Source organism: Bos javanicus, chromosome X (genome assembly GCF_032452875.1).
Source record: "Bos javanicus breed banteng chromosome X, ARS-OSU_banteng_1.0, whole genome shotgun sequence".
Classification (NCBI taxonomy): Eukaryota; Metazoa; Chordata; class Mammalia; order Artiodactyla; family Bovidae; genus Bos; species Bos javanicus.
This window is the reverse complement of record NC_083897.1, coordinates 92,929,628-93,072,067: the sequence shown is the minus strand read 5'-3', so window position 1 is coordinate 93,072,067 and position 142,440 is coordinate 92,929,628. Positions and strand designations below refer to the sequence as shown.

At 47.2% G+C, this 142,440-nt stretch overlaps 2 protein-coding genes and 1 pseudogene across 24 annotated transcripts; 2 read left to right on the top strand and 1 right to left on the bottom strand.

Annotated features, from left to right (window-relative positions):
• Positions 1–13,709: 13,709 nt before the first annotated feature.
• Positions 13,710–22,366, bottom strand: LOC133242632 (small ribosomal subunit protein uS2-like; annotated as a pseudogene).
• A 998-nt stretch (positions 22,367–23,364) lies between these two features.
• On the top strand, positions 23,365–105,075 carry IQSEC2 (IQ motif and Sec7 domain ArfGEF 2). 10 transcript variants are annotated; one of them, XM_061410193.1, is made up of 16 exons: positions 23,365–24,168; positions 46,398–46,427; positions 59,427–59,522; positions 81,802–82,063; positions 82,919–83,320; positions 85,723–86,618; positions 87,943–88,104; positions 88,747–88,869; positions 89,830–89,996; positions 92,514–92,653; positions 93,428–93,553; positions 95,315–95,414; positions 95,977–96,138; positions 97,727–97,900; positions 98,391–98,440; positions 99,040–105,075. In XM_061410193.1, the coding sequence occupies exons 1-16, from the start codon at positions 23,462–23,464 to the stop codon at positions 100,003–100,005; spliced, it is 4,563 nt and encodes a 1,520-aa protein (XP_061266177.1). In that variant the 5' UTR covers positions 23,365–23,461; the 3' UTR covers positions 100,006–105,075. The 10 variants fall into 10 exon arrangements, with proteins under 10 accessions (XP_061266177.1, XP_061266178.1, XP_061266185.1 ...); XM_061410199.1 differs by lacking the exon at positions 23,365–24,168 and adding an exon at positions 25,489–25,585; XM_061410194.1 differs by lacking the exon at positions 59,427–59,522.
• Positions 105,076–109,153: 4,078 nt separating this feature from the next.
• On the top strand, positions 109,154–140,395 carry KDM5C (lysine demethylase 5C). 14 transcript variants are annotated; one of them, XM_061410179.1, is made up of 27 exons: positions 109,154–109,860; positions 113,689–113,766; positions 114,106–114,261; positions 116,036–116,158; positions 116,449–116,619; positions 116,979–117,110; positions 117,848–117,971; positions 118,078–118,259; positions 119,297–119,455; positions 121,165–121,284; positions 121,412–121,570; positions 122,197–122,378; positions 122,465–122,627; positions 128,582–128,701; positions 128,813–129,007; positions 133,286–133,467; positions 133,557–133,681; positions 133,809–133,956; positions 134,563–134,668; positions 135,607–135,965; positions 136,555–136,693; positions 137,177–137,356; positions 137,496–137,633; positions 137,817–138,416; positions 138,699–138,777; positions 138,912–139,111; positions 139,220–140,395. In XM_061410179.1, the coding sequence occupies exons 1-27, from the start codon at positions 109,711–109,713 to the stop codon at positions 139,577–139,579; spliced, it is 4,830 nt and encodes a 1,609-aa protein (XP_061266163.1). In that variant the 5' UTR covers positions 109,154–109,710; the 3' UTR covers positions 139,580–140,395. The 14 variants fall into 14 exon arrangements, with proteins under 14 accessions (XP_061266163.1, XP_061266175.1, XP_061266174.1 ...); XM_061410182.1 differs by having other exon boundaries at positions 109,155–109,860; positions 116,976–117,110; positions 138,705–138,768; XM_061410180.1 differs by having other exon boundaries at positions 109,155–109,860; positions 116,976–117,110; positions 138,705–138,777.
• Positions 140,396–142,440: the final 2,045 nt, after the last annotated feature.

Sequence of the window (142,440 nt, the reverse complement as noted above, 5' to 3'; positions counted from 1 at the left end):
CAGGGATATATAACCTGTGTCTCTGGCATTGGCAGATTCTTTGCTGAAGGAAATTAAAGAAGACCTAAATAAATGGAAAGATATCCCATGTTCATGGATTGAAAGTTTTAACATTTAAAATGGCAATACTACCCAGATCTGTCTACATGTTGAGTTTAATTCCTATCAAAATCCCACTGACCTTTTCTTCAGAAAAAGAAAAGTTGAGCCTAATATTCATATGGAACTGCAAGGGACCTCACATAGCCAAAATAGTCTTGAAAGAGGAAAGCAAAGTTGAGGGACTCACATTCCCCAGTTTTGAAACTTACTACAGTGATCCAAACAGTGTGGTACTGGCATAAAGACAGACTTATAGATCAATGGAATAGAACTTGGAGTCCAAAATAAACCCAAATACCTATGGTCAATTGATTTTCAACATGGAAGACCAGCCTCACCACAATTGTTGTGGGATAACTGGTTAACCACATACAAAAAAATATTGAACTCTTTACCTTACACCATCTATAAAATTTAACTGAAAACAAATCAAATACCTAAATGTAAGAGCTAAAACAATAGAACTTCTATATGAAAACATAAGTGTAAATCTTTGTAGACTTGGATTTGGCCATTAAAAGCACAATCAACAAAAGAAAAAAAAAGATGATTTGGACTTTATTAAAAAAAAACTTTTGTGCATCAAGAAACACCATCAAGAAAGTGAAAAGATAAGCTACAGAGTAGGAGAAATTATTTTCAAATCATACATCTGATAAGGGACTTGTATCTAGAATACAGAAAGAATTTTTACAACTCAGCAACAAAAACAACACAATTGAAAAATGGGAAAAGGACTTGAGTAGAAATTTCTCCAAAGAAGATATACAAATGACCATGAAACTCATGGAAAAAATTCCCACTATCAGTCATCAGAGGAATGCAAATCAAAGCTACAATGAGATACCACTTTACACCCACTAGGATGGCTCTAATAAAATAAAGGAAAATAAGTTCTGGCAAGATTTAGAGAAACTGGAACTTCGTACATTGCTCATGGGAATGTAAAATGGTGTAGCTGCTGTGGAAATCAGTTTGGCACTTTTTCTAAAAGATAAACATAGAACTTCCACATGACCCAGCAATTCCACTAAGGCATATACCCAAAATAATTGAAAAAAGATATTTAAACAAATACTTGTACATAAATGTTCATAATAGTGCTATTCACAATATCCAAAAGGTAGAAACAACCCAAATGTTCATAAACTGATGAATGGATAAAACAAAATGGTGGTATACCCATATGATGGAATATTATTTAATCATAAAAAGGAATGAAGTACCAATACATGCTACAGCATGGATGAATCTTAAAAACATTATGTAAGTGAAAGAAGTCAGACACAATAGATCACATATTATATGATTCCAGTTACATGAAATGTCCAGTAAAGGTAGATTGTTTCCCAGGGCTGGGCACAAGGAGGGAGTGAGGAGTGACTGGCTAATGGGTACACGGTTTCCATTTGGGATGATGAAAATATTGTGTAAATAGATAAAAGTGATAGTTGCACAACATCATCTATGTATTTTCACTGAATTGTACACTTTAAAATTGTTAGTTTTATGTTTTGTGCATTTTAGCTCAATTTAAAAAATAATTGCCTCCATTTCCAAAAAAGTTAAACATAAATTTACCATGTGACCCAGAAACTCTAGTCTTAGTTATCTACCTAAGAGAAATGAAAACATATGTCTGCATGAAAAATTGTACTTGGATGTTCATAGCATTATTTATAATAACCAAAAGGTGGAAAGAACCCAAATGTTCACCAACTGGTGAATGCATGAACAAAGTGATATATCCATACCATTTGGCAATAAAAATAAAAAATGAATCTTAAAAACATTTTGCTCAAAACAAACAAAAAACCATTATGCTCAATGAAAGAAGCCATGCACACACACACAAAACCTCACATATTATGAGTCCATTATTATGAAATTTCCAAAAGTTGCAAATCTCTAGAGGCAGAAAGTAGATTAGTGGTTGCCTGGGTCTGGCAGCATGGATGGAGAGTGACTATAAATGAGCATGAAGGATCTTTCTGGGGAGATAGAAATGTCCTAAAAGTGGACTGTGGTGATAATAGTACAATTCTGTAAATATGCTAAAATTAATTGAATTGTAGAATTAAAGCAGGTGAATTTTATGCTATGTAATTATACCCCAATAAAGCTGTTTTTTAAAACAACACAAGAACACTCTATCCAAGAGAAGTGGAATACATTTTCTGCTCAAATACACGTAGAACATTTCCCAGGTTAAGTCATATGTTCAGTTTAGTTCAGTTCAGTCGCTCAGTCGTGTCCGACTCTTTGCAACCCCATGAATCGTAGCACGCCAGGCCTCCCTGTCCATCACAAACTCGCGGAGTTCACTCAGACTCAAGTCCATCGAGTCAGTGATGTGTCCAGCCATCTCATCCTCTGGCATCCCCTTCTCCTCCTGCCCCCAATCCCTCCCAGCATCAGAGTCTTTTCCAATGAGTCAGCTCTTCTCATGAGGTGGCCAAAGTACTGGAGTTTCAGCTTCAGCATCATTCCCTCCAAAGAAATCTCAGGGCTGATCTCCTTCAGAATGGACTGGTTGGATCTCCTTGCAGTCCAAGGGACTCTCAAGAGTCTTCTCCAACACCACAACTCAAAAGCATCAATTCTTCGGCGCTCAGCTTTCTTCACAGTCCAACTCTCACATCCATATATGACCACAGGAAAAACCATAGCCTTGACTAGACGGACCTTTGTTGGCAAAGTAATGTTAGGCCATAGAAAAATCATAATAAATTTAAGATGACTGAAGCATCATATCAAGCATCTTTTTCAACCACATGGTATGAAACTAGAAATCAATTACAAGGAAAAAAACTGGAAAATTCACAAATACAGGAAGATTAAACAACATGCTACTTAACAACCAATGACTCAAAGGAGAAATTGAAAGATAAAAGTATTCATTTATTTGGCTGCACCAGGTCTTAATTGTGGCACATGGGATCTTCAAGCATTGTTGCAGCATGCAGGATCTCTTAGTTGCTGCATATGGGATCTTCAGTTGTGACATGTAGGATCTAGTTCCCTGACCAGGGATCAAACCCAGGACCCCTGCATTGGAAGTGTGGAATCTTAGCCACTGGACCACCAGAGAATTCCCTGAGATGCAGCAGTTCTAAGAAAGAAGTTCATAATGATGAACACCTACATTAAGAATGAAAATCTTAAATAAAAATTCTAACTTTACAATTCAAGGAATAGAAAAAGAATAAAATAAGCCCAAAGTTAATAGAAAGAAGGAAATAAAGATCAGAGTGGAAATAAATGAAATAGAAACAAAAAAGAAAACAGAAAAGATCAATGAAACTAAGAGATTAAAAAAAAAGATAAAATAGACAAATCTTAAGCTAGACTTAAAAAGAAATAGAAGACCTAAATCAATAAAATTAGAAGTGAAAGAGGAGTTATTACTCATTTACCACAGACATGCATAGACTTATAAGAGACTACTATGAGCAATTAAATGTCAACAAATTGGGCAACCAAGAAGAAAAGGATAAATTCCTGGAAACATACAACTTACCAAGACTGAATTGTGAAGAAATAGAAAATCTGAACAGACTAGTTACCAATAAGTTGATTGAGTCAGTAATCAAAAGGCTTCCAACAAATAAAAGCCCTGGACAAGATGGCTCCACTGGTAAATTCTACCAAACGTTAAAAGAAAAATAAGTGACAATCCTTCTCAAACTCTTCCCCAAAATAGGAGGAAACACTTCCAGTCTCATTTTATGAGGCTAGCATTACCCAGATACCAAAACCATATAAGAGCACTAGAAGCAAAGAAAATTATAGGTCAATATCCTGTATTCAATACCACATCAAAAGGATAATACAACATGATCTAGTGGGATTTATTCCAGGGATGCCAGGGTGATTATCCACAAACCAATAAATGTGATACACTGCATTAACAAAATGAAGGATATAAATTATATGATTATCCTAATAGATGCAGAAAAAACCTTTGACAAAATTCAACATCCATTCATAAACAAAAACTTTCAACAAACTTGGTATACTGAGAGAATGTACTGCAGCATAATAAAGGTCATATAGGGCAAGCTTCCCTGGTGGCTCAGATGGTAAAGAATCTGCCTGCAGTGCAACAGACCCAGTTTCTATCCCTGGGTCACGAAGATCCCCTGGAAAAAGGGATGGCAGCCCACTCCAGTATTCATGGAGAATTCCATAGACATCTGAGCCCCGAGGGCTACAGTCCATGGGGTTGCAAAGAATCAGACATGACTGAGTAACTAACACACATGGCCATACTGTCTAAAGCAATGTACAGATAACATTATACACAATGGTGAAAAGCTGAAAGCTTATCCTCTAGGATGAAGAATGAGACAAGCATGCCCACTTTCACTACTTTTGTTCTACATAGTACTAGAAGTTGTAGCCAGAGCAATTAGGCAAGAGAAAGAAATAAAAGGCATCCATATTGGAATGGAAGAATTAAAACTTTCTGTATTTGCAGATGACATAATATTATATATAGAAAACCCTGAACACTCCACAAAAAAACTAACCAACAAATTCAGTAAAGTCTCAGGATACAAAATCAATATACAAAAAAAAAAAAAAATCAATGTACAAAAAAATCAGTTGCATTTCTACATACTAGCAATGAACTATCAGAAAGAGAAATTAAGGGACTTCCATGGTGGTCCAGTGGTTAAGACTATGTGCTCCCAATGCAGGGGACCCAGGTTCAAGCCCTGGTCAGGGAACTAGATCCCACATGTCACAACTAAGACCCAGCACAAATAAATAGTTTTTTTTAAAGAAAGAAAAATTAAGAAAACAATCCATTTATAATTGCATCAAAAATAATAAAATACATAGGAATAAATTTAACCAAGGAAGTGAAAGATCAGTACCTTAAAAACTCTAAGACATTGATGAAAGAACTAGAAGACACACAAAAAATGGAAATATCCTTCATGTTCATGGATTGGAAGAATTAATATTAAAATAGTCATACTGTCTAAAGCAATGTACAGATTCAAAGCAGTCCTTATCAAAATTCCAATAAATTTTTTTTTCATAGAAACAAACAATACTAAAATTGTTGAAACCACAAAAGACCCCCAAATAGCCAAAGCAATCTTGAGAAAGAAGGACAAAGCTGGAAACATCACAGTTCCTAATTGCAAACTATATTACAAAGCTATAGTAATCAAAACAGCGTGTTATTAGACCCTAAAAGTACTCATTACAAGGAAGAAAAAATTTTGTAACTATATGAAGTGATGGATGTTAACTAAACTTTTTGTGATAATCATTTCACAATATTTGTATGTCAAGTCATTAGGTTGTACACCTTAAACTTATACAGTGCTGTATGTCAATTATATCTCAATTAAACTGGAAGAAAAACAATATGTTATTGGCATGAAAGCAGACATGTTGATCAATGGAAGAGAATAGGGAGCCCAGAAATAAACCCATGCATATATTGGTCAATTTATTTGTGACAAAGGAGTCAAGAATACACAATGGGGGAAGGATAGTTTATTCAATAAATGGTGCTGACCAAATAGGGCAGACATATGCAAAGAATGAAACTGGACCCTTATCTTACAACAAACACAAGAATAAACTAAAAATGAATTAACGACTTGAATGTTAGACCCAAAACCATATAACACCTAGAAGAAAACATAAGGTATAAGGTCCTTGACATTGGTCTTGGCAATGATTTTTTGGATTTGATACCAAAAGCAAAGGCAACAAAAACAAAAACAAGCAAGTGAACTAAAAACTTCTGCACAGCAAAGGAGTGAAAAGGCAGCCTACAGAATGGGTAAAATATTTGCAAATAATATGTCTGATAAGAGTTAATATTTAAAATACATAAAGAACTCATGCAACTCAATAGTGAAAAAACCCAAAGTGAAAGTGAAGTCGCTCAGTCGTGTCCGACTCTTTGCGACCATGGACTGTAGCCTACCAGGTTCCTCCATCCATGGGATTCTCCAGGCAAGAATACTGGAGTGGGTTTCCATTTCAAACAATATGATTATAAAACAGGCAGAGGAACTGAATGGACATTTTCCCAAAGAAGACATACAAATTGTCAACTGGTTAACAGGTACATGAAAGGTGCTCAGCATCACTAATCATCAGGAAATGCATATCAAAACTACAGATATAACTTCATAGTTGTTAGAATGGCTATAATAATAATAAAAAAAAAAGACAAGAGATAACAAACGGCAGCAAAGATATGGAGAAAAAGGAAACCTTTTGCTCTGTTGCTGGGAATGTAAATTGGTGCAGCCACTATGGAAAACAGTATGTAGGTTCCTCAAAAAATTAAAACTAGAACTACACTATGATCCAACAATTCCATTTCTATATATATATCCAAATGAAATGAAAACAGGATCTCAAAAGATATCAGCACTCCCATGTTCACCCAGCATTATTCATAAAAGCCAGGATATGGAAGCAACCTAAGTGTCCATCAATGAAAGAAAAAAATGTAATACACACACACACACGATGGAATATTATTCAGCCACAAAAAGAAGGAAATCCTACCATTTGCTACAACATGGATGAAACTTGAGGGCATTATGTTAAGTGATATAAGCCAAACAGAAAAAGAGAAATATTGCATGGTATTCCTTACATGAGGAATCTTTAGGAAAAAAGAGAGAGAGAGTTAAACTCATAGAAACAGACAGTAGAAAAGTGGTTGCCAAAGGCTGGGAGTTGGTGGAGGGAATGGGGAGAGGTTGATAAAAGGGTAGACTTTCAGGTATATGATGAATAAGGTCTGAGAATCTAATGAGATTTGTGAGAATCTAGCATGATGACTGGAGAAGGCAATGGCACCCCACTCCAGTACTCTTGCCTGGCAAATCCCATGGACGGAGGAGCCTGGTAGGCTGCAGTCCATGGGGTTGCTAGGAGTTGGACATGACTGAGCGACTTCACTTTCACTTTTCACTTTCATGCACTGGAGAAGGAAATGGCAACCCACTCCAGTGTTCTTGCCTGGAGAATCCCAGGGACAGAGGAGCCTGGTAGGCTGCAGTCCATGGGGTTGCTAGGAGTCGGACATGACTGAGCGACTTCGCTTTCACTTTTCACTTTCATGCACTGGAGAAGGAAATGGCAACCCACTCCAGTGTTCTTGCCTGGAGAATCCCAGGGACGGGGGAGCCTGGTGGGCTGCTGTCTATGGGGTTGCACAGAGTCGGACACGACTGAAGCGACTTAGCAGCAGCAGCAGCAGCATGATGACTAGAGTTGATAACACTGTATTGTATAATTGAAATTGGTTAAGAGAGTAAAACTTAAAATGTTCTCACCACACACAAAAAAAGGATAACAAGTGCCTCAGAGCCTAGTCAGGGTATCTCTGTCTCTGTCAGGGGTGAACAGTTTGAGAACATTATTTGTACTCCTGTCCATACTCCCTGTTCACTGTTTTCCTTTATCTTTTTTCCTTTGATCACCTCTTAACCCATTACATTTTGGCCTCCACTTCTTCCTTCTTAACCCATTGTAATTTGCCATCCACCCCCACCATTCCATGTTCTCTGCAAGGCTACCAATGATCTTATTGCTAAATCTAGTGGTTGGTTTCCAGGCTTTGTTTTGTGTAATATTTGGCATGTTAACCATTCCTTCTATTTTGGAAGATGATTTGCCCTTGATTTCTCTGACACTACACTCTCCTGGTTCTACTCTTTACTCTGTGTCAGTGAATTCCTCCATCATCCAGCCAGCCACTTAAGTCATAAATCCAGGCTTCTTCTCTGACTCACTCTGTTAACTACCACATGAAATCCATTCAGTAAGCATGCTGATTTTTACCTCGTAAATATTCTCTTGTTCAGAATTCTATCAGGGGTTCATGGATCCTGGAATGTTTCAGAGAATCCATGAATGCTTATGCTGAATTGAAGGCAAAATTTGGTATGATTGTGTGTATTAGCATTTCTCTGGGGAGAATGTATAAGCCATAGCTTTCATTATATGCTCAGACAGGTCTGTGACTCAAAATAAAGTATAACACCATTGATATAACTCCATCCATTTATTGATATTTTCATCCCCTCCTCCCTGCTACCCCGATCCCACCCACTCTGACCAGATGTAGTTACTACAAAGACCCATTTCTCCATATAACAGTCTCTCTTCAAGACAGCAAAGAGATCAAACCAGTCAATCCTAAAGGAAATCAACCCTAATTATTCATTAGAAGGACTGATGCTGAAGCTGAAGCTCCAATACTTTGACCACCTGATGCGAAGAGCCAACTCATTGGAAAAGACCCTGATGCTGGAAAAGATTGAAAGCAAAAGGAGAAGGGGGCAGCAGAGGATGAGATGGTTAGATAGCATTACCAACTCAGTGGACATGAGTTTGAGAAAACTCGGGGAGATAGTGAAGGACAGGCAAGCCTGGTCCTTTGCTGCAGTCCATGGGGTCGAAAAGAGTCAGACACAACTGAGCGACTAAACAACTTTCTCTTAGGGCCACAAATAAGGAAGGGCTATTGCTGAGGACATGGACTGAGGCTAGCAGGGCTAGATGTATTCTGCCTCAGGAGGCTACTGTGTGCCACCATGGCCTGCTCCTCTCCCCTCTTTGTGCCAACAGATCATTTAGTCTTTCATTTTCCTTCCCCTCCCATCTCTCCTTCTTCAATTTTCCTCTTTCTCCTTCTCTTCCTCTTTTTCTTCCTCAGCTTCTCCCTCATGCTTTATTAACACATTAATTATAGGGTAATCAGACTTTGACCATGGAGCTTGAAGCCTCTTAAAATCAAGACTAGAGGCAGCATTCACCTTGCTCATTGGCTCTTACTTGCAGAGTCCCCAGGACACCCTTCACAGAAGAGAAAAGGGGAGGGAATGGGCCTGAGCTTGGAGGTATGGAGTCAATAACTAGGGAAATCCCAGCCCCAAGTATAACTGTAATGAGTTAGAAGAAATATGTGAGTCAGGTCAAGAAATTATAGATCTTACAACTTTTTATCAAAACAAAGTTTGGAAGAAATTTAAAAAGGTATCTAACCCAATCTTCCTCCCTTCTCATCCTTCTTGATTCTTTCTGTTCTTCACCCCATACATCCATCAACAAGATTTTTAGCTCTACCTTAAAATTTATTCCATTCCACTATTTTATGTACTATAGCTTCAGGTACTGTAGCTATCTTGAAATTGGGTAGTATCCTCCAACTTTCTTCTTCAATGTTGTTTTGGTGGACTAGATCTTTTCTTTTCCATATGAATTTTTGAATCACTTTGTCTATATCTACAAAATAGTTCAGCAGGGTTTTGACTGAATCTATGTTGAATCTATAGATCAATTTGGGATATTTTAACAATATTGAGACTTCCTATTCATGGGCTTCCCAGGTGGCTCAGTGATAAAGTATCCGCCTGCTATGCAGCAGATGTGGATTTGATCCCTAGGTCAGGAAGATCCTCTGGAAAAGGAAATAGCAACCCACTTCAGTATTCTTGCCTGGAGAATCCCATGGACAGAGAAGCCTAGTGGTCTACAGTCTATGGGGTTGCAAAAGAGTCAGACATGATTTAGAGCCTAAACAACAACAATTCATGAACATGGACTATCTCTCCATTTATTTAGATATTCTTTGATTTCTTTCATTAATGTTTTGTAATTTTCCACATTCAGATACTGTACATATTTTTTTATATTTATACTTAATTCATTGTTTTGCAGCTATTGTAAATAGTACCGTTTTCTTAAAATTTCAAATTCTAATTTTTACTACTGGCATATAGGAAAGCAACTGATGTTTGTGTATCAACCTTGTATTCTGTAGCCTTGCTATATATACCAGAAAAGGTTTTTTTTTTTTTTTTGTAGATTGTTCGGGATTTTCCACAGTCCTCCAAATTTTCATAAATTGTATTTTTTTTTAAACTTTACAATATTGTATTAGTTTTGCCAAATATTGAAATGAATCTGCTACAGCATAAATTGTATTTTTCATTTAACTCAAAATATTTAAAATTTTTTCTTGAGACTTCTTCTTTGACACGTATGTTATTTAGAAGTATATTGTTTAATTTATAAACATTTGGGGATTTCCTGGAAATTTTCTGTTGCTGGTTTCTAGTTTAATTCCATTGTAATCTGAGAACATATTTTGTATGATTTCTGTTCTTTTAAATTTGTTAAGATGTGTTTTATGGCCCAGAATATGGTCTACCTTGATAAGCATTTGTTGCCAACTGAGAAAATGTATACTCTGCTGTTGTCAGAAGGAGTACTCTGTAAGTGCCAATGAGATCAAGTTGATTGATACTGCTGTAAATTAATTTAAAAAAAGAATGGTTCACAGATTTTAAAAAAAAGAAACAAACCTGAATTTTACATTTTAAAAAAATCCAGAAAACTTAGTTAAAAATAAAATTATTAAAAAATTTTTTAAATAGATAAAAATAGATCTGAAATCTTTACACTTATCTTTCTTCATCATCACTCTCCTAGTCTAAGCTATTTGGTCTCCTGCTTAGACCTTCTGACTGGTCTCATCACTAGCCTCCTAACTGGTCTACCTGTTTTCAGTTTTCCTCCCACTATAATCCATTTCCCACATATCAGACAGAATGATCATAGACATGTCAATCCCAGCTCAAAACCCTCTAGTGGCTTGTCATGGTACCTGGAATAAACACCTTTTTATGGCTGGCATGGTCCTACACAGGCTTGCTTCAGAATTTCTCTCCTACTTCATTTAGTACCAATCAGACTTCTTCTGACTGGTAATCCCTTAAATACCCCAAGATCATTCCCACTCTACGGCTTTCACCCTTGTGTTTCACCTTGCTTGGGAAGCCATGTCTCTGGATCTTCCTGAAATGATCACTTTCTTGTCATTCAATCTCACCTCAACTCTCCCTCCTAGAAGAGACTTTGCCTGACTAATCTTTAAGTGACAATGTGGTCAAGTTGATTGATAGTGCTGTTCAGGTAAAAATATATCCCAAATCTGTCCAGAGACCTTCACTGACTATTTAATCTTGTTCCCCACATCTATCCAGTCACATTACCTTTGTACAATATTTTCAAAACACTTTTACTTTCTGAAATGATCCTGTTCCTATATTTGTTGGTTGTTTATATCTGTCATCCTTTCTCTAAAATGTGACCACCGGGAGAGCAGGGACCCTCTTCATCATTGAATTGTCAGCACCTAGAGCAGAGTAGGCACCTAAATATTTATTGAATGGCTGCACTTCTGTTTGAACATTCCCAGTCCCTTGGAGCTGACTGCTTTGATCCATAAGGCAGCCAGTGCCTCTTTGGATGATTTTTTGTGTTAGAAATTTCATCTTTCACTTGAGCTTAGCACTGCATTCTTGACCATATAAACAGATTAGAAGAGAAAAAATAACTTACAATCATTATGAAAGATGCTGAGACTTTGATAAAACTTAACACCTGTTAGTGACAAAAAAATGTTCTAAGCATGTTAGGAATAAGAGGGAACTTCCTTAAACTGATGAAAAGCATCCTCCAAAATCCCACAGGGAATGTATATAATGGTTGAACACTGAAAATTTTCCCTTTAAGATAAGTAACAAGACAGGGATGCCCATTATCACTCCTTTTGTTCAGCATTGAATTGGAGATCCTGCACCATAAGGGAAGGAAGTGAAATAACAGGAATAGGGATTTGGAAAGAAGAAACAAAACTGTCATTTAAATCTATTTTCTATCTTTCACCCACTGGTTCTCCTTCAGTTTTCTGGAGGCCCACAGACCAAAGCTGCCCCTTCTCCATGACAGTCCAGGTCTTCTTTCATCTCTGGGCCTCAGTCACCTTAACTAGAAAATGAAGAGTTGGACGAGGTAATCCAGAAAGCTCCTTGTGGTTCCATCTTTTCATAATTTTTTGAGCCCAAATAATCTCTCCTGCAGGCTAAACATCTCTGTTTTCCTCGGTAGTTCCTAATAGTGATGACCAGAGCCCTCCTTTCCTAGAAACACATTCCATTTTTTAAAAAAAAATATGTGGTTTCCAGAACTGGGGCAGAAGGTGAAGAAAGAATAGGGCATGAAAAGATTGGAGTAGAGGGAGTTAGACCGAAAACAGAGTTTAGACATGAAATGGTAGAGAGAGGCAGCAGAGGTTTCAAGGGGCAGGGGTATCTGAGGGAGAGGTTGCCTGGTAGGGGAGAACTCCTTGACTTTGTCCCTGGGGTGAGAAGAGGGTCTCCTGCATGGTTTGGGGGAATAGTGATGGGAATTGAGTTTGTAGCTGTCTCTAAGCATTTGGTGGCTCTGTCAGTCCTTCCTTCCAGCTTTCCTACCCTGGGCTCCAGGACCTTCCCTCCCCATAGCTGAGTTGGAGGGAGGGGGATTGAAAGCCATCGCAGGGTGGGAAGGGAGACTGCACAGAGCTAGGCCCCTGTCCAGGAGGCAGGAGCAGCCGCCACAGTAGGAGGGAGCAGCAAGCCAACAGCTGAGTGAAACAAGGCCTGGGTTATTTTTTTTTTCCAGTTTGTTGGCATGTGGGTGGATTTTTCTCCTTTTTTCTTCTCTCCTGCTCTCTGCCGTTTCCACAGAGATGTGGGAGTTTGCAAATTTGTCTCAGTGGAGGGGAGAGGCAAGAGCTGATTTGGGGGGTCCTTGTCAGGAACCAGGGAAGCAGAGAAGGACACTGCAATTCTGGTAGCAAGAAAACTAGAACCCATTCCCTGATGGTATCACTGGGGCAAGGAAGGCTTCACTCACTTTCCTTTCCCCCAATGCTGCAGAGGGATGTATTCTCACCTCTGTTCAACTCTTTGCTCTCAAATCCATCCCACCTGGTGATTGCAAAAGGCTTTCTCTGATTCTTTCCTTGCTCTGCAATGCCAAATGCCCTTTCCTTGGGTCCCTGAAGAAACTATGGGCACCCTGAGACTATTCCACCCAGAGGTTGCTTTCCTCTCCAGTATGGCCTGGGGTTGGGGGTGAGGGGCTAAGGAACTTTCCTTTTTTTCTAGCTATACATGTAAAGGATTAAAAAAAAAAAAAAAGTACTTATAGCACATGCTAAGTGCCAAATGAATATTTCAGGCTTTCAGAGGGGGAAGCTTTCTGAAAGAATTAAGGGGTGAGTAATTTACAGAAGTCTTCCTGGAGGATGTAGAGCAGAGACAAACTGACAAAGTAGGTAAGGGCATGCCAGGCAGAGGCACACAGCACGAAGCTGTGGGTCTGGACACTTAGATGCTGATCCTCGTTCTGCCATTTTGTAATATGATGTTGAAAAAGGAAGTTACTTCCCTTCTCTTGGGCCATCTTTTCTCATTGGGAAAACAGGCTGAATCTCTAAAAGCTCTGCAGATTTGTGGAGCTGAATCCTGATTCCTGGCCGTAGGGCTTATGAGCCATCTAATGAGATCATGCGTATCCAGAGTGTGTTGAACACCATCAAGGGGACCAACTGTACCATTTTGCCTGGGACTGAGAGGTTCCCTGGGAAGCAGAATTTCAGCGCTCAAACAAACTATCTTGAGCAAACTGGGATAGTTGGTCACCCTAGCAAGGCACACATCCCCTACTTGTTATTATCACTATCGTTATCATTATTATTACCACTAGAGGGCAAAACTCTCTTATGCCTCGGAGTAAGTATAAACCTCCACCGGCCCAAAACGTAGGGAAGTGTCTGTCATTCCAGGACCGACCAATCCTCTCAGTCCTTCTCCAGAAGAGAACCCTGAGGAACAGAAAAATCTGTGGACCTTGAATTCCTGGAGCTTCCTTTTGGCCTTGCCAGCCCTACGCCGTCTGATTTTGCCAACTGTGCCCAAACCCTGATCGGCACTCACTTGCCTATTCTGCCCCACTATGGCAGAACCGCCCTTTTCTTAGGGGACTGGGGACATACAGGGATGCTGACACATAGCTTTGGTTTGTCTGAATGCAACAGGCAGTTTCACACGGATTTCCTGCTCTCGTGCTTTGACTTTCTGGCAGTATATACATTCTACAGCGGCCTCCCAGGTGGCGCTAGTGGTAAAGAACCTGCCAGCCAATGCAGGAGAGGTAAAGAGACCTGGGTTTGATCCCACCCCTGGGTCGGGAAGATCCCCTAGAGGAGGGTATGGCAACCCACTCCAGTATTCTTGTCTGGAGAATCCCCATGGACAGAGGAGCCTGGTGGGCTACAGTCCATAGGATCACAGAGAGTCAGACATGACTGAAGCTACTGAGTGAGAGATACATTCTACAAGGCAGCTACATTGATACAGGAGCTGGCTTTCTCTTTCCCAAAGAATTGATTTCCGTATTACCTTATTTCTGTCATCATATCGAATTGTAGTTATAATTTATCTATCTATATATACCATTAGATGGTTGATTCATGCATTCAACAAACATAGATTGCTTATTGTTTACCTACCACGTCCCAGGCTTTTTGCCAGATTTGTGGTACAGTGGGTGGGGGGGGGGGTGGCGCAAAACAGACAGAATATCTGCCCTTGTAGAGCTAACAGTCTAGAGAGGGAGGTGGGAGGGAAGCAAACAAAGAATCACACAAATCAATATGTAATTACACACTTGCTAAGTTCAAGGAAGGAGAAGGACTCACCGAAAGCATGTACCAGAGGGTTCTGCCTCATCTGGGAGTGAGAGAAGGAGCTGCTGATGAACTGACATTTGAACTGAGATCTGAAGAATGAATAGGCAGTAAGTAGGCAAAGGCGACAGAAAACAGCTTTCTATGGCAAAGAAACAGCAGGTGTGCAGGGCCTGAGAGGGGAAGAGCCCAGCTCCCAGGAGGAGCTGTTTGCTTCTTGAAGGCACAGCCTGCTTCTTGTTCATTTTTGCTATAGCTCCAAGCCTGGCATACAGAGATGCCAAATAAAATGTCCGGGGAATTGAACTGAATGAAATTTGGTCTTGGAAATTATCATAGGTTGGAGGTCAAAAGACCTAACTTCTGATTCCAGCCCTCCTGGGCAATTCGATTTTCCAACTGCTTACCGTGCACACGTCATGTGCAAGGACCTGGGGTCAAACTGGGCTTGGGGAAAGGTAAACAGAACAAGTCTCTGGCCTTCAGCAGCATAGGGTCTGGTGAAGTGGCCGACAGATACACAGGCTCCTTCCACTCTCTGGGCCTCATTCTCTTTGGTTCTAAAATGAAAGGTTGGGGTTACAAAATCCCTCAGGCCCCTTCTAGCTTTAAGAGTCTTGACCCGCTCTTCCTTGAATACCGGCCAGTTAGGTGGCAGTGGGAACAGTGGAGTGGTTGCTTCCATTTCTCCTGCCTTCTAGGCTTCACAAAGAATAGGACTGGGGAAGTGCAGACTTGAGCTCTAGTTTTGGACCGTTTTCCCTTTTACAAGGGTCTCAGGAGCAGTTAGGGTTCACTGCTTTTGGGGAAAATGTTTCAGAATTCCATGAACCTTTGTTTCTTTCTTTCCCGTCTCCTCTCCCCACCTGCCCCTCCCCAGTCTTCTTGTCTACATCTAGAACTGTGTTTGCATATATTAGGGCTTACAAAGAACCTTTAACAACATCGTATCCAAGACTTCCATCCAATGTTTACATTTCCTATGCAATAGACCCTTCAAGTGAAGCCGTCTGGCCACTATTTGAAGACTTCCATTGATGGTTAACTCACTCTTTCCGCTAGGCTTCGCCTATGAGACGGCACTTCCCTCTGGGAATCTGTCTCCCTGTAATTTTCACCCATTGCTTCTGGCTGTGTCCTTTGGGGCTAAGCAGAATAATTCCACTACATTGCCCCCTGACAGCCTATTGGGTATTCAAAGCCAGGAATCACATCTTCATAATCCTGCTCTCCTTCATTGGTTCAAATCTCCTTAGAATCTGTAAACACAGATTAGTTTATGTAAGATTTATATTCCGCCTACTTTAAAGAGGATATTAGGCGACTCATCAGTTACAACATGAAAGAAAGACAATTAGGGATAAAAATGGGGAAGAAAACAGACCAAAGACCATGTAAAGGAAGCCTGAATAGATGTTGCCAGGTACCTAAAATGAACTGGATTATAATTGGACTCTGAATTTGGCTCGAAGTTTTATGGAAGCTAGGACAAAATTGGAAACACATTGGGTTATGTGGTTTTATGTTCTGACAGAATCATGCTTACAAATCATCTTCAGAGAGAAAATTTTTCCTAAAACAAAACCCAGACTAGTCTATTAGGATTGCTTTCTGTGAGACTGTTCAAGACTGACAGGTACTTCACATACATCTTGGACCCTTCCCCCACTAGTGGGAAAGGGGCCGGAAGGATAATTAATTAATTAGCAAAATGCTGTCTCAGTTTTAAGCACTGCTATCTCTTTAGGGATCTCCACAGGGACGAGTCTTCCTTTTCTGTTCCTTTTTCTTTCTTCTCTGTGCCTCACAGATCATCACTTTCCCACTGTCCTGCTCTTTACAGTCTTCAGTCTCAAGACTCTTTAGAATAGCAGACCTCAGGAAATAGCCCAAGCAATAAGTTATAACCTAGTGATCACACAGCAATTATATGCAAATCATTTCTCTCTGGTCCTCAGTGTTCTCATCTGAAAAATGAGTTAATCTCTAAGCTTCAGCTTGAACATTCTGGACTATAAAACTGAGGGAAAAGACTGATGATTTAAAAAAAAAAATTTTTTTTTCCATCTCGTGTCTGGCAGCTAACAGTGTAGAAGATCTGCTCGTGGTAGAGCTATGAGAACCCAATAGGAAAAACCAATTTGAACAGATGCCACCTTCGAATCTGAGGAAAATATTTCATGGCTATCATCATGATGATGAGTTCTTGTTGACTGGGTACTGGCAGTGGTGAGATGTGGTTTTCAGGGTTCTTTCCTGCTTTAGCTCTGCATTCCTTGGCAAAGCTGGTGCTGGGGTAAGGAGAACTAGAGCAATCACACCAGGGATCGAGGCTTCTGGGAAATGACTCCGGAGGCAGCAGGCAGGAAAAGAAGGTAGTGCCACAGTCTCTGCTGAACGACAACAATGAGCCAATTAAAAAAAACATTTTTGGGCTTTCCTGGTGGTCCAGTGGTTAAGAATCTGCCTTGCAATGCAGGAAACACGGGTTAAATCCCTGGTCCCAGAAGATCCCGTATGCCACAGAGCAACTAAGCCCGTGTGCCACAGCTACTGAGTCTGCGCTCTGGAGCCCTTGAACTACAAGTTCTGAGGCCCATGCACACTAAAGCCTGTGCTCCACAACGAGAGAAGCCGCCACAATGAGAAGCCTGCACACTGCAACTAGAGAAAGCCTGTACACAGTAAGAAAGAGCCAAAAACAAATAAATTAGTTTAAAAAAAACCCTTTGTAGTGTGTAATATTTGGTACACATAACATCCATGTGGAACCCCTTCCCTCCTAGCCTGTTACTCTCCTGCTCAAAAAACTTTCCATGACTTTTCATTGCCTATAACAGATTCCAAATGCTCTTGTTTGGCTTTGGAATCTTCTCCAAGTGGAATCAAGCCATGTCTTCTTATCTCCTCCTGTCTCTTACAACACATGTGCACGCACACACACTTGTGCTTCTATTTCTCTCTTCAATCAAATTCTGCATGGTTCCCTAAACACAGTTTTCCTGACTCTGTTCCTTTCCTTCCATGGCACGGGACTCCAACAGGGGTTTCTCAGCTCTACCACTTCCACCTGTTGAAATCCTCAGCCCAGCTCAAATACATAAAGACCTCCCAACATCCTAGTCCTGGTGACTCCACTCTTGTGCTTTGCACATTCCATTTTGTTACTCCTTTTTGGAACATAGCATTGATCGTAGTTCTCTGACTAGACTGGGAGCACCCTTAGGGTGCAGGCTATGTTTAATTCACCCAGAGCTCTACATCATCCTTCCTTGCTTTGCCTTTCTCCAGAGCACCATCTGGGGTCATTTCCTAGGGCTGCCGTAACAGTACCACAAACCGGGTGGCTTGAAACAGCCGACATTTATTCTCTCTCAGTTCTGGGGGCTAGAAGTCTGAAATGGGACTTCTTCATAGAGAGCAGGGCCATGCTTTCTATGAAGGCTGGAGGAAAGCATTCTTCCATGCCTCTTCTAGCTTCTGGTGGTTGCCAACAATCCTTTGTGTTCCCTACCATGGAGACTCCAAGCTCTGCCTTCATCTTCACATGGTATTCTCTGTGTGTGTATCAATGTCCAAATTTCCCTCTTCTTTTAAGGACACCGGTCATTAGATGGAGTGAAAGTGAAAGTCGCTCAGTCGTGTCCAACTCTTTGCAACCCCATGGGCTGTATTCCATGGAATTCTCCAGGCCAGAATACTAGAGTGGGTGGCCTTTCCCTTCTCCAGGGGATCTTCTAACCCATTAGATGAAGACCCATGCCAATAGAATATGACTTTACCTTAAGTACATCTGCAAAGATCCGAATTTCCAAAAAAGATCACATTCACAGGGTGGACATCAAGTTTGGGGGGATACTATTCAACTCAGTACACCATCTGACATGTTCTATGTATTTTAGTTCTTTATTGTCTATCTCCCCCAGTACAATGTCAGCTCATGAGGTTAGGAACTGTTGTCTGTTTGGTTCATTGCTATATCCTCAGTGTCTAGAATACTGCTTGACACATAGTAGATGATAAATATTTTGTGACTGAAACTTTGTACCCATCTGCCTGCTGCCTCACAATCTGAATGAGAGAAGCAGGGACAGGAAAGGGAACACAGGTTTGCCTGGAACATAATAAATACTCTGTAAAATTTGCTGGAAATAGAAGTATTTGATAGCTATATTAATTTAACTCTTATGGAGCACCTATTTTGTACAAGGTATTAAGGAAAGATACAGAGATGTGAAAAAGAAACATCTGAGCTTCCTGGCTGTGTTTCTGTGTGACCCTGGGCGAGTCATTCAACCTCTGGGTTTCGCTTTCCCCATCCATGACATGGAGGTAATAACATCATCCACCTCACAGGACTGTCATGCAAGTTGAGTTCGTGCATGTAGAGTACTTAGCACAGGGCCTGCCACGTGGTAAGCACCATAGATGTGTTTTTGTTTTTTTTTAACTGTAGCTGCTGTTATATGCTAGACTTTGTGCAAAGTGTTTTTAAAAAGCAGTTTTATCAAGATACAGTTCATATACCATAAGATTCCCCCTTTTAAAATGTACAGGTCAGTGGTTTTGAATTAACAGGGTTGTGCAACCGTCACCACCATCTAATTTTAGAAAATTTTCATTCTCCCTCCCCAAAACCCCATAGCAGTCACTCCTCTTCCCCCAACCCATGCCCTAGCCCCTAACAACCCTTACTCTACTTTCTGTCTCTATGGATTTGCCTATTCTGGAATTTTATCTAAATGGAATCATGCAATATGAGGACTTTTGTGTCTCTTTTAGCATAATTTAGCATAATGTTTTCAAGGTTCATCCATGTTTTAGCATGTATTAGTACTTCATCCCTTCTTTAAAAATTGAGGTATAGTTGATTTACAATATTATATGTTTCAGGTGTACAATACAGTGATTCACAATTTTTAAAGGTTATACTCAATTTATAGTTATTGTAAAAATTGGCTATATTCCCTGTGTTGTACAATATATCCTTATAGCTTAATTATTTTTAAAAAACTTTTAATTTTGTATTGGAGTATAGCCAATCAACAATGTTATGATAGTTTCGGGTGGTTGGCAAAGCTACTCAGCCATGGGGGAGAATTGTTCTCCCCAGATTCCCCTCCCATTCAGACTGCCACATAACATTCAGAAGAGTTCCCTGTGCTATACAGTAGGTCCTTGTTGGTTATCCATTTTAACTATGGGCTTACTTATTTTATAGGCAGTAGTTCTCCCTACCCCTCTATTGCCTCTCTCCCCTTCCCTCTCCCCACCGGTAACCACTAATTTGTTTTCTATAATTGTAAGTCTGTTTCTGTTTGGTCATACTCATTAGTTTATTTTATTTTTTACATTCCACATATAAATGATATCATACAGTATTTGTCTTTCACTGTCTGACATTTCATTTAGCATAATACCATCCAAGTCCATCCATATTGTTTCAAATGGCAAAATTTCATTCTTTTTACAGATGCACAGTATTCCATCTTGTACATATACCACATCTTCTTTATCCATTCCTCTTTTAATATTGGCATGCATATATCTTTTTGAAGTAATGTTTTCATTTTCTTTGGATATATACCTAGGAGTATAATTGGTGGCTCATATGGCAGTTCTATTTTTATTTTTTTGTGAGGAAACTCCATACTGCTTTCCACAATGGCTGAACCAATTTACATTCCTACCAACAGTGTACTAGGGTTCCCTTTTCTTCACATCCTCATCAACATTTGTTATTTGTGGTCTTTTGATGATAGACATTCTGGCAGATGTGAGGTGATATCTCACTGTGGTTTTGATTTGCATTTCTCTGATGATTAGTAATGTTGAGCATCTTTTCATGGACCTGTTGACCAACTGTACATCTTCTTTGGGAAAAAGTCTATTCAGGCCTTCTGCCCATTTTAAAAATCAGGTTGTTCTTTTTATATATAGAGAGAGAGTTGGATGAGCTGTTTATATATTTTGGAACTCCAATCATTTTTATGGCTGAATAATATTCCTCCATGTGGATATACCACATTTTGTTTACCCATTCATCAACAGATGAACATTTAATTGTTTTCATTTTGGGGATATTATGAATAATGCTGCTATGAACATTCATGTATAAGTTTTCAGGTAAACATATTTTCATTTCCCTTGGGTATATTCCTAGGAGTGGATTCCTGGGTCATATGGTAATCCTATATTTAACAATTTGAGAAACTTTCAAATGGTTTTCCAAAGCAACCACACCATTTTACATTTCCAGCAGTAACGACTGAGAGTTCCAATCATTCTACATATGCTCAACCAAAACTACTCCCTGTCTGTCCTTTTTATTTTAGTTATCATAGTGGATGTGAAGTGGTATCTGTATATGTGTGTTTTAAGAAACTGATGTTTATTTTTCAACAGCTTTATTTCTGTTTTCTGTTCAAGAGTCTGTGAAGAATAGCTTAATACTACCCAATGGTCATTCTTACCCATTCACTGGCTTGAGCATTGGGATTAGTCTTCAGTGGTGGGTTGAATGCTCCGATCTTTGGCAGAGAACTGCTCAATAGGCGCAGAGAGCACCAACATGCTTTCAGACCAGCCTGTGATCTCAGGTTGAGTAGCAGTAAACTCAGGAACTAGAGCAGTCCATTCGGTCTGAAATTCCTTCTTGGTCACAGCCTTTCCATCAGTGACCTATTTATTCTTTTCCATCTCTACAGGGTCTCTGTAGAAACAGAGATCAGGCATGATGTCCTGTGAGTGCTCATGGAAGATGGTGTCACGCATGCACCGTACTTCCCAGGACAGTATTCACATTAGACCCATGGAGTGGGCTCCCTTGTTGTTGCCTGGGGTAGCAGTGTCCACCTGGTGCAGAGGAGAATCTGTGCCACGCAGAGCAATGGCAGGCAGATTAACATAAGATGCCTCTGTGAGGGGCTGATGGCCAGCTATGGGATCAATGACCACTGGAAGTTATGGCTCATGGAAGGCTGCCTGGATCTCATTAACAAAAGATTCCAGGAGTGAAGGAGCCAGCCACAGGAGTGGCTCCAGTGGCAGCAGCAAACTTCAGTCCAGTTTGGTGACCAGTATTCCTGGAGGATGTGACACTGACATCAGCTATGTTTTCAATGGCATGAGTCACCAGCAGAAACTTCTCTCAGGTTCTCTTCAGATTTATGATGTAGATGTTATCACTGCATTCTGTAGATGTACAGTTCCATTTGGAAGTCAAGGTTGGTGCCACCTAAGTGGGTTCCTGCTGCAAGGAATTTAAGGATATCCTCCTTCATCTGTAGGGTATCAAGGGCTCTGGACATTGTGAAAGTTTCCTTTTACATTAGGAAGGAAAGCTCACAGTGGTTTTTATCTGCATTCCCCTGATGGCTAATAATGTTGAGTATCTTTTCATGTGCTTAATGGTCATTTGTATATCTTTGGAGAAGTATCTATTCAAGTCCTTTGCCCATTAAAAAAAAATGGGTTGTCTTTTTGCTGTTGAACTGTAAGAGTTCTTTACATATTCATATGTATCATTTGCAAATATTTTCTTTCATTCTCTGCGTTGTCTTTTCTGTGCCAAATGATTTTGCATGCTTTTCCCAAGACCACCCCCTGTGAGGTAGGTGTTACTGAGAGGGAAAAAGAAGTTCAGAGAGATGAAATTTAAATCCAGTTCTGTATGATTGTAAAACTCAAGCTTTCTCTTCTATCCCAGCCTGCTCACAAAGATGAATAAAGACATGTTTCTGGCTTTAAGGAGCTTGGTCTGACAGAGGACATGCAACAAGAACAAAAACAAATGGGCTGTAAAGCAGAGTTCTACAAGTGCCACACACAAAAAAAAGTGTGGAGGAAGTGAGCGCTTCTGGCTGGGGAGATAAGGGCTGGCTTCAATGAGGTGGTGTTTGTCTTGCAGGATGGGTACAGTTTCATTGGATGGAGGTGATGGAGTAAATGGAGATGAGCATTTCCAAAGGAGAGCAGAAAATGAGGACTGAATGAATGAATGGAGCTTTGAGCCTAAGACTGGTTGTGATGGGGAGTCCCAGGGCTTGTTGAGGTGGGAGATCCTGGGGACTGCCCATGATATGGGCTAGAGAGAGGTCTCCAGAGGTAGGAAGTCCAGGGGTTGGATGGGATAGGAACACTGACACTTAGGATTGGCAGACCCAGGGAATAGGGAGTCTGAGGGATTCCTGGACCTGGGGGCTGCCTGGGATGGAGGTTCCTGGAAGGTCTTAGATGAGGATTTGGGGCCTGTGGACCCGAGGACATTGGAACGGACTGGGATGGAGGGCTTCTTTAGCCTGCATTAAGCGAGGACCCTGGGACCGGTGAAATGGAGAGATCTCCAGCAGCTTGTGATGGGGCTGGCCCGTGGGGCCCTTGGGGCTGGTCCAGCTTCGGGCGCCTGCGGCGGCTGCAGGTGGGACGCGCGGGGGCGGGCCGGGTGCGCGGGGTGGGGGCAGGGGCGGGGGGCGGGCCGGCGGCCGGGGCGGTCCCGCGCGGCCGCGCTGCGCAGTGACTCCGCAGCGGGCGGAGCGCCGCGGGCCGCGTCCTCCGGAGCCGTGGCGGCAGCGGCGGCGGCGGCGGTAGCCTCAGCTCCTGCTCCCCGTGCCGCCGGCCCCAGCGCTGTCTCCCGGGCCCCCCCGGGCCCCCGGGCCCTCGAGCCCGGTGCGCGCCCTCGCGTCCCGCCGGCCCCCTCCCCCGGCTGGGCCCGGGGGAGGGTGGCGCCGTGAGCGAGCTGGGATCGGGCTTTCCTGCCCCTTCCCCTGCCCCTGGGCCGCCAGGATGGAGGCGGGGTCGGGTCCCCCCGGCGGCCCGGGATCCGAGAGCCCCAACCGGGCGGTGGAGTACCTGCTGGAGCTGAACAACATCATCGAGAGCCAGCAGCAGCTGCTGGAGACCCAGCGGCGGCGCATCGAAGAGCTGGAGGGCCAGCTGGACCAGCTCACCCAGGAGAACCGCGATCTGAGGGAGGAGAGCCAGCTGCACCGCGGGGAGCTGCACCGGGACCCCCACGGCGCGCGGGATAGCCCGAGCCGCGAGAGCCAGTACCAGAACCTGCGCGAGACCCAGTTCCACCACCGCGAGCTGCGGGAGAGCCAGTTCCACCAGGCGGCCCGGGACGTGGGCTACCCGAACCGGGACGGCGCCTACCAGAACCGGGAGGCTGTGTATCGGGACAAGGAGCGGGACGCCTCCTACCCACTCCAGGACACTGCTGCTTACTCTGCCCGCGAGCGCGACGTGGCCCAGTGCCACCTGCACCACGAGAACCCAGCCCTGGGTCGCGAGCGTGGCGGGAGGGAGGCTGGGCCGGCGCACCCGGGCCGCGAGAAGGAATCCGGCTATTCGGCGGCGGTGGGCGTGGGGCCCCGGCCACCCCGGGAGCGGGGCCAGCTGAGCCGCGGCGCATCCAGGAGCTCCAGCCCCGGGGCCGGCGGCGGCCACAGCACCAGTACCAGCACCAGCCCCGCCACAACCCTCCAGAGAAAGTAAGGAACGCGTGTTTGTTTTCCCCGGTTCTTCCCTGCTAGTTCCCTCTTCAACTTGAACGGCTAGTAAAGTAAGAAGCCAGTGCCTGATTCCGTGTCCTCTCCTGTCCCAACCTGTCGGGAAAAGCCGGGCGCCCCCTCAGGCAGCCGATACCCCTTCTCTAGCTTCCCCAGAGTGGGTTGGCCCGATGAGTGCAGGCATCTCTTCTTTCTCAAAACCGTGGCCAGTGAGAGCTTGGAGCAGTCGTCACCCCATCCACTTCTTCACCCCCTCCCTATATCCTTGCCAGAGGATGGCTTTTCATTTCTTTATTTATTCTATTTGGATGTGCGGGTTGGGATATTTATTGTCTGTCACGATGTCAGCTCAGAGCCGCAGGGGAACGAAAGCCCTCCCCCCCCCACCCCCGGCCGCGACTCCCCCCACCATTCGGGTCTCCTCTGCAGGTCCTGAGCGCAGGCCTGATCTTTTCTCCTCTGGCAGCCTCAGCTCCATCCTTTCCCAGAGAGGCAAGTGGGGACCAGAATGGCAGCTGGAGGCTGAGACGTCCCTCTGAGGGGGAACTGCAGCACATCCTGGCTGGGGGAGCAAAGATGGAGGCCCGGCCCTTGGCTAGTTCCTCAAAGACCACCCCCTCTCCACCCTCAAGAAAAACACCGCCCAATTAAAGAGCATACCAGCAAGGGAAGTCTACAGATCTTCCCTGTTGTTGGATCAGTGCCAGTGTCTGTGCTGGGGTCCGTGTGTCTGCTTATTCCGGACACCTTGGCAACATCTCTTGGGTTGGTGGGGCATGGGCTGGGTCCACTTCTCCATGTAGATACCATGATGAGCTGGTTGGGATAAATGTCAAGCTGAGGGAGCCAAGGGTGTGCAGGCTCACAGGGCTACCTTAAAGGCTCCCTGATTTCTCTTCTGCTGGACTGGAAAGAATACTGAACCGGGAGTTAGGAAACCCAGGTTCCCCTTCCAGCTCTGCTGCAGACTGGCTTTGTGACCTTGACTGAGTCCCTTCCTCTCTTAGGGCATCAATTCCCCCATATCTTTATAAAAGGCAGGATCTGCCTTGAATTCTCTTGAATGGCCCCCCCCATCTTAGATTTGATGGTTCTGTGACTAATCCAGCCACCACTACAGACCAAGTCTGAAGTCCTCTAGCAAATGGACAGCTTTCCTCCTCCTCTCACGGCTCAGCTGGTCCTACCATGTGCCACAACCAGCGGAGTGTCTCTTGGAGGCTGGGCTGGGGGTGGGGAAGCCTTCTGCCTCAGGAAATCTGCCGGGAGACAGCTCTCTGCAACTCCCCCGTGGTGAGGCAGCAGGCTGGGGTGCTGGGTTGAGATGGCTGGGCCCCAGGAGCAGCAGCTGCAGCTCAAGGACTCGGCTGGGCTTCACTGCAGTGCACCCTCAGCTGAGGTTTGGTGTGGGCTGCCCCAGAGGGAGATGGGCTCTTCTGCCTGGGGGAGGGATGGGGGGGCTGCTTGGAGCTCATTCCAGGAGGACTGACTGTGTACAGCTTGGGGCCCCACACTGGAGGGAGGGGCCAGGTCAACCAAGCAAGACCCTTTCAGGAGAGGACCATGGTAGGGTGAAGGCAAAGGGAGACTAGATGGGCACTGTGGTCCTTGAGCCTGGCTGCAGAAGACTTCCAGAGTGGTCAAGCCTGTGACAGAGGAAGCAGCCTCGTTATGTGTGCTCCAGGTAGCAGAACCGGGAGCGATGGGAAAATTGGGGATAAATCAGAAAGAACTTTCCAGCCTGGTCTGATGAGGCAGTGGACTGCCTCAAGGGGATAGGGAAGGGCTAAAGAAAACATAATTCCTGAACTGGTGGAAAGCCCTATGAAATGACCAAGGCTTTCCCCAATTCTAGGATTCAGTTCCCCTCCTATTCTCCACCCTGCAGATGTGGGTTTGGAAGCCTGTTTGCTCTTGAGCTCTGGGCTTCTGCCATCTGGGCAGGCTTGCCTCTCGGTCCTTCCCTCTGTGCAGCCTCCAGGCTGTTCGTTGGATTTCACATTTTGTGAAACACATTTGTGTTTGTTGCTTCACATTTCCTAATGGGTTAATAGGGGGATTTTAGATAGTACTTCAAATTTCTCCTAACCATATATATTTGCACATCCATTATTACCTCTTTTGGTCCTCGCAACACACCCTGTGCAGTGAGCACTAGCAACTCCATTTTAGAGATGGGGAAACTGAGGCTCCAAAAAATGAAGGGACCTTGCTCAAGGTTACACTGCCAGTTCTTAACAGAGCTAGGGCTATAACCCGAGTCCACCTGTCTCCAAGGCCTGTTATTTTTCCACTGGAGCTTTCTGGAGCCTCAGGACCTGACCAAGTCACAAACTGGAAGAGGCCAAGAGAGCCTGAGGTCTCTGGAGGATTCGAGCAGGGGGAGATGGCTCTGGAATGAGTGATGAGAGGGGGAGTTGATGGGGGAGGGCAGAAGGCCTTGTCTCCCTCCTTTCCACTCTCCCTCCCTCTCTCTCGGCCAGGTGTCAGGAGGGCCTGTTGATGCAGTAGCCATTGTTGTCACCACAGCTGCTGCAAGCTACTCCCCTGCCAGGCCTCCTCTGGGTTTGTAAGGAGTGGGTGAGAGGCTGCTGCTGAAAGCCAGGGCAGGCAGGGTGGGAGTTGAGCAGCAGAGGCTGCAGCACTGGGGGAGGCTAGGTAGAGCTGGTACAAGCGGGGCGCTCCTGGTCCCCCGGCTCCCTCTGGTGGAGAACGAGGGGAGAGAGGGGTCTGGGCCCAGCATGGAAGGGCCCCTCGCCCAGGGGCATATTCAGTCCTCCCAGCTACCCTGTGCGTCTGTCACCACAACGCACGTTTTCCAGCCAAAGAAACCGAGGGCTCAGAGAAGTGAAGCAACACTCCAGAGGTCACAGAGCCATGAGACAGACTCCCAAGCCTGGGAACTTGCCCTCTACTGCAGTTGATAGCAGCTGTTATGTCCACCCCCACCATGTCATCCCCCCAGGATCCCCACACCCTCCCGCACTGTCTCTCCTGGACGGGTTCCCAGATGCCAGTCTGCCTTCTGCTGTGCTCTGGGTGTGGCCTTCCTAGTGCAGCATAGCGCATGATAAGGCCCGACCTCCTTCTGGCCTCTGGGCCTTTGTATGTGAAGTCTTTGCTTGCTTTTGTTTGTATGTTTGCTTAGCAGCTGCTAATATCCACTACGCTCAGGTCTGTCCCCCTGGAATTGCCACCCTTTCCCCCCCGTCTCACCCGTCATGATTAGAGAAGATCTCTGTTTTTGTTGTCGATCATGGCCTGGGCCCCCTTGCCATCCTGGCGCCTGGAATGATTTACAGCTGTGCCGGGGGCCACTGCTGAGTCCTCCACGCTGAGGAGAGCTGCATTTCCCACTCTTTTTGCCTGGGCCCAGCTCTGGCTTTGCCATAGGCAGTGGTGGGCTGAAGCCTGTTTGGTGGTAACTCTCCATCCTCTGCCCCCCCACCCTGCCCACCCAGCAAGCTGGCTTGCACTAGGGAACAGCAGTCAGCAGGGCCAGCCTGCTGTTCCTGTCGGCCAGGGCAGTGCTGGTCTAGGCACTGCTGTGGCGTCTCCTGTGTGCAGTGGACTGACAGTGTGCTCCCCGCAGGGGCTGTGGATGCTACGGGGGAGGGAGGGAGCCCGGGGGGCCCTAGGGAAGTCTGTCTCCTTTGGGGTCTTGGGCACTTTTTCCAGGGGGGGTCCTCTCCTTCTTCTCAGGAGGGAATACCATTTCTCTCCCCGCCACTGTGTTGGGAGCATTATAGTTGTGTGGGAGGCAATGATAATGTCGAATTGAATGAGAATTAGAGGAATCTTGCTTCTCTGTCTAGATCTGTGGCGAGAATGGGGCTGTTGTCATCCACAAACATTTCTTGGCTGTGTGCAGAGAGCAGGAGGGGCCTCCAGGCTGAGCAAACACCACACTCTCTGTTCTTGAGATCCCCCCACCCCCTCCCCTGGCCAAAGACACAGGGGCCCATACCTGACCCATCATAGTGCTGGTGCTTAGGACAAAATGAGTAGCACAGGCAATGAGGCGTGGAGGCCAGGACCTGGGGCAGGGGGAGCTTTGAAGAGAGTGGGTATCACCTCTTCAAAGGGGAAGAAGACCAAATCCTGGCTTGCTCTCTGCTATTCTTTCATCTGTCCCACCTCTGCCTCCCATGGCCTCTGAATTTTCTGGGAGCACAGAAGAGGCCTGGGGCATGGAGAAGGGGCCACACATGTGCTGAGTGAGCCTCAATTTTGTGTGCCAGGCACCACCCTGTGTGGTTTTATGTAACAGTAGCCAACATTGTTTTAACCTGTGTTTACTGAGTGCCAAGCACTGTTTGTTCCAAGTGCTTTCCATTTATTAATTCATTCAATCACCACATGAATCCCTTGATGTGTTATTGATAGATACTGTTATTAAGTCCACTTCACAGATGAGGAAATTGAGGCCCAGAAAGGTTGGATAACTTCCCCAAGGTCACTCAGTGCATAAACGGCAGAACTAAGGAGCTAGGAGTCCAGGTGGCTGGACTCCAGAGTCCATCCACAGCATTCTCACCCACCATTCGGTGCTGCTTCTTATCTCATTCACAGAGTCTGTGCCAGGTGGGTGTTCGTGTTATCCTCATTTTTCAGACAGGGAAATGGGAGATCAGAGAGGTATGGTGACCTGCCCAAGGTTACACAACTGCATGGGGCCCAGAACTATCTGGCTACTGAGCCTTTGGACTATCATTGCCTCCTGCAGGTGGGCGTGAAGATGGTTTAACATGCTCTGAGTGTAGCTCTGGGCTTCCACCCGCAGAGCTCCTGGGACCACGCTTGAGTCAACCTCCCTCTCCTGGGAGCCTCCTAATCGACGCCCTCCTGCTCTTGTTCCCTTGGTCCCCTGATGCGGTACCGCCAGACCACGCTTTCTGTGGGGCTCCAGCAGTTTCCTGCTGTCTTGACCTTTAGGAGAAGGTTTCAGAAGCTCTGCCTCCCATGCATGGGCCCTTTAGGATCTTACCTTTCTCCTCTCATCTTTTTCTGGTCCCCTCACACAGACTGAGTTACAGCCAGCCTGGCCTGTGTGCCCCATTGTCAGCCCACTCAACCCCCTGAGAGCCTCTGAGTCTTTATTATTATTATTTTGGCCACACCCACAGCATGCAGGAGCTTAGTTCTCCAACCAGGGATAGAACCCGAGACTCCCCTGCATTGGAAGTGCAGAGTCTTTAACCACTGGCCCACCAGGGAAGCCCAAGCCTCTGGGTCTTTGCTCACGCTGTTCCCTTCTCCCGGGCCGTTCCATCCAGTGCCCGGGCTGCACTCCACTGCTGTCACCTCTTCCATGTTTGTTCCCTGATCTATCCCTGACCCTTGAAATGAGCACTTTGTCCCTCTTTATACACTTATTTGTTTATATCTTGTATCATCTCTACTAGCTTGAGGGCTCCTTCAGATTGAGATAGCTGTGTATCACATGCATGTCATGTCAGTCCCTCTGCTAGGTGCTGTGGGTGTAACTGAAGGAGCTAGAAGCTTGGAAATGCATGGCGGACCACATGGTAGCTGCTCAGTAAATGCTGAGCAGACAAATGAATGTCAGGTTAAGTCCTGGGACACTAACAGCCAGGGGTGGCTAAGGTGTTCTTCCTTTCAGGACTCCTGTAGAGAGAGATGACTCAACTCCAGAGTTCTCTTGGCTTCTGTATGGCTTTTTCCTCACACTCCCTGGAGCTGTTTGGCCTCTGCCTTCTGTGTTCTTCCCACTTACCAATCTCCCAGTTCATAGGATGTCAGGGTAGCGGAGTCAGATGAGACTTTAGAGACGTTTAAGCCAATCTCTTCACCATTACCTGTCCTTCCCATACCATGGCCATGTCATACCATGGTCTTCTCCCTCAATGCGAGACCGTCTGTCCTGAAAGGAGCAAAGAGGCCTGCATAGGACTGTGTACCATCTGCCTTATCCAGTGGGAAGTTACTTATTTAGCCATCAAATCTTTATTGGGCTCTGACCCTGGGCACAGTGTCTTGGAGTCAGAATAAGACAGTCATTCTAGCTCATTCTCTGCTATGTTCCCTGGCAGAAGAATGAACACTGGTCACAGGGAAGAATGGTGAGTAAATAACTTATTCTTCTTTTGCAGTAAGCCATTACGGCAAGATCATTTGCTAGTACCCTCACTTCCTTGTAGTATTGGGTCTCTCTCCAGGCATCCATGTTGAAAAGCACTCATGCAAGGATGCCTGTTTTATTGTTTGTTTTTGTTTTTAGGGTTTTTTTTTTTTTTGGCCACACAGTGTGGCATGTAAGATGTTAGTTCCCCAACCAGGGGTTGAACCCGTGCCCCCTGCATTGGGAAAACAGAGTCTTAGACACTGGACCATCAGGGAAGTCCCAGGATACCTGTTCTTAAGCACTTAGGAGCTGAAGTTCCCTGGGCCTTTCAATTTAGAAAATGTGGTATTGTGGGAATGCGGACTTCACGTGACTTTCCAGTCACTTAACTTTCAGAGCCTTCTTTTTCTAAAGTAGTAAATGGGGATAAAACTTTATTTTCTGATGGGTGAGATTCCCATTGCCCCTGGCCTCCTACCCGACAAAAATGTATCAGAAAGTTTCCTGACTGTCTACCACACTCAGCAAGGTCCTGATCAGGATGGAAAACTGAGGAATAAGGATGGAAAATAATATGTGAGCCTGCCCTGCCCTCTAGAGGTGAAGTGTTGCAAACAAAACAACCCAGCCAAGATTGTCTCATCACATCCTTTTCAAAACAAAGATGACCACCCTAGGCTACACGACAGATCAGGATGATTCCTCTAACATTTTAAAGGGAAATTTATCACAATTATCACCTGATATGTACCATTTCACTAATGTCAAATGTATTTGTAGCTGTGATATATATATGTGTATGTGTGTGTATGTGTGTATATATATGTGTGTGTATGTGTATGTGTGTATATATATATATTTTTTTTTTAAGGGATAATAAGACTGCATATCTGGATGAGGCTTGTGATTTCCTGATGGATTCTAGATGCAGTTTAGTGCATTCACCTGAAGAAAACCTATAATTTCCTCTTCGAACCACTTTAAAATTATTGTCATTATTCTGTGCTAAAAAAAAAAGAGAGAGAGTACATAATTTCTTCCTTCCCTCAAATTTCTTTATAAAACTGGGAGACATCTCTCACAACTGTATACCTGCTATGCTAGGTAATTCATAAATGACCCGTTTTGTGATTGTTGTGAGAATTCAGTGAGATGACAGATACAGAAGTGTTCAGCAAAGAGTGTGTGTTTACTCAGCCATAGGCGTTTTTATTAATAATAACTTTGCGAAATTCTGTGCCATGGAAAGGCATGGGGAGAGGCCATGAGGGAGCTCAGCACATTTCTGAGAGAGAGAGAGGGCCGTCCAGTGACTGTTGTACACCAGGGATATGCCACAGCTTGTGCTGTTGCAGGCAAGGGAATTCCATCATGGATAGTATACTCTTCTTGGCTTCAGGGAGCTCACAGTCAGGTGGAAAAGACAAATGTAATGTGGGTCCTGTGTGCTATGCCAGAGGGGAACACAGGAGGCCATGGGTGCCCAAAGGAGGGACATCTACCCAGACTGATGGGGAGGGTTTCCTGATGGGTTTTCTGAGACTTGGAGGATGAGCAGGGGTTACCTGGGTGAAGCAGGATGGCATCTCGGTCAGTGGGAATTGGGAGCAAAAGGGTGATTAAGACAGAGGGCCAGCAAGGTGTATGGAGGTGGGGAAGGGAGCACATTTACCAGGTTAGTACAACCTAGAGCACAAACCGGGAAGATCCAGAGAAGAGTCTGATGACCTGGCTGGCCCAGATCGGGAGGACACTTGAGTAGCAGCATGAGGAGCTTTATTCTGTTAGGAATTGGGAACCAACACGGAGTTCTAAGCTGAGGGAAGAGGTGTGTATTGCAGAGTATGGGGTGGCTGTTGAGAGCCATGTTTTGGAGAGATCTCTGCTAGATCTCTGCACTTTGAGAGGTAGACTAGAGGACATCCAGTGATGAGGCCGCTGTGACAGGCTAGATGAGAGGTGACAAGGCCTGAACTTGGGTGGTAGGAGTACAGATAATCTACTGGGGGAGAAAGACAGTGACAGCATATTGATAAATGCTGTGACATAGCAGAGTTTAAGCCATTCATGACCAGCAGGGTTTTAATAATATCAGAATCACTCAGCTCAGGCTGTTCATTTTACAGATGAGAAGACTGAGGCTGACAGAGAGAGAAAGGATTTAATAGGAGGCCACTCCATGTGTATGAGCAGAAGAGCTCTGATTAGAAATGCCACTCTAGTGTTAATGCCAGTGTTTAAAGCATCATTCCTTAAATGTGCTATTTTCTGCCTTGAAATCCCGTGAAGGTGGTAGGGATCATTATCTTTGTCCCGCAGATGAGAAAGCCGGGCCTCCAGGAGGCCAGGTGATTTGTTCGGGGAGGAAGCGATAAAGATGATGCATCACCTGAATAAAGGATCTCTTGCTTCAGTGGGAGACAGACCCTGTGCTCTGGTTCAGCCCCTCAGAAGTCAAATTGGTTAGATTTATAGCTGGGGTCTGTGGTTTCCTTTTCTGGAAGCACCAGGCCCAACCTTCTTTCTGACTTAGAAGTCCTCATTTAATGTGACTGAGGCAGCTCAGAGGCAGTTTCTGGCTTGGCAGCAAGGCCTGTAATCCCCCCTTTTCTGTTTTCATGGATAGGGTTGGCCTGTGTCACCACTGTGTCCCCATTGCCTTGGGCAGGGTATCTCTAGCCTGGGGGCCTTGATTTTGAGGCCCCCCAGTATGAAATGTAAAGAATGAGCTTTGGTTTGACAGAAAACAACAAAATTCTGTAAAACAATTATCCTTCAATTAAAAAATAAATAAAGTGGGGGGGAAGGGGAGAATGAGCTTTGGAGACAGGCAGACCTAAGTTTGAATCTCGGCTCTGCCCCAACCAACTGGGTTGGGGTCATTTCACCTTCTCTGACCTTTAGTTTCTTCATCTGGAAAATGAGATGACAATGCCCATCTCTCAGGATTGACCAAGATCATTTGAATGGTGTTCCCTGATACTTGTATGTGCTCAATAAATAGTCATTTCCAGGGGAAGAAAACCAATGACATAATTCTCGATTATGCCAAAATATATGCTCTTATATACTTCATTTCATAAACATGATATTATCTAAGATTCTTCAGTTTTTGTAGGAGATAAGTCATCCAAATACCTGGAGAGCAAATCATTAAAATAGGACAACTTGAAGTTTAACAAAACAAAACCAAACAAATCAAAAACAGTCATTTCCTTTTCCTTCTTGAAATCTCCCATGGACAATGACTTGAAGAATTCAGTGCTTGGCAAAGGTTTGCTTCCCCTGAAAATGGCTGTATTTTCTCCTTCCTAATATGAGGCTGTCATGGCTCATTTTATACTGCTTTCTGCCTCAGCTACCAGTTAATTTGAAGTACAGCTCTAGCATCTTTGTTGATCTCTTTTTCTGAGTTCTTATTTTCTAGTTCAATTTTTCTTCTTTCCTTATCTGTGTTATTAGAGTAAGCCACCTGAAATCCTTTGTGACTCAGGCAGGTATAAATAACTAATGGGTGTAAACAGTTGAATGAATGGAAGACTGGCGAGGCTGGACTAGTGATGGTGGGATTTGAAGGAGACTAGAGGGTGGTGCAGGCTGGGGCAAGTGAGAAGGCATCTGTAAAGGATGATTGTGATACTGTGAGGAGTCGAGGGGCTAGTTAGGAATCAGTCTTTCACTCTCCTGTCTTGCTTCTGCTCTAGAAAGAAGCATAGATTTTGGAGAATAAGACCTCACATCACCTTGAATCATCAACCTCCCCACTTTGTATGGATTGTGTGGGAGACTGGGGTCCAAAGAAAGAAGAGGGACTTGTTTTTTAAAATTAAATCAAAGCAGTACATATACACAGTTGTAAAATTATATTTATTTATTCACGGCTGTGCCGGGTCTTCATTGCTTTGTAGGCTTTTCTCTAGTTGAGGCAAGTGGGGGACTAGTTGTGGTGCGCAGGTTTCTTACTGCAGTGGCTTCTCTTGTTGTGGAGCGCAGGCTCTAGGGCTTCAGTAGTTGCCGCACATGGGCTCAGTAGTTCTGGCCCACGGGTTTAGTTGCCCTACAGCATGTGGAATCTGCCCAGATCAGGGATCGAACCCGTGTCTCCTGTATTGGTAGAGGGATTCTTTACCACTGAGCCATCAGAGAAGCCCCATATACATAATTTTTAAAGGGCAGATAGTACAGAAGGACATATATAGTAAAAAACCAATGTCTCTCTGTCCCCCACTTCCCAACTTCCTGAGTAGAAGTGTTAGTCACTCAGTCATGTCCAACTCTTTGTGACCCCGTGGACTATAGGCCTCCAGGCTCCTCTGTCCATGGAATTCTCCAGGCAAGAATACTGGAGTGGGTTGCCATTCCCTTCTCCAGAGGATCTTCCTGACCCAGGGACTGAACCCAGGTCTCTTGCATTGCAGGCAGATTCTTTACTGTCGAGTCACCAAGGACCCAACCCCCAGAGGTGACCACTTCTACCATTCAAGTTTTCTGGTGGTAACTTCCTATCTCTAAATAAACATGCTTTGATGCTAATTTCTTCATTTATCAACTTTAAACATCATGCATCATCTACTGACTTCTTCCTTGAATGACATCACTGACTCGATGGACATGAGTTTGAGGAAGCTCTGGGAGTTGGTGATGGACAGGGAAGTCTGGTGTGCTGCAGTCCATGGGGTCGCAAAGAGTTGGATGTGACTGAACTACGATGACAAGTGAGAATTTAGCTTATTTACAACACATGACTTTTTCTCCCCCTCCCAAACTTTAATAGTCATATTACTATTTTGTCCTCTATTAGTTACCTTTGTAACTTTATTAGGTACAATTTAGACTAATTTCTTGTTCCATCATTTTGCCACAGTATCTCTTGACCACTCAGTTTATAAGATAGAGCTATTAGTGCCCCATTCTTCCCTCCATCTCTCCACTATCTTTCCACCTCCCACTTTCTGTATTCTGTACTTTCACATCCAGCAAGATTGATTACATTTGCATTCTGTTCTTTAACAGTAATTATGTCTTCAGTGCTTTTCTGGACAAATGAACTTTAAAAGTTGACCACCAATACACTGTTTATGTGATTATGACTATGTCATATTATTCATTGCAGGGTCAAATAGTGTGCTATAATTACACCTCATTTCTCATGGGTCCACTGCTCCAACTTCTGTACTCCTAGGAAAAGTTTCCTAGCATCAAGATCAAATGAATTTTCCTTTCTTATGCTCTATGAATTGCTCGAAGTCATGCCACTTTTTACTTTGTTTCATATCTGGACTGGGATTTTCCACCTTATAAATCTATTTATTTATATGCTTACTTAAACTTACTGTTGTGTGGGGTTCCTTGAAACCACACGATAATCATAGCACATCTTCTGTGGACATTTTACTTGCAGATTTTTTAGGAGGATTTTTTTTTTAAACTTCTTACTGAAATATAAAATGCATACAGAAAAGTGCTCATATGACAAATGAATAGCTTGGTCCGTTTTTTACAAGCCAAGCCAATGTAACCAACACTCAGCTCAAGGTCTGTTTTTCATTCACGCTACCCAGTATGCAGTGAGCCCTTTCAACTTGCTGCACCTTGTCTTTTCTTACATAATTTATTTGGTAGTTTTCTCCCCTTTGTTTTCTCCATTTCTCTTTCTGGAGTGTCTGTTAGTTGGATGTTGAACTTCCTGGATTGATCTTCTAGGCTGCTTACCTTTTCTCTCATAGTTTCTCTTTTATAGTTTGCAAATGAGTTGATACAAAGCTGAGTGAGATGTCTGTATATCCAACTGGCTTGTTCACTCCCCGACCTTATTTTAGGTGAGCCACCAGGAGCTGACAGTTGTAATGGGTGACCCCCAAATGCCAGAATGAAAAGCACTTTATTCTGGGAGCAACAGCATGCCACTAGGTGCCCTAAGTAATACCACAGAGTCTAATTCCTTTAACCAGGAGTTCTCTGATATTTTGCCTAGGGATGAATGCCAGGCAGCTTGTGTTTTGGATCTGGGAGTTGGGGGGAGGGCATGGGGGAGGATTTCATGTACTTACCTTCAGTTTATGCCCCCGTTTTCAGCCCCCAGTCACGCCTACTCTCCTTCATACCTACCATCTTCAAGCTTGGATTCTCTCTGGGCCTCTGCTGGCCTGATTGGCTCCCTCTCCAGCTGCAAGCCCCTGAGTGGTGTTGCTGGCTCTCCTTCAACTGTAAACACTCTTTGTTTTGTGCTCCCAGCAATTTATTGAAATCCCTCACCTATTGATATCACCTTCTTCCATCCTCTTCACTGTTACAATTTCATACCTTATTTTATTCCTTCTCATTCTTTTTAGCAGGGTCCTGACAGAAGAAAGAGATAAATATTTATGCTTTTGAGGTCCAAACTAAGGCTAATGCAACTTTTAAAAATGGTTGTTTTGCTTTCTCAATCCAGATTGAGATGGAAAATAATTAGTCAACCCCCAAAATACCCAACTCTGTAGGCCTCATTTTGGCATGTGTTGCCTCTGGCTCTAGACCTGTCATGAGCATTCCTGTGGCAGTCTCCTGAGCTCCTTTTCCTGAACCTCTGCCATCTAGACCTTGCAGTCAAGAAAGCCCTCCACCGAGGGGCTGGAGACGTGGGTTCTGATCCCCACCCTGCCACTGCCTCCCTCTGAACCCCCAGGCCTGTCCCTCCATCTCTCAGGATGCCCTCACTGTGACTTGAGAGGGTCTGAGTCTGCTGTGAGCTGTGCTTTGGCAGGATTGGGTGGGTGCTTGGAGAACAGCCTGGCCTCCTTTGCTTAGGCAGTGGGAGCAGGTGGGCCAGTGATAGGCCCCAAATGCACAGGAGGGGGCTTTGAGGCTGAGCTGAGGCTTCTGCAATAGCAGGCTGCTCTCGCTGCTCTCCCTTCCGCCCACTTTCTCTCCCATCATGGCTGAACCTCCGTCCTTCTGCCTCCAGCAGAGGGAAGGAAGAAGGGAGGGCTGGAGAGCCAGTTTCATTTTCATTCTCTCTCTCTTTTTGTCATAGTGCTAAGCTGCTTTGGGCTGCAGTACCTGTGCCTAGCCCCACCTTCCCTTTTGGGTGCCCCCTTCCATCCTTGAAGTATTGTCTCTTTCAGAAGCACCCCCTGAATGCTTATGGTGTGGAGGGGGTATCAGAGCCAGCTGAGGGAGAGAGGCCAAGCTGGGGGAAACGAAGTGCTACCTAGCTCTGGCATGACAGAAGGAAGCCACAGCTGTAGCAATGAAAAGCACTGGTTTTGGAATCAGACAAACATAGACTTGAATCCTGACTCCACTACTTATTATTATTTGTGTGACTCTAGGTAAATCACATTACTGCTCTGAGCCCAGTTTTCACACCTATACAATCAGAAGAATAATAATGAACTTGCACAGCTGTTATGAAGATAACACAAGTCCTGGACCATTATAGGTGCTTAATAATCACTTTATCATTTTTGCATTATTAGAAGGCAGAAATACTAAAGACCAAATAAAGCCTGCTTCAGTGATTGAAAGGAGAGGGAGGTTAGAAAGCAGCATTTGCCCTTGTCACTCCTTAGGCCGAGCCCCAGGGCCTCCCCTGCAATTATACAATGAAGTTCACACTCTTGTTCAGTGCTGTTTTTGTTGTAGTTTCTGCCTGTCTTTTTTTCTTTAAAAAATGTAAAGCGATAATTGCCTCTTTATTTTCTGAAGAAGAAATTTGAAAAGGGATAGGCAAATATTTCCTTTGAAGTACATAGCGATCTTCATCATCATCATCATTGTCATTCCAGGACTTTTCAGTGAGTAGTGGTAACAAATGACTAGAGGAAGAGTAATCATCAACAGAAAGATAACTGGCAACTGAAACCACCATGGCTTTCATTTTGTTTCCCCACCACCATTTTGGCCTGTGGATCACGTGGATCCATTCAGTGTCATGTGGATCTGTTGCTAAACATGTTATCCAACAAGGTTTCTGATTTGTCCTGAGGTTCATCTAATTGTTATTCTCTTTAATTAATCTTATAAGATTTTCTTGCATATCACTATTACCTCCTCCATATGACTTCTGTCCTTGCCTATTTGTCTTTTCTAGGTCTGATTCCTGGAGAAGGCAATGGCAACCCACTCCAGTACTCTTGCCTGGAAAATCCCATGGACAGAGGGGCCTGGTGGGCTTCAGTCCATGGGGTCGCTAGGAGTCGGACACGACTGAGCGACTTCACTTTATTTTTTCACTTTCATGCATTGAAGAAGGCAATGGCAACCCACTCCAGTGTTCTTGCCTGGAGAATCCCAGGGACGGGGGAGCCTGGTGGGCTGCCGTCTATGGGGTCGCACAGGGTCGGACACGACTGACGCGACTTAGCAGCAGCAGCAGCAGGTCTGACTCCTGGCTCAGATTGCCCTTTAGAAAGGAGTCTTCCCTCCACCTGAACTATCTTTCAAAACGTTTTAACTTTGGCCTTCCACATCATCATGATTTAGATGTCAGTCGAACTTGGAAGGCATCTTTGCCTCTCCGCTAGTGCTTTTCTACTTCCTGGCTGTCACAAGTTGGTTTTCACACCACTTGTGGTCTAGGAAAGCTCTCACGTGCTCCTTTGGGTCAGGCCACAGTCCCACTCATCTTTGTAACCACTCTGTTCCCTTCCTCACCCTGCATTGAAACTGTACAGAACTGTCTAGGATACCCTTGGCAAAGTGGACGGCTTTGTGGTTCCATGCCTGTATTCTGGCTGTTCTCTTGGCTGAGAATACCTTATACCCCTGTCTACATGGCGGATATCTACTCGACTGTTGAGGAACATCTTCACTCTCTGACTGTTTCAGGCACTTGGAAACAGTGAACAAAACAGATTTCTGCCCTGCGGAGCTCATGTTCTAGTGTGTGAATATAGGGGGTGGAGACAGAAAAGAAACAGACAAGAAGATACAAAACATGTCAAATAGTGGTAAGTGCTATGGAGAAAAATAAAGCTGGTCAGGAGGATGGAGGTGCAGAAGGCCCAGTCAGCCCTACCGTAGCCAATCTTTGTGTACCCATTATTAAGCAGCCTTTTCTTATTTGAGCATTTTCTGATGTTATTATGTATTCATTACAACCGCAATCCTTCCAACAGCTTTATCAGTACTGTTATTATCTTTATCATATTGGTAAACAAACTGTGTCTTAGAGATGTAAATCATATAGTTAGGAGGGGCAGAGCTAGGATTCAAACCTTGACCTGTCTGACCACAAAACCTGTACTCATAACCTCTAAGCCATTGTGCCCCCAGTAAGCCTTGCAACAACTCTCTGGGATTGGAATTAGTATACCTATTTTACAGTTGAGGAAGCTGAGGTTCAGAGAGGGGAGGTTCACCCATGGTTTACAGCAAATAAATAGATTTGAACCCAGATCTGTCTAAGACTCAAAGCTAGGCCCTTCTGCCAACGTTGAGGCCTAGGGACCTATGGACTTGCCTGCTTTTATGTTTATGTGGCCCATACAAGGTACCAGTTGAGGTCATTGGCCCTTTCCTCTTCTCTCACCACCTGTAGCTCAAATGGAACCTTGAGATGTATATGGATATCCCAGCCCACATACAAGCCCTGACTATTTTCCTTTCCCATTGGCCACCCTAGCAGATGGACCTGGATAACAAGATCACACAATTCCTGCAAGTCAGCTCAAAAAATATAGACAGGAAATTCTGGATTCTGAGTACCTGAGTGAAGTCTAGAAGGGAAAAGGCCAGAGATCCTAATGGGCATATTCCCTTGCCCCACAGACCGTTGACCTCACAGGAAGGGGCCTTTAAAGTGTGCTATCCAGTGTAGGAGCGTCTGTTTCCCAGTACAGCTTATGATATTGCAATTTTTAATAAGCTGAACTCCATGATCCTCCTCCTTTGGCTTCCTGAACTAGGTCCTGCTTTGCAGTGGGGGCAGGGACTGGGCCTTCTGTGTCTCTGGTCAGTGAAGACCAAAGCCTTCCTGGGTCCTCTTCACAATATTTTATTCATGAGTACTTCAGGATTCTTATCTTCATTTCTTAGGACATTTAAAAAAAGTATACATTTAATACATTCTTCCATTTGAAAATTTAGAAAAGTAGAGGAGAAAAACATTATCCATAATTACAACACACAGAAGCAGCTACTCTGGACATTTGATGTATTTCCTTTATTCTCTGAATTCTTCTCATATGGTTGAAATAATACAGCAGGTGCAATTTTTTCTTGCTTTGTTCATTTGAACATTTCCCCATGTAATTGCATATTCTTTAGAAGCATCATTTTTAATGGCAACTGATATACCATAATGTACTTAACCATCCTCTCAATGTAGGGCATAGACACTGGGCCTGTTTTTTTCACTGGTTTAAATCATACTGCAGTAGGCATCTTTGCACATAACAGCTTTTAGGGAACTTAGAGCTTTTAGGGAACTGGTCTTGTATAGGAACAATTGTGTTCAGCTTATTTCCCTTTCTAGATGGTCCCTCTGGCTAGGTCTGATTCATACTTATAGTCATTCATTTATTCATTCATTCCATCCCCACATATTTACTGTGTACCCCTGTAGATCAGACCCTGGGAACTGGGGCACAGTCATGACTAAGACACGGCCCAGACTGCCAGGAGATCCTAGTATACAGGGAGAGCCAGGCTTGGAAATGGACACTTTCAAAATAGTTCGATCAGGGCTGTGATAGAGGCAAGAAAAGGATCCTGTGGGAGAACAGAGGAGGGGTTCCTCATCCAGGAGGGGATATTAAGATAAGCTTCCTGGAGAAGGTCTTGCCTAAATGAGTCACGGAGGATGAATAAGAGTTGGCTGGAATAAGAAGGGGAACTTCCTGTTAAATACAACAAGTTGAATAAACTTATTTATCTCTGCTGCTTTCACAAATTCCACTGAAATATGAGTAAAGGAATAAAAAAGGTAGAAACATGAGGTCTGGGATGCTAACCAGAAGTAAACTATTCCATGCAGAGAGCCCCAGAAATGCTTGGGGATCAGAGGTCCCATGAAGCATGGAGAGTAGGATGAGGCACAGAACCAAAAACAGGGAGAATATTGAAGGGCTGTGAACAGACCATGTTGGCTCTTCCCCAACCCCATTCAGTCAGGGACGCCCCCACTGGCTCCATCTCTGCAGATGGAGGGTGATTCTTTGGCAAAATTGAAGTTATGAGCCTCTGGGGGTGAAACAGGGCTGCAAGCAAAGTGACCTGCACCCCCAAAACAGTGGAACCCCAACCTCCTTCCACTTACCTACTTCAGGACACCAAAGTCAGGAGCACACAAGAGAAAAGGATTCTTCTCTGGGGAAACTGAAAGACCCCAGACAAAGGCCTCTTAAAGATGATATTTGGGAGTCTTCTATCCAAAGAATAGGCTCTTAGTCCATTAACACTCTAGTGAAGCCCATCACCTGGCCAGCTCCACCTACACACAGAGATTGTTAGTGTCATGGGAACCGATCACCAGGACTCACCAGCTCAGGACCCTTAAAATAGGTATATTTCATTTTATGTAAATTAAACCTTAATGTAACTGACATTAAAAAAAAAAGGCTTAGGTAGCCAGAGATGATCGGGTAGTGCAAAGCTATTTGAGGAAGACCATCAACCTGCAAGAATGACCCAAAAAGTAAACAAACCAAAAAAACTTGGAGCAGAGGTAATGAAGGGAGGAGAAGATACCTGGGAAATTTAAGATAATGAGAGCCAACTCAAAATTTCAGCCGAAGGATTAGAAAATAAAAGTTGAGGAAGTATCCTAGGAAGCAGAAAAACAGGATGAAGAGATGGACAACAGAAAAGATGAGAGCATGGAAGGATCAGCTGAGGAACTCCAACATCCAACAATAAGAGTTCTGGAAATAGAGTATGGAGGAAACAGCAGGAAGGAAAGGATCAAAGAACATGTCTCAGAACCAAAGGAATGAAAATCCCACCGAGTAACCAGCAAAATAAATGATAAAAAGACCCCCACCAAGGTACAGCACTGCACAATTTTGGAATAGCAGAATAAAGAGAAGATTCTGAAAGTTTCCAAGGGACTCCAAGCATCCCTTGGACAGCAAGGAGATCAAACCAGTCAATCCTAAAGGAAATCAACCCTGAATATTAATTGGAAGGACTGAAGCTGAAGCTCCAATACTTTGGCCACCTGATGCAAAGAGCCAACTCATTGGAATAGACCCTGATGCTGGGAAAGATTGAGGGCAAAAGGAGAAAGGGGCAGCAGAGGATGAGATGGTTGGATGATGTCACCAACTCAATGGACGTGAGTTTGAGCTAACTCCAGGAGATAGTGAAGGACAGGGAAGCCTGGCATGCTGCAGCCCATGGGGTCACAAAGATTCTGACACAACTAAGCAACTGAACAGCAATAGCAACTAAAAGCTTCCAGAGAGAAAACATATCATGTACTAAGGATCAGGAAAAAGAATGGTATTGGACTTCTCAATAGCAGCACTGGAAGCTGGGAGACAATGGAGCAACATTCTCAAAATTCTGAAGGACCATAATTTCCAACCTAGAAACCTGTACGGAGTTGAATTATCAATCAAGGGTGAGAGCATAATAAAGACATTTTCAGACAGGAGATCTAAAGATTTTATGTCCTAGGTCTCCTTTCTCAGGAAGCACTGGAGAATGTGCTCCAGCAAAATGCAAGCATAAACTCAGAAAAAAAAGGCCAAGAAATTGAGGAAGCAGAAAATTAACACAGAAGAGAATTGAAGGGAATCCCAAAGTGATGGAGGAGATCTTAGTGCAACTTTGTGCAGGCCTGGAGGGCAACCAGTCTGGATTGCAGTGAGGACGATGTCTCAAAGGAAAAAAAAAGTCTGATGGATTATGGGATGTGTCAGATTGCATTGAGAGGAGAAATGCACTTCTCACAGAGTTTGGGGAGAATTGATCATACAACTGAAGAAAACTGGGCTTCCCAGGTGGCCCTAGTGGTAAAGAACCCGCCTGCCAAAGTAGGAGACGTAAGAGACTCGGGTTCAATCCCTGGGTTGGGAAGATCCCCTGGAGGAGGGCATGTCAACCCACTGCAGTATTCTTGCCTGGAGAATCCAATGGACAGAGGATCCTGGCAGTCAATGGTCCATGGGGTCGCAAAGAGTCAGACGTGACTGAAGCAACTTAGCACACATGCATGATTTGTGCTTGAGAGATGTTCCTTTGGCAGCCAGAGAGAGAAGGTTGTTGTCCATTGAAGAGACTTGCAGTTAAACAAGTTGATGTTTGGGAGATGAGGTCTCTGGCTGTGCCAAGCCGGGTTCTTAGCTTTTAAAGATGCTTCTCTGGACCAGGGCACACCCCTTTCTCCTCAGGATGCTTCTGGGAAGAGTCCTGTACACAGTAGCTCTTCAAGTCTCCTTTAAAAATATGTACCTTCTCTTTGTGTCCAATCTCCTTTCTGTTGGACAACTGATCTTGTAGACATGTTGCCCAAATGCTGTTAAGAAACCGTCTCTCTTTTTCAGGTAACTGCATATCTCGTTTCTGATGCATTTCTCATAGCTCTCAGAGGACAGCCTTGTTTATGTAATCGTGGGTTGTTGGGAGAGAGGCACCTTATTTCTTCCCCAGGTACTTTTTATAGATGACTTGGAGGAGCAAGATGAGAGGCAGGGGATCCAAGAGGCGAGAGCAGAAACCCCAGTATGGCATTTCAAAGGCTTATATTTTTTTCAGTTATTCTGCTCTGCTGTCCCTATACATCCCCCAAAGGTTCAAGACTGTCAATATTTTGCCATTTATTCTCCCATCTGCCAGATTGCCCCTTGTACCTGGAAGCAGCAATGTCAAAATCCTTGGTCTCACTACATGCCTGAGTTTTAGGTTTAGTAGGGATTCCCTGGTGGCTCAGATGGTAAAAAGTCTGCCTGTAATGTGGGAGACCTGGGTTTGATCTCTGGGTCTGGAAGATCCCCTGGAGAAGGAAATGGCAACCCACTCCAGTATTCTTGCCTGGAAAATCCCATGGATGGAGGAGCCTGGCAGGCTACAGTCCATGGGGTCTCAAAGAATCAGACACAACTGAGCAACTTCACTTTCTTAGGTCCAAAAAGTATGGTCACTATACTCACAGACTTCAGTCAGTTACTGTTTATTGAGCATCATTCTTGAGGATGGGAGTTAGTATAGCCAAGCCTTTTGAGAACTCTGGGGTCCAGGCCAGGCCCCCCTACTTGTGTGCTATGGGGCAACTCATTTCAACTTCTGTGAGTCTCAGTTTCATCATCTTAAAAGTGGATGAGTAATTCCCACTTTGCAGGATCAAAGGAGGTCATGTGTCAAGAGAGCCCGCCACCTTGCCTGGTACATAGTAGGTGCCCAGTGATTGTTCACATGTCAGTGCAGATGACTATATATGTGGCTTATGCCCTAAAGTAGATCGAGGCAGGGGGCCAGTCTGTGAGCAACTCGAGGGCTTGTATTCCTGACTCGGGGCCTGGTATATAGTAGATTGAATACATGTGTGCTGGAGATTTTGGGGTGGAGTGGCGAGGAGACCAGCCTGCCCAGAGTAGAGTGTTCGTGTTAGGGAGAGACACTGAGGGGCTTAGCCTCCATTCTGTCGACAGTTGGGAAGTCATTGAATTAAGCCCATCCAATCTGGTACCTGCAAATGATTGAGCCAGGCCTCAGAAGCAATCTTGTTGTGGCAGGGTGAGATGGAAGTTTTAATAAATGTGAAAAGGTGCTCCATGGCCCTAATCCTCTGTCCCTTTAGGGGGCTGCAGAGGCTAAAGATTGGACCTACTGTTGTCTACTGTGCCAGGCTGAACCTCACAGCCACCCCACCCTCCTGCCCCCCTCCCTTCCCCTGTCATGTCATTTTACAAGTGAGAAAGCTGAGGCGGGACATCGGACAGTGCCTTCCCCGGGATTATATGGCTAGTAAGTAGCAGAACTGGAAGCACTGGCCTCACCCACTGTCTGTGCTCCTGCAACCAGATGCTTGCCTGCCCTACCTGGCCGGTGGGTGCTCCATTCACTCTTCCAGCAGATACTCACGCTGAGCCCATCTCCCTTCCCCGCGTGTCCCTCTCACTTTGCACTCAGCATAGATGGCTCTCCCCTGACTCAGGTCCTCACTCAGGTTGCTTCTTGCTTTCGGTTCTCTCACCTGAGGACAGAGCCTGTGATGTGTTCATCTCTGTCTCCTCCGAAGTGGGGGTGGGGGTGGGGAGGGAGGGGAGAAAAGGAGGAAGAGGACAGAAAGGGGACAAGGAAGTCGCTTCACACACTCTCCCCACTGCTTCCTAGCACCCTGGTTCTTCTTCCTCCTCCTCCCCAGCCCTAATGGCAGCCCCAGTGTCCCTCCCCTACACACACACACAGTCTTTTAGGGAGGAGTAGCCGGAGGGGTGTGGTTCCGATTTCGCTCATTCTCTCAGTCCCCTCAGAGCTGTGTCCCCAATGCTATTCTCTTCTCTTGTCCTTCCTTTGCCTCTGAGGGGGCCTCACAATGAAGAAGGCAGACCAGTGTAGTAGAAAGGAGCCCAGCAGCTGACTCACTCACCCTCTCAGCCTCATTTTCTTCATCCGGAAAATAAGCAGGTTGGACCAGGCAATTGGCAAAGCCTTTTCTGTGTTGTTAATAATACCTGGCATTTGTCTGCTGGGTTCCAAAGGGCTTAATCATCCTACCAGCCCTGCGGGGATTGGCTCGTGTTATAAGTGGGGAGACTGAGGCTCAGATTCCAAGCAAAGAGGTGATTTGTCCAGGTCACAAGGCTGGTAAGTGGCAGAGCCAGTATCTGAGGCTCCATCTCTCTGGATTTAAACCTCAGACTCTGCCCCTGCCCACAGCCACTCCAAGGAGGGCTCCTCACCATGACCCAGTAGCTAGAACATTGTTGGTCCCTGGCACTTCCTTGACCTCAGCTCCAACCACTCTTCCCCTCACTCACTCCACCCTTGCCACACTTTCCTCCTCCTTATCCCAACAACTGGCCAGCCCCTCCTCCATCTCATGGCCTCTGCACTGGCTATTCTCTCTGCATGAAATGCCCACCCCTCATTTTCATGATGCGTAAAAGGTGTCAAGGCCACTGTGTAGAGCAGAGGGAGGAAAGGAGTAGAGCATATACTGACTGTTGTTGGTTTTTTTTCTGTGTTTCTCTTTCAGATCTGATGGTGAGAATTCCAGAACAGTCAGGTCAGTACCTCCTTTCTTTAGCAGTAGTTGGGAGATGGGGCAGGGACTGGGGTGGGGGCAGGGAGTGGGGTGGGGGCCTCTGGTTTGTCATTTTGGGATCCATGGGAAGGGTGGGGGCCAACTCCAGGGGTTTTGTCCCATTAGTATTAGGGGTGGGGATGGAATGGAGTGGGAGGGCCAGGGTGAATGTGGCAAGCATGGGGAGGGGGTTGAAAACTCTTCCTTAGTCTTTCTGACCCTCACTGACTTGGGGGCTTGGCTGAACACTGGAGCGGCCCATGTGGGAAAGCTGGACCAGGAACCTTCTCCCTCTCTCCTCCCAGGAGAAGGGGACACAAGGGAAATGGAGCTTCCCTTGTCTGGCGTTCGTGCTGCACCCTGGCCTGCACTAGCCCTGAGTAGTGGGGTTTGGATAGACTTTTTGATGTGACACAATCTAGACATGAGAAATATACCTTATGGTAACCAGTGGATTTTTTTTTTTTTTTTGCATGCTTGGTGAAAAAGGCTTACAAGCATCACTGAGTTTTCAGGGTGTGATCAATCTGCCATTTGAGGAGGTGGGGGTCAAACTGGGATAGAGACAAGAACTATTAGTACATTTCCCAGGCCTTAACCCATCAGAAGCTTCATGAAAACACAAGTGTCAAGGATAGGGACCATGTGGGAATGATAGGGGACTCAGGATACGGCCCAGTTAGGCAGCATCCAGGCCAAGGGTGGGCCTCTGAAAGGAGATGGATCCCAGCAGCAGAGGCATCAGATGGGTCACTCAGTTCCAGTCAGGGCTGCAACTAACATACACAGCACCTATGTGAAGAGTAGAATCCACTGAGTGGATCAGTTGGAGGAATGTTCCCTTTCCACTGGGCTCCTGCAGCCCCTCACCAGGGTTCCTGGCTCAGTGAGCAGAGCACAGGTTGAATTTCAGCCCCAACTCATGCCCTCTTGGTTGTAAAGCCTTGTGCAAGGCACAGCTTGTCCAACCATATGCAGCAGCCCAGGTCCTGGCATCCAGGCAGTGGATATGGGAGAGGCAGAGGATCCCAGCATTCAAACGGAGGTGCATTAATGAGACACGCTGTGTCCTAGCATCCCAGGCAGGGGGTACGGGATGAGCACACTGGTGCCCTGTGCCAAGGTACGAGCTGTGGGATGGGAGCACACTTGGGCCAACAGGAAAGTGGGAAGCGTGATCGATACAGTCAGGCCCAGTGTCTAGGCAAGGGGTATATGATGAGACACAATTAGTCCCGGCCTGCAGCCAAAGAATATAGCCTGAGTACAACCTGTCCTAGCATTTAGGAAGGCACTGGTCTAGCAAAGAACACTGATTCCAGTGCCCCACTGTGGGTTTGGAAGAAGACAACTTGGGCTGACTCTGAGCACAGGCCCCTAGGCAGCCCCATTGATATGCCTACGACTTGTCAAGGAACCTGATGGAAGGCGTCTCTAGCTCTTCCCAGCACGGGTGTTCTGAGGACCTATAGCTCAGGGCATTTAATAGCATAATCATATATCATATGATAGTGTACGTTGGCCCTTTACGACTCACAGAAGTTGTCAGGGGCTTTCTTTCGTTTGATCCTCCCAGCGACACTGTAAGTGGAAGCTGGGTTGGCCTTATCATCATTCTTTTACAGTTGAGGAAACTGAGGCTCAGGCTGGTTATAGGTTTTGCCCACAGCCATGCAGCTAATTTATGGCTGAGCCACCACAGCAGGAGCTCTCAACAGCCTTGCAGATAATAGCCATCTCATCCTCATCCTAGTATTAGTAGTCATAACAGCTATCATTTGCTCCTCACCTACTAAGAACTCTGAACATGATCTTATTCAATGCTCACAACAGTCCCATTAGGCATGGATTGTTACAGATGAAGAAAACGAGGTTCCCCAGATGGTCAGCGCCTTACCCAAGGAAATAAGAGCAATGGGGCGGGGCGGCATCCCTCTGACTCACACTCTGGGCTGTCTGCTTCCAAAGCTGGCATTTGTTTTACTAAGATGTGCTTCCCGACATCCACACTGGACCTACAGTCAAGGAGACTACAGGGACCTTGAGGACTCAGCAACTGTGGAAGCAAGGGTTAAACTTGGACTGTGGAAGGGGCTGGCCTAAAATAGCACTCGTGGGGCAAAATCTTGTAAACATGGTGGGAAGATCCTTTAACTTGGAACCTGGGCTGGCTGGGGTCATCTGAGGATGCTCTCAGGCCCCATGTGTAAATTCTTGAGCTCACTTCAGTTAGGCATCAGGGAAAGCTTCCTGGAGAAGGCAGTGTCTGAGCTGGGTCGTAGAGGACTGACACACGGATTTGGTGTAAGGAGGGCATCCTTGGAAAAGAAACCAGCAGGCATCAGAGGGGAGGGGGGATAGGTGGGGGCAGTTGGTCAGACTAAAACAGATCTGGGCAGGAAAGGAGATGTTAAAAGCTCCTTAACAAAGGACTAGTTTGGTTGGGGCTGGGTCACAGACACCTTCTTTCATCAGTGAGAGCCAGGGGAGGTTAGAGGAGGGAGGCTGGGATCTGCAACATAAGGGCAGCAACTGGATCTGGGCAAAGGGTTCCATTTATGGCCAGGTCACCTTCTAGTTATGTGACTTTAAACAGGTCTATTTCCCCCCAGGAGCCCCAGGGTCCTTCCTCATCTAATAAACATTGTGTATGTGGAGGGGAAACGTTAGGAGGGTAGAAGAAAAACATCAAGTAAAGGAGTTAGACCTTGGCTGTTGTGAAAGTGAAACAAGAAGGAGTGAGTAGGGTCAGTGGGTTGAAAACCCACTATGGCAAGGCCCCAGGCATGAGGGCTTTCAAGTATGGGGTGCCAGAGGAAGTGTGGAGTCTAATTAGAGCTGAACAGCTGGTGTTGTGAGAGGGCTGTGGGCAGAAGAAGGTGCCTGGACTTCCTGTGGATCCATGAGAAGTTGTCAGACCTAGAGATACCTTAAATCCAGGTCCAGAAAGGGATGGACAATGGCTCAAGGTCACACACTAGTGCTCAGCAGAGCCTGCCTCCTAGCTATGTGTTGTTTGCAAAGTCACTTACAGCTTCTCTGATCCTTACTTTCCTCATCTGTAAAATGAGGTCAATAATTCTGACTTCTTTGGGTTAATGAGAGAACTTAAAACAATGCTCAGCATAAAATGGTAGTACAACACATTGTAGTGCCCTTAGCCAAGGCCTAACCCAATCCGTTGTCATTTATGGGATATTCAAGCTTGAGAAATGTGGAGCACAGAACTTGAAACCAGAGGGGCAGGGGGAGCTGATACCCCTGCTACCCAGAAGGGGAGGGAGCCCAGGCCTAGAGGCACTGCCACTGCAGTGAGGGTGAAGCTGGAACTTGGGGGCCCTGGGCACCAGGCTGGGGTTGCCAGGCAAGCAAGGATGAGAGCCAGAGGAGGTGGCCTGTTGCTAGGGAAGGAGGGAGCGGGTGGGGGAGCTGTTGACACCCGCAGAGCCAGGGACGTCCCCATGGCAACGGAGCCACTGCTGTTGGGAGGAGAAGTGGGAGGAGGAGCCAGCGCTGGCTCTGTTCCCAGAGGAGGCCTCCCACTCTGGGCCTCAGTGCCCCCATCTATCCAACCGGAGCTTGGATTAGATAATTTCTAAAGATTCTTCCTTGTTTTGACCTCCTGGCAATCTGGGGTGGCTGAGACCTCACAGACCTTCCATGGCTCCCCCACATGCCCAAGACACCACCAGACACCAGAGCTGCCCCGGCTGCTTCCAAATCTTCCCTCCATGCGGCCTCCTGTTCAGTGCAGCCTGGTCGCTGGCCCCGCCCAGCTCTTTGTTGATACCACTTCCTTTGCCTGGAACCTTGTCACTTACCGCCTGCTCAGTGCTCTCAGGTTCCGGTGGGCCCAACTCCAGCCCTGTGCACTCTGGTGAGCCTTCCCTGGCTGCCCTAGCCTGCCCAGACTGCTTCCTCCCTCCTGGGCTCCTTTGGCCCTACAGGTCTATGTTTCTCCTGCTCTGCTTAGTAATTTGCTGCTGCATTGCATCGAGCTACTTCTGAGAGCTTGGGCTCCCCTTGACAGATTCAGATCTTTTCTGTAAATTTATGGTGTCATATTGCAAATCCCCATTTTATATATGAGCCAGTGCTCTGAGAACTCATGTGGTTTGTCTGAGCTCCCCAGGTCCTGTGTGGTGGAGCCAGGCTTGGAACTTAGCTCTGTGTAATTGCTGCTGCCCTAGGCCCAAGGTAGGTTATGATTTATCAGCTGCAGCAGTGCTTACTGGTGATAGGTAAAGTCCATATATGCTGGCCACTATGCTGGGCACTTCACCTGTGTTTTCTCATTTCATCTTCACAATAATCCTATAGAGTATATATTTTAGTCACTTTACAGGTGAGAAAACTAAGGTTTAGAAAGTTAAAATAATCTATCCCCCCCATAGAACTCAAATACAAATTCAGAGTTGTGGTCACCAAGCTATACCAGAGTTAACCCAGTTGTATTCCAGAAGCACGTACCGAGCATTCCCTATGTACCAGTCTTGTGTTGGGTGATCCATGGTGGAGATGGAAGTGGGCTACAGACACAGATGAGCCAGCTCTGGCAAGCTAAAATGGGAGTTTGTTGATAAGAAGCCAGTTCTAAGGACAAGAGGCTGGAAGAGGTAGCACTTGACTCTGATAGTGGGATGAAGGAAGAGGGTAGGGGTGGGGAGGGAGATGGGTAATTTTCCCAAAGAACGTACCTTTTCCCAGGAAGCTCACAAGGGGAAGGAAGAGGTAACGGGGTTCTCCCTCTCCTTCCTGTTTATGTTCCCCTGCCCCCTCTTGGCCCAGCCCCAGGAAGTGGGTGACCCCTAAGCTGGCTGCATGCCTGGTTGGCACCAAAATAAACTTGCCTTCTCTCTCTTCCCCTCCCCTTGTCTCCGTCCCCTCTGTCCTGGCTTTAATTAGCAGCCCTGGGGATGAGTCACTTGGCAGCTGGGGAGGGAGGCTGCTGAGAGCCCAGTTGAGCCTGAGTTCCTGGCCCTCACCTCGCAAGCAGCACTGCTGTGTTCTTGGTGTGGCTCCACGTCTGTGCGGGTGTGAGGAGTACAGGGACAGTGCTGCGTGCTGGCCAGCGTCCTTGCTTAGCAGGCTGTCTGTATAGAAACAGATCTGGTTGCTGCTGTATTTGTCTCGGTGTCCACTGAATGTTGATGTGTGTGTGTGCAGCTGTAGGACATATTTGTGGTCGCAAGTGTCAGGAAATGAGGGAGCATTTGGGTGAACAAACAAAAACGCTTTGTAATTGTATTCACCCCTCCCTACCTAAGTGTTCTTTATGCATTTTTGCTTATGCAAGCCCTGCACTTATATCCCCGATTTTCCCTTGTCTTAGTCTGGGTACACTTTGTTGCAGGGAACTGAAACCCACTCAGACATGCTCAAGAATAAAGGGTGGGGAGGGGGGAGACTGTTGTGAGACTACATCTCACAGAATCTAAGAGCAGTAAATGACATATAGCCAGGCCTCATGCCAACTGGAAATGGGACCAAGAAGTCAAGGAGCAAGACTGCCCCCCACCCCAGCCCCCTCTCTCTCTGCATCTCCCTAGCCCGTGCCTGTCTCTCTCCATCTTTCATGACTTGCCTGGTCCCTGTCATCTTTTTGTCACTGACTTCTCTCTCTGGAGTGCCTTCCTCTGCTCTCAGGTGGGCTGATGTGGCCATCAACCTTGAAGTTATATGACCTTCTAGCTCTGGGGCGCACCCCCAGGTGACTGCAGCATTTTTGTCCATCCTATGGTAAATTGAGGCAACAAGGGGTTGTAGGCGGGAATGGATTCTCCTAGAGGTGGGTGAGTGTGTGCCCGTACGTGCTCAGTTGTGTCCAACTCTTTGCAACCCCATGGACTGTAGCCCGCCAGGCTCCTCTGTCCATGGGATTTTACAGGCAGGAGTACTGGAGTGGATTGCTATTCTCTTCTCCTGGGGATCTTCCTGACCCAGGGATCAAACCTGAATTTCCCGTGTCTCCTGCATTGACAGGCAGATTCTTTACCACTGAGCCACTTGGGAAGCCCAGGAGTGGGTAAAGGTAGAGGTCAAATACTAAGGACTTGGTGTTTCTTCTATAGTCCCACAGCTTTTATGTGTTCACAAGCGAGGTCAGAGCCTGGGGAGCAATCTACTCAGAGGCCCACTATTGTCAGCTTGCTCATCCATCAAGGTTGTGGTTCATACTCTAATGCAAGTCGACCTTTGCTCACTATGCTTTCAAGTTCCACGTTCTTGAATCACAACATGCTATTTTATCTAAAAATTTCCTCTTATTTTGTGCCAAAACAGCTTTTAAGTGTATGATGGGTATTACCATCACTCCCAGTGTAAGGTGATTTTCATAGCCTCAGAACAACGGGCATAATACCACTCATGATACAACTATTCTCAAGTTCTTCGTTGTATCAGGAATTTTCACATTTTATTAGTACAGCGACTGAATTTATAGTTATCTGAAGTATATAACTACAAGCATACATTATCAATATTATCAGGTTGACGCTTGAGCTTACTTTTCCATTAATACAAACCCTGCTGTTTTTACATTAATTACAGAGGGAATTAATGACCCCTTAGACAGGTTTTCATCTATGAGTAAGGAGTTTGGAACCAGCTGTGTGCATAATGACTGTTCTCCAGAAGCAGGCACAATTCCCATGACTCTGACCTCGGCCCTGGCCTCCCATCCTCTGGCTGAGACTGGCGGCTGCCCCCTACTTCCTTGGGGAGTGCCCATTTCAGGTCTGGCACATATCAGTTGCTCTTGTTATTTTTTAATAAAAATGATAGTTTTCTTATTGTTAAAGCTATCTTCCACACATAGATGGTAAACCTGAGTGGGAGAGATCATCCCAGGCTCAGGACAAAGCCTCTTTAAACCTAACAAATGCTTTGATTTAGAAAATATGTACTATGTATCAGGCACTGTTAGGTAGCATTCCACACACCTTTATCTTTAATCTTCCTGGCAGCTCTGCCAAGTAGGGGTGATTAGATCCACTTTACAGAGGGGTGAAACCAAAATCTTAAGAGGTAAGATGATTTGCCCGAGGTCATCCATCCATCTACCTATCCATCCATCCATCCTTTTAGTCATTCATTCACTCAAAGATAATTCTTGAGTACCTACAACATGCTAGTTTAGTTTCACATACAACATGTGTGAAACTAAATGCGGTTGATACAGTGATGAATAGTAGAATCCTGCTGTGAGGAAACTCACCCTCTGGTAGGAAAACAGAGAAGGAAACAGACAATTAACAGAGGAAGTATAGGGTGCTGTGGAAGACCCTCAGAAGTATACCCAACCCAGCCTGAGGGTCAAGGAGTCTTCTCCAAACTGACCTCTAAACTGAGACTTGGTGGATGAGTTGAAGTTAGCCTGGTTTTTCCAGTAGTCATGTATGGATGTGAGAGTTGGACTATAAAGACAGCTGAGTGCCGAAGAATTGATGCTTTCAAACTATGGTGTTGGAGAAGACTCTTGAGAGTCCCTTGGACTTCAAGGAGATCAAACCAGTCAATCTTAAAGGAAATCAACCCTGAATATTCATTGGAAGGACTGATGCTGAAGCTCCAATACTTTGTCCACCTGCTGTGAAGAACTAACTCATTGGAAAAGACCCTGATGCTGGAAAAGATTGAAGGCAGGAGGAAAAGGGGATGACAAAGGATAAGATGGTTGGATGGCATCACCAACTCGATGGACATGAGTTTGATCAGGCCCCAGGAGTTGGTGATGGACAGGGAGGCCTGGCTTGCTGCAGTCCATGGGGTCTCAGAGTTGGACACAACTGAGCGACTGAACTGGTGAGGGATGGAGGTGGGGTGAGGTGAAGTGGAGCATTTTGCAGGCAGAGCCAAAAAGTGTGCCAGGGCTGTGGGAGCAGCATTTGGTACCTGCATTTGTGAAGAACTATAGCTGTATCTGTGGAATTCCCAGGTGGCTCAAGTGGTAAAGAATCTACCTGCCAATGCAGGTGACACAGGCTCGATTCGATTCCTGAGTCAGGAAGATGCTCTGGAGGAGAAAATGGCAACCCACTCAAGTACTCTCGCCTGGGAAGTCCCATGGGCAGAGGAGCCTGGAGGCTTACAGTCTCTGAGGTCACAGAGAATTGGACATGACTTAGCAACTGAGCACATAGCTGAATCTGGAGTGGGATGGGGCTATCATGAGAAATAGTTTGAAAAGGGGGTAGAAGGTATATTGGGAGACTGGGGCCTGGACCCTTGTCAGTCAGACCCAGAGCCAAGGAGCTGCAGGACCCAGGAGTAGAGTTTCCATGATTCCCTGCCTGCCTCTTCCCAGCACCAGCCTGGGTGGGCCTGGCCAGTGCCAGCAGCAGGCCAGGATTCCAGTGGCCACAGTGCCCTCTAGTGTCCAACAGCCTGTCTTGCAGTTTCCACCGCAGTGTGGTTTGTCTGGCTCCCAATACCAGCTGACCTTTGTGACTAGGTGCCCTGTGCCGGATGCTGGGAACACTGGAATGAATAAGACATGGCCCCTGTCCCCACCAAGCTCTTGGCCAGAAGGGGAAACAGCATGTGAACAGACAGCGCTGGAGAAACGCAGGGTGGGAAGGACGCGGGGGAGTCAGGTTCCCAGAGGGCACCACTTCTGAGCAGACTCCATCTCTCACGAGGTGGAGAGATGGCAGTGGGAGCAGGGTGGTGGGGAAGAGTCTTCTGAGCAGAGGCAAAGGTGAGGACAGAGAGCAGAGTGTGGCAGACAATTGCAGGCACTTTTGTCTGGGTGGAGCACAGGTTGAAGATATGAGGGGAGGCTGAGACCACCTGGAGGTTGGGGGCGGGGAAAGGTCACAGAAGGTTCTGGGATGCCCGACAGGCAGTTAGTGAATGGAATCATAAAAGGAGCTTCCCTGCCCTTTTGGGATCACAGACCCACCCATCTGAGGATCTGATAAAAACAATGTTCTCCCAAGAAATGCACTCATACTCATGTTTTTCATACAACTTAAGGGACTTCAGAGACACTCTGCACTCCAGGCCTATCCACAAACCACAGGCTTCGAAATTCCTCTTAGTATAAATACTAAAACCTTATCACGGCTTCTGGACTCTGCGTGATTGGGCCCCCCGCCTATATCCCTAATCTCCCCTTTGCTTTTTTCCAGTCAACCATGTTGGCCTTGAAGTTCCTGGAAATACCACCTCAGATCCTTTGCCCAGGTTGTTTCCTCTTCCTGGAACGCTCTCCCCTGCTACCTCCAATTTTGCCCAGTTTAATTCCAGTAGTGGTTGAATAATGTCTGTCTCCTCTCACTTGGATATGAGCTCCATGAGATCAGGACATTGACTGCCCTTAGTCACTGCCATATCCGTTCCCCTGCCAGTGCCCTGTGGTTGGGTTAGGCTCCTCACCCTTAATTCCTTCCCTTCAACCCCTAGAGGATTATCACATGAGTTGCACCAACAGGCTCAGATATGTCTGAATTCTAAGAGTGGCCCAAATGGAAAGATATCTTCCTAGAAATCTTCCCCTGCCTGAAACAAACAGGTTTCCCAAGAGCCTCCCCTACCTCCCTGGCAGAAGGACCATGGTCTCTCAGGCTCCAACTGAGACTTTTCAGCATGTGCCTATCTGTATCATTGAAACTTCACAAAAACCTGTGAGAGAGGAGTTGCCACTCAACCTTTTACAGATGAACAAACCGAGCCTCAGAGGGGTTACCCAGTGGAAAAGTAGTAGAGCCAGGATTTGTACCCAGCTCTGCCAGGCACCAAAGTGTAAGCTCTTTGCCTCACCAGAGAGGGGAAGGGGCTTGCCCAAGGTCACACAGCATCAGCCTTAGGGCCAGAACTAGAATTTATGTTTCTTGACTTCTGCCAGGCCAAGATGAATGTTTGGGCCACAGGAGCCACTTTTAAGACAGTAACTGAAAATGGGCACAAGGTGTGACTGCCACAGGGCCAAGGGAGTTGCTGAGGGAGAGAGAGAGAAAAAAAAAAGCAGGGGCTGAGACCAAGCCTAAGGACCATGGGGCTTTAGGGAGTGGGCTGAGGAAGAAGAGGCCACGAAAGGCCCACGGATGCCAACTTTGTGGTGGTCCGGAGGGCCAATCTCTCTCAGCAGCTTTGGCTTTCTTGAGAGGAACCAGCTGCCCCAGCAGGAAGGCAGGAAGACTGGCCTGTGGCCTGTCAGCTCCTATTCCTTCTAGATCACTGGCCCCCTGGCCCCTCCCAGGGCCGCCTTCTGCTCAGAACAGCCAGGGGCCTGGGCTCTGGGGCTATGAAAGGACAGGAGCCCTCTGAGCTGGATCTGGGATACTCTTCAGGAACCTCACACCCTTCAAATCCTCCAAATTCTCTCCTTTCTCTAGCCCCCACATAAGGAGGAGAGAGAGGTTACTGCGGTAGGTGGGTGGGGAGTCAGGCTACCTGGATTCTAGTCTCACAGGCAGTATGAACTTTAGTAAGACTCTTCCCTTCTCCAGGCCTCAATTTCCCCCTCTGTAAAGTCAGGAGGGGCAATTTCCTTAGAACAGCCTCTAGATTGTGAATGGCATTTCTTCTGATTTTTGCTTTTCTGTTCAGGGAGCATTTCTCTTGGCCAATCCAGAAAACAATGCAGAAGAGAGTGAGAGCTTATTGCAATGGTCAAGAATATTGGCTAGGGCCTCATCTTGATTTCCCAGAATGGGTGATTTGAATTTTACTTGATCTGGAACATCCTAGCATAACCATCACACGGAGTCTCTTTAAATCTGTGGAAGATGAGAATGTTTGTGAAAAGCTTCTATGGAAAGGTTTCTGTATTTACAGGGCAACCATATGGCCAAGGGGATGGAGTCCTGATTTGGGAATGGCGAACACAGATCCTGACCTTGGGGTTCCGCTACTTACTAGCTCTATTACCTGTGCCGAGTTACTTATATGTTTCTGCGTCTCATTCTTGACAGGGTGCTTGGGGAGATTGCAACAGAGGTGCATGTAGTGAGACCAGCCTGAGGTTTGGCCCAGGGGAGTCTCTTCAAGCTCTCAAAGCTGCTTCCTCTTACTAGGAGTTCCCAGCCCTCCTGGGGGAGCAGGGGAAGGAGCAAAGTTTCCAGTTGCAGTCTGGCCCCGAGCCCAGCCGGCCTGGCCCCGCCTCCTTGGTTCCTCCTTCTAGGGAAGGGCTGGGGAGGAGGGGGTGGTGACACAGTGGAGGCACCGCCCTGGCCAGGGGGCCTGCCCTCGGGACAGGTCCAGACCCATGGAGCCCCCCAGGAGGAGTAGCAGGTAGGAACCTGACCCCCAGCCTCAGCCCTGCAGCCTGACCCCCTCCCTTCCTGCCCAGGCCTGGACCTGGTCCCTGGGCTGCTGATTCAGCAGCCTCCTGGCTTCCTGGTTCCTGGCTCCCCTCTTGGACTCTTGGAGGCCTTTGGCTTGGGGGAAGGAGGCAGCTCGAGTGAGCCCAGGGGCATTTGGGTGCCCAGCTCTGTGAGGACCCTGGAGCCCTGAGCAGCACAGTCTGTGACCCAGGAGGGGTGTGATTGGTGGCTGCCCGGGTGCCTAGCCTGGCGCTGTGGGGCTGTCTGTAGCAGCTGAGACTCTGATACCAACATTCCAGCAGCCTGTGGGTCTCTGAGTCTCAGGTTTAATGAATCAAGGACTTGGGCCGGTAACTGGCACCTAAATGGTCCTTGAGAAACAGTCATTCTGCTGCTGATGATTATTCCAGAGTCTCTGATAAGAAGAGTATCAGATTCCAGGATTCTGTGTAAGGTTCTAAGATTTAGGCATCCTCTAATTTGCAGCAAGCAAGATAGTGGGCAGCTGGCCTGGCCTGCAGCTGCATCTCCTGGCCTTTACTTGGGCTCTTGAATGGCCAGGCCCTGACCAAAACCAGCCTTCAGGGGCTCGTGGGGGACAGGGGCTGGCTGACTGGGGACTCACTCCCAGCATCTGCCCCGCACTGGGGAGGCCAGGGACTGGGCCTTTGGCCTCACTACCCTGCTGTCTCTCCTCCTCCTTCCCATTCTCTGGACTTTTCATCTTGGGAAGCAGGAGGCAGAGGGGCCTTTGGACCCCGCTCTAGGGGTGGGGGACAGCGCTGGGGGGTGGGGCTTGGGCCCTGCCCCAGGCTGGGGGTGCAGCACTGGCCTTGGAAGCAAAGAACCCCCTGTCCCCGGGCTCGCTGGGCCCCATCCTCCCACTCAGTCCTATCCTGTCACCAGGACCACTGAGACCTTGTCAGCTCTCCTCCGCCCTCACCTCTCCTGTCCTGTGCACTGGCACTCTGCCTCTCCCCCGTCTTCTTTCTGTGTCTTTTGTCTCGCCCTTTCACTGTCTTCCTCCTCTGTCTCTCTCCTTCTCTGTCTCACCCTTTTCTTGTCTCTTTCAGTTTCTCTCTGTCTCTTTCCCTCTCCTCCTCCAGTGTCTCCCACACCCTCCCCCACCCTGCCCCAGCCTGGGTTCTTCACCCTCTGTGGACCCAGAGCCTCTTTTCTCCCCATCCTTCCCTCCCTTCTTGTGAGGGGTCTTCTATAAGGGGGAACAACCCCCTCCCCACACACCTTTTCCCTTTCTCTTTCATCCACCCGTCCCCCTCCCCTCTTCCATCCCCGTGTAGCATCTGGTGTGAGGAGGGCCCCCTCCCCTTTCCCTACTGTGGTGTCCCAGTGTCTCCGTGGCCGAGGTCCCCACGGAGTCACCTGGAACACAGGAGGCCCAGCCCAGCTCTTTCGTCTCTGCTGCCCCCTGTTGTCATTGTGTTCTGTTTGTGGTTCAGTGCCGTCCTCTCTTTCTTGACTTTGTGGTTTTTTCTTTTTTTCTTCCTTCCTTCCTTCCTTCCCTCCCTCCCTCCCTGCCTCCCACCCCTCCTCTTCCATTCCCTATCCTCCACCACCCATTCCTCCCAGTCTTCCCCTTTCCCATACCCCACTCACTTTCACCTCCTTGTCCCCATTCCCCACCCTGCCTCTCCCTCCCTCCCTGTCTCTCTCTCTGTATCTCTTTCTCTCTCTGTCTCTCGCTGTCTCTCAGGTCCACAGCGTCTCATACTCTACACCAGTATTGCTGTCCTACTCAGGTCCTTGACTCCATGAAGCTTACCCCCTCAGGCAGGCTGGCAGAGAGCAGGTAAGAGCTAGACCCACCCCTCCCCCAATCCCTCACCCCTCCAGACAAATATGAATATCATTGCCAGCCCCTCCCCCATCTTCCTCTAGCCCCTGGAGTGATTGTGGAATGGGTGTCTGAGCGGGTGAGCAGAGTGACTGGGGGACCAGGCCAGGAGACCAAAGAGGACATTCACAGCCTGTTTGTAGCTTGACCTTCCTTAAAAATCCTTCTTAGATACTTTCCCCCCAAAGTGGGAGTGGTTGGTCCTAGAATATGTAATATTTGAGCTGTTTTGTAGGATGAGTAAGAGTCTGCCAGTTGGATAGGATAGGTTAGGGTGTTTAGGCAGAGGAAAAGGATAGGTTAGGGTGTTTAGGCAGAGGAAACCATCTGCCTACACTTTTGTAGAAGGAGATTATTTCCAAGATAATTTGAAATAAATACATTTTCTGATTATAATGTATAAAATGAAATTTTAATAGCAATGGCAAAAAAGGCTAGGTCCATTTGAAAGTTTAAAAATACTTGTGTTAAAGAGGAAACAAGAATGGAATTTATGGACTATTTAGAGTAGATGTCAATTGAGAATATTATAGAACAAAACCTATGGGATATGACCAAGGGGGTTCCCAGAAGAAAGTTTGTAGTTTTAAATGCTTTTATTAGAGAACAAGACAGCTTAAATGAACTAGCTATTCCAATCAAGACTCTATAAAAAGGACAACCAAAAGAAAGTAGAATTAAGTAATTACTATAGATAAAACCAGAAATTGGGCTTCCCTCGTGGTCCAGTGGTTAAGAATCAACCTTGTAATGCAAGGGACACCGGTTCAATCCCTGGTCCAGGAAGATCCCACATGCCGTGGGGCATCTAAGCCTGTGTGTAGCAACTATTGAAGCCTGAACGCCCTAGAGTCTGTGCTCTGCAAAAAGAGAAGCCATAGCAATGAGAAGCCCACACACCACAACTGGAGAGGAGCCTCCACTCACCGCAACTAGAGAAAGCCTTGGCACAGCAACGGTGACCCAGTGCAGCCAAAATAAGCAAATAAATATTTTTAAAAAGACAGAAATTAATGAAATAGAAAACAAAAGGTTTGATAAACTAAGAGATGTTTTTTGAAAAGACCAGTAAACTAGACAGACCATGCTCTGGCAGATATGATTGAGAAAAAGGCAAGAAAACATGAAGTATGATGAAAGGGATTTAACCACAGATTCAGAAAATATTAAAAAGTCATGAGAAAGTGCTTTGTATAATTTTATACCAAAAAATGTGAAAATCTAGATGAAACGAGTGGTTTTCTAGGAAAATATAAATGACCAAAATCACTTAATGAGTGGCAGAAAACCTGAATAGAATAGAACTGTATAGAAGAAATTTAAAAGATGGTCAAAGTTTTCTCCTCAGACATGGTAGTTCAGGTATGATGGAGCTTCTGTCCAATCTTGATGATCAGCTACGTTTAAAAAAAAAAGAAAGAAAACTATATAGCCTAACCTCACATATTAATAGAGAAACACATATTTTAAATGTGTGTTTTAGATTCTCCAGCTGAACCCATCAGTGTATTAAAAGAAGGCTGTATCACAACAGGTGAAGGTCTGTCCCACGAGTGCAGGGGTTGTTCAACATTAGGAAAGCTGTTGTTATAATTGATTATACTAATAGTTATACAATCTTTTCTTTTTACTCTGTCTACATAAATGCTGAAAAAATAATCTGACAAAATTACACATCCATTCTTGATTTAAAAACCCTTAGTGCCTTAGTTATCTCTTGCTGCATTAGGACAATTTGTTAAACTACGATAGATAACTAGTACAGTAAGCTAGGAATGAGTGAAAACCTCCTTCACTTGGTAAGAATTTTTATCAGAGACCAAAATCAATCATCAAATGTAACAATGAAGTGCTAGATAAATTTCCATTCAATTCAAAAACAAAATAAGGATGACTCTTATCACTGTCACTAACCAATATTTTTCTGGAAGTTTTAATCATTGGGATTAAAAAAAGTGATATAAATATCAGAAAGAGGATTAGCATTATTGGAAGACGATATGGTTGTCTACTTAGATAATCAAAGAGAATAAAAGGAAAAATTATTAGAACTAATAAGAAAATTCAGTGAGATGGGTAGATACAGGATAAATGTACACCCAAACCATTAGCTTCTCTGAATACCATCAATAATTAGAAGACATAATAGAAAAAGATTCCATTCGCAATAGCAAAGAAAAAAAATTCCCACAAATTTATAAGAAATTTAAAATACTCCTTTGTAGAAAACTATAAAATTTCATCAAAGGCTGTAAGGCTTGAATAAATTGAGAGTCATGTCCTATTCTTGGATGGGAAGAATTTAATATGGTTTAAAATGACATCCCCCCCCAATTTGATCAAAAGGTTCAATGTATTTCTCATTAAAATTTTAGTGGTATTTTCTTTGGGGATCAGACAATTGGATTTTAAAGTTCATTTGGAAGAGTAAATGCCCATGAATTACTAAGAACAATTTGAAAAAGAAGAACAATGAGGGGGGACTTGCCCTATTAGATTAAAAACTTAACATAAATCTACAGAAATTAAAAATATATCATAAATAGAGGAATACATAAATTGAACAAAATAGAGAATTTAGAAACAAACTCACATATTCATATGAGAATTCAATTTATGACAAAGAATACATTTTAAATCAGTGGGAAGTCAGTAAATGGGATAGGATTTGGAAAAAAATCCTACCATTTGGAAAAAATTTAAGGAACTTCCCTGGTGGTCCAGTAGTTAAGACCCCACACTTCCAGTGCAGGGGGCATGGGTTCAATCCCTTGTCTGGAAACTAAAATCCTGTATGCCGCGCAGCACGGACAGAAAAATAGAAGAAAAAAATTTAAGTTAAATCCCTACCTTGCACAAAAATAAATGCAAAAAATAAAACTGTAAAAGTACCAGAGCAAAATCCGGAATATTTTTATAATAGAGTGGAGAAGTCTTCCTGAGCAGGACTTAAAAACTCAGGAGCCATAAAGTTAGAGCAATAATTTCAGCTACAATTAAAGTTAAGAACTTCTGTGTGGAAAAGATACTCTGCTGCTGCTGCTGCTAAGTCGCTCCAGTCGTGTCTGACTCTGTGCGACCCCGTGGACTGCAGCCCACCAGGCTTCTCCATCCATGGGATTCTCCAGGCAAGAACACTGGAGTGGGATGCCATTTCTTTCTCCATAAAAGATACTATACACAAAGTTAAAACAGAAATAACAGGCTAGAGGAAAGTATTTGCTACATAGATATCAGGCAAAGGTTAATAACACTATCTATATCATCTCCTGGAAATCAATAAGAAAAAGATGCACAACTCACTTAAAGTGGAGAAATAACGGTAATTTGACAGTTCAGAGAAGTAGACAGCTAATGAATGAGAAAGGATGTTGAAGCTTACAAGTAACTAAAGAATGTAACTAAAAAACAACAAAGTACTGACTTTCAAGTACCAAAATCTAGAAGATTAAAACAGTTGTGAAGAAACAAAATTGTGTATTCTTTGATTAGAGTACAAATTGGTTCCATTTTCTTGTGGGACCAATTTGTTAGGTGCCCCCAGAAACTTAAATTTACATATACTTCCAAGCTGAGAACTATGTTTCAGAGCTAGATTTCTCTAGAGTTTCACTATTAGACCCCAACGTGGCCAGCTAGAGGCCTTTTCCAAGTACCTCAACCCCAACTGCAAACATAAGCCACACTGTGCAGCTCTTTATCACATGCCCTTTTGTAGGATAGCATTCTCAGCCAGCTCTTAATGAAAAGGTTGCATGATGTATGCTTCTTAGATGAAGACAGGATTATGTGAGTAGGAATAATCTTTATTTTTAGCTGGTCTATAAAAATGTTAAAGCTACGGAAATAACTTTTATCTACATTTTAAACAAAACGTGCATTCTTTGCCCAGCAATTCACCTTTTAGAAATCCTTCAAAACTACTTTCAGACATATGCAAAGATGTTCTTTGCAGCATTGCTTATAATAGCAAACAATTAAAATAACCTACCTGTCCATCAGTAGGATTTCTTTCATGATCCACCCATACTCTGTAGTAGATCAAAAGAAAAAGATATATCTCTATATACTCACCTGAAAAGACCTCCAAGACTGATTATTCTATGAAAAAAGCAAATTGCAGAACAGAGCTTATAGTATGATCCACTTTTGTAAGGAAAAGAAAACCCTCTTGAAACAATGAAAAAATGTTATGCATACCCTGTCACAATTTTTAAATTACTGGCCTTTTTTCTTGGTCCCAATTCCTTGCCTTTACTAACTTGTTTCCTTCCTCCTCCATACTTTTCCCCTGTATCCACCTGTTCAGATGTTATTTTTCCTTTTAATAACTTGCTCAAATGCCACCTCATTCATTCAGCAAGCATTTGTCCTGCATGGTCTCAGTTAGTCCTTGTGCTGAACCTTGGTGAGACATGGGGATGAGTTGTGTCTGATCCTACAGTCAGAGAGCTCAAGTCTAGAAGGGAGAGAGACCCATAGACAATGATAGGTTCAGAGTGCTGCCAGGGGAGGGGTACCTCACCTCACCTGTCCCCTACAGGAGTGGATGTGTACTAAGTCTTGAAAGAGCAATAGCTTTCCTTTATCCCCCAATCCTGCCAGAAATGGTTGCCTACTTTTTGCGTCTTCTAAGTAGGATGACCTAATGGAATATAGTTGGGTCAGTACCTTTATTCAAGTCCAAATTCTGCTACTTACCAGCTTGACTCTCAGCAAGCCTCTAAGCTTCTGTTTCCTCATCTGTGCAATGAGGATAATGCCTATTTAACCTCTCAGGGCTGATTTTAGGATTGGAGATGGTACATGTAAAACTCCTGGATGACTATCAACTCATGAAGAGCAGGGGCTACCCATGTCTTGTTTTCTTCATAGACAGTGTGTAGCCTTGGATTGGATTGGATTTAAAAGTTGTACATGTCTAGGGATGGTTCTGGGCAAAGGATGGACTGACTACAGTGGGGTTTTGAGATGAGGAGGCTGAATATAGTACATGGGAAGGGACCAGGGGTTGGACTATAAAAAATGAGACCAGGGAATTCGCCAGCAGTCCAGGGATTAGGATTTGGTGTTTTCACTGCTAGGGCTTGGGTTCAGTCCCTGGTCAAAGAACTAAGATCTTGCAAGCCGTGTGGCATGTCCAAAAGGAAAAAGAAGAGAGAGAGCCAGGTCTCTGCTCTTGGCATGAAGGTGACACAGGAGGGAAAATAAATGTAGATGGCCCTGGGGAATGGAGCCCAGGCAGGGCATTCTGGCCCTAATTCATGGTCCTATTCTGCTACTGATGCCGTCTCACAGTACGGGCAGGGAAGCATGGTGGACCAATACTTGCAGTGGTCTCAAATTTCAGTTCCACCTCTGGCACCCACTAACTGGGTGACTTTAAACAACCGACTTTACATCTCTGAGCCCAGTTCTTCATCTGTCAAAAAGAACCACCAGCATCATAGACTTTACATCTCTGAGCCCAGTTCTTCATCTGTCAAAAAGAACCACCAGCATCATAGAGTTTATTTATTGAGGGGTAGAAGAGATCATGGGCTTCCCTTGTGGCTCAGCCGGTAAAGAATCCCCCTGCAGTTTGGCAGACCGGAGTTCGATCTCTGGGTTGGGAAGATCCCCTGGAGAAGGAAAAGGCTACCCACTCCAGTATTCTGGCCTGGAGAATTCCATGGACTGTATAGTTCATGGGGTCGTAAAGAGTCATAAAGAGAAGAGATCATAAATAGAATTCACCTTGTTGAGTGCCTGGCACATAATGAGTGCTCAAAAAAAAGGGTAGCTATTATTAATGTTCACTTCAGTAGACACTTAGGGAGTTCTGCTGTGGCCAGGGCCTATGCTGGGTAATGGTTCTTGCCTTCCACAAATTCCCAGTCAGTTGGGGAAACTGAGGAGGGCTATGACAAAGGAGAGCACAGCGTGGGAGGTGCTGTGGAGTGGCTTCCACAGCAGTGAGAGATCTAGCCCTACCTAGGGCTGGTGCAGGTCATCTCAGCCTAAGAGCTGAGTCTTAGAGGATGACTCAGAGGCAGCCAGGGGAAAGGGTGAAGTGTGCCAGAATATTCCAGGCAGAAGGAATAGCATACGCACAAGAACCTGGATGTTGTTGGGTAGAGCCAGAGGTTTGTTAAGAGCCTGGGTTGCACGGGTCCCAAATGGCTTCAGGTGGCCTGGGAACCTCCTGAAATTGAATGCAAAATGTTGTGTTTGTCTGGTTGTGTGGATTTGCTGTTGGGGAGATGGTTCCTGGCTTTCATTAAATGCATAAAGAGTTTTATGTTCCTCCAGAAAAAGTTAAGAACCAGTATTGCTAGTGATGAAGTGTCATGTGAATGGATACTAAATAGAAAAATTTGGTAAAATTTGTGTTTTAGAAACATCACATTAGCAGTCAGTATGAAAAATGGATCATATGCGTGGAGGCCAGCTAGAAGGCCTGAACTGGGGTGTTGGCATTGAAGAAATGACTTGGAGCAGTGCTACTGTGTTGCTTTACTCCAGTGGACACTGTTCACAAAGAAGCATTTTAATTTCACCTTATGGAATCTAAATCCTTTGAGAGTTATTAATGAGACAGATCCAACAGCAGGTGAGAGAAAGGGAGAAGGCAAGGATGAGTCAGTGTTAGCAGAGGGCCCCAGGGACGTGAATCCAGAGTAATAGTTCAGGAGGCAAAGGGAACCTCTGTTAATGCTCGCCTAGCACCCAAAGTCCATGGTCTCAGATATAATTGCCAACTACCGTCCTGGTTCTTGGAGATCCTGAGTGACACTGGAGGCATTTATTTCTCTATGCATATTGGAGAGGAATTACTTCTGGTTTGTGAGTCACGTATTTGTTTTCCTGAAGAAAGTAGTGTTTGAACCAATTATCCAAGGTCTGTAAAGATTTTGAGTGATAGAGATGGGAGAAGATGCTCTGATAGTGAATGCCAAGGCCTAGAGGTGAGAAATGGTAAGGCTGTACATTGAGGCAGAGATTAGATATACCTCAGACAGCCGTTTGCGGAGTCCAGGCTCCTTTGTCATGGTAGGCAGCTGGAGAGCTACGAGCAGCTCTTGAAGAGGGAAGGTAACATGATCAGGTTAGCATTTTAGAAGGAAGGGAAACTAGGGAGGAGACTGTTCCAGTAATCCAAGAGAGGTAAGCTAAGGTAGGGCTTCCCGGGTAGCTCAGCTGGTGAAGAAACTGCCTGCAGTGCAGGAGACCCTGGTTCAATTCCTAGGTTGGAAAGTTCCCCTGGAGAAGGGATAGGCTACCCACTCCAGTATTCTTGGGCTTCCCTGGTGGCTCAGAGGGTAAAGAATCTGCTTGCAATGCGGAAGACCTGGGTTCGATCCCTGGGTTGGGAAGATCCCTTGGAGGAGGAAATGGTGACCCACTCCAATATTCTTGCCTGGAGAATCCCCATGGACAGAGGAGCCTGGTGGGCTACAGTCCGCAGAGTCACAGAGTCAGACACAACTGAGCGACTAAGCACAACACAAGCACACTGAGCTAAGGTAGTGGCCGTGGGGAGGGAGCAGAGGAAGTGGATTTGAGAGATGATTGGGAGGAAGAGAGAACTGGAGTCAGAGGCTGAACAGATAGTGGGGGTGGAGATGACCAAGGTTGGAGTTCACAGTGAGTTGCCCATGCTCAGGCCTGGCAGTGGATTCATTCATTTAAAAAATATTTATTGAGTGCTAGACAGTGTGTTGGGCATTAGAGATATAGCAGTAAACAAAACAGATGCCTGCCCTGGTGGATCTTACAGCGGATGAGATGGATAATAAATAAGCAACTAAATATATATTAATAGCTTGTGTCTGGTGCTACACCTATCTGGGGAATGATGTTTCAGTGAGTGCAAAGGCCCTGAGGCAGGAGTGGGCTTGTTATGTTTGAGGAATGACAGGGAGACCAGTATGATTGGAGAAGGAGTGAGTGAAGGGCGAGAGGAGTCGATGATGAGTTAGCAAGAGCCAGATCATGTGTAGTCTTTTAGAGCTATTCAGGGGGGTAGACGGAGAAAGCAATGGCAACCCACTCCAGTACTCTTCCCTGGAGAACCCCATGGATGGAGGAACCTGGTAGGCTACAGTCCATGGGGTCGCTAAGAGTCAGACACAACTGAGTGACTTCACTTTCACTTTCATGCATTGGAGAAGGAAATGGTAACCCACTCCAGTATTCTTGCCTGGAGAATCCCAGGGACAGAGGAGCCTGTCGGGCTGCGGTCTATGGGGTTGCACAGAGTCAGACACGACTGACGTGACTTAGCAGCAGCAGTGGCGGGGCGGGGGAGGGGGTAGAATCAGCAGGACTTGGTGGCTGATTTGCTGAAGGGCTTCCCTGACAGCTCAGTTGGTAAAGAATCTGCCTGCAATGCAGGAGACCCTGGTTTGATTCCTGGGTCGGGAAGATTCCCTGGAGAAGGGATAGGCTACCCACTCCAGTATTCTTGGGCTTGCCTTGTGGTTCAGCTGGTAAAGAATCCACCTGCAATGCAGGACACCTGGGTTCGATCTCTGGGTTGGGAAGATCCCCTGGAGAAGAGAAAGGCTACCCACTCCAGTATTCTGGCCTAGAGAATTCCATGGACTGTATAGTCGGTGGGGTTGCAAAGAGTTGGACACGATTGAGTGACTTTCACTTCACTTGCTAAAGGAGCAGGAAGAATCTAGGCTTGGGCCACTGGGTGGTGGTGCCCCTTCACGAAAGTGGGAAATGCAAGAGGATAGGTTTGCAGTGGTAAGATGCTGAGTGAGAGGTCCCTGTGAACTCTGAAGGCCCTAAGAGCCATCTTGGTGGAGCTTCCAGCAAGCATTAGGCTTGGTGAGACCCAGGAGAGAGGTCCATGCTAGAGAGAGAGAGATGTGGGGGTCCTCAGCCATACCTGAAATTATGGAATGGAATGAGATCCCTGGACAGTGAGTGTGGAGTGAAAGAGAAGAGGACCAGAGCAGAACTGGAGAAGAGGTACCAACATATAAGGAATGGGGAGAGGAAGAGGAGCTGGGGGTGGTCCTGAGAAGTAGGAGGAAAACCAGCAGGGAGTGGGCTCATGGAAGCAGAGGAAGGGAAGAGCCGTCTGCACACAGGAGGGGCTTGTTAAGAGTGGCAAATGTTATAGCTGGGAGAAGTAAGATGAGGGTGGGAGAAAGTCTATTGGCTTTAACCAGTGGGAGGTCCTGGGCGACCTTACTAAGAAGAGTTTCTGTGGCTTGGTGGGCACATGAGGCAGATTGCAGTGGGTTGAAGAACCCGTGGGAGGTACTGAAGTGGAGATGGCCAGTGTAGACGAATTTCTCAAGAAGCTTAGCTGTGAAGAGGAGAGAGGGACAGTGATTGCTCGAGGGAGATGTGGGGGCAGATAGAGGGTTTTTATTCCCAGATGGGAGAGACTTGAGCTTCTATAAATGTTGGTAGGAAGGAGGCAACAGAGAGGGAGAGGTTGAAATACTGGAGGGAGAGGGGATAATTGTTATGGAGGAGGTAGCAGGGGTGGGCTCCAGAGCCTGGGTGGAGAGACTGGCCTTAAATAGTATAGGTGTCCTCTCTTTCCCACAGGGAAGGAAAGCAGAGATAGTGGTGGTGGGGGGAATACAAGGGCATTGAGGGGATTGGTGAAAGAAATGCCTTGGAAAAGTTCAAAGCAACAACATGGAGAGCATGGATGCTGGAGCTAGGAAGAAGCAAAGAATATTTCTGGTTGGAAGTCAGGGAGGACTTCCTGCAAGAAGCAGCAATTGAGCTGGGTTGTGAAGTTTAGATAGGATTTCAAAGGGCAAAGCTCTGTGCAGGAGAAAGAAACAGAGTCAGCAAAAGCATAGAAGCATGAAAAGGCTGGTTCATGCTGACAGAATAACGGACAAGCTAGTTTCATGAAGGCTGGGCTGGAGTGAGCAGGGTAACACTGATGCCACTGATGCTGACAGTCACAATAATAGTTACCATGTGTGAGGCACCAAACCTACCCTGTGGCAGGTGCTTTACATACTTGAATTTACTTACTCCCACCATAACCTACAGAATAGGTGCTTCCTCATTTTGCAGTAAGGAAAGTAAGTCCTAGAGAGGTGAAGAAATGGACTCAAGGTTACCTGGATAGTAGATGGTGGGGCTGATACTTAAACCCAGGTCTGTCTAATTCTAAAGCCTATGCTTCTTCCACCTGACAGGAAAGGCCAGGTGAGGCCATAGGGTGGGGGAGCTTTGAATGTCAGGTTGAGGAATCTGAACTTTGTGCAGGAAGCAAAGGGGAGCCGAGGTGGGTGTCTGAGCAGGAGATCCACACTCAATGGTGGGATATAGGAAGCCTAAAGGGGTCCAGGAGAGTACAGAGAGAAAATCAGATGACTGCAGTGTCAGGTGAAGGGTAGCAGGGGCCTGGCTCGGATAGGAGGGGAGCGAGCCGGGGGACTGGAAGATCATTTGTTACCCGTGATAGCCTTGAGAAGTGTGGAGTTTCTGTCTCCTTTTATAGATGAGGAATGGGAGACTCTGAAAGGAGGAGCTGTTTGCCCAGGACTGGAGCCCTGGCTCATGTGGTTTTGCTGACTCAGTGAGTCTGTGGAACAATGTGTCAGAGGGAGCTCTGAGTATGAGGAGGGTGTGTATGTGTGTGTGTGTGAGTGTGTGTACGTGCATGCGGGCACCCGTGCACCCTTGTCTGTCACATGGACACCATAGTGCCTTCCCTTTGCCTATCCGCTTTCCTTCCCCTGTCTTCCCGATCCTCCAGTACCCTGCATTCCATATTTCCTTCATCCCCCAAGCCAAGGGGTCTGGGAGTGGGGTAAGACTCTTTCATTCACTAGCCCTAGGAGATCTGTCACCTTTTTCACTCCCAAGACACCTGGTCCTGCCCCAGCTCCCATGCCTGTCCATCCACCCCATGAAACTATAGTCCAACTCCAGTGACTGGCCCCTGGTACTGTTCTGCAAGACCCAAGAAATATGTGCTTGTTCCTGCAATGATTCCTCCCACCACTGTCGTGCTTCTGTGTGAGTGCAAAGGGCCACTTAATTAGGTTCAGTTCCTGAACAGTTCACCACCATCACTGTGTTCCTATCGCTCTTGTTTGCCAGGCACTTGACATGTATTCCAGTCCTTGCAACAATCCTGTGAGGTTGGTACCATAAGCCCCATTTTTACAGATGAGGAAACCAGGGCTCCAAGAGGGGCATTAACATGCCTGGGGCCACAGCCTAGAAGCACTTGTAGAGCTGGTTTCAGAACCCAGGTCCATTTGCTTCCAAAGCTGTGGACTTCACACACTCCATTTCTAAGCATCTCCTACATTCCAAACCCTGAAGCCTTCAGGAGATACAAATCTTTGTCCTTCAAGGGCAGGATGGATTTCTGGAGATAGTACCAAGTCTACCCAAAGGACCTGCTGGGCAGAGCCCGAGACTTGGAGCTCCAAGAACTTCCAAGTTTAAATCCTGACTCTACCACTAATCCAGCTGTGTGACCTTGGGCAGTTATCTAATCTCTCTGAGCTTCAATTCCTTCATCTTTAAAATGTTGCAGAGTTGTTGCAGGGGTTAAATGAGATGATACATGCAAAGTGCCAGCACAGAGCTGGTTGCTACTTATTTATATTAAAATGAAGGTTGGGCACCAGTCTGATCAGAAAGGGAGTTTACTTACTCTTAAGTTGGAGCCCAGCCTGAGTGTGGGGGAGGGCCAGTCCCAGAGGGGGACTAGCAACAGGCTCCTCGGGGACTAGCAACAGGCTCCTCGGAGACTGAGATGGGTGTGGCCCTGTTGGTCACGCTGGCCTTCCCATTCCAACTCCCATCCTAGCCCCACCTCCCTGGTTCCAGCCCTTCTTGTATCTCCCCTGCTCTGCAAACTAATGCCTCTGCCTCTCTCTGTCACCCGCCGCCTGTGGCCTCTACCCTGCCCTTCCTGGCCCCAGGGAAGAGGAGGAGGAGGAGGAGACTGAGGAAGAGGAAGAGGAAGACGCTCATCAGTTCTGCTGTCCGGCCTCCGAGTGCAGTAGTCCCTCCTCTCGGTAACTGAGAGGACAAGGGTCATTTTCTATGCAGAAGCAAAAGCCTTAACCAGCCCCCACCCCTGCGATCCCCCATGAGACCCCGTCCCTGCTTCAGGAACCGGATGGGCAAGCATCCTGCCCCATCTTTGTCCACTCCCTTCTTGGAATTCCCACCCCTGCTGCTGTCTCCCCTGGACTCCAGCCCCCGAATTATAAAGGCTGGAGTCCTTGGTCTGACTAAAATGTGGGAGCAGCAGAGCTTGGAGCTTGAAACCTGGACCCTCCCGTACCCGCACCCCACTTCCCAGGCACCCTGGAGCCTGCCACTCCTGGAGAGGTCTCCAAATGACATCCCAAGGACCTACCTCTGTCCTCTGTGAGCACAAACAGAGATGCAGGGTGCCTAGGGCTTAGAGGACCAGAAGGGGTTGGGACCCAGCCTGCTCGTTCCCTCGCTGTGGCCATTGCTGCCATCTCTTCTGCTTGACGGCCTCATCCTGTGCCCCCTGCCGCTCCCATAGTGCTCTGTAAATATGATCAGGAGGAAAAGGCCTTTCAGAGTGCGTGTCGCTGTGTACAAAAGAATTTCCATCAATAAAAGCTGATCTCTTCTCTCTGTCTGATGTATATTCCACCCTACCCACTTCCCTCTCCCCATCTCCACCAGGGCCTTACCCTCTTTCCTATCCATGGCTGGGAACAGGGGCTGGGAAAGAGAGTAGGGTTTGATTCCTGGTATTGTCAACACCCAGAAGGCACTCAATAAATGAATGAATGGTGCGGCGCTCTCGTCATGGGCAAGCCTAGAGCCTTCTTCAGCCTGAGGTGGCATGAGCTGGTCAACTTGGGACACGTGGCTTGGCCTCTCTGCTACCCAGTTTCCCCATGTGTAAAAGGAGGAGGGAGAGTTGGACCAGAGGATCTCCAAGGGCTCCTCCAGCTCTGACATTCTGTGAATCTGAGATGGCACAATTTTAAGAAACTATGATTACATGAATTCAAGAGAGGATAATTCAGTGACACATTCCATGTGTTTCTATTTCTATGATGCTGTGATTTGAGGATTCTGCAATATGGTGGTTTTTAAGATTTCATGATTCTACCATTTAAAAAATTCTGATGGTATGCTTTTAACATTCTGTGATGTTACGAGTCCTTGATTTTGTACTTTCAAGGTTCCAATTTTACAGCTTTAGGGATCTTGGAGTCTGAGGGAAAGCCGCTGCCTCCAGATGCAATGACCCTAAATATTTCCTGCACCTGCCAGAGGCTGGTTCTAAGAATCCCCAGAGGCTGTTGGCAGGAAGGCAGAAGGTGTCGTCTGTGAGCTGTAGGACCTACACCTTCCGTGATGAGTCTGTGTTAGGAGCAGAGCCAGGGGACTCCCAAGTGGGCTCATTGCCCCTGCTTTCCCTTTCTGAGCCTTGCTTTTTTTTTTTTTTGCATTAGACAAATCTGAGTTTACCTTATGGTTCTGCCACTTACTCTCTGTATAACCTTGGGCAAATATTTTCTTCTCCTTGAGCTTCATTTTCTTCCTGAGTATAGTGAGAATAGATCTACCTCTGTGGGTTGTCATGAAGATTAGCAAGAAGAAACACAAGGAGCTCAGCATAGGGTCTAATGCATGGTTGGCAACTGCACAGTGATTGGTGGCTCCTGTTTTGATTAAGGCCCAGGTGAGAGTCTCTCCTCTCCTTTCTTTCCCTCCTCCCTTCAACATACCCTTCACATGCTCCGGTAGTTTTCCAGAGGCTTGCCTCACTCTTCACTCATTGCTTAACTGACTTAGGCACTCAGCTCCTCACTCACTCATTCAAATTCTCATTTATTTCTCCTCTCCTTCTGTCCCTCCCTCTCTCTTCCTCTCTCCTTTATTTACTCTTCCAGAAGACATTGCTCATATACCTACTGTGTGCAAGGCTTCAAGCTAAATACCATGAGAGACCGAAAGTAAGACAGTGACTGTGTTCTCCTTAAGTTCTCCATCTCTCAGGGGAGATGAAAATTCCTTTGGGAAAGTAGGCAGGGTACTTTCCTGAAGGGCAGAAGTGATTGAGCAGATATGGCTTCAGTAATGAGCAAAATATGTTCCTGGCCCAAAGAGGAGGAAGATGTCAGGATCATTTGGGGGTGGTGGTGTCCAAGGATTGCTGGAGGAAGAGGGGCAAGAATGGAAGGCTGGGAAGGGTTTGAATAGATGGTTTGAGAGGTGAGGAGGCATTAGAGAGTCAGGTGCAGCACGGACCAAAACCTGGTGGAGAGCTCCAGGGCTGTACTGGGGAATGGTATGTAGACTGCTCTGTTCAAGCTGGGTGTGTGAGTCTAGGTGACCTTTGGCTGTGGAGGGAGAGACCATTTTACCCTTCATTTGATTGGAGATGAAAGTTGAGGGCCACAGGGGCTCAACTGAAGATCAGATGGCTATCATGGGAGACATGGGGGTGTAGACTCCTGTGTCGGAGAAGGCAATGGCACCCCACTCCAATACTCTTGCCTGGAAAATCCCATGGACAGAGGAGCCTCGTAGGCTGCAGTCCATGGGGTCGTGAAGAGTCGGATGCAACTGAGCGACTTTCCTTTCACTTTTCACTTTCATGCATTGGAGAAGGAAATGGCAACCCACTCCAGTGTTCTTGCCTGGAGAATCCCAGGGACGGGGGAGCCTGGTGGGCTGCAGTCTATGGGGTCGCACAGAGTCGGACACGACTGAAGTGACTTAGCAGCAGTAGCAGCAGACTCCTGTGTAGGCAACTGAAGTGGGTGAGGGCCTATGGTATGGGAATGGGGAAGGTTTCTATCAGTTGTAAGGGAAAAGTGTGTGCCTGTGCACATGTATGCATGAGGCCAGCAGGTGCGAGAAGAATGAGAGGTTGTACACTGTTGTGTATCTGAGGGAATGTGATTGTATGAGGCTGGGTGTGAGGGATTCTGAGTGTGTGAGGTTGATTGTGTGAGGTGGTAAATTTCTGTGCCTGCAGACTCTCTGTGTGTCCCAGGTGGAGATAATCATAAGAATATGTGTCAGTGGCTTTTGAGCATGTGGGGCTGTGGCTTTTAGGGTGGCAGTTGTCAAGCTAGATGGTCACACACACATGGCTGCCAGCTCTGGTCTTAGGGGACCAAGGTAGCTGCGGGGCACTGGCCTGGGCATAGGGAGGGTCCACAGCAGTAAATCACACCAGGCCACCGCCCATGGGAAACAGGAGCAGTGTAGGCAATGAACACTTCAACAGAGAATCTCAAGTTAGCCAGTGACAAGGACGGCCTGTGACATGAGTGTGCACAAAACATAAAGGGATGGAATCTGATCCTGTCAGGGTTTGTGGGGAGTGGGAGTGAGTCAGAACCAACTTCCCAGGGGGGCTGGCCTACTCGTGGTGCCACAAGATGAGATGAGCTCAGCCAGATCAGCGAAGGTTGCAGGTGGAGGAGAGAGGGAGGACACATGGGCAGAAGAAGCTAAGGACTGGGCACAGGCATGGCACTATGGATCAGCTCGCTGTAGCCTGGGAAGTGCAAGGGGCCTGCTGTCACCAACATCTAGGAGCTTCAAGGGGCTGGGGGTGGGGTGGGGACTAGACGGATTCAGCTAAAAAGCTGCAAGTGGGACGCTGGCCTAGAAGATAGGGAATTGGGGTTCTCATCCTGCGTGACCCTGAGCAAGTCACTTTGACTATGTGAGCCTTAATTGGGATCTCTCGGTTCTGAGCATCTTCTACCCTTGGCCAGGCAAACCAGTGAGTCATTGCTGTCAAAGGCAGGCACTTCTTCCATTTAACCTCAGTCTTTCCTGCTTTCTCCTGGTCACTTTCTCATTCAAACACTCCACAAATATTTACTCACTGTCTGGCCCTCTGTGTGCCACTGTGTGAAGGCACAGGGAGCTGGAGAATGGCTCCAGAGGGGCTGCTCGGTGCTGGGCTGGTAGGTACAGGCATGAGTGATGATTTGACTCCTGGCTCCTGCACTGCTGAACATAGAGACTTTGGGCAAATGACTTCATCTCTCTGCATCTCAGTTTCTTCATCTGTATTATCCCCTTCAAGGGAAACAACCCAGACCTTGCAGAGTTGCTGGGCCTAGCTAAAAGTAGGTCCTTAGTAAATGACAGCTATTATTTTTAGGGCTGCAAAGGAAGCAGAGCTGAGATTCAAACCTGATCTCTGTGCTCCCAAGCCTACATTGTCTGCTGGGTACCCAATGAGCCCTTGAGATGGCTTCACCCTTCCCTGCAAGTCCCTGTACCAAGCCGGGCTGGCCTCAAGTTTGGAGTCTCCATGGCGCTGGGATTGGGCAGCAGAAACAGCTTGCTGAAAAGCTGTCAGGGGAGAGGGAGGTGACTGCAGTCCCTCCGCCCCTCTGCCCCCAGCCCCTGCTGGGTCTGGTCTCCTTGCCCAGTCTTCCTCTAGAGCCCAGTGCTTCTTTCCTCATCTAGGTGTGCTGACCTCCTTATCTTGTTTTCTTGTCTCTAACTTCCGGTCCCCCACTTCAGCCCAAGTTGTCATGGGGATAGTCCTCAGCATCCCTAGCTTCCTCTTACCCTCATCTTATGGTATCCATAGCAACAGCCCCCATTCATTTCCATGGCAACTGCATCCTGATTCCATCCCCTGCTGGCTGCCTGGCTCTGGGCAGTGCCAATAAAGGGAAGGAGGGAGAGAGACCTCCCATTAGGGGCAGCAGCCGGAGTGGGTCAGTGCCCCTGACCCTACAGCCCTGAATCCCTACAGCCCATCCCGCCCTGCTTCTCCCCATCATAGTGCCTTGGCTCCCAGGGTCCTTCACGCCTCATCTCTACCAACTCCTCCTAGGCAAGGCCCTATTCTATAGCTCCCCCACTCCACCCACCCCAGGAAGCCTTCAAGGCAGCAGGGGAACTAGCACAGGCTCTGGGCTTTTAATTCCTGTTCTGCCACTTGCTAGTCCTGAGACCTTTGGCCTGAATTTCCTCCTCAGAGCCTTCTCCTCACCTGCAAAATCGAAATCCTAATTCTTCTTTCCCATTTGCCATGCAGTTAAAATACATGCAGAAAATGCCTGACACAGGGAAGGTGCATTGTAAGTGAGAGTTTATTTTTATTCTGCTTAGCCCCTGGCCCCCTCCCCAGCAAGAAAAATTTCTCCTGAGCTCCCCCAGCATTCCCTTCGTTCCCCAGCCCTTAGAACTTGCAGCTTTATACTGTGGTTGTTTGTGTAATGCACAAGTATATGTGTGTGTGTGTCTTTTCTTTGCTCCTGCTCCTGGCTGGGAGGAGTCTGGGGAGAGGTAGGTCTCCCAGGGCCTTTCTGAAGTCCAGGAATCCAAAGAGGGAATAGCATTTTGAGCTCCACGAAGATGAGAAACTGAGGTGCATAGAGATAAAGAGACACACCCAGGCTCACACAGCGGGTGGATGGCCATCAGGACCTAAACCTATGTCCACTCAGCTTGTTACTGCACATGTTCTGTGTGTGTATGTGTGTGTGCGTGTGTGTGCATGTGTGTGTGTGAGTGAGAGACACAGAGAGAGAATATGAGTCTGTGTAAGAGAGATTTTTCCACATTATTAGCATGTTCCTTGGTGTTCTGGGGGTTCTGAGTTGAGGGATCCCACGTCCCCAGGTCCCACTCCTTCAGCAATGTGTATGATGCCTTCAATCTCTGTCCTTTTTAGGAGGCTGTGTTGACAGCCTGACCTCCCTGTCACTATTACCTTTGCAACCAAAGCAGAAGAGAGAGCTCTCGAGGGGAGAACTGCCACTGAGTTGAAAGCCAGGGGCAGCGTGGGGCCTGAAGTAGGGAGAGGCAACAAGATGTCGTGAGAAGGCAGCCTGGGCTCTGGATTTGCATCCTGTATGACCTCGAGCAAGTTTACGTGGCCTCTTGCCTCAGTGTTCTCCTCTATAAAATAGGGCTACTGGTGCCTGCCTCAGTAAATTGTAAGCCTTCAAGGGGCTTCCCAGGTGGCACTAGTGGTAAAGAACCCACCTGCCAATGCAGAAGACAAAAGAGATGCAGGTTTGATCCATGGGTCAGGAAGATCCCCTGAAGGAGGGCATGGCAACCCTCCCCAGTATTCTTGCTTGGGAAATCCCATGGACAGAGGAGCCTGGTGGGCTACAGCCCATGGGGTTGCAAAGAGTTGGATACGACTAAGCACACACCCACACAAGCTTCCCTGGTGGCTCAGACGGTAAAGTGTCTGCCCGCGTGCGGGAGACCTGGGTTCGATTCCTGGGTCGGGAAGATCCCCTGGAGAAGGAAATGGCAATCCGCTCCAGCATTCTTGCCTGGAAAATCCCATGGATGGAAGAGCCTGATAGGCTACAGTCCATGGGGTTGCAAAGAGTTGGACCCGACTGAGCGACTTCACTTTCACTTTTCACTTTCAAGCACACACCCACACAATGAGCCAATTAATGCCCTTGCTCTAGGGATAGAATTGACTATAGGGCCCTATGGCAGCACAGAAGAGGGGCCTGTAAGCCATCCTGCATGAAGGGCTCAGGAAGACATGGAAGGTCACACCTTAGCTAAATGTTAAAGAGTGAGCAGGAGGTCGCCAGGTTGGGGTAAAAGGTCAGAGGGTATATGAGGCAGAGGTCTGGTCAGGAGAACCACCTATGGTTATGGTGAGGAAGGAGGAAGGTGAGGTTATGGTGAGGTGAGGAAGCTAGAGGTTATCTTATGGATGATGATTCCTATAAAACATAAGTTAGATCATGTCCCTTCTCTGCTCATCACAATCATAGCAAACACCAATGTCTTTATCGTGGGTTCAGTGCCCTTCACAGTTTGGCTCCCATTGCCTCTCTGATCTCATTTCCCCTTGTTGACTCTGCCCTAGCTACACCAGCCTTCTGGCTGTTCCTCAAACATGCCAGGCACAGTTCTACCTCAGGGCCTTTGCACTGGCTCTACCCTCTGGACTGCTCTTGCCTCAGATAACCACACAGCTCGCTCCCTCACTTCTCTGATTATATGCCATTTATTCAAAAAGCCCTTCTCTGACTACCACATTTAAAACAGCACCTTTTATCGCCCTGCTGTATTTTCCTTCCTAGCACTTCTCCCTGCCTGAAATGATAGTATATATTTATAGTCTTCTTCTCCCACTAGAATGTCACCTCCCTGAGGGAACAAAACTCACACGTCTTGCTCATGATTATCTTTCCAGCACCTAGCACTGTTCCTGGCCTGTAGAAAGGGCTCAATTGTCATTTATTGAATGAGTTATGAGAAGCCATGGAAGGGTTTTAGTGGGGGAGCAACATGGTCAGATTTCTACTTTGGAAAGCTCTCACTAGCCACAGAATGGAGAATGGATTGGGAAGAGGAGACGAGTTGAGGTCAGAGTTCAGGTGAGAGGATTTATTAGCCCAGCCACCAGAGCTCATTCACTGACTTCCTCCCTCCAGAAGCTTTTGCTGAGCATCTACTCTGTTCCAGGCCTTGTGCTGTGTCCTAGCAGGGAGATTACCAAACTCTCTTCCTGTGCTGGGATTCTGGGAGTCAGGAACACAAATAGCTGTCATGCTTTGCCAAAGCTAACCTGCTACATAAAAAGAAGGACAGCCATGTGCTGTGTGTGGGAGCCCTGAACAGGATCAGCCATCATTTCTGGCTGGAGGCGGGCTTCAGGAGGGCTTCTTAGTGGTGGCATATGACCTGACTTTTGATGGAACTAAGGTGTGTGTGGGGGTTCTCAGATTGCAGATGGCAGAAGATGATAGGGACAGCATTCCAGGTGGAAAGTACTGTATGAGCAGTTGGGAAGGTGGAAAGGACAATGGGAGTATTGGGGAGAAACAGGATTTGAGCAAGGTTGGAGGGAAGAGTGGATGGGGTGGGGGGCTGGTAGCCAACTCTGCAGTGTGGCTTAATGTTTAAGAGTGTGAACTCTGGAGTCAGACTGCCTGGATTTGAATCCTGGCTCTATCATTAATAGCTGTGTGACCATAGATATGTTATTAACCTTTCTGGGCCTCAGTTTCTTTATGTGTAAAATGAAGATGATTAATAATACCTACCTCATAGGGTTGTTTTGAAGAGTAAGCAAGTTATTAAATGTGAAGCAGTAAGAATAGTAGCCTTGGTGGCTTAGACGGTAAAGAATTTGCCTGCAATGTGGGAGACCTGGGTTCCATCCTTGGCTGGGGAAGATCTCATGGAGGAGGAAATGGCAACCCACTCCAGTATACTTGCCTGGAGAATCCCATGGAGAGAGGAGCCTGGTGGGCTACAGTCCATAGCATTGCAAAGAGTCAGACATGACTGAGTGACTAAGCACAAGAATAGTGCCTTACTAAACAACAGAGGATGAGATGGTTGGATGGCATCACCGACTCAATGAAAATGAGTTTGAGCAAAGTCTGGGAGATAGTGAAGGACAGGGAAGCCTGGCGTGCTGCAGTCCATGGGATCGCAAACAGTTGGACACAACTGAGCAACGGAACAACAACAAAACATTAGCTACATTAGTCTTGGAGAAGCCTCAAATGCCACAACAAGGACTTGGGTTATCTCTCTCTCTCTCTCTCTCTCTCTCTCTCTCTCTTTTAAATTGGAGGAATGCAAGTGGGAACCAAGGATGGTTTGTGAACAAAGTTGATCAAAACTGGGAGGCATGTGCTGAGAGGGGAGAGGCTGGGGGGTGGGATCCTGCAGTCCTGAGGGGGAGAGAGGTGCATCTTAGATGCTTGGGGGGCACTGGGCTGGGTCTGACCCCTGAAGGGGGACTTCACAGGCCCCAGAGGCCCAGGAGGAGAGAGCATTTTGGGGTTCAGGGCAGCCGTTCAGTCTGTTTCCACCTTGCTCCTGACAGTGTTGAAGATTAACAGTTGGGAGGGTCGGGGATGAGCAGAGGGCAGGAGCCCTCATTAGCGCTGAGCCAGCACCAACTTTGTATCCCACTGCCCCCAGCCCCTAAGCCCCCAGCCCAAAGTGTTCATCTGTCAGGCTGGCAAGACCATTGTAGCTCAAACTCCTGAAATGGCTGGGAGCCTCCCTACACCCATCCCAGCTTGCCCCCCATTCTGGTCCTGTGCCCTGCCCTCTGTCAGGTAGGGGCCAGGGAGTGGCCCCTTAACCCTTTCATTGGTCAAGAGCTCCAGTGCCTGCCCAAACCAGATCACTCTCTGGGCCTCAGCCATACCCATTCCCCCCACAACCCCCTCCATGCCTCCCCTTGCCTGTCCCCCCTCCCAAACCCCCTCCATTGTTCCCATCTCTGTGGCTTCTCACCGTCCTGCTTGGGCTCAGGGCGCTGGGCTCTGTCGCCACCTGAGTTCCCTGGCAGCCTGGTTGCCATGGCACCATGGGAGCAGGTCTGGCAGAACAACAGCTCTGGGTAACCAGGGCGGGCAAGACCCAGTGCCCCGCTCCTACCACTCTTCGCCCTTGTTCCCTTCCCCCGAGCTGAGCAGAGGAGGCCATGAGGAGAAAAAGGAAGTTGCCCCGCAGGGCAGCTCTTTACCTGTGAGAATGCTGGTGGGAGGCGCCTCCCGCTGTCACTGAGCCCTCGGCCTGGCAGCCAGGGAACACTGAGAACTGGCCAGGCCTGGAGCCCAGGCCTCTGGGGGCAGAGGTGGGGCTGTCGGGGGCAGGGCTGGGTGAGCAGGGGAGAGCCTGCGTGTGCAGGGTATAGGAGTAGGCTCAGGTCTAGGGACAGAGCTGATCTGGGATGGTGCTGGGCTCGCGCTGGGAGGGGAAGAGGTCTGAGGGGGTGGGGATATAAGGGAACTGGTCCCTCAGGGGAGGAGGGATTTGGAGACAGAGCTGTTAGGGGCTAAGATGATTAGAAAAAGGAACTTGAGGGGTAGGAGTGGAAGGAAACGGGTCTGAGGATAAAGCTGTGAGGGGACCTGGCCATGAAGGGACCAGGCTGTAAGGGTAGAGTAGGACTTGGGACAAGACAGTGAGAAGACCTGGCTGGAGGGAAAGGAGTCTGAAAGGATGGAGCTGTGAAGGGGTGGGGGTCTGTGAGGGGGGAGAGGGCATTCGAGGATGGAGCTGTAAGGGGACAGGGCTGAAGGGGAGGGGACAGGGCTGAAGGGGAAGGGATAGGACTGTGAGGGGAATAAGAAGACAACTTTGGGGGTAGGGCTGTCCTCTAGCCTTTAAGTATTGGGGTCTCTGTATCTGTGAGGAGGCTGGGGAGGATGGTGCTGTGGGAAGGGATCTGGTCCACCCACTCTCAGTCTGGCCCAGCAGGCCTGTCTCCTGTTCCCACATCCTGGCTCATCTTATCTCATCCCCACAGTGTGGAGGGTGATGCCCCAGGCAGTGACCTGAGCACAGCGGTTGATAGTCCTGGGAGCCAACCCCCCTACCGGCTGAGCCAGCTTCCCCCCACCAGCAGCCACATGGGGGGCCCCCCTGCTGGGGTGGGCCTTCCCTGGGCTCAGCGGGCGCGCCTCCAGCCAGCCAGTGTTGCCCTGAGGAAGCAGGAGGAGGAGGAGATAAAGCGCTCAAAGGCCCTGTCTGACAGCTATGAACTCTCCACGGACCTGCAGGACAAGAAGGTACCCAAGAAATGCTCTGGTCGCGGGTGGGGGTGCCGGTGGGGATGGGGGGGGGTGAGAGGACCAGGGAAGAGATTGGAATATGGTGCTCGAAGGTGGTGTCCAGGGAGGGATGGTGAGACTGGAATGGAAGAGGAACCCTTCACCTGACTGGGACCTCACTGACCCATTCACCATCCATCCACTGAGTCTTGTATTCACTCAGCAAACATTTAGTGAGCTCCATGCTGGACACTGGAGATGTGTAGATAAAAGACCAAGTCCTCAATAATCTCAGTGTAAGGGGAGAAGCACACATGTAAGTTGACAAATTCAGAACACTGTTTTCCAGTATATCACATGTATCACACAAGATATTGTTTAGCCAAAAGGGGGGCACAAAATACTATGTACAGAAGTAAAAAAACTGGAAGGATATATCCCAAAATGTAATTGTGATTATGCCTAGGTGTTGGGAATTTAGGTGAAGCAACTTTCTTTCCTTCCTCCCTTCCTTCCCTCCTTCCCTTTTTTCCCTTCCTTCCTCTCTCTTTCTCCCTGTTCTTTCTCCTTCTTGCCTTCAATTGATGTCTTCCTTTCTTTCCTGTTTTAGCTTCTCTGTTTCTTTTCTCTTTAAATAGTGAACATCTACTTTTTGTAAATAAAAAAAAAGAAAGAAAGAAAACCACAATTCAGTCCCGTGTGACATGTGCTATCTGATAATAAAGTAAGAACACCACCCAGACCCCAGCCTGGTGCATCCAGGCAGCTGTAAGCAGTTAGCTATGACTCGGTAGGTGGTATGCCTGAGGCCCAGGGAGATGAGGAGGCTGTCGTAAGTTTCTGACTTTGTTCCCCTCCACCTTCCCCTGCCAGGTGGAAATGCTGGAGAGGAAGTATGGGGGCTCCTTCCTGAGCCGCAGGGCCGCCAGGACCATCCAGACGGCCTTCCGCCAGTACCGCATGAACAAGAACTTTGAGCGGCTCCGCAGCTCAGCTTCAGAGAGTCGCATGTCCCGCCGCATCATCCTTTCCAACATGCGGATGCAGTTCTCCTTTGAAGAATATGAGAAGGCACAGAACCCCGCGTACTTCGAGGGCAAGCCTGCCTCGCTGGACGAGGGTGCCATGGCTGGGGCCCGGAGCCACCGGCTTGAACGGGGGCTCCCATATGGCGGCTCCTGCGGAGGGGGCATCGATGGTGGGGGAAGCTCCGTCACCACATCTGGAGAGTTTTCTAACGACATCACGGAGCTTGAGGACTCCTTCTCCAAACAGGTAAGCATCCCTGAAAAGGGCCTTTTCTCTCCATCTCCACGCTCTGGCTACTACTACAACCTTTTCCCTGTACTTCAAGGAAGTTGCCCAACAAGTTGTTGTTTTGATAACAACAAATAGCTAGCATCTGAGTAGGGACTGTGAGGGTAATGAGAAAGGATTGGCAAGAGAAAAATTATATTGTTCAAACATGCAAGTTCTCACTCTGGAACATGAGCCACTATAAGATTAAGGCCTAACTAACAGCTCCTACTTTATATCAGGTCCTCTATATGCCTCATAATGGCCTTCGAGACTGGGGGTGCTATCCTGGTTTTACAGAGGAGGAAACTGAGGCTCCACAACCCTGAGAGGTGAAGTGACTTTTCCAAATTGGATCAGGACTCAGCTCTGTCTGGTTCCAAAGCTTTCCCTTATACCATACGATCATGGACCAGGCTCTGTGCTGGGCACTGTGGGGGAGACAGATGAATTGGCCAGGATTCTTTTTCTCAAGGATCTTCCCAAGCGAGCAGGAAATAGCAGGCACATGTGCACAGGACTGTTTCCTAAAAGAGTGCACTCAGAGCCCTGAGAAGAGATCCCATATAGTGCTGTGGGAACCCAGAGGAGGGAGAGGAAATTTTCTTCTGGGAGGATGAGAGCAGGCTTTTTTGAGAAAACAGCACTGGAACTGGGCCTCAGCAGGCAGTGAAGAGTTAGCAAGTTAGAGATAGTCAGAAGGGTGTTGCTTGCATAAGCATTGCATCAGGAAAAGCAGGGAAGGGTGGGGATGTAAGCGGCAGTGATAGTGGTGGGAGATCATTCTAGGCTTGGAGTGTGTCAGCACAGCTGATCAGGTGCAAATCCCAGTTCTGCCATTTCCCAGCTATGTGACCATGGGCAAACTGTTTAACTCCACTGAAACATGATCAATAACATGAAGATAAAACCATTTTTTAGAGCTGTTTGGAAGGTTGAGTTCAACTCGGTAATATATCTGAAAGCACCTAGTATATGGCATTTGCTAAGTACATGTTAGTTTCCTTCCTAAAACCAAAAAGATATTTGGTAAAAATTGTTGAATCAATGAATGAAAGTGTATAAGAGAAGAAATCATTCTGCTCTAACCTCTGTGATCTGGCCCTGCCCTAAGCTTGGTCATGCTTCCCTGGAGTTAGTGATGGGGTTGGGAGAGGAGGCAGGTAGAAGACAGGAAAGAAGTGTTAAAGGGAAGATCTAAATCACTCATTTATGCATTCATATGACACATTTCATTGACCATCTCTTCTGTGTCAATCAGTGTGTCAAGCTGAGCTAAAAAGAGAGAAACCCAGCCTGGACCCATCCCTCAAGTACTGGCCTCATAGTCTGGTGGGGAGACTGAGGAACCAGGCCTGGGCCCACCTCTCAGTGCTATTCAAGTCTAATGGGGAAGTATCTATTGCTGCATATCAAATGATCCCAAAATTTAGTAGCTTAAAACTGAATGTAAAGACTGAGCTTAAACAACAAACAGTTATTATCCCATATAGTTTCTGAGGGCCAGGAATCTTGGGGTGGCTTGACTGGTGGCTCTCGCATAGCGTCTCTCATGAGGCTGTGATCAAGTTATAGGGTGGGACTGTAGTCTCTAAAGGCTTATCCAGGGCTGATGGGTCTGCTTCCAAGCTCACTCATTTGGCTGTTGGCAGGAGGATTCAGGGCCTTACCACATGGGCCTCTCTATAGGACTGCTCACGGTGTGGCTTCCCCCAGAGTGAAGGATCTGAGAGAGGGAGCACAAGCGAGTGAGAGTACTCAGGATAGAAGCTGCAGTCTTTCCTAACCTAATCTCAGAAGTGACATCCCATCACATTTGCCAGATGCTGCCGGTCCCACAGACCAACCCTGGGACACTATGGTATATGAGGGTGTGAATAGCAGGAGGCAGGGATCATTAGGGACCAGTTGGGAAGCTAGATACCAGAATGAGGCCAGCTTTGGTCCAGATTCTCAAGGCTAAATATCATGGATTTCCTAAGAGAGAACCAGACAGAGGGCTCCAGGAGCCCAGAGGCAGCTGGGATTTTGGTTTACCCTAAGGGAAGGCAGAGGCAGGAATGTGGCTTGGGATTAGTGAGGAGGCGGCATTTGGCTTGGGTCTATATGGACATGAAGAAGGTATTGGGATGTCTGAGAATGGAACTTGTGGGCATAAGTTCCAGCTCCTGTGAGCTCACAATGGCTCCCTGGGAGTTATGTCCTGCAGAGAATCTTGGGAGGTAGGGGAGGGGAAGTACTTTTCTGGCTGCCGCACCAGGAAGATCCCCCCACTTTTTCCTTCCCTCCCTCCCTCATTCCCACCCTTTCACCATCCCACTGTCCTTCATCTTTCTCTCCTTTTTCTCCTTTCCCCTCCTCCCCCTTCCCCTCCACCTCAGGTAAAGTCTCTGGCTGAATCCATTGACGAGGCCTTGAACTGCCACCCATCGGGGCCCATGTCTGAGGAACCAGGGTCAGCCCAGCTGGAGAAGCGAGAGTCAAAGGAACAGCAAGAAGACAGCTCGGCCACATCCTTCAGTGACCTTCCCCTCTACTTGGATGACCCAGTTCCCCCACCATCCCCTGAACGACTGCCTAGCACAGAGCCTCCTGCCCAGGGCAGACCTGAGTTCTGGGCACCAGCCCCTCTCCCTCCAGTTCCTCCACCAGTGCCAGCAGGGTCCCGGGAAGATGGTAGCCGTGAGGAAGGCACTCGCAGGGGTCCTGGGTGCTTGGAATGTCGGGATTTCCGGCTGCGGGCTGCCCACCTGCCCCTGCTTACCATTGAACCTCCCAGTGACAGCTCCGTGGACCTGAGTGACCGCTCAGATCGCGGCTCTGTCCACCGTCAGCTCGTGTATGAGGCTGATGGCTGCAGCCCCCATGGGACCCTGAAGCACAAGGGGCCACCAGGCAGGGCCCCAATCCCACACCGCCACTACCCAGCCCCGGAGGGCCCAGCCCCAGCCCCGCCAGGGCCCCTACCACCAGCCCCCAACAGTGGCACTGGGCCCAGTGGTGTGGCTGGGGGTCGGAGGTTGGGGAAGTGCGAGGCAGCAGGCGAGAACTCTGATGGTGGAGATAACGAGAGCCTTGAGAGCTCCAGCAATTCCAACGAGACCATCAACTGCAGCTCTGGCTCCTCTTCGCGGGACAGCCTGAGGGAGCCTCCAGCCACCGGCCTGTGCAAGCAGACCTACCAGCGGGAGACCAGGCACAGCTGGGACTCGCCAGCCTTCAACAACGATGTGGTGCAGAGGCGGCACTACCGAATTGGCCTCAACTTGTTCAATAAGTACGTGTTCCCATTCCCACCTTGTCGCCCCTACCGACCCTGCTGCAGGCACTTGGACTCCTGGAGGCGGTGATCCTGCTGCCGCCATCCTTCCACTTTGTGGATGGTGTTTCTCTCTAGCTGTTCAGGGAATACAATGGGCAATAGGGTGACAAGAATGGAAAGTTGCCCCCACACCCATGAGAGGCAGTTGTGGTCCTGGTTCTGCTTCTGACTGTGTCGTCTTGGGTGAGATGCTTTCCTCTCTGGCCCTAGTTCTCTCTCTATAGAATGGCTTCTGAACCTTGGGTCTCCCACCTTCCCTTTTTGGTTAGGCTAGCCGATGTTGTATATGAAGAACCCTGCTCTCAGAAACAGGAGACTTGGGCCAGACTCACTGGGTAGCCCTGAGCAAGGTGTGTCCCTTCCTTGGGCTTCAGTGTTTCTACCAACTAACTAGCAGTCTATGGATGTTTGAGGTGTTGGGGGCAGGGTGCTGTGCTGGACTAGTCAGTGACCAGGACTGAGTTCTTTCTAGGTACCTGGTCTTGTGCCAGGTGCTTAGCAGTGGAATACGAGTGTGACATTTGATTAGAAAACAAATGCCTTACATCTTTATAGACATGGCCATCTGTATTTAGTTCTCATGATAACTCAGCAAAGTGGGTAGTTGTGTCCCTATTTTATAGAGAAGGAACTGAGGCTTGGAGAACTAAAGGGAATTGTTCCAATTCATGCATGGTAAGTAATGGATCTGAGACTCCATCTGTGGCACCAAAGTCTCCCAAATTCTAGCCTCATGAGGCCCTAAGGCTCTGGGATTCTGAATATGGGATAGCTCAGACCCAGATATGGAAAGTAGGGAGCAACTGATCTATAGAAACACTCAGAGGCTTGGTGGTGCCTCCTGAGTGGGATGTGGAAAAAGTAATCTTTTTACTACTTTCCTACTCCGAGGGTCTGTGACTCGAAGAGAAGGACTTAACCTGGAGCTCAGGCCTTCTCCCAGGACTCCTCAGTGCCTATGGAGAATATCAAAGCTCCTGGCACAGAACAGGCTCTCATCAGATCTTAATTTTCTTTCAACTGGAATGTGGCTCCAGTGAAGGAGGAAGTTGAGTTGAAGATACCTTGGAATTTCTGAAGCTCTGTGAAATGGGAAAGTGGCTTCTTTCCCTTGGGCCTCAGTTTTCTTAAGTGTACCATGAAGTGAGTGGACCACAGAAGGGAGTGGACCTTCTTGGCTCCCTGAGACCATGGTTGGGCCCAAAATTAGTTCAAGATATAGGGCGGGGGCAGAGTTCCAGGAGGATTGTCATCTCATCTTTCTCCCCTCTTTCTGCAGGAAGCCAGAGAAGGGTATCCAGTATCTGATTGAGCGGGGCTTCCTGTCAGACACGCCGGTGGGAGTGGCTCACTTCATCCTGGAACGGAAAGGCCTGAGCCGGCAGATGATAGGGGAATTCCTAGGGAACCGGCAGAAGCAGTTCAACAGAGACGTGTTGGAGTGAGGACCCCAGGCTGGGACAGACTAGGCCAGGGGTTCCTGGAAAAGGAGGGCAGGAGGGGGATAAACTTTGCAAAACAGGATGAATAGACCTTCCTGCTCCCATACCTCTCCGCCCTAAAGAGATCTGATCTCTCTTGGTGTTAGTCCTAACATCTTCTGGGTGGCCCCAGGCAAGACATGCTTTGAGCCTCAGTTTTCCCATCCCTGATATCAGTGGGTTGATGGAACAGACCCTTAGCAACCATGTGTCTTGCCTGGATTTTCTGAGATGGGTTCCATTTCAAACATTCTATCCTCATTTGGGCTTCCCTGGTGGCTCAGCTGGTAAAGAATCTGCCTGCAGTGTGGGAGACCTGGGTTCGATCCTTGGGTTGGGAAGATCCCCTGGAGAAGGGGACAGCTACCCACTCCAATATTCTGGCCTGGAGAATTCCATGTATGTATACTCCATGGGGTCGCAAAGAGTCAGACACGACTGAGCGACTTCCACTTTCATCCTCAGAAGTACTTGCTTGGGCCACAGGTTCAGATTTTGGAAGTCTATCAGTGGGGGATTTGGTTCATTGGAGCAGGTCAGGGTGGGTCAGAGGTTCTTTGCAGAGGAATTGAGAGTGCCACACCCCCTTCTCTGCTCCTCAGCTGTGTGGTGGATGAAATGGACTTCTCCTCCATGGATTTGGATGACGCGCTCCGGAAGTTCCAATCCCACATCCGGGTTCAGGGTGAGGCCCAGAAAGTGGAACGACTCATCGAAGCCTTCAGGTGTGCCCACTTCCCAGTACTAAAGCTGCCTTTCTCTGCTTTGGGGGGCAGTGTAGGATGGGTCTATGAGTCATCTCTCTGAGCCTCATACTTTCTGAACTAGAAATTGGAAATTATAAATCCTATATTGCAAGGCAGTTGGATGATCAGAGGTAATGTGCCTAAAGTATCCAGCTTAGCATCTGGGACATGGGCATCTAATAAGTGACAACAGCATCAGCAACAACTCATGTTCCCTAAGCCGATACCATACTCATCAGGTATTGATTAGGTTACTGAGCTGGACACTTTACATGATTATTTCAGTGAATATTCCCAACAACCTGGTGAGGTAGGTGCTTCTCTTATTATTCTCATTTTGCAGATGAGAAATCAGAAGTTTAGAGAGGCTGAGTAACTTGCCCAGAGTCATATGGTGAATAAGCAGTGGAACCAGAATTTCAGCTCGTGTGTCTGAGTCCATGACCCATGCTCTTAACTATTATCTTCCTCCATGAATGCTGCAGGGATCAGGCATAAGACCTGGTTATAAGCCCTGACTCCACCACTTTGGGGTATTTAGAAGAGAAATAGAAATACTGGGAACTTGTTTTCTGACATGGGAGGATTTGCTTTGTAGTCAGAAAGATCTGGATTTTCACCCTGGTTTCACCGTTTATCAACTCTTTTATCCTAAACACTGAAGGCCACTTTGGGCTTCAGTCACTTCATCTGTAAAATGGGGCTGCAAAACTATAATGGGATTATAGGAGATGACATACATAAATCCCCTGGCAAAGCTCCATGAAAGGTTGTGATTTTTACATGCTAATCTTGAGGAAAGTCTGAAGAAAGAGGAGAGACCCAAAGGGTTTGGGAATATGTCTTGGAGGAGAGAATTGGTGGTGCCAGATGGGAGGATGGTGGGTAGGTGGAGATTACTGGTGCCTGACCCTGGTCTTGACCCCTCCTGCCCTGCAGCCAGCGGTACTGTGTGTGTAACCCAGCCCTCGTGCGCCAGTTCCGGAATCCAGACACCATTTTCATCCTTGCTTTTGCCATCATCCTCCTCAATACTGACATGTACAGTCCCAGCGTCAAGGCTGAACGCAAGATGAAACTAGATGACTTCATCAAGAACCTGAGAGGTGACCCCAGAGCTTCCCATCAGCTTTTCTTGTCTTTCACCTGGGAAAGGAAAGTGGGCCAGGTGGCGGGGGTGGGAAGAAGAGGGAGATCACATCTGCTCCCTGAAAATTTAACCTCACTTTCTGCCAAGGCTAGATGTTCCCACAGCATTTACTTATTAAATCACTCAAATGGTCATTTGTCTGAACATTCATTCTCACACTGAATATTGACTAAACAGGAGATCCTGAACGGGAGGTAAAATCCATGACTTTTATGGAACTTACACTAATTCACTCATCACTCCGTTTCCCTCCCTTGTTTGCCCATAAAGACTTATTTATTTTAGGTGCCCTTTCCTCCACTCAGCATTCATTTATTCATTCATCAATCAGCCAGCCAGGCAGTTGACACTGAGTGCCTCATGTGTGCCAGTCCCTATGATAGGTGCTAAGGACCATGGAGGGGCATCTGCCACAGTCCCTGCCCCAAGAGGGCTCCTAGTTTGTGCGCGAGAGACTGACTTGTAGTACCAGATACCCAGCACAAGACAGGAAACGAACTGTGATGTCAGACAGGCCAAAAGTATATTTAGAGCTCAGGGAAGAGGAGGCTTACCTAGCAGTAAGAATAACAAAGGCACAGAGGTAGGAAAAAAAAGTTGTTTGGAGAACAATCGAGAGGAGGCAGACAATCTAGTTAGGAAGGTCAGTTAGAACCAGTTTCCAGGGGCCTTGACGTGCCAGATGAAAGGTGTCCCCTTGACTTTTTTCTTGGTTTATTGTATTGATGTCAAGCCCTGCCTCTCACCAAAGAGCAGCCTACTAGAAATGGCACAGATGTTAGGATTATTTAAACAGAAACGAAAGAGGGAAGTATAATTGAGGAAAAACAAACAGACAAGACAGATTTGCTGACTGTCAGGGGTTTGCATCATTGGGCTTTTAAGCTGTCTGACTCCTGAGGTAAAAAGGCGGCGTGATGAAGGCTGTTCTTTTAGTACCTGGTGTCCAAGGAGGAGGCTTGGCATTTCCTAAGGAGAAAACATTTTCTTTAGCAGAAGGTTTTTGTTAGAGGAGTGAGTGGGTTTTGCTCAGCAGACAATCAGAAGGATGGTAGACTTCAAAGGAAGGAGTAAGACAGACCAGAGGCCATCTGGAGCTCTCTCCCAGGAGCCTGCCATTAGTCATTCATTCGTTCGTTCACTCATTTCATCCATTCTCCCTCTCCCCTCCTTGTCTGTGTGTATGTATATATGTGTGTATATGTACATGTGTATACATATACACACATGTACATATTTTATATGTGTACATATATATTGTATATGTACAATGTATATATTATGTATGTACATCTATTGTATGTGCACAATGTATATATTTATATATGTACATATATTGTACAATACACATATATTGTATATGTGTATATCTTTACCCTCAAATTATTAAATAAATAAGCAAATGAAATGAATTCCTGTTCATTCCAAAAATTTTAGAAATATAGACGTTATTAAAAATTTTAACCATCCAAAATTCTGTCCCCTAGAGTCAACCATGGTTGATATTTTGGTGTATTCTAGTCTTTTTTTCCTATGCACATGTAACTATGGGCTCCCCCAGTGGCTCAGTGGGAAAGAATCTGCCTGTAATGCAGGAGATGCGGGTTTGATCACTGAGTTGGGAAGATCATCTGGAGAAGGAACTGGCAACACACTCCAGTATTCTTGCCTGGAGAACGCCACGGACAGAGGAACCTGGTGGGCTACAGTCCATGGGGTTGTGAAAGAATGAGACACAACTTAGAGAATAAACAGTAACAGCAACAACAATTCATGAAAATGGAATATCTCTCCATTTATTTGACTTAGTGACTAAACAACAGCAACAAGTATAACTATACAGTTAAGATCAGGTTGTACAAGCAATTTATTATCTTGCTTTTTTTTTCACTTGCTATAGGAATTTTCTTATGATTTTTTAAAATAAATATCAAATTTTTAACAGCTATAAATTATTTTATGAAATGGATATATTCAGTTTTACTTCAGTATTCCTTGGCTGTTAGAACTTAGATTGTTTGAAAATTTTATCATAAGCTGTACTTATACATATATCTTTGCACATATTTCTGAGTAATTCCTTACAGTGGGTTCCTAGAAGAGGAATCACTGAATAGTTAGGCTTGCCAAATTACCTTCCAAAACAGTCATGTTAGTACATATGCCTGCTTCCCTGAACTCTTCCTAACACTGGATATTATCATTTAACATTATTTTTGTTAATTAGAAAGGCCCAAAAAAAGTGTCATTGTTTTAATCACACTGTTCTCTGAGTTGTTAGACAAAATTCCTGTCCTGGGGAAGAAAGCAACTGACTCTCCTGGCCTGATCCTGGCCAAGGGGCCAAGGGCGGCTGTTCCCTCCAGTCCTGGCCATCGTTATGGCCCACACCTGGGTGTGGAGGGTTGTGGAGAAGCCCTGCCACCCATTCCCCACATGTATACTATATATTCCTATGTATTCCCTCCACCAGGGGTTGACAATGGTGAAGACATCCCCCGAGACCTCCTAGTGGGCATTTACCAGCGCATCCAGGGACGCGAACTGCGGACCAACGATGACCACGTGTCCCAAGTGCAGGCTGTGGAGCGCATGATTGTAGGCAAGAAACCGGTAAGCGCCTTGGGAGGCTGAAGAAGGAACAAGGTTGGGGAGGTGAGTCCATGCCCCTCTGAGCCCCAGGCTCCCCTCAACTGCCGAATGGAGTGGGTGGTGATGCATTCCTCAGGAGTGGTGGGGCAGCTTGAGTGGGGTGCTCTGTGGGAATGGATCTGGCGCATGGCAAGGCACATCGTGGATGCTGTGTAAATATTAACATGCTTCTCACCTCTGGTTTGGCTGGTCCACCCAAGTGAGCAGTCAAGATAATAGTTAGCTGATGACCGAAGCCACAAACACACTCTAGTCTTTCAGTCAACAAACACTTACAGATGCCTTTCCACTGAGCCTAGCATTTCAGTTGGCACTGGGGACACAGGTACGAATAAATTATGGTCTGTGTCCTTGGAAGCACAGACCAGGGTGGGGAGGTGTCAGACAAAAACTCAATACCTCCACCTTATAGTTAGGTTAATTTAGGGGCAGCACATGGGAGGGAGAGGTCATTTTCAGCCCAGTGAGATTAGGAATGGCTTTTTAGAAAAGGGAACACTGGAACTGGGGTTTGGAGGAATGGTAGAATGTGGCCATAGGGAGCTGAGCAAGGAAAGCATTCCAGACAGAGGGAGCTGCAGGGACAAAGATAAGCCTAGGCTTAGTTGCTTAGATTCCTTGTATCAGAGTGACAGTGATATATACCAGAAGTGAACTTACTCTTGCAGTTAATGTTAAGATGCCTGAAGCTGGTGGGCTGGCCTTGCGCACACCTATTTCTTCATGCCTATCTAGGTCCTATCTCTTCCTCACCGTCGACTGGTTTGCTGCTGCCAGCTCTATGAGGTGCCAGATCCAAACCGCCCACAGAGGCTAGGGTTGCACCAGCGGGAGGTCTTCCTCTTCAACGATCTCCTTGTGGTATGCACATTGAGGGGAGGAGAAGGAGGGAAGTGGTGAGCTTGGACTCTGGGTGGGGTGTAAACCATTAACATTGGTGGGTGGAGGCATGGTGGGTAAGTAGCTCTGCCATGTGATCTGGGTGCCTCTGCCCCTCCTTTACTTCACCATTTGGAGGATCCATTTGGAGGTAGTGACAGCCACAGGCGGACAGAAAAGGTGAGGACCAGGGCAGATAACAGGCTTACAATCTGGGAAGTGGTAGAAAAAGTCCACGCCCACCTTAATAGCCCAGGAGGTTGGTGGTTGGGATGCTTGAAGTAATTCTTAAAACCGAGCTCGTCACCAGTGTAGACATATGTCTTTTAGAACTGGGACTCTTAGGACTCTGCAGATGGGAAGGGAAGTTCAGGGTCCTGCCCAACCTCTTATCCCAGGCAAGAGCCAGATTCCCGCATGGTCCTCTGCTTGCATGAGTGCAGCACAGAAGGCTGCCTTCCTCCAAGGGAGCCAGTTTTCTGTTCGGACAGCTCTGACTGCTAGAATCTGTCTCCCAATGAGTTTCCTCCAATAATCTTGACTCAACCCTTGGGATCCCAGAGAGCTGCTCTTAGACAGCTGCTCAGGGATTTGAGGACAGTGACCTGTCCTCCCTTGATGTTCTGTCCTTTAGAGCAGGTCTCTCAGCCTCGGGACTATTGACATGTGGGGCGGATGTGGGATACTCTGTTGTGAGAGCTGTCCTGTGCATTGTAGCATGTTTAGCTACAATGTTTCTACCTCCTAGATAGCAGTAGCACTCAAACTAAAAATGTCCTCTAGGGGGCAAAGTCACCTCTAGTTGAGAATTGCTACTTTAGATGAAGCTCCTCCAGTGCCCTCTCTGAGCTTTTATTTCCTCTTCTGTGAAGTGGAGCTAATCCCCAGCTCAGGGTTGTCATGGGGGTGAAATAACACATCAGATGTGGACTAGCCTAACCCAGAGGAGGGGTTCGCCCACATGGGTATTGAGTAAATGTTTCACCATCCATCGTGCACTGTGGGTGCCCAGCCCCATACTAGGCACTGGGTTCCCAGAGATGAGGGAGACTCAGTCCTTGTTCTCTCACAATCCAAAGGGCTAAAAAGATGCTTTGCATAAGCGTGTACCGTAACCATCCTGAAATCAAATAATATGCTTTTAAATGCCACTTGCAGATGGTCTGAGATGTTTCCAACTCGTGTTAGCTGAGTCTAGAACACCCGAGTACTTGATAAAGACCTTGGGTTGTTGAGAAGAAGACTCATTAACTCTACACATTGGTTTATTGAAGATTTCCAATGTGCGCTGGGTCTGGCCCAGGTGGGCAAGATAGACAAGAATCAGACTCCTCTTGGTGTTTCCAGTCCAGCAATCACACACTCATAGCACTTTCCTCAAGCCTAATGGTGAAAGGCACTGAACCAGCACTCTAGAAGCTCAGAAAATGGTGGGAGGGGGACTCTATGTGCGGTATTAAAAGAGGCTTCCTGGGGGGAGCAGCATTCAGTTAGTTCCTATAAAAATCGTGAATGCCTGTTGCGCATCATCATTATATCGGGAACTTGCATTTCTCTCCCGTCTCTCCTGTTCTGCTCCACCAAGCTTCATTTCTCCCCAACTTGTGGGTATGTGTGTTTGTGTGTATATGTCTGTTAGTGGTGGTATGGGGGGTATGGGGTAGGCAGTAACAAGCAATAGATGCCATGGGAAATTCCCCACCCCAAACCCTGCCTCTTGTCTTTTTCCTACCCCTGCCAAAGGTCACCAAAATTTTCCAGAAGAAGAAGATCTTGGTGACATACAGTTTCCGTCAGTCCTTTCCCCTCGTGGAAATGCACATGCAGCTCTTCCAGAATTCATGTGAGTCCCTTCTTGGATCCCAACATCCCAAGAGTCTTTGCCATGGCCCTCATGCTCATCCTTCCTCCACACCAGCCTCCAGTTTTGGGACTCCTTTACAACAGGGCTGAGGTCTCCAAAGCACCTCCTTGGTCCCAGGATGGAAGGCAGGTCAGGGTGGAGTATGACTTGGGTCTGTGCCCTGGGAGCTCATAATCTTGCGGAGAACTGCAGCATGTATGTTTTCTGATGGGCTTAAGTGATGGTGATCATGCCACGCATTGAGGGACTAAGCCAGAGGAGCTTTGATGGGTGGCTTCTGGGCAGCAGAAGCAATGTGAGTAGAGCCAGAGGGGTGAAGGAAGGGGTTCTAGAGAACAGCCGGAGTTCAGCCTGCCTTTCCGTCCTGAGGCATAGGGAGTACCATGACTACCAGGAGTCTGGGGGCTTTGGAGCAAAGGGGGCCCGCTGACGATGCTCATGCAGAGAAGAGGCGGGGTCAGAGATGGACATGAGAAAAGTTATTTCACATATGAGCCACCTTGCCTCAGACAGAGGTGCCTGACCTTCCCCTTCCCCACAGATTACCAGTTTGGGATCAAGTTGCTGTCTGCAGTACCTGGTGGGGAGCGCAAAGTCCTCATCATCTTCAATGCCCCCAGCCTCCAGGATCGGCTGCGCTTCACATCTGACCTCCGAGAATCCATCGCTGAGGTGCAGGAGATGGAGAAATACCGTGTGGAGTGTGAGTAACCCAGCCACATCTCCTTCCCCGACTCCTAACACAGTGCCTTGCAGACACTAAGAATCCTGTCCTCTGAGAAACTCAGAGTTGGGGGTTAGCTTGTCCAAACTTCCTACCCTCATTCCAGGAACCCTTCAGCCTCTGATTGAATACCTTCAGTGACAAGAGGCTCATTACCTCTCAACCTCGTTATTATTTCAAGCCCTAATTATGAGCCAGCACTTCCTTCTGTTGAAAGGGAGCAGGGAGAAGAAGCAGGGTATTGGAGGTAGGACTCTAGTTTCAGATGCCAGGTATGCTACTTATTATCTGGGTAAACTGGGGAGAGGTACCTGACTCTCTGAGCCTCAGTTTCTTCATACATGAAATTGGGGTGGTGAAATCTTCACAGAGTTGTGAAGATTCAATGAAATAAGGTGGAGGATGTGTCCTACATGTTCACAGGACATGAGTGTTGAACGTCGTTAGTGTCCAACTGATGTTACTCCCCTTCCCAGCCTCTCCTTTCCTCTCCCCACATTCTCGTTCCTGAACTGAGTCCTGATGACCCATCCTCTTGGCCTTCAGGGGCCACATCAAGTCATTCTGATCATATATAATAGAAAATAGTGATTGTATCTCATTCCTCCCAATGTCCTCTAAGTTCTTTTCTCCAGGTTAAGTAATATGGTGTTAACGAGAAAGGCAGGCAGATAGACAGACAGAGAGAGATGTGGTGGACAGCTCCTCAGTGAGGCCTTCACAGTTCTGGGGTCTTCTGTGCTCTTCAGCAAGGCAAGGTCATTCATTCAGCTCACCAGATCCTTGAGACCCTAGGGACATTCAGAGAGAGGGTGAGCATGCCAGGAGGAGGGATGGGTGATCGACAGAAGCCTCCGTGACCTCCACAGGGAGGCAGGAGTGTAAGGCCGGAGAACATGGACTCTGGACTCAGGCAGACCTGCTTCCAGAATGTCAGCAACCCCACTTCCAGACTTGCCCTGGGCAAGCTCTGTGACTTCTCGGGTTCTCGGTTTCTTCCTCTGGAAACTGGCTGCTAATACGTACCTCTGAACTGGTATAAGGATTGAGAGAGATTGAGTAAGCATAGCACCCAGCACATGGCTGGCACATAATAGAGAATTTGATTTCCGTTAGTTTCCTACTCCTGTCCTTCCAGGAGCCCTCTGCTCTGGAGCAAAGGTATCTGAGAATGGAGCGGGCTCTGGAATGAGTGCCCTTTGCCATAGGCTCGAAGGGCCTTCCTGCCCCTCCTGGGAACAAAGCAGCCACTGTAAAGCTCTGTTTTGAAAGGAAGGGGTGGTTTGGGAGACCAGACAGGGGAGGGAGAAGCAAGCGGAGAGGAGCCAGAGGAGCAGGCGCTGAGAGGGACAAGGGAAGACTGAACCAGAGGAGATGGTGTGAGATGGGCTGGGCGCTGCAGCACTTAGGAGATGTAGCTGAGGTACAGCTGTCCACGGGGCGAAGCAGGAGGCCTGAGGACAGAGCAGGTGAGGAAGGGGAAGACCCACAGAGGGCTGGGGTCAGTCAGGTGGCCTCTCACTCCTGTCCCTGACCTTTGCTCCCTGTCTCCCCCACCGCCACCCAGCGGAGCTAGAAAAGCAGAAAGGTATGATGCGGCCTAACACCTCACAGCCCGGAGGGGCCAAGGACTCGGTGAACGGCACACTGGCCCGAAGCAGCCTAGAGGACACTTATGGGGCAGGCGATGGGCTCAAACGGGGTGCACTCAGCAGTTCCCTGCGAGACCTCTCAGATGCAGGCAAGTCTCCCGGGGCCCCTCCCCTGGCTGGGGAGCCGTGGGACTGGGTGTCCTCTTCGCTTCCTGTCACTGACTGCCAGCCTTCCTTGCACTCACCACACGTGCACGCATCTTGCCTTCATCCAGAATCCTAGGTGCCATGCCACAGGGGACCTGGGAGCTGGGTCAGCACAGGCGGAGCCCAGGGTTTGGGCCAGGGAGTGCAAATGGGGCCACAGTCTCAGCCCCTCTCTTTCACTGCTCCACCTCTCCTCTCTTTCCTCTTCTGTCTCTCAGGCACCACCTTTCCTCCTCCTCCTCCATCTTTTCCTCCTCTCGCTCCTCCTTCTCTACCTCTCCTCCTCCCGACCTCCCCCTCTCCAACGGGGGAAAGGGAATAGGGGTGTCTGTCCCTGGGAGGGGCCCAGACCTGGTGCCCAGCTCTGGAGCCCAGCCGGGTGGGGAGGAGGGGTTGCTGCTCTGACGCTGGGCTCCTTGCTTGTGGGCGCAGGGAAGCGGGGGCGGCGTAACAGCGTGGGATCGCTGGACAGCACCATCGAAGTAAGTGCCAGCTCCTGCCCCACTCTCTGCATGAGCCCTGCCCTGCCACCCTGGCGCCCCAGAGGAGGAGGGGACCTGTTGCTTCCCCCTCTTCCCTGCCGGGAACCCTGCGGCTGCCTCTCCCAGCCAACCACTCTCTCAATCTGTCCTCAACTCTGTCTGTCCTCACTCTGCCTGTCTCTCAGTCTGTCTTCCACTCTCCCGAGCCCCCTCTCAACCCCACGGCCGACTCCAAGTAGTGATGCTCTTGGAGTTGGGCCGAGAGAAGCTCTTACTTCCAAGTCCTGCTCTTTGAGCCTGACCAAGTCACTCTGTCTCTCTGGGCCTAACATGCTCCCTGCCTGCAAAATGGGGATGAGGAGGAGGTACTGCTAAATCTTCCTCTCCCAGCTGAAGCTCAGATGAGATAGTGGATGTGACAGCAGAGCTCTGCAAGCTGGGGGCGCTCCATGTACAAGTACAGGACTGTGACTTGGTTTCCATTATGCTGTGGAGGGGGGTTCTGTCTCTCCAGCCCCCAGGGACCAGGGGGTTGGGGCTTAGGGTTGGGGGTTTAGGACATCTAGACCGGCCTGACTTCCACCCCTCCCCCCTTCCAGGGGTCTGTTATTAGCAGTCCACGCCCTCACCAGAGGATGCCACCTCCACCCCCACCCCCGCCGCCAGAGGAGTACAAGAGCCAGAGGCCCGTCTCCAACTCCTCATCCTTCCTGGGCTCCCTATTTGGAAGCAAGCGTGGCAAGGGGCCCTTCCAGATGCCACCGCCACCAACAGGCCAGGCCTCTGCCTCCTCTTCATCTGCTTCTTCCACCCACCACCACCACCACCACCACCACCACGGTCACAGCCACGGTGGCCTGGGGGTGCTGCCTGATGGGCAGTCCAAGCTCCAGGCCCTGCATGCCCAGTATTGCCAAGGACCAGGCCCGGCCCCGCCGCCCTACCTGCCACCCCAGCAACCCCCTCTCCCCCCACCGCCTCAGCAGCCCCCGCCCCTGCCGCAGCTGGGCTCCATTCCACCACCTCCCGCTTCAGCTCCTCCTGTGGGGCCGCATCGCCACTTCCATGCCCATGGCCCAGTCCCAGGTCCCCAGCACTATACCTTGGGCCGGCCAGGCAGAGCTCCCAGACGGGGAGCCGGAGGACACCCTCAGTTTGCTCCACATGGCCGCCACCCCCTGCACCAGCCCACCTCCCCCTTGCCCCTGTACAGTCCTGCCCCCCAGCACCCTCCAGCCCACAAACAGGGCCCCAAGCACTTCATCTTCAGCCACCACCCACAGATGATGCCAGCAGCGGGGGCCGCTGGGGGCCCTGGATCTCGGCCACCAGGGGGCTCCTACTCCCACCCCCCCCACCCCCAGTCACCATTGTCACCGCACTCACCCATCCCACCCCACCCCTCCTACCCACCCCTGCCCCCACCCTCACCCCACACCCCACACTCGCCCCTGCCACCCACCTCCCCCCATGGCCCACTGCACGCCTCTGGGCCCCCCGGCACGGCCAACCCACCCACTGCAAACCCCAAGGCCAAGCCAAGCCGGATCAGCACCGTGGTCTGATGAATGGAGTGTGTGAGCTGGGGACTGGGAAGGTCTGGGGAATCTGCAGGAGAGAGACCTCTCTGCTTCCTCAGTTTTTCCAAAATATACATGCACATAGAAATGTCCTCCTCCCCACTTCTTCCCTGCCTTGGAACCCCTCCTCTAACCCCCAACAGTCTCCTTGGGGTTTCCTTCCAGAGTTGAGACTCCTTGCCACTTGCAGCCTGTATGCAGGGCTCTTGAGCTCTGGGGAGTGGTGAGGACCTTTCAGAGATCCTCGTCCTCTTTTTCCCTCTCTTCACCCTCCCTCTCTCCCTTTCCCCAGAGGTCTAGTTGGGTGGCCTCAGACCTCTGGGCCAGTGTGAGCTCCCCGTCAGCTCTGGCTGGTAGGGAAGGGCAGGTGTTGGGAACAATGGGGGTGAAGGCTTCCCCAGGGCACCTCTGGCCAAGTGGGGCTAGGAGGGGGCTCTGCAGTGTTGTGGCCAAACCCCAGCTGGCTCGGCCCTCTCTCTGACCTCAGGGCCTGGCCATACACTTCCAGGTGTCTCCACCTGCTGGAGGATGTGGGGTGTCAGTGCACTCGGTGAGTGGGCCCCCACATATGCTGGTCCCCAGGTGGGGCAGTGCTTCCTCTTTGTAGCCGATCTCTGCTCTCTGTCTAGTGGGCCCCAGCCCAGACCTCTTCAGCTTCAGGACCTTGCCTTTCCTTGCAACGTTCTTATCCTGATCAAAGTCCAGACAGGTTTGGGGCGGGGGGGCTGAGGTCTGGGATGAGAAGGGCGCAGCCCTCCCTCACCCATATTGCATGCCCCCCATTCCCTCACACCTACCCCACCTACAGCTGAAGACAGTGCACTTTACAGATACTGCCCACAAACAGCCCACTGGGGCAGGGCACCCAGCGTCAGCCCTGGGGAGAGGGGCTCCCAGAGGGCCACCATGAGCCCGAGATGTCCTTCCTGAGGCAGACATTGAAGCCATCAGAGTGGGGGCTGGGAGCCAGGATGCCTGAGTCCTTCTGTCCGTCAAACTCTCTGCTGCCTCTCCAGCCCCTTTACAGCCCTGTTTATTTATTATAAATATATTTTTTACAAGCCCCAGCTCCTCTTCTTGCCCCGCATATCCAGCTCCTTTCTCAGCTCCTGCCTCCCTCTCCCCTCTCCATCATGGGCTGCAGTACAAACAGACAGACAGACCCTGGCTGTATGAAAGGCCAGGGACCCCGGGGTTTGGGGGTGGGGGAGGGCAGCAGCGGGAGGGGCTGTATGGAGAGGACCTGGGGTTTAGGCATTGTCTTTTCTCCTCCTTGTATATAAGAATGTATATTTGATGCCTCATAAAAGACCTTGTGCTCATCTCCCGCCTCTGCCTCCTACTTGTGCCCCCTCCCCCATGGTGGAGCCCCTGGGAGAGAGGCCTTAGCCCAGGGAGGTGAGGTGCTGATGATAAAAGCTCAGACAACTGGATGGGTGAGAGGGTTTGGTTGGATGGGAGGTGGGGGGGTGAGTGAGGTTTTGATGTTTGTTTCATTAACAGTTTGGATAACAGAGTGGCAAGGGTCTGGGCTTTGGAGTTGATCCAGTTCAAATCCTGGGGCTTTCCCTTCCTAGTGCACTTGGGAAAGGCAACCTCTCTGAGTCTCGGTTTCCTCAGTTGAAAACTTGGGGTGATAAGCCATTGCCACATGGGGTTATGATGACAGCATGAGGTAATGAGTGTCCAGCAGCCGGCATAGAGTAGGTGCTCAGCAAGATAGTTCTCTTCCCCTCCTTTCACAAGTTGGATACTTCCTCTATGCCCGTGGCATCTATTCTCACCCTTCCTGGGACTGGCCTGGCTTTGCCCTGGAGCCCTCCCCGCTTCTCCACAGCGGGCCGCATTTCTGTCCTTGGGGGTGTGGGCGGAGGGTTACCTGGGCCAGGAAGCCAAGGCTAGATACATTCATTATAAGAACTCCTGTATGTACTTGGGAGGTTAGATGACAAATAGCAGGGCTCCCTTTAGTTTACTGAGGAGGGGTCAGGCCCAGAGAAGGGGAGGGTCTTTCCCAAGTCCAGATGGAAGATCCTGATTTCTAGTCCAGGCTCTTTTCCAGTCCCTAAAGCTGCATCCCTATGAAATGGACATGTTTCCAGCAACACTGATCATGTCCTGGGGCTCAGTAGAGCCTAGGAGGAATGGGAGATGCTGGCTCTTGGTTAGGGTCAGCAGGGTCCCTGGAAGCAGCAGTCAGAAAATATTTGGGGGACTTTCTTAGAGTGTGAAATGGCCACTAAGAAGGAGCAGTTTGGATGACCCCCACATTTTTTTTTTTTGAGGCCTTATTTCCTCCACCTTATGGATGGCCCCATTCTTAAGCAGCTGGGATCAATATCTTTGTTTTCTTCTTCACATGCACATTTAAACAAAAGCAGCAGCTGGAGCCATCTAAGCATTTGGTCCAGAATCAAATCCAATCAGACTTTTTTTGTTTCTTCTCTGGTGGACCAGGTTGGACTACCTTTGATTGTTCCCACTTCTCCCACCTTCAGCCTGATGCTTGTTTTTGTCTTCCCAAAGCTCAGCTTTTAGCAGTCAGTCAGACTTGACTGCGGAGGTGATGGCACCCCACTCCAGTACTCTTGCCTGGAAAATCCCATGGACAGAGGAGCCTGGTAGGCTTCAGTCCATGGGGTCTCGAAGAGTTGGACACGACTGAGCGACTTCACTTTCACTTTTCACTTTCATGCATTGGAGCAGGAAATGGCAACCCACTCCAGTGTTCTTACCTGGAGAATCCCAGGGACAGGGGAGTCTGGTCGGCTGCCGTCTATGGGGTCGCACAGAGTCGGACACGACTGAAGCGACTTAGCAGCAGCAGCAGCAGCAGACTTGACTGTTGCCTTTGATGAAGTAGGGATAATAATCTTGCAGGGCAATTGTTAATAGATGGGAGTGAAACACCTGCCCCTTGCCAGACACACAGTCAGCTGTTCTCCTCTGCCTACGGAAAAAAGTGCAAACCCCTTGCCTTGACTTTGGAACGATCTCTGTAATCCACTCATTTCATGACACTTTGGTCATCCACTCACCATTTCCTGAAAAGACCTGTATGTAATTTCCAAACTCAGTATTTTACCTGTGCCTTCTCCCTGAAAGATGTACTCCCCCCACATCCCTGATGAAGGTTTTCTCACTCTTAAGAGATGGTCTTAAAGAACCCATGCCTCACAAAGTGTGCCCTTGATCACATTCTCTGGGATCCCTCGCATCAGTATCTATCTTCCCCACTAGACCATAACTGGCACAGGTGTGACGCTGATCTGAATTACCTCTGTCCAGAGCATTGCCCAGCACAGTGCTTGGCATAGCACAGATGACACTAAACTTTCTGTTGATTTGAATGAATAGTTCTTTCTAAGCTAAATCTTAAAGTATCTTTGCATTGGTTGATTTATTGATTGATGCGACCTGCAAGCTTTCAGGGCCCTCTGGAGCCTCCTCGTGCTTCTCTCAGCTCTCTCCTATCTTCTCCTCCTCCTCCCTTCCTCCCTGAAGTCCCAGCACTGGGCTGTCCCTGCCCCATCCTCGCTCTCTCCCTGGAAGCTCACCATCCAGACATTGGCTCCTCACCTCCCCATTTCCCTGAGGACCTGAACACAAGGAGTTAATTGGCCACCCTCAAACGTTTTACTGTCAATCTTTTTGGAGATGTGGATGAGGAGGGATGACACATAACAAAAGACAAAGGTCCTAGAATCTCATGGAGTTCTTGTCTTTACCTAGACCAGTGGTAGCCTAGAAGTCTTTCTGTGATGATAGAAATGTCTTATACCTGTGCTATTCACTATGGTAACCCCTAGACACATGTGGCTGCTGAGCACTTGAAATGTGGTTAGTTGCAACTGAAGAACTGAATTTTTAAAAATGCAAACAGCCACATGTGGATACTGGCTACCATATTGGACAGTGCAGGACAAGACTTTCAGAAGTAGACAGCCTGGGGGGATAATGCCAATACAACATAAGTGCAGGCCCAGAAGGAAGCACAGAATGTGTGGGGGTGCAAAGAAAGGGAAAACTCAACTTGGGGCAGGGGAGAGGGGTCAGGTGAGCATTTCTGGAACTGCTCCTTTAGCTGAGTCTTGAAGGGTGAGTAGGAATAAGCCCGGGAAAGAAAGGCATTTGCCAGAGGGAGCAGCATAAGCCTGGAGTTGTGTGAGTATGTTAATATTAGTGTAATAGTGAGAAAGGAATGGGAGAGGACAGCCCAGGTGGTGGGCATGGCACATCCTAAAGGAGAGGTGGGCAGTCCTCATATCCTCATTCCTCTGTTGCCAACAGGTTTTCTCACCCAGGCCTTGGAAGCTAAAGAAAGACCAGGTGACATGTTGGGCTACATAGCATCTCTGTTATAAAGCTATTATTTTTCCCTTTGTAATGAATGATTATGTTGAGGGGAGATGCATTAACATTATGTATTTGTCTTGTTACTCCTCAAACTTTCACCCACCGGTTTTAGCATTCACTGATGATTCCTGAGGTGGCCAAATGATGTCCAATGCCATCATTCTTTGCACTTGTATTAGTTGGCTCTCCAGTGTAAGGGAGAGCTTTCCCTTTTCCTACATTTATGTATCTATAGTCTCATGGACTCATGGTTGTCTATCATTTCAGTGAGTTATAACACATTAATATCATTCTTTATCTCGATGTTCAAAGTGTCCTATATTTAGCCAGCAGGAAGATGACTCCTGTGTCCTTTTGGCAGCTCTCCATCTTTCCTGAGCACTTCCTTATTTTCTGGTACCACAAGATGCTCCAGATTCATCTTATATTTTCCCTGACCCAGTCTTGGAATCAACCGCTTTTTCCAAGGAGCTCTGGTTCTTTTTGGTTGAGAATGGCATTTAGAAACCAAGATTTGGGCACTAGGTGCTTTGTTTTCAGGATTTGCTTTTTTATTTGGGAAAACTTTGAGCATCTATTGGTGATTTTCTAACTCCATCATTCTTTGCAGGAAAAGTTTTTCCTTTTCCCTCATTTTATTTATATCAGTGGAATCATGGATTTTTATTTTACTCAAATTATAAACCACTACTATCATAATTCATTTGGAATTATCATTGTTTTGAATGTATCATTTTATTGTTATGCATATGTATTGAGCACATAATATACATCTCTCTCTCTATTTACCTATCTATAAATCTCCACGAACTCACATAGAGACCTTGATATCTTAAGGAGGCTCTTTTAATAACCTAGGCTAGAAACAGTCAATGGCTCTCTTGGGGAGTAGAAGATTAGAAAAAGGCATGGGGAAGAGGGGATAAATTCCAGAGCTACTTAGGATTTAGAACTTGCAACTCATACCTACTTTAGAATTGGAAGGGACCCTGTTTTAAAATGAAGAAAAGTAATGCATGAAGTCACTATGCAGTTCATCCAGAAAACATGGATGGAGTGAGTGTGGTCAAGAGCAGAGCCAAGCATTCCAATCACTGCTCTGTACCAGTTCCATGCCAGACCCTCTCTCCCAGGTGCATGGGTGAGGCCAACTCAACCTCCAGTCCAGGGTGAGCTCCCTGCCGCTTCTCAGTTCTTAACCCTGCAGGGCCCAGACTCAGGCTGGTCCCAAGCAAGATCCAAAGATTGAGAAAGGATCCCATTTCCTGAGCACCTGTTTTGCGAAGGGCACCATTTGAGACTTTTACAGGCAGAATTGTATAGCAGTCAGACAGAACAGTTTGTACTCTGCTACTTACTAGCCATGTAACTTGGTTAAGTTTACACTACTCTGAATTTCAACCTCCTCATCTGTTATATAGGGATAACAATACCTATTTCATAGTACCTGGCTTTTGAGCAATGGCAGTTATCATGATCTCTAATCTTCATAACCACCCTGTGTGAAAGGGATTATATAGTCTCATTGAACAAATGAGAAAATCGAGGTTCAGGGAGGGGAGGTACATGGTAGATCTCAGTGGGTGAATGTCAGCTGCAGGAAAGCAGAGACCATGTCTGTCTTGGTCACCATTATATTCCCAGGGCCCAGAAAAGTACCTGGTGCATAACAGGAATTTGATAAATGTTCATGAATGAATGAACTGGGACTGACTGGGCTTCAAGGAGTCTATACAGTTTCCATTTGCCCTTCCAGAATGGTGGGTGGTGTCTGGGCTAAGAACCTTTGGGAAGGCTAAGCTGAGCTGAGACCCCAAACCTGGTCTCCTGACTCCTAATTCGTGCTCTTTGCCCTTCACTGAGCAGCCTCAAGATAGAAAGGCCGAACTTCTTTCAACCTAGGATTCAGCATATTCTTTTATCTTCTTTGTTCTCTTCACCTTCTCCTGCCTAGTTCTACTATGGTGGGAGCAAATGACAAAAGCATTTGACCAAGAGTCAGCAACTTCCTGTGTGACAATGGGCAAGTTTAATCTGTCTGGAACTTGGTTCCTCATCTACAGGTTGGGTAAATTGATCTACATCTTTCCCAAAACTGTTGCAAAGATTAAGGGAAGTAATTGGTATGAAAGAGCTATGTGGGCTGTTAAATGCTTACACATGTGAGAAACTAGTGATTTTTTTTTTTTTTACTGTTATTACCATTACCTTTCCTAGCTTTGTTTCCTGTCCATACAGTTGTTCAGTTGGGTCACTCACCTGTGTTTCTGGTGGAGAAGGGTTGAGGTTTCCCCTGACACCTAGAAAGCTAGAAAGGAGATGTCATTTACTATATGTATTACCTGGGACAAGTTTCCTCACCAGGCAAGTAGGGGATAAAGATTCCAAGCATTCAAGGCAATCTAAGGGTTCAAGTGATAAAAAATCTGAAATCACTAGGCACAGTGCCTGGCACAAAGGAGATTCTTAATGAGTTTTGACATACTGTTTGTTGACTCTCAGGAATGAAAATAACAGTTAACAGATACTGAGGGCCTTCTATATGCTAGGTAGTATACAACAATCCTTCAAGGTAAGTATTACCATTCTCATACAACATCACTCAGTTTCACAACCCGGGACTTACCCAAGGCCACATAACTAGAAAATGGCAGAGCTGGTGGGACTAGACGTCAGGCCTCTCTGACTACAGGGTGTGAATTCCTACCAGTGTTCCCCACTCCCTTAGAGATGATGCCCTTAGCTCAGCAGGCAGAATGAATATACTTAACTGGGACATGGTATAGATTAGAAACATGATTAGAAACTGATAACTGAAGGAATGACACTCTCCATCCCCTTCAAACATACTCAAGCTTACAGCAGATGCTTAATATATCCAGGAAATGTTTGCAAAGAGTATATATTATTTTTAGTGAATATATATTAAGGCTGCTCAAAAATATACATTCACTTTTCTGTTTACTCAGCATTTATTTACTGCTTACCATGCCAGGCGCTAAGGATGTATAAGATCACAAGGTCCCTGCCCTTAAGGAATTCACAGTCTGATGGAGGAACACAAAATAAGCACTTAAGCAGCATGTAGTGAAAATGAAAGTTGCTCAATCATGTCCCACTCTGCAACCCAATGGACTATACAGTGCATGGAATTCTCCAGGCCCAATACTGGAGTGGGTAGCCTTTCCCTTCTCCAGGGGATCTTCCCAACCCAGGGATCCGAACCCAGGTCTCCCACACTGCAGGCGGATTCTTTACCAGCTGAGCCACCAGGGAAGCCCAAGAATACTGTAGTGGGTAGCCTATCCCTTCTTCAGGGGATCTTCCCGACCAGGAATCCAACTGGGGTCTCCTGCATTGCAGGTGGATTCTTTACCAACTGAGCTATCAGGTAAGCCCAATCAGCATGTAGAGAAGTATTCTAAAATGTGCACAGTAGGTTCTTGAACTATTTATGCTTTAGGCCCACAACTGATGAGTAACTTAGAGCTCCTCAAATGCAGTAGATGCCTGCTGCTGCTGCGGCTGCTAAGTTGCTTCAGTCATGTCCGACTCTGTGCCACCCCATAGACGGCAGCCCACCAGGCTCCCCCGTCCCTGGGATTCTCCAGGCAAGAACACTGGAGTGGGTTGCCATTTCCTTCTCCAATGCATGAAAGTGAAAAGTGAAAGGGAAATCGCTCAGTGGTGTCCGACTCTTAACAACCCCAAGCCTACCAGGCTCCTCTGTCCATGGGATTTTCCAGGCAAGAGTACTGGAGTGGGGTGCCATTGCCTTCTCCAGTAGATGCCTGATCTATGGGCAAAGTATTGGTTTGATAGTCAAAACAGTTGCAATAAACCTATTCAGAAACTGCTCACAAACATGCACACAATGGGAGCAGAGGTACACATAGTAGATACTCAAATATAAGGAGGGGGCTATACACAATAAATAAAATCCATGCACACAAATACATAATAAGTACACTGTAGGCTCACAAGTGGGCACAGAGTAGGTACTTCAAATGGTGGGCACTGGTAGGCAATACATATGCTGTTGTTAAAATCCAATAGTTAAAATATATATACTCTCAGGCTTATTTTTGTAGGGGTACATGCCACAAATGAAAGTTGCTCAGTCGTGTCCGACTCTGCCACTCCAGTCCATGGAATTCTCTAAGCCAGAATACTGGAGTGGGTAGCCTTTCCCTTCTCCAGAGGATCTTCCCAACCCAGAGATCAAACCCAAGTCTCCCGCATTGTAGGCGGATTCTTTACCAATTGAGCCAGAAGGGAGGCCCACATGCCACAAATAAGGACACGATAAAAGTGTTCATTAAAATGCTGACTGACAATGACTCTTTGGAGCTAAGGATGGAACCCCCATCTCTGAGAAGCCTCTACACGCAAACTTGGACAAATAAATATTTCCTTCCTCTCCTTGGGGCCCAGGATTCTAAAAATCCGCAATCCCCGAGAAGGGAGCAGCATCTCGGCTTCCTTTTTTCAAAGCCCCAGAGGTGTCAGAGCCTAGACCTGGGAGCTATGTATGTCTCTCGTAATCTGCGGGCCTGCAGAAGGGTCCCTTGCAATCACGGACTCGAAGCCACCTTCTGTGGCCCACACCGGAAAGACCCGGGAGGAGAGCATGTTGGGGCGGGGCTCGGGCCAGTGTTGAGGTCATCGAGTGGGTGCCAGTTTGGACCCACCACCCACCAACGCCAACTCCTCTTCCGGTCTCCCTCCGTAACGCGCATGCGCAGCACTGGCCTTTAAACGTGCACCGCCGGTCCGTCCGGAAAGAGGGACCGATTTGCTAATTTCAACTTTGTTCCTCCGCCGCTAAGGCGGACTATTTACTTTCAGTCTGGGAAGCAGTTTTAAGTTCCCGCTTCCTGATAGGGGATCCACGCCTGCCGATTCAGCTCAGTCCCCACGGGGTGATGGCTTCCTAGGGCTTGGCCTCTCGCAAGGCATACGAGGCTCGGAGGGACATCCCGCGGAGGGATCCGGTTTGTTGTGGTGAAGGGAGGGGGGGGGAGACGGTGAGAAACCAAGATGGCGGCGGCGGCACTAAAGGCCGCGGCGGTTGGGAGTTAACTGTGGTGGTGAAGGCTGTGGTAGTTGGGAGACAGCGGCAGAGTTTGGAACGAACGGAGCGGGACGAAGAGGCGATAGAGTAGCGTCAGTCTGAGCCTCTCAGAGCGCGGCAACTACACGTCCCCTGGGCCCTCGGCGGGCGGCGGCCGCCCCGCTTAGGGCCTAGTCTCCGAGCAGTGCCTCGGCTTCGTACAGCGGCGTCCGCCATGAGTCCTTAAGGGCGGTCCGAGCCCTCCAGTCCTAGGGCGCACCATGGAGCCGGGGTCTGACGACTTTCTACCGCCGCCGGAGTGCCCGGTGTTCGAGCCTAGCTGGGCGGAGTTCCGAGACCCTCTTGGCTACATTGCGAAAATCAGGCCCATCGCCGAGAAGTCGGGCATTTGCAAGATCCGCCCACCCGCGGTAAGGCCTTGGGCCGGTGGTCGCCGGAGATGAAGAACTAGGGTAGCGGGCGGAGAGGTCCAGATCAGAGGGCAGCTCAAGGTGTGGGGAGATGGGGTGGCTAGCACCGTTGTGGATGCGGCGCGGGTCGGAGAAATGGTGCTGGGGGCAAGGGGTCTTTCGTGGTGGCCCTAAGTCAGAGACCCACTCCCACTCCATCCTTCAGGATCACTCTTAGTAAGATTCAAGAAAGGGATGCCTAGTGGCCCCGGGGAGAGTTCACAGAGAGGTACCCCAAACATCTCTTGGTTACCCCGAACCACCTAGGTCAAGGCTGCTCTAAAGGTCTTTTCTCCCATTTACTGGCATCACTTCTCTTAATGCACGCAGTGTGGTGTAATGAAAAGATCACAGCTCTGAAGGGAGATAGACCTTCAGAACTCCACTCTGCAGTTTACCAGCTGTGTGACCTTGGTCAAGTAATGTAATTTCTCTGAGCCTGTGAAATGGGTTCCATGAATGGTTATTTCGAGAATTGGATTAAACTAGGTAGCGTCTATGTGTAGTAGGCACTAGGTAAGTGGTAATTATTGTGACTGCGAAGGTGTTTGATGTGGTCATTGGTTTGCTTCTATGTGGGTTGACTCATATTTACTCATAGCCTGCCAGGCCAATACATTTATGATAATATTCTGGGCTGGTAGACCAGTCAGGAAATCAGTCTCACAGGGAATGCTGTCTGGCTTCCCTGAGATGGGTTCAGCGAATTGTCCTTTTTTCCTAGTTGAAGGCAATATTTGGGCCTTTCCTGCCCATCACTACCCAGGCTTGAGTCTTGGATCAGTCAGCTTGGGGTGGGGTATGAGTCCTTCTCAGAAGATTTCTACTCTGATCTGTCCCAGGATGTAGGAGGTGCCAGATGATAGGATATTCTTGAACCCTCAGAAACAGAATGGTTGGATGGATGGAAGTATGCCTCCTTTGGAACCCTTGATTCCCAGAGGTCAGCGACAAAGGGCGGTGTATCTGTACTCCTAGACCTGGCTTCAGGCCAGGAGAAGTCCCCCAAGCACTAGGATACACTGCCACCCTGCTAGCATCAAAGGGAAATGATGATATATGTTGTTCAGTCACCACTTGGGATTCAAAGGACAGGAATTGAGTTTGGGTGTTTTTGAGCGGGTGTCTCCTGGCTGAAACCAAATGAGAAACCTCGCTGCCACCTGAGGAGGGCATAACAGGCCTCCTTATTTAACTTGGTGCTTTCTGGTGCTCAGCCATAGATCTAGGCTGGTTTCAAATGGATCCTTTGGGAGGTGTTGGGTAAGCTGATTTCTTCCTTATTGGAGCCTGGCCACATATCTCTGAGGTATCTTTGTCCATGGTGGAAAGGCTAGCAGAAAGGAGAAGCTGGAGTCTTGGGCAGCCTCGGGGAGGCATTCCCTGAAGTGACTTGGCAGGCCTGTGGGAAAGAGGCATATCTGACATAAGGGGTAGTTGAGCCTTGAATTTTGTATCCCATTTTTCTGTCTTGGACTTCTCAGGGCAGACTGGCGTTGTGCACGTGTTGTTACCCTTCCTTGGGAGACGAGGAGTAGGAAATGTGACATGTGTGTGTGTCTGTGTGTGTCTGTCTGTGTCTCCTGCAGGGGGCCTTCCTTTGTTACGCTTCTCTTCTCTACCTCAACACTGTACTTCCCTCTAACCCAGGAGATCTGGCTCTTTTTGGTTTTGTTCGGTTTTCCCCTCCTGTAGAGCTGCTCCTAGGCCTCCTTTAGAAGTCCCTCCTAGCGGGACTTCTGGCTGGAATTTAAAGCACTCACCCAAGTGGTGCTTGGGCCCAGAGTTGGAACGTTTGTAGGGGTGGGTGCTTGGAAATTGGAGGTTTGCCTAAGGAAGGGCAGGGGAAGGGTAATTTGGATTCTGAATTGCTAGGCGAGTGGCTGCCACTCTTGGGGAAGATGAGTGCAAGGAGAGTGTTGGTATTCTGGAGTAGACCCAGGGGAGTTTGGAAGGGCCTTGCTTCCTGCATCAGGTGGCCAACCATTTTATCACCATCCTGCCAATACTGACATCCTGAGTATTTGACACATGAGAATATGGGACTGAAGCCAGGATGAGGGAGCTTGTAGGTCCCAGGGAGAGCCAGGCAGGGAGACCACTGAACCTTCCTCAGCTATCTATCTGTTGTATGTACAGCTCCTGCTCTAGGATTTCAGTTCTGCCACTGTCAGGTTGCTTGATGTTGCACTTATTCTTATCTCGAACTTGATTTAGGAGGAAAGAAGGGTGCCTGGAGTTCTGGGTTTGAGCACCTTCCTACCTGGGTTACCTGCGCTGAGGGCAATGCCCTACTGATGGGAGGCAAGGGAGCATGGGGAGCCTGTGTGGACTTGAGCCATATCTTTTTAGTTTGAGTTTTTTTGTTGTTAGTTTTGTTTGTTTTTGCCCCTACTTCACGGAGTCCCATGTGTTTGCTACCTGCTTTGCAGGGGTGGGGGTGGGGATTATGTATGCATGTAAGTATGAGTCCTTTGGTCCCTTTTCTAAAAGTGTGTGTACAGAAGAGGCCAGCAGCTTTTTATTCTCTTTAACTGCCCCTCCCCTTTTCCATGTGAATGCATGTGTGAGTGAATACTGGTATCCTGGTGTAGTGTAAAGAGCCTTGGACCAGTGGTCAGAAGACAGGGGTTCTGGTCTTGGCTCTACCAGTAACTCAGCATGTTATTTTGGAGAAATTACAATTCTTTTCTGGGCCTCATTTCCCCCATTCATTAAATGAAGGCACCGGTCTAGGTTACTCCAGGTTCTTTTCACCATCCCAGCAGGAGCCAGGGTTCTAAGAAGGACTGCTGGGAGGGTGGAGGGAGGAAGGAGCATTGGGGAGGAGGCTCTTTACAGCTGCCTTTTGGGCAGGACACAACAAGCTCCAACTTGGCAGATCAGTCTCCTCTACTTTTGTTATCTTTCCTAACTTCTCTCCTCCTCCCCAAATCCTCCCAATTTTTGCTACCACAGTCAGTGGTGCATTCCAGCGCTTAGAACACCCCTCCCTCCTTCCTACTTCTTCCCCTGCCTCTTCCTGGTACTGGGCAGGTGTTTGAGAGAGGACACATAGGAAGCCTTTCTGACCAGGTGAGTATTGCAAATTCTTGCTCCTTGTTCCTTGCTCTTCCTTGCAGTGTCTATCTCACTGAGAGAACGAACATTAAAGGCCCAAACTTTAAATAGCCCAAATTGGAGCTGAGCTACTCTGCAGATATATTGGGTAGTGAGGTCAGCCTTAGATGTCAAGTCTTAATGGTGATTCCTTTGAATAACATTTTCATTTGAAAACCAGTTTAATTTTTCGTATCAGTCTTATGAGGAAACCAGGGCAAGAGTTCATATTGCCACCTTACAGTTAAGGAAACAGATTCAGAAAGGTAAAAATCCCATAACTAGTAAGTAGTAGAGCTAAAATGTGAACCCACGTCTTCTGACTTCAGATCCTGTATGCTTTCCAGTACAGCACATGCCTAAGGGATGTGTGCATAGGGAAAGTTTGAAGTCAGCTGTTTTGGACCTCATTTTTCTATTTCTTAAAATTGTACCACTGTACTGTTGGAAGGGAATCAGGAGACATTTCCCAGGGTATGTGCATGGGATGTTGAGTATGGACTCGAGGTACTTCTAAAGCTCTGTTGTGAGTTGTGTTTGTATGGGTTGGGTGTTTGCCAGGTTAAAAGGTCTGGGGTGGCTAGAGGTCTGGGAAGCCATGTATGGGGTGCTGAGTTGCTTTTGGTGCCCAGCCTGGTCTTGCACTATGCTGGAATAACCCAACTCCCTTTCCCCTTCTTACCCACTCAGGACTGGCAGCCACCCTTTGCCGTTGAAGTGGACAACTTCAGGTTTACTCCCCGAATCCAGAGGCTGAACGAACTAGAGGTAAGAAGACTAGCAGCTGGTGGTGGGGTTGGGAGAATGGATACCTGAGCTCTGATCCTCTTTCCCTCCTACCTTCTCTGGCTGAGGTACTTTACCTAACTAGGCCTTTATTCTGTCTTCTGTGAAGTTGCCTGGAGGGCACGGAGAAGCTTTAGAGCTCTGAATATAAACCAGAGCAAGGGCTTTTAGTCTCCCAGATCTGATAGTCCCAAGGCTGGGGATTGTGCTTTTCCCACAAACATTTGGTACTTCTGAAACTCCCCTGTCAACTAACCCACCCTACTTAGGTCAGCAAAAGAGAAATATGAGGCTAACTGAGACCCTTTCTTGCTTGGCCAGCTGAATATGTCCTCATCTATCCAATTCATCTACAGCCCTGTGCTTCCTACCTTCCTTCCATGGTGCTTGGTAAGGTGGAAGGTGAGGTGGATGGGCAGGAACAACAAAAGAACTGGTCTCTGTGGAAGCTGGAATGGTTACAAACTTGGACAGAAGGTCAGGCAAGTAGGCTTTTCCCTCTCCCTTATGTTCTGTACAGGAAATATAGGCCCTTTGCATGGGTAAGGTGAGGTTCTCCATGAAAGACTTGAGAATGCCCCAGAGCAATGAGAGTAGATGCTCTTAAGCCAGTTCCAAGTAAAATCCTGGAGTTTCCCTTGGAAGATGTAGATTAGAAGTATGCTACATACTCCTCTCCCTCACTTTTATGTATCTTCAAGCCTTAATAGATGTCTATGGGTATGGGGCTGACTATTAGGCCCAACCAAATACCCATAACTTAAAAGGTTACTTGTCTTTTAGACTGCAGATCCTCAGCCTTGGCACTATTGACATTTTGGGCCAGGTAATTTATTGTCATGGAGGGCTGTCCTGTGCATTGTAGGATGTCTGTCATCCCTTTAGGATGTCTGTCAGCCCATTAGATACTAGAACATATTACCCTCTCCCAGTTATGGCAACCAAAAAATGTCTCTAGACATTACTTAAATGTCCTCTGGAAGGCAAAATTGCCACTTATTGAGAATCACTCTTCTAGAGTCAGTCTAGGTACTGTTCTGGTCAGGGCAAAAATCATCTTTTGTATGGGATACAAGTTCCTTAGAGAGATGGATCTGACCAGGTCTCTTGGGGTATAGGTAGGGCAAGGTGTAGGCTACCATAGGACAGGGGCAGGTTTTCTAGAGTGAGAGTGCTGGCTAATGAAGGGGCGAGGGGCAGGCATGAGGCCAAGGTTGGAAAGCTAAAGGGTTGAAGTGGAAGGATTAGGGTTCCTGGCCCCTTAGGGATTCTCATAGCAAAGGAGCCATAGGATATTCCTTTCTATGGCTAGACCTTACTTTTCCTCATCTATGAAAGAACTGTCCCTGTATCCCCCTAATGGGATCAGAGCAAAGCAATGAATGGTAAAGACTTAACCTAGTTCTCCCTAAAACTAGGCCCTCTGGCTAGGGTGAGGTGGTTATAGACTTGGGGAGCCCTTCTTGGGTCACAGATTTCAGGAACACATGGCACATGCCTTGTTCCTAGGATCTTTTGCCCACATTGGGTCCTGGGTAGGTCAGGTACCAGTGCTGCTGTGGTACACCATCTCAGTTCTTTAGGCCATTTTGTCTTTAGCGTGCACTCACACCCTTTGGCCACCATGGAACAAATTTCATGGTGCATGTGAAGAGGTGAATGTTCTTTTTCGGAGCCTTCATTCTCTGAAACATGCCTAGAGCTTAGATATAATTCTGTAGTTTCCAGAGGGCATTTACTGTTCCTGTCATAAGTCTACTCTTCTGGGGTGAGTGGACTGGGCAGTTGTTTTATTTCCCTCCTAATCAGAAAACAGGGGTCCAGAGAGTAGAACTAATTTACTCAAGACTATATAGCAGATTATTAGCAGAGGAAGAGCAAAAACTTATTTGACACTCAGGTTTCTTGGTACCTGCTGTGTGACTTGAGGAAGCAGAGGCTCTGTAAGAGATGATGATACTCACACAGCCCTGTCAAGGAGACTGAGAAAGAATATATGTAAAGCTTTGGCTGTTGTGACTCAGCCTGCTCTGTTTTGGGACCTTGGGCTTCTCCTGTTGACTGGAAGATGGCAAAGATAACAGAGGTGGGTGAGGTACTACCTAGAGTTGAGGATCCAGTTCACTGGGAGAGGCCTGCTGCTCTGTAGATGAAGTGGGCTGCTCTGTATCCCTTCTCCTGCCCTAAGATTAGGCCAGAAGATGGTCAGGTGCAGGGGGAGGCCAGCCTCTCTGAGCCATTTCTTCTCCAGGCCCAGACGAGAGTGAAACTGAACTACTTGGATCAGATTGCCAAATTCTGGGAAATCCAGGGCTCTTCCTTAAAGATTCCCAATGTAGAACGGCGGATCTTGGACCTCTACAGCCTCAGCAAAGTAAGAACAGGTTTTTCTCAAAAAACCTCCCCACCCCACGCCTTAATATCCTTGGTATTCTGGGGGCCACCTTGGTTTGGATATTGGATCTCTAGGCTACAGTGGAAGGGGCACAGCCTGGTAGCACACAAGCTGTCATCAGAACTTCTTGGCATCCCTTGGCTGCAATTTGAGTCTGAGTGGTGGAGGTAGGAGGGGGTAGCCTCCAGTGAAGTAAGGGGATGGAGTTGTCCTCGTTCTTTCTGTACCCACACACAGTAAATCACGTCCCTTCCTGCTTGTCCTTACAGATAGTGGTGGAGGAAGGTGGCTATGAAGCCATCTGCAAGGACCGTCGATGGGCTCGGGTGGCCCAGCGCCTCAACTACCCACCAGGCAAAAACATTGGCTCCCTGCTGCGCTCCCACTATGAACGCATCGTTTACCCCTATGAGATGTACCAGTCTGGAGCCAACCTGGTGGTAAGGATGCCAAGCCAGGGTGGGAGTAGGCTTTCTTCTGCCAGATGCAGATTTCCACACTTGCTCTTAATGGAACTGGTTCAGTGGAGTGGACTGGATATCTGGAGAGGTCCGAAAGAGATGAAGTCTGGTTGTTGGGGAGATGTTTGGAAGGAGGGATGATATAAGCAAAAGCATGAGAATTCTCAGAGTGTGTGCTGGTGTCAGTGGTAAAGACCAGTTAGGCAGGGCCTGTTGGCAGGGGAGCGGGGATGAAACCACAACTTTGGTTGCCATTGGGGGGAGGGTAGAGGGAAGTCCTTGCTATTGGGGGCTGGGGCCCCATGCCCTGACCTTTACCCTTCACCTATCCCCAGCAGTGCAACACACGTCCATTTGATAATGAGGAGAAGGACAAGGAATATAAACCTCACAGTATCCCCCTTCGACAGTCTGTGCAGCCCTCCAAGTTCAACAGCTATGGCCGGCGAGCCAAGAGACTGCAGCCTGATGTGAGTGCTTCCCTACTTTTAACAGAACTTGAGGGGTGAAGAGAGTTCTTTCCCTCTGACCAAGACTCTTCCCTGTTCCACTCTCCCTTCTCTTGGTTCTCTGAGTTCTGAAAAGTAGTGTGCCTCTTTCTGGCTTCACTCTTGCTCTTCCTCTACTCTCAACTGAGCTTCTGAGCTGGGTTTTGATCTCTTTGCATAATATCTTCCCTGTGTCTGCTGTTTTTGCCTGCCGTGTTCCTTTCCTGACTCACTCACTCTGCTTATAGGAGAAGAACTCTCTTTCTCCTTACACCTATATTCTAGCCTCAGAAAGAAGCTTATATGCCAGCATTCTTCTGGGCATTGGGGCTACAACAGGAAAGAAGATGGACACTGTCCCTGGGCTCACCAAAGCATGTAATTTACCAGACCATATTAGTCTCTGCCATTTATTGGTAGTGTCAGATACTTAGATTTCTTTATGTATATCTTTCTCAAGCCCCTTGTAACTGTGAGATAGGAGTTAATATTCTCATTTTACAGTTGGAAAAACTGAGATCCATCTTAATTCCATTCCAGGAGAGGGATGAGGAGGGAGCTCACTTACCCTCAGTCTCCAAAAAGCAATCTAAATTCTTGCCGTGGCCCACCTGTGCTTCAGGCCTGATATGAACTAGTCAGGACTATGATACAGTCCAGGCTGTTCTTTTAGAATGGGGCAACCTGCAATCTTGATTCATTTCCTTCTTTCCTCCTAGCCGGAACCCACAGAAGAAGACATTGAAAAGAATCCTGAGCTAAAGAAGCTGCAGATCTATGGGGCAGGCCCCAAGATGATGGGCCTAGGCCTCATGGCCAAGGATAAGACTCTGCGGAAGAAAGGTGAGGCCTGACAGGCTGGGGAAGTGTGAAGAATGGCCTCACCTGGGGAGAGGAGGCGGGGCCCTAACTGTTCAGACTTGTACTTTAGAGCTATTCTCTCTCCCAGATAAGGAAGGGCCCGAGTGTCCCCCTACTGTAGTGGTGAAGGAGGAGTCAGGCGGGGACATGAAGGTGGAGTCAACCTCACCCAAGACCTTCCTGGAGAGCAAGGAGGAGCTGAGTCACAGCCCAGAACCCTGCACCAAGATGACCATGAGGCTCAGGAGGAACCACAGCAATGCCCAGTTTGTAAGGACCCAGCCCTGACTTCCTAATGCTCTGCTTCTCATCCCTTCAATGAGCATTTCCCCAGCATGGCACTGGACCAGGTTGCATTAAACAGAAAAGTGGGCCTGGTGGGCCCTGTCCTCAGGTAGCTCACTTAATTGGGGAAACAAGGCCAGCTCACATGGAACAAAGAACAGGAAAGGGTGATCAAGTGCTGTTAACATGAAGTGCTGGAAGGGTGCAGAGAAGGAGACTCCCTCTCCATTGTTTCAGGATAAAGGCTAAGCTCCTCATTACCATGCATGATCCAGTCGCAGCAGACCTCTAGCCTCATTCCCCAGCACTGCCCACCTTACTTCTCTGCTATAGCCACACTGAACTGCTTGTAGGTATGTTTGTTTTTTCCCTGAGACGTGCCATGCTTTCTTGCCCCATCCTTTGCACATGCTGTTTCTTCTGCCTGGAAGTTTCCCCCTGTTCTCTGCACCATTGCCAAATCTTAGTTTGCCTTCAGATTTCAGTTAGTTTCAAGTGTTACCTTTTCAGTGAAGTTCTTCCTCAAGGCTGTTCCTCATCTCCAGCTGATTTGTGTGCTTCCTCCTCTAGGTTTCCATAGTACCCTTTTATGGGGAGCTATTGGCAGTTTCTACACTGCCTTTTAATTTTTATGAACTTGTGCTTCTGGACTATTGTATGCCTTTAGAAGGAGGATACCGTGTCTTACTTATCTCTGTACCATAGAGTCTGGCATAGTGTTGAACACCTAAGTGTTCAGTAAATGTTTATTGAATGAATAAAAATGGGGAATTCAGCCCTGAATCATAAAGACTCTGCTCTCACATCTCTACCAGTTAGTTTATTTGGGGAGATTCTTGCTTGCAGTTTAACTCCTGAGCTAGCATGACTAACCTGTACAAGGCTATGAATGATCCAGCCATCAAGCACGGTGGGTTTCTAACAGAGATCTCTGTGGACTAAGATACTGTCTGGAGGAGTATTATGTTTGAAAGGCTGGACGGGGCTTGGGTTGATGAACTGTTGCCTCCCTCCCCTGGCAGATTGAGTCATATGTGTGCCGAATGTGTTCGCGAGGGGATGAGGATGACAAGCTCCTGCTGTGTGATGGCTGTGATGACAACTACCACATCTTCTGCTTGTTGCCTCCTTTGCCTGAGATTCCCAAGGGTGTCTGGCGGTGTCCAAAGTGTGTCATGGCGGTAAGGACTTCCCAGCCCCAATCTGTGTCTGCCTCATAGGCTGTCCTTGCCTTCCTTCATCTGGTCTTATTGAAAGCAGCCTCCTAGCTCAGCCACAGTCTTATGTTTTGGGTCCCTGAGGTTGGGCTAGGTTGGGCAGAGCTTTGGGAGAAAGAAGAGGAGGACATTCAGCCTGTGTTCTCTGGAAGCTCTCAGACCACCTGGGGAGGTGAGATTCATAATTAGATTGTATATGATGACATATAATCAAATGTTAAATTGTGTGTTAGAAATTCAGATGTAGAAGTTCAGAGGAGAGGAAAGTGACTAAGAGTAGTAATCAGGGAAGGTGTCAGCAATTAGATTTGGAGGACAGGAATATGAATAAAAAAAATGTCCTTTTGATTTTCAAGTTTTTTATTTTTTATTTCTTTTCGAAAGCTCTATTGTAATAGTCTGGTGTATTTTCTTCTCATCTTTTCATTGTTGCGTATATATAACTATCTTTAACAGGTTTGGGATCATACTGTGTACTTTCATTTGTTACTTTATAATCATTTTTCTGTATTATTCATGAGTATGATTTCTTGTAAAGGGTTCATCATGTGGGTATAATATTTATTAGTTATTTTCCTTCTGTTGTGATAATTAAATTGGTTTACACTGTTGTAGACTTCAGTTACAAGCGTTGAGCAGACTTTCTAGACTGGGGATGGAGGAGTTCAGGAGTAAGGCTATGTGGGGATAACGTACCTAGTGCAAGAGAGGCAGTGAGGAGAGCACCTGAAGCAGCAGTGAGGGCTAAGAGGCCTGGTAAGTCTGCCAGTTTCATTTCATGAGCCTTTTACCTTGATCCAAATTCTGGGTTGCTCGTCTACATCTTTCCCTGGCTTTCTGGGAGAGTAGATGTTGATAGTCTCTCACCCTGTCAGCTGTGGTCATAGTGTCCAGGTATGCATGTGCACATGGACACACACACACACTCACACGAGGAAAGAGACTGGGGCAGTGTAACGCCTTGGTAGTGGTGGGGATTCCTTTAGGGAGGAGTTTGAATGCCAACAGTATCATAGACAACAAAGATTGTCAGGTCTACTTAGCTCTCTTCTTTAAGTGGTCTTGGGCCGGTGAACCAGGTTGACATTTAGATTTCAGACATGAGCAGAAGGTGCGTCTGCCTCGGGTACATACAACTCTCATCTAAAACCATGAATATAAGTACAAAATGAGTTAGACATATGTCCTGTTTTATGAGACAGTCTAAAGAGCAGAAAGTGTGGAGTTTGACACTAAGGGTTGGTGCCTTTGTTTCCCATCCTCCGAGCTACTGGAATATTCGGTGTTGTTTTCCCAGGCCTGTAGTTCCAGTCTCGGCATAAAAATTTCTCTAAGCATCCTGTATAAACTCACATTTTGTCTTGAAAGAAAGATAGTGACAGAAGAGAATGGGGTAGCATATTAAATCAGAGCCCATGGTTTAGATAGTCAAGTCCTGAAGGAAGAGAAGATAAAAGCATGGTAGAAGTGCATGTGAGGAGTGAAGAGACTAACTGCACTGAAGTACTAGGAGAAAAACATAGAGCTATGATGTGAGACCTGCCTCAGGGGCCTTAAGTACAAACCTAGGGCTGTTCTCCCTCCTGATTCCTACCCCATATTCCAGCTCAGCTTTTGGGGATTCTCCACCTCTTTGCCTCTACCTTGGTGACATGTTCTCCTTTGGGTTTCAGGAGTGTAAGCGCCCCCCTGAAGCCTTTGGCTTTGAGCAGGCTACCCGGGAGTACACTCTGCAGAGCTTTGGCGAGATGGCTGACTCCTTTAAAGCCGATTACTTCAACATGCCCGTACACGTAGGTGATGGAGGGCTGGGGTAGTGTCAGGGCTAGGTTCATAGGTGTCTGATGGTCTATAGCTCGCCTGGGTCAATGGGGCCAGGATATGATGAGCCACAGTCATCAGCTACCCCTGTTCCTTTAGATGGTACCCACAGAACTTGTGGAGAAGGAATTCTGGCGGCTGGTGAATAGCATTGAGGAAGATGTAACTGTTGAGTATGGGGCTGACATCCATTCCAAAGAATTTGGTAGCGGGTTCCCCGTCAGTGACAGTAAGCGGCACCTAACCCCTGAGGAGGAGGTGAGTAGATGATTCATGGTTATATTCAGCTGTGTGACTTAGGCAAGTCCTTCAGTATCTGAAAGACCCAGTATCTCTGTAGGAAGGGGACTGTTATCCCTGCCTTATGTGTTGCTATGAGATTTAGATGGGATGATGTGTGTAAAGAGCACAGCCTAGTATCTTGCGTGGCATCTCCAGTCATGAGATTGGCTATTTTTTGTCTGTAGAATGGGAGTAGTATCCATTTCACAAATTTTATAAGAATTAAATGAGAAGGTATTTGAAGTACCTGTCAGAGTACCTGGCTCATTCATAAGAAGTGTTCAGGGACTGGGATTGTAAGTGCAGGAAATAAAGAGGCCCTAGGCCTGTATCACAAGGAGGGTACATTTTGGTCCAGAGCAGGGGCTTTTAACTTGCAGATACTTTTGTGAGTGGGCACATCTATAAATTTTCCTAAAATTGAAGTAAAGTGAAGTGAATCGAAATTTTGTCTATGCATTTGAGGGAGGCAGGGGGAAGAACATCTGTAGTATTTTTTAGACGTTTCAGAAAGGTCTGTGACCTCAAAATTAAGGTTCCTTGGAATAAAGAACTCAGCACCTTAGCAAAACTCTCTTTTCCACAAATACCTGACCTATCAGGAGTATGCTACGAGTGGTTGGAACCTGAATGTGATGCCAGTGTTGGAACAGTCTGTACTGTGCCACATCAATGCAGATATCTCTGGCATGAAGGTGCCCTGGCTCTATGTGGGCATGGTCTTCTCGGCCTTTTGTTGGCATATTGAGGATCACTGGAGTTACTCCATTAACTACCTCCACTGGTGAGTGGGGTCCTGGGCAGCCAAGGAAGCATTCAGGGTGGGCTCTTTGAGTGCCCACTCTACGTGTCCCCTTTCTTTTTGGCCAGGGGTGAGCCGAAGACCTGGTATGGGGTACCCTCCCTTGCAGCAGAACATTTGGAAGAGGTGATGAAGAAGCTGACACCTGAGCTCTTTGATAGCCAGCCTGACCTTCTGCACCAACTTGTTACCCTCATGAATCCCAACACCCTCATGTCCCATGGTGTGCCGGTGAGTGCCTAGGAAATGGGCAAAGAATAGGAATGAGTTAGTGATGTCCTGTATGGTGGTGGTGGTGGTCATTGTCTAGAATATACCCCCATGCCTTTCTCATTCTTACTCTCTCTTAATCAGACTGTAGGTTTGATGGAAATAATAGTGCTTAGAGATACAGTGTGATGGTGAGCCACCTCGGCCAGATGTTTCAGGGCAACGCCTTAGGGGTGGATTCCACCAGTAGAAGAGGGAAATGAAGGAAGGACTGGGCAAGACAAGTCTCCTTACTGTTAAGGGCACACATCATTGTCATTCACCTCCTATTGATCATAACTTAGTCACATGGCCACATATAGTTGTGAGAAAAACTGGAAAATCTGATTTTTATTAAGGATGGTCATGTACCAGCTACAAATTGGAGGTCATGTTATTATGGAAGAGGGTGAGAATGGATATAGGGGGACAACTAGCAGTCACTGCTATACTTTCCATATTGTGACCCATCTTGGAGAAGTGAGTAGGTCTGTTTACTTATTTAACAGGTCAGAGTTCTGTGGTGGTAATTACTTTGCAAATACATAAGTGTATCACATCAAAATGTTGTGCACCAACAGGTTATATGTCAGCCGTATCTCAGTAAAGTTGGTGGGGAGTGGGGGGAATTAAGCTAAAAAAAAAAAGCCAATATCTTTCAGCATTTAAAAAAAAAAAAAGCTGAACTCAGAGTCCTGGCTTGTCCTATTCTCCTCCTCTGTAGTCTTCTCTCCCACTCTGGGTACACATCCTGGCTTACCTCTAAGGGGCTTTATATTCCTGGGAATTTCTAATGTTGATTAGCATCAGCCAGTTTTCTGGTATGGGTCTTAAAATAACCTGATCAGTAGTCCTGTAGGAATAGGATTGAATACATCTTCCACCTCTGCTTCAGTCTTACTCATTCTGTGGTTATACTTCTCCCCACTCCCTTCACCTCACCACTTCCCCTACACACACACCCCCACACCCCAGCCTTAGCTACCCTGCCACTTACTCTGATGTATGGGACATGGTAGACAGTCAGTACATACTGAATTAATCTCCTTGAAATTCCTGGTCACCTGAACAGCAGGTCTTTGGACTAAGTCAGTGGTTCTCACCAGAATTTCTTGCCTTCAGCTTGTTTTACTATACTATATAATCTGCAAGTGATACTTTTACACATTTTAGTGGTACTTAGCTAAGGATTGAGATACCTAGGAAATTAGAGGAAATGAATTCTGCAACAGTTCAGGTCACCTTCCTCCACTTGGGGGAGGTCGGGGGGGGTTACATTTTCCCTCTCTGCCTCACCCCATTTGAAAATGACTGGGCTCAAGGTATGGAAATGATCAAGGGCATTTCAAGTTATGCTCTTTGCAAGTAGACATTGAGTCTGACCTTTCCTCAGACTACTTCCTGATTCACAGCATCCTTTCTTTCCCACAATGTCAAGAATTGTACGAGTAGGAGAGGATTCTCCTTAAGGATTCAGACAGCTAAGATGCATATATATGTGTGTGTGTGTGTGTATATATATATATTATATATATATATATAATATATATATATATAATAGCTATTCAATCCTTGCCTCTTGTTTAAAAAAGTCTTATCACAGACTCTTAAACATGTGCTCTTTGCATCCACCTCCATAGCATTTCTTCTGCTCATAGCCCCCCAGCTTCTCTGGCCAACTGCTGTTTCACCACCTCACCCTCTGTCTGCCCTGCCACTCCTATAGGTAGTTCCCAGCATCTCCAGGCTCTTTGGACTTGGCAGTATCCCCTCCATCAAGACATCTGATTTTTCATATTCACATGTTGGCAAACTAGAATTTAGCCAGCTGGAGCTCCCTCAGCCATCTTTGGTTGCCCCCACCCTACCCGCTACCACCTTACTCATCTTCCCCTTTGGTGAGAGAAGGCTATTTCTTTTTATAGATAAAAGATAGTATAAGTATTTTTATTATAAAAGAAACAGCACCCCCCTTTCAAAAAAAAAAAAAGGAAATACAAAGGTCACCTCTATTTTCCTCCACATTTTGTTGTTTCCACCTGTTTTTTATGTAAATTTTGACATAACAGTAATCAGTGTATGGATTTTTATAATCTCTTTTGTTAAGTTTGATCATCTAGAATGGCTTTGTCCAGCTTGATAGCCACTAGCCACATGTGGCTGTTGAGCACTTGAAACATGAGTAGTCATAACTGAAATGTATTTAAAGTATAAAGCACATGTTGGATTTCAAGGTGTAATATGAAACAGTTTAAAATATCTCACTAATACTTCTGTATACCAGTTACACATTAAAATGATATTGTAGATATAGTAAATAAAATATATTGAAGTTAATTTTACTTTTTTAACGTGGCTATTAGAGAATTTGAAAAGTATTTGTGTGGCTGGCATATTTCTGTTGGACAGTGCTGGTTTAGAATGATTTTTGCTTCCTCACCATGAACTATTCATACCATCTTTTTTGAAATACAACTTTATTACAGTATAATTTACATACCATAAAAATCATGCATTTTAAATGCACAATTCAGTGAATCTACAAAGTTGTGCTACCATTACTTTATTCCAGTTTTAAAACATTTCCATCACCCCAAAAGGATCCTGTGTACCCTTTTGCAGTCACTCTCCATTCCAACCCCTAGTCTCAAGCAACCACTAATTGACTGACTCTAAAAATTTGCTTTTTCTAGACAGTTCATATAAATGGAATAATATGTGGTCTTTGTATATCCGGCTTTTCATTTAGCATAATGTTTTTGAGGTTCATCTGTGTTAGAGCTTGTTTCAGAACTACCTTTTTAAGGTGGACTAATATTATATTGTATGGATATACTAAATTTTGTTTGTCTATTCACCAGTTGATGGACTTTGGGGTCATTTTTTTAATAGCTGCAGAATGTGAGGAAAGTTTTTTAAAAAAAACTGTATAGGAAGAAAATAGTAAAGTGACATTGCCAAAATGAGGGTACAGGAGCATTAGGTTTTATTTCTGGCTCTGCTACTTGAGGCTTTTCTAGGACTCAGTTTTCCATCTATAAAATCAAGGCTGGGACTAGATCATTCAACAGATATTGCTGGAACTCCCTGTGTGCAAGGCCTCTGGTCAACACCCTGAAAGTAAATAAACCAATCCCTGCCTTTGGTCGTGTGTAGTTGAGTAGAGGACAGAGATGAGTAAACAAATGGAATAAAATATTATTAGGGGTGTTACAGAAGAAAAACAGACTGGGTCATTAGGAAGTTGAGGGAGGGAGGGGTCAGGAAAGTATTTGTAGAAGTGGCGACACTTGAAGGAAGAGTAAGAGTTTGTCTGTTGGGGCTATGGCTTTATCATGTAGATATGAGGATTTGAGTGAGAGGTTCTCAACAGGGACATTACATGATCAGATTTGCATTTTGGTTGGGGAAGACAATTCTGGTTGATAATGGGGGCCAGTGCGGCAGTACAAGCAGTAAATACTGATATTGTCTCTAAGTAGGCGTAGATTTGAGAAGAAAATGTATTGGAGGTAGGAGCTGATACATGACCTGAATAAATTTGGAGATTCAATATTGTTAGGATGCTGATTCTCTCCACATTAATCTAGAATCCTAGCAGAGGAATTGTGTTGAAGGCTATAAACCTTTTAGGTTCTTAGTATATATTAGCAATTTTGCTTTCTAGAGAGAAGTTATTGGTCCCCATACCTGCACTGTACTTATTTCAGTGTGTCTTCATCAGCGTTAAATGTTTGTCTTAAAAAACTTTGTAAAACTTCTTGGTAATGGTGGCAAACTAAACATACACATGGCTACTTCCATTCCTTATTGAAACTTCACTTAAATGACACAAAGGGATTTTTTTTTAAGGTAAAAAAAATCACAATGATGGGGAAAACAAGAGACAATGAAAAAATTCTTGAAACTAGGAAACAGGAAAACTGAAACTTAAATCAGTACCTGGAACATCTGCGAATCAATCTGAAAGCCGTGGGAACCTCACCCACACTAGGTAGCGGGAAATGTGACCCTCCCTCACTAGCAAAAGATTGTGAGGTGTACTTTTGAAATTGATCTCTGGATTGAGGTCTTTTAGGTACAATTGAGGTATAGTGAAAATACTAGAATTCATTGTATACTTACTGAATGTTGAGGTTCCCAGCCATCTTCCTCCACTTGACTCTTAGAACACTGGTAGCCAAACCTTTTTTCTTCGGGCACAGAAAATGGGTGAGTTTTCTCTGGGGACTCTTAACTGGCTCAGAAGGAAAGACCTAGAGTTTCCCAAACTAAGTGGCTTTACCCTACAGTGAAGCTCACAGTTGACAAACTTCATCTCAGTACTCAGAACTTCTATTCAGTCTTTTCCTTTCTTACTTTTGAATATAAGTAGATAACCGAGAAAACTCTAGAACAAAGTAGAACCAAATGGTAAAAACAGCAGTTTGAACAGAGGGTAGGCTGGGAGAAATAAACTTCAAAAAGAAAAGGAAAAGAAACCTCATTAAAACTTTCAGAGATGAGCATATGTTGCAAACATAAAATAAGAACAAGATGCTATTTTAAAAGAACATGCTAAGAACAAAAAAGAGCTCTTGGAAATTAAAATTAATGATAACAAAAGTGGAAAACTAAATAAAAAGCATAGAAGATAAACAGTTAAGGATATCTCCCAGAAGATAGAATAAAAAGTTAAAGGCAGAAAAAGCTAGAGAAAATCAGAGAACTTTTTCTGGTAGTTCAATATTCAATAATTCTCTCTGAAAAGAGAATAAATGAAAACTGAAAGGATCAAATTATTAATGAAATTGTTTAAGAAAATTGCCCTCAACTACGAGAGTCTCCAGAATCAAAGGGCCTACCCAGTACATGAATGAGAATAGATCCATACCAAGGTATATCTGGTGAATTTTCACAAACACCGGGACCAGAAAACTCGTACAAGCTTTCTGAGAGAAAACTGGTTTCATTCAAAGCATTACAGATCAGAATGGCTTCAAACTTTCAAAAGCAACATTGGAATCCAGAACACTAGAACCATGCCTTCAAAATGATTTTCAACTTAGAATTTTATATGTGCCGTCAAATTATCAAATGTGAGAGTAGAATAGAGATATTTTTCTAAATTCTTCCCACTGTTTCTCAGGAAGCTGTTGGATGATGTGCTTAATTAACCACAGCAAAGGAACAAACCAAGAAAGAGGAAGACATGGGATCTAGGAAACAGGAAATCTATCATGGGAGAGTGACAATCCAGGGAGGGCAGCTGGTCCAAATTGTAACAGATCATAAGGCTCTATCAGAGATTGCTACAGAAAGGTGAAAAGTGATAGAGTTTTACATTTGTCAAAAAGGTTGGGATTAACTTACTAATACATGCATAGAAAACTAAGCAAATTGAGAAATAGAAGGCTGTTTTTAATATAGTCTTGAGGCATGATATTTAGAATTGTTAAGGTGAATGCCAAAATAATCAGAAGAGGTGAAAACCAATGGCTGTAGGAAATGGAGAATGGCAGGGCCTGCTGATTTTATAACAGATTTTGTAGAACCACTTGGTGTGAAACTGCTTACATGACTGGTAACAAAAATTGTTACTGAGAAAGGAATGGCCAGCTTAATGGAAAGTTATATTTTGAATTTTTATAAAAATTATTAAGGAAGTTGAAATATTTTGGTATATTTCCTGCTTTTGACTCAAATTCTTTTTTTAAAATTAATTTATTTATTTTAATTGGAGGCTAATTACTTTACAATATTTCCTGTCGTCACAAATCAAAACCTTGAGAACAGAGACCAGTGGTCCTCTCTGTTGGAGTTGGAGGATCTGGGAATCTGTTGTCAGACCATTCCCTGAGACTTTCCTTCCTCTCCTTGAGGACTCTGCACTTAGATGAGGTTTCTGTAGACTATGGAAAACTTTTATCTCAGCGATCTTGGCTTTTCTTCCTCAGGTTGTCCGCACAAACCAGTGTGCAGGAGAATTCGTCATTACCTTCCCTCGTGCTTACCACAGTGGCTTTAACCAAGGCTACAACTTTGCTGAGGCTGTCAACTTTTGCACTGCTGACTGGGTGAGTCTGGAGTGTGATGAGGGGTGGCAAGGAGAAGCAGGAGGGTGGTAGGGAAGCTGAGGCACCATGGCCTCCAGACTTGGCTATGCTCAACCTTGAACCTGACCACAGCTGCCAGCTGGGCGCCAGTGCATTGAGCACTACCGCCGACTCCGAAGATATTGTGTCTTCTCCCATGAGGAGCTCATCTGCAAGATGGCTGCTTGTCCAGAGAAGCTGGACCTGAATCTAGCAGCAGCTGTGCATAAAGAGATGTTCATCATGGTGCAGGAGGAGCGGCGTCTACGAAAGGCCCTGTTGGAGAAGGTGAGTGGTGGGGAGAGTGTACAGGATTGGGTACCCTAGTCTGGCAGAGATAGGAGAGGAGGAAGTAGTAGTAGGCTCTACTCTTGGGAAGTACTGAAAAGAACTAGACACATCTAAGTTGAAAACTACATTCCATTCTCTACCATTTACTAATAACTGTTGGCAAGTTAATTTACTTGACTGAGCCTCAGCATCCCCATCTGAAAAAAAATGGAATTATAATAGTGCTTATCTTTTTGGATAGTTGAGTGGATTTAAGTTGTTAAGTGGGCTTCCCAGGTGGCTCAGATGGTGTAGTGTCTGCCTGCATTGAGGGAGACCCAGGTTCGATCCCTTGGGTCAGGAAGATTCCCTGGAGAAGGAAATGGCAACCCACTCTAGTACTCTTGCCTGGAAAATTCCATGGATGGAGGAGCCTGGTAGGTTACAGTCTATGGGGTCGCAAAGAGCTGGACATGACTGAGTGACTTTACTTTCACTTTCTTTTCTTTCAAGATGTTAAGTAAGTGACCCATAGCAGGTGCTGGTATAGCTGCTATTCATGATTATTTAAATAACCCAATAAGACCAACTGACATAACAAAACCCCCATTTGCTGGTAAGCTTGGACAACCTTTTTAGGTTACCTAACCTTTCATAGTCTTACTCTCCCACTCTATAAAATGGGAATAAATACCTCTTGTGAGGTGGTTGTAAAGCTTGAGTAAGATGATTTATGTCAAAGCATCTATTACTGCACTTTCAGTGTAGCAGCTGCTGTTATTGATAATATTAATACATGAACAAAATAATTGAAATATGGGATATTAAATGCCATTTTATTGCAGTTCAAATGGTTTAGCAGTTCAGATTGGGTTCGTGTTACTGAGTAGAAGGCAGATAGATTCCTCATAACTTATCAGTTTTATTTGAAGGTGAGTGGGACTGCTGTTCATGTAGTTTAGCTGCCTTAAAGCTCCAGACTTGCTCAGTTAGGGAATTGATTTAGTGAGAGTGCTCCATAGGATGCACAAAAGAATGCTGGTCTTGAGGAATCCCATGCTGGATCCCTTTTCTTAAAATAAGGAAATTTAGGCTAATATTTTCTTATTTTAAAGCTCATTTATAACTTCCCTATGAGCATGGGCTGTAAGAATTGCAGCTTTGGTAAGTGTTGGAGGTCTGGGGCCTATCAGTCTGTGGTATTAGTTGATGGGCTTTTCTAGGCATAATTTTTTCTCTCTGTTCAGTGCTGTTATTAAGTGATGACTTTGGGGCTGTGCTAGGCTATAGGAAGGAGCCAAAGTAAGGTGGGAAAAGTAGATGTTCCCATACTAACACTCAGAATTCTCTATTCTCAAATTCTCAGAATTTGGCCCTTACCTAAGAGAAAAATTCTGGAACCCCCAGTCTCAAAATTCTGTAAAAGATTGTGTGTGTGTGTGTGTGTGTGTGTGTGTGTGAGAGAGAGTCCTTTTCTAGCGAGAGGGCTCAAATTCTGTAAAAGATTGTGTGTGATTGTGTGTGTGTGTGTTTGTATATGTTTGTGTATATGTTTGAGTCCTTTTCTAGCAAGAGGGCTCATAGCTTACATCCAGTTCTCTAAGGAGTTCATGATCCAGGAATACCTAGGGGGTTCACCCTAAGAGCAGCATTCTCTAGCTTCAGATTCAAAATAGGCTGTAGTCACATTCTCACTTTGTGCAAGTTACTCTCTCTAAGACTTTGAGATAGCCCCGTGAAATATGTGTCTTTATCTGAAAATTAGCTAATATCAGTAAATATTTGTTGAATGCCCATTTTCCCCCCTCCTATAGTCATCATGTTATAGATTAGACTCCCCCAAATCTATTTATTTTCTAACTGGAAGTTTGTCCTTTGACCAGCATCTTCCTATTTTCCGACCTCCCTAGCCCTTGGCCACCACCATTCTACTCTGTTTCTTGTTTGTTTTGTTTGGCCGTGCTGCAAGCCAGCTTGCAGGATCGCAATCCCCCCTCCAGGGGCTGAACCCAGGGCATGGCAGTGAAAACCTGGGATTCTAACCACTAGGCCACCAGGGAACTCCTACTACTCTGTTTTTAGGAGTTTGGCTTTTTTGGATTCCATATATAAGTTATACTCTGTGATATTTGTCTTTTTTGTCTGATTTAACTTATATAATGCCCTCAAGGTCCATCTGTGTTGTCACAAATGGCAAGATTGCTGTCTTCCATATGGCTGAGTAATACATATTCCATTATATGTATATGTACATATACACATACATACACCACATCATCTTAATCCATTCATCCATTTATGGACTCTTAGGTTATTTCCGTGTCTTGGCTATTGTGAATAATGCTGTAGTGAACATGAGAGTGCAGATATCTTTTTGAGATCCTAGTTTCATTTCCTTTGGAGTATACCCAGAAGAGGGATTGCTAGATCATATGGTTAATTCTATTTTAATTTTTTGAGAAACCTTCATGCTGTTTTCCAAAGTGGCTGTACCAGTTTGCATTCCTACCACAGTGCACAGTTTCCCTTGTCTCCACCTTCTCTCCAACACGTTATCTCTTTTCTTTCTGATGATAACCCATTCTGACTGGTGGGAGGGGATATTAATGGTTTTGATTTGCATTTTCCTGGTGGTTAGTAATGTTGTACATTTTTTCATGTACCTATTAGCCATTTGTATGTCTTCTTTGGAAAAACATCTTTTCAGGTGCTCTGCCCAGTTCTTATTTGGGTGTTTGGGGTTTTGCTGTTGAATTGTATGAGTCCTTTATATACTTTGGATGTTAACCATTTATCAGACAGACAGTTTGCAAATATTTTCTCCCATTCCATGGGTTGCATTTTCATTTTGTTGATGATTTCTTCTGCTGTGCAGATGCTTTTTAGTTTGATATAGTTCCACTTATTTATTTTTGCTTTTGTTGCTTGTGCTTTTTAAATATACCATGTATAAGAAATCATTGCCCACACCAATGTCCAGGAACATTTTCCCTATATTTTCTTCTAGGAGTTTTATGGTTTCAGTTCTTACGTTTAAGTTTTTAATCTATTTCAAGTTAATTTTCATGAGTGATATAAGATAAAGGTCCAGTTTCATTTTTCTACCTGTGATTATCCAGTTTTCCCAGCACCATTTATTGAAGAGACTATCTTTTCCCCACTGAGTATTCTTGACTCCCTTGTCAAATATTAGTTGAGTGTATGTATGAGAGTTTATTTTTGGGCTTACCATTGGTTTATGTGTCTATTTTTATGTCATTACCATACTGTTTTGATTACTGCAGCTTTGTAATATAGTTTGAAATCAAGAAACTTGATACCTCCAGCTTTGTTTTTCTTTCTCAAGGTTACTTTGACTTTTGAGGGCCTGTTGTGGTTCCACTATTCTAACTGCTAAGATACTTTTCTAAGTCCTTAGTGACTTTACCTTTGTTAATCCCAACCCAATGAGGATAGTACCATAGTCTCCATTTTACAAAATAGGGAAACTGAAACCCAGAGAGGTTTAAATAATTTACTCTATATCAACACAGCTGGATTTGTAATGTGCAATGGACTCATATGAGCAGGGTTTGTAATGTGCAGAGCACATCTGTGGCAGGGTGGGATTTGTAATGTGCAATGGACTTACACAGAAGTTAGGTCAGTACAGAAGACAAAAACTGTTAGAATCAAAATTTCTCTCTAAAATCCCCAAAACTGCTCATAATGTATAGCATTATCTTGTCTTTCAGTTACTCCAAGATAGCTGGCTTTTCCTCCATTTTTGGAGTGGATTGCTTTTTCTTCATCTAATCAACAGTAAAGTCATTGGCTTAGGTTGGGAACTTTAAACACTGGATACAAGCACATAGAGTTTATTTCTCTTAAGTTGTAGATGTGCATGTAGTGTGCTGCTAAAGCAGCCAGCACAGTGCCTAGAGCACAGTGGGCACTGAGTGCCTGGAAGCTAGCATTATTCCCCAGTACACGACACTTGTCTTGGCCACTTCCACATATTGCCATCTCTCTGGTGCCTTGGTCCACATTTTCCTCACCTTCTTCACCCCTAAGGCCCTTTCTGCTAATCTGAAACTTACCTGATTTTTCTTCCTCTCAACCTACATTGATCTTACCCTGCTTCATATGATTACCCAGCTTTGAGAGTCTGGACTTCACAGAGGCAGTGTGATCTGTGGAGTTTTGTCTCCTTCATAGCTCCTAGCACAGATTTGAGTCTTTTATGTGGAGCTCAGTGGTGGCTGAGTTAGGGGTTTCTGCAGCCCTGTTCTGGTTCTATATAATGAACACCCCCAGGGCATCACTGAAGCTGAGCGAGAAGCTTTTGAGCTGCTCCCGGATGATGAACGCCAGTGCATCAAGTGCAAGACCACGTGCTTTCTATCAGCCCTAGCCTGCTATGACTGCCCTGATGGCCTTGTCTGCCTCTCCCACATCAATGATCTCTGCAAGTGCTCCAGTAGCCGGCAGTACTTGAGGTGAGCAGGGGGCCTACCTGGGGGAAGTGGGCTGAGGAGGGGGATGTAGAACTGGGCCAGATGTGCTCTTCCCTGTCCTCTTCCTGTAGGTATCGGTACACCTTGGATGAGCTCCCTGCCATGCTCCATAAGCTGAAGGTCCGGGCTGAGTCCTTTGACACGTGGGCCAACAAAGTGCGAGTGGCCCTGGAGGTGGAGGATGGGCGGAAGCGCAGTGAGTGATGGGGGGACGGAGGGACTCCACAGGCAAGTTCTATTCCCTTTTCTTCTGTACCCTCCACCCCCTTCCTCTGCCTTTACTCAATACTGCCTACTCCTTGCTGCTCTTATTCTCTCTCCAGGCCTTGAAGAGCTGAGGGCACTAGAGTCAGAGGCCCGTGAGCGGAGGTTTCCTAACAGTGAGCTGCTGCAGCGACTAAAGAACTGCCTGAGTGAGGCAGAGGCTTGCGTGTCCCGGGCTCTGGGGCTGGTCAGCGGCCAGGAAGCTGGGTATGGCAGCGTGAGGCATTGGGCACAGATAGCCTGCTGAGGAATGAGCACCTTAGGAAAGGACTGTTGGCAGGGGGTGGTGGTGAACTCTGAGTACCATTAGCAAGTGACATCAACAGGAAGCTGACAAGCACTGTCATTGGAAGAACTGGGGAGGCAAGGAGGCCAGGCAGCTAGAACGGAGGGGAGTACCTCAGTGCTAAGAAAGTTAGGATTGTTTCTTTTTATCAGTACCTGAAGGTACTGATTTCAGACAGGCTGAGGTCAGGGAGTTGTTGGAGGTTTAGGGATAAGAAAAGGACACAGAAGCATACACTTAATCTGAGTTCACAGTAGAATATGGATTATAATTGTCCAGCTTCTGTTGCCATCAATTTCTAAGCTTTACCCACCAAATAAATCCTATATTCCTCTCTTCTAATTCTTTTCCCTCATCATATGAACATGCATGTATCTTAAAACTCTCCCTCTAACCTGGGCATTTGCAGAGAACTGTGAAGTATGAGAAGTCAAGGTGGGCATGTATGAGGAAAGGTGTTGGGCCTTAGTACAGAGATGGAGGGAGGGGACTGGGCTGGACTTGAAACTACATGTGAAACTCCATAGCCCCCACAGGATGGCTGGTCTGCAGATGACCCTTGCTGAGCTCCGGGCCTTTCTGGACCAGATGAACAACTTGCCTTGTGCCATGCACCAGATTGGGGATGTCAAGGTGAGGAGGGGTGAACTTGGGGTGCTGCTGAGGGTTTGGGGGAGGGGAGGGGGACCTGAGCAGCAGGCCACTCTTGACTTCTTTCAAAAGTGGCAAGTATTTGGGCAAGACAGGATACACCTGTGAGTAATAGAGGTAGGAGACAAAGGGTTTAGCAAACTGCCTGTTAGAAATGGGATTTGAGGGCCAAGTGGCAAGGGTACAGATACAGGATGCGTAGTCAAGGAAAGGTTTCCTCTTCAAGGTAGAAGAGGTGAAAGGAAGTAACAAGGGTGTTTCTGTGCCTGGAAAGCGGAGTAAAGTTCAAGAAAGTGCAGAAATAGGGTGGAAAGAGCAATGGACACCAGTGTGAGTGTAGAGATTGTGAGAAGGCCAAGCATAACAACATTTTTAGGACAGAGGGTCTCCTGATGATATACATCAGAATCCTCTGGGCGCTTAAATAAAGCATAGACTCCTGCTGCTGCTTAGTCACTTCAGTCCTGTCTGACTTTGTGCGACCCTATGGACTGTAGCCCGCCAGGCTCCTCTGTCCACAGACTTCTCCAGTCAAAAGTACTGGAGTGGGTTGTGGTTGCCATGCCCTCCTCCAGGGGATCTTCCCAACCCAGGGATCAAACCCGGGTCTCCTGCATTACAGGCAGATTCTTTACCACTGAGCCACCAGGGAAGCCCTTTAGACTCCTGACCGATCCCTATTAAGAATCTCAAGGAGTGGACCCAGAGATCTGTGTTTTAAAATGTCCCAGGGTATTTAGTGGGCAGTGAATATTAGGAACCACTGCTTAGGGCCTGGCGAAGGAAGAGTGCCTAGACCATGCTAGGTTCTCTTCCCAAATACTGAAGGGTAAGAAGGTAAATAGGGCAGAGGTACGTGGTGGTGGGATCTCTGTGTGGGCTCTGCTGAGGAGTTTGTTTTTTTGTTTGTGTCCTGGTAGGGTATTCTGGAACAGGTGGAAGCCTACCAAGCTGAGGCCTGTGAGGCTCTGGCCTCATTGCCGTCCAGTCCAGGGCTCCTGCAGTCCCTGCTGGAGAGAGGGCGGCAGCTTGGAGTGGAGGTACCTGAAGCCCAGCAGCTCCAGCGGCAGGTGGAACAGGCACAATGGCTGGATGAGGTTAAACGCACACTGGCCCCGTCAGCCCGAAGAGGCACCCTGGCTGTCATGCGGGGACTGTTGGTAGCAGGTGCCAGTGTGGCCCCTAGCCCTGCTGTGGACAAGGCCCAAGCCGAACTGCAGGAGCTACTGACCATTGCTGAACGCTGGGAGGAGAAGGCCCACCTCTGCCTGGAGGCCAGGTGGGTCTAGCTTCTTCCCCTCCCTGCTCTACTGCATCCTTCAGTTTAGCAGAGAAGCTGAAGATGATTCCCATGGGTGGCCTTGAGCACCAGACTCCTGTATTGGTGTATTGACTATCCTATCCTCCCCTTTTTTGTTTAACTCTGTGTTACACGTAGAGTCAGAGGTAGTCTTATGGAGAAACAGAGATGGACAAATGCAGAGCTATATAGAGGACTAGCTCCACAGGCTGACGTGTGCACACAGTCATGAGAAGTACCAACGAGCAGATGAACACCTGTCAGTAGAAAGCCCCACACATGGGACAGTCTGACAAACTGCAGTTCCCAGATTAATACTACAGGTTGTGTGTGTAGGCACTGCCAGCAGGTGGACAGACTGGTGGACAAACAGCAAGGGGGTACGGCAGAAGTTTTGGTGCGTGCAATATGGAACAAGCAGAGACTGACAGCCGCTTGTAGGCAGAATGCAAGCAAGTAGGCCCAAGTGGCAGCCACAGGGGCTCATACTGCTATACCCAAAAGTCAGGCTGGGCTTCTGGTCACAGAGACCATCCCAGACTGAGGCCTCTTTTTTCCCTACCTTTAGGCAGAAGCATCCACCAGCCACGCTTGAGGCCATAATTCATGAGGCAGAAAACATCCCTGTTCACCTGCCCAACATCCAGGCTCTCAAGGAGGCTCTTGCTAAGGCCCGGGCTTGGATTGCTGATGTGGACGAGATCCAAGTGAGGACCCTGTTGCCCCACCCACCCTTCACCCCAGATCTTCAGTCCAGATGGGAGAGATGTCATACACTGCGTTGTTCTGGGTTGAGTTCGGTTGGCTAGAGCGAGGAAGGGGGCATAGCACATTGTGAGGAGGCAGAACGTGCTTGGTGAGCAGTGTGAAGAACGGTTGCGAGGCTGGCCTGAGGGAAGATAGGATGCTGGTTAAGATGAGAATGGTAGGGGGCAGGGAGGCTAAAAGAGGCCAACCACAACAGCGTAACTGGTCTGGTGGTCCTGGGGACTGCCTGGATATCTGGAGGCTGATCCAGTGGATGTAGGAGTTGGAGGAGAGAGCCAAGTAGGCATACCTTCCTTAGGATGAGTCTTTTCTTCTGGCTCAAGACTGTGAGTCCAGTCCATCTTCCCAATTCAGGGCCAGGGACAGAGTAGCATCAGTAGATGCTGGCGAGTTGAATTGAGCTTTCTCTTGCCCTGTCCCAGAATGGTGATCACTACCCCTGCCTGGATGACTTGGAGGGTCTGGTGGCTGTGGGCCGGGACCTACCTGTGGGGTTGGAGGAACTGAGACAGCTAGAGCTGCAGGTACTGACAGCGCACTCCTGGAGGGAGAAGGCCTCCAAGACCTTCCTCAAGAAGAATTCTTGCTACACTCTGCTGGAGGTGAGGCCTGGGACCTGACCCACAGCCTCTCCTGCCTCTGACCCAGATGAGACAGCTCATGTGAGAATGTGGGTTTGGGGGCTTTGGGTATGGGAAGGAGGGGAACCCCAGACATTCCCTTTCTGCCTGCCTGCCTCAGGTGCTCTGCCCGTGTGCAGACGCCGGCTCAGACAGCACCAAGCGCAGCCGTTGGATGGAGAAGGAGCTGGGGTTGTACAAATCTGACACAGAGCTGCTGGGGCTATCTGCGCAGGACCTCAGGGACCCAGGCTCTGTGGTAAGGAGCTTAGGCCCAGATGGGGAGAAGAGTCTGGCAATGATAGTATCTGAGCCTGGTGACCATGGGCAGACCGCTTGCTCCCTGTGCGTCAGTACTCTTGGTTTGGGAGTGGGGTGTTCATGGTGCCAGAGAAGGAGGGTTGGGGTGCTGACCTCTCCTCCCCTGTCCTGGGCACGGCAGATCGTGGCCTTCAAGGAGGGGGAACAGAAAGAGAAGGAGGGAATCCTGCAGCTACGCCGCACCAACTCCACCAAACCCAGTCCACTGGCATCATCGACCACAGCTTCCTCTGCAACCTCCATCTGTGTGTGTGGGCAGGTGCCAGCCGGGGTGGGAGCTCTGCAGTGTGACCTGTGTCAGGACTGGTTCCATGGGCGATGTGTGTCGGTACCCCGCCTCCTCAGTTCCCCAAGGCCCAGTCCCACCCCATCCCCACTGCTGGCCTGGTGGGAGTGGGACACCAAATTCTTGTGTCCGCTGTGCATGCGCTCACGGCGCCCACGCCTGGAGACCATCTTGGCACTGCTGGTAGCGCTGCAGAGACTGCCTGTGCGGCTGCCTGAGGGTGAGGCCCTACAGTGCCTCACAGAGAGGGCCATCAGCTGGCAAGGCCGTGCAAGGCAGGCTCTGGCCTCTGAGGATGTGACTGCTCTGTTGGGACGGCTGGCTGAGCTTCGCCAGCGGCTGCAGGCTGAACCCAGGCCCGAGGAGCCCCCTACCTACCCTTCAGCCCCCGCCTCTGACCCTCTCAGAGAAGGCAGTGGCAAGGATATGCCTAAGGTGAGCTGTGCAGCCCAGCTCTTTGACCCTCAAATTCCTGTCTCCTAGCCCTTGCCCTTACTTAGGCTCCAGCCCTACTACCCCTGCTCTCTGACTTTTGGTCTCCTTTGGCCTGGCCTTCTTGCCCCATTCTGCCTCCTCTCCAGATCCCTGTAATGCTCAATGCTGGCAGCCTATGTCTGCCCTTCTCCAGGAGGTGGAGGGTCCCAAGTCTGAAGTTGGGGGGTAGCAGTAGGACCTGGTTCTTCAGTTATCACTACCTTTTCTTGATCTCTTTGGCAGGTGCAGGGGTTGCTAGAGAATGGAGACAGCATGACCAGTCCTGAGAAGGTAGCCCCGGGGGAGGGCTCAGGTAAGAGAGGTAGGTCTAAGTGTGGGTAGGCTGTTAGTGGATCTCACCAGAGTGATCCCTGTGGTCCTTAGCTCTGTCGTGGTAGGGGGCAGGGGTATAACCAGGAGTAGCCTCTAACACAACCTGTCTCCGCAACCCCCCAGACCTGGAGCTGCTGTCCTCGCTGTTGCCACGGTTGACTGGCCCTGTGTTGGAGCTGCCTGAGGCAACCCGGACCCCCCTAGAGGAGCTCATGTTGGAGGGGGACTTGCTTGAGGTGACCCTGGATGAGAACCAGAGCATCTGGCAGCTGCTGCAGGCTGGGCAGCCTCCAGATGTGGAGCGGATCCGCACACTTCTGGAGGTGAGGAGAGGACAGGTCATGTGCAGAGCTAGGAGGTCAGGCGGAGCAGTCAAGGAGCTCAGGCCTGACCACTTGTGCTGCACCTCTTTTTGCCTGTTGTGATCACAGCTGGAGAAGGCTGAGCGCCATGGGAGCCGAGCACGGGGCCGGGCACTGGAGAGGCGGCGGCGGCGGAAAGCAGATCGGGGTGGGGAGGGTGATGACCCAGCCCGAGAGGAGCTAGAGCCAAAGAGGGTACGGAGCTCAGGGCCAGAGGCCGAGGAGGCCCAGGAGGAGGAGGAGCTGGAGGAGGAGACTGGGGGTGAGGGTCCACCCCCACCCCTGCCCACCACTGACAGCCCCAGCACCCAGGAGAATGGCTTGGAGCCTGCACTAGGGGCCAGTTCAGGCTCCTCGGGCCCTTTCCCCACTTTGACTCCCCGGCTGCATGTGCCCTGCCCACAGCAGCCGTCTCAGCAACAGTTGTGACAGTGGCTGAGCCTAGCACAGACCCCAACAGAGACCCCTTGGCCTCAAGGATCCTCTTTCTGACCATCAAGCCTGCTTCTTGGGAGGTGGGCGAGTAGGGGGGATGACCACCCCAGCCCACCCCTGAGTCCCTTGACTTTTATATTCTGACTCCAAGGTATTGTTCAGACCTCAGCTCCTGGGGGCTGGCCCCTGGAGTCCCCCTCCCTGGTAGCCTCTAACCAGCATTCCTAGACACCTGAGGCAGATAGACGGATGGGCAGGTGGCAGGGGGGTGGCTGGGGCTGGGCCAGCACCATTCCAGAGAGACAGCCAGTGCATATGCAAACTGGGGGAATCTCCTCTCCCTTCTCTCCCCAGTTGTGGCCCTGGCCAGGCCATGCTACACTAACCTCACCTCCCCCCTTCACTCTTCCTCCTCCTTCCCCCCTTCTCCTGCCTCCATCCCTCCCCTCACCTTCTTCTCCCTTCCCCTGACTTCCACCCAGGAGGAGGAAACTTCACATAGCTGTGCTCACAGTTTATTATTTTAAATAAATTTGGTTGGGGAGCTGAGGAGGGCTCCCTGAGATCTGAAGAAAGCTTTTGGTGCTTGTCCTCATTACCACCTTGACCTTCCCTCCATGTCCTGCCCTGTCTCCTTTCCTCCTCCTGGGTTCATGTTGTAATAAAAGATGATTGTTGGTGTGTAATTAATTTGTTCAAAAGGAAAAAAAGGCAAAACAAGAAACTTGGTTCCAACTGAAGCCTATTTTAATTTTATTTTATTATTTTCCTCTTGTTAGAAATAAAACCCTTAGCAACATTTTTTTGAAACATGTTTCTGAAGTGCATTTCTCTTCGGAAGGTCTCCATCACCTGTCAGTGGAGGAGCTGCGGTGCTGGTGGAGCACAAGGGCTGAAGCCAGGGAGCTGAGTTCTGAAACGAGTTCTGCCAGGTTCTCCTTAACCATGGGCAAGACATCCCAGTTCTCCCCCCACTCCACCCTAAGCTAGTTTTAGCCATCTCCCAAGAGATAGGCCCTGGCACGTAACTCCTGCCACAGCTGCCTCCAACTTTATGCCCTCCTGTCCACCCTCTTCGAGCCCCTAGAGGTATGGTTTGTGGGCAGGGCTTTACTGAGGTATAATTTACACACAAAATAGGTGTACCTCTTTTAAATGTACAGTTCAGTGATTCAAAGGGATGTTTCTATTCTGCTTAAAACCACCCATGATGTGTCATTGCCCTTAAGATACACATGGACACAGGGTTGAGCCTTAAACAATGGGTTTGAACTATGAGGGTCCACTTAAACTCAGATTCTTTCCAATAAATACGTATTGACACTACTGTACTATACACCATGTGTCAAATCCACAGATGATGTGGAAGACTGGCTTTAAAGTAACATGCAGATTTTCTACCCTAACACACACACGTACACACACATCCATGTAATCTCATTTTGGAATGCTTTCTTGTCAGACCCATATGCTGGGTCTTTCAGGGGCCCTTCCCTGGTTTTTCTCTACCCTCAAGGGTTTTTCCTACCTCTGAGTGAGGAGGTAGGAAAAAGGACCTCCCCCAGTTAGGTCATTTACAGTCACCAAGTTCACTTTTTAAAAAACAGCATTACTATACTAGATTTTACATACTACACAGGTTTCACTCACTAAAGTATACAATTCAGTGGCTTTCAGTATATTCTAGTTGTATAATCATCACTGCAGAAGGTTTTAGAACATTTTTGTCATTCCAGAAAGAAACTCTACACTGGTTATGCATCACTTCTCACCCCTGGTCCCCCACTCCTAGACTACCCCTTAATCTATAAGGGTTTGTCTATTTTGGACATATATAAGTGGGATCATATAATATGTGATTCCTTGTGACTGTTCTTTGACTTAGCATAATGGTTTCAAGGTGAGTTCACTTTAAAATACAGATTATTAATGGTGACTTTATATTGGATAGATTTTTTTCCCCCTCCTGGGCCCCAAAGTCTTTAAAATGAGGGTGACTAAGGCTCTAAAATCAGAGACCATCACTGGAGTTAGTTAACATGTTTTTAATGGGGGTTTGCATGCATCTGTTACACTGGCAAGAAGACAAACCACATTGCGTCAGATTCATAAAGGGATCCTAGTCCCTCCAAAGGCTAAGAACCGCTCTTCGTAGTCCTTAATACTGTGTTCAGATCTGCGCATGATGGGAGGATATGGGGGAGGAAGCAAGAGCACCATCCCAACTAAGCCAGCCCACCAGCTTCCCATCATGCCTGGTTCTTCAAGGGCTTTTCTTTCAATGTGCTTGCACAGAGGGCTTAAAGGCTAATGGGCAGGCTTTGGTGCCTACCCCGGGAACCCAGAACACTGCCACTCTGCCCTTTCTCATGTGAATGCTCAGTGGGTTCATTTTGTTACTATCCAGTTGATAGTAACCTAGTGATGAGAAAGCCCACCCACTTCTAGCAGCTTTGATTTGTTGGGGCTTTGACTTGCTATCTGCCTCAGCCCTGCCTCCAGTCTTCCAGCCAGGAGATGGTGGGCTGTGCAAGTAATGGGAGGCATGGGCCAGTGGACACCTCAACTTGGGCTCATTTTGATCCCAGTCCACTGGGAAAGCCTGGTCTTTTGTTTGCCCACTTACATGGAATTGAGCATGAAAAGTGGTTGGAGGAGACCACCTGAGAGGAGACTGGGATGTGAAAGCTGGGACAGGGACAGGAAAGGGCTGTCTCTCAGCACTTCACTACCACTCTTACCTGGAGGCAGACCCCAGAACAGGACCCTGGTCTAACAGGAGAGGAAGAGTGTGCCTACAATCTGTAGCAGCTCCCCTGCTTGAGAACTTGGCCCAGGCTCAGGCCCTCCAAAGG

What these genes read in the sequence shown, in the direction of transcription:
- IQSEC2 (XM_061410193.1), top strand. Translation starts at nt 23,462, where the DNA reads ATGGAGGCGGGGTCGGGTCCCCCCGGCGGCCCGGGATCCGAGAGCCCC. An exon ending in CGGACCTGCAGGACAAGAAG is followed by an intron (nt 82,064 to 82,918) that starts GTACCCAAGAAA and finishes TTCCCCTGCCAG; the next exon opens with GTGGAAATGCTGGAGAGGAA. An exon ending in TTCAACAGAGACGTGTTGGA is followed by an intron (nt 88,105 to 88,746) that starts GTGAGGACCCCA and finishes TCTGCTCCTCAG; the next exon opens with CTGTGTGGTGGATGAAATGG.
- KDM5C (XM_061410178.1), top strand. Translation starts at nt 109,711, where the DNA reads ATGGAGCCGGGGTCTGACGACTTTCTACCGCCGCCGGAGTGCCCGGTG. An exon ending in GCAAGATCCGCCCACCCGCG is followed by an intron (nt 109,861 to 113,688) that starts GTAAGGCCTTGG and finishes TTACCCACTCAG; the next exon opens with GACTGGCAGCCACCCTTTGC. An exon ending in TAAGACTCTGCGGAAGAAAG is followed by an intron (nt 117,972 to 118,077) that starts GTGAGGCCTGAC and finishes TCTCTCTCCCAG; the next exon opens with ATAAGGAAGGGCCCGAGTGT.